Source organism: Myodes glareolus, chromosome 2 (genome assembly GCF_982192425.1).
Source record: "Myodes glareolus chromosome 2, mMyoGla1.1, whole genome shotgun sequence".
Taxonomy (NCBI): Eukaryota; Metazoa; Chordata; class Mammalia; order Rodentia; family Cricetidae; genus Myodes; species Myodes glareolus.
This window is the reverse complement of record NC_142027.1, coordinates 56,808,978-56,953,156: the sequence shown is the minus strand read 5'-3', so window position 1 is coordinate 56,953,156 and position 144,179 is coordinate 56,808,978. Positions and strand designations below refer to the sequence as shown.

Here is a 144,179-nt window from a genome sequence, read left to right as displayed (position 1 = left end):
TCGGGCCTGAAGTTAAGTAAAGTAAATGCTACTGACTCAAGGAAAACATAGTTACTTTAAATGTAACAGGAAATTTGAAATGTCTATAAATTAGCATATCTGAGTTTGGATATTACATTCCTCTTTCAGCAGTAAGTACTTAATTTTATTCCCCCAAACCAAATACTAATGGTTAAAATACATAAAACACCTTCTGCCTTTGCAATCAGATGATGTACTGCAACACACACAGTAAACACATTCATGTGCATGCATCGCTCACACCCACACATGGTCTCTCTCACAAACACATTTCTGGAAAGCTACTGCATTTTCTGGCTCATGAGGAAGAACTCAAGGAGAACAAATTTATTATGAGACCATGTTTCTCAAACTGAGGTAGCCCTTATCTCAAGCTGAGAATTATGGGAAGCAACTGGAGTAAACAGTGTAGCTGATCCCCTAAATTGTTTATTTTAGTTAATGAATTAAACATTTTTTGTATATAAAAAAAACTAGTACAGATACTCGAAGGAGGAGAATGCAAATTTCCCATGAAAATTTAAAGATCATAGCAACGTGAGACTGCAAAGAAATGTGGAGCTTGTGGCAAACTGCTTGGGCTCTGTCCCAGACTGCCAGTCACACAGATTCTGTTTGTTTCTTTGTTTAAGTGGGAAAATCAGGCATTCTTGTACAGGATTTGCATGGAAACAAACACAGAAGCTACAGACCCACAGAAGTCAATGTGAAGACTAAAATGTGCAGCTCACAGAGTTAAGTTAGCTCAAACATCGAGGGATTCTGGGAACAGAGGTGTCAGGACACCCGGTCAACAACAGAGAGCCCCATGCCTTTGACCTCCGGAACTCAATAAGTGTCTCTGTATGAGCTTTAGCAGTTCTTATGTCCACCAAGTGATGATCCTATCACACTCTAAATTCCTTTCAGTTTCTGCTTTCTCACCTGTTTGTTCTCTAATTTTAGTGTGTGTGTGTGTGTGTGTGTGTGTGTGTGTGTGTGTATGGACTTCTTGTCAGCATCTATTTATCATACAAAATGGATTTCACTATGACATTTTCACACATAAACATGATATACTTTAATCATATTCACCAACCCACCCTGTAGATGGCAGTTTCTCTCCTGCCTGGTCCCGCAGCCATCAGTCCCAAAGAAACACACAGAGGCTTCTAGTAATTATGAACTATTTGGCCTATTAGCTCAGGCTTATTATTAACTACTTCTCACAGCTTAAATTAACCCATAATACTTATCTATATGTTGCCTTGTGGTTTGGTATCTTACTCAATGAGGCTTTCTTATCTTGCTTCTTCTGCATCTTGATGGTGACTGCATCCTTTTTCCAGAATTCTCCTAGTCTTGTTGCCTGACCCATACTTCCTGCCTAGCTACTGCCAATCAGCATTGTATCAAAACAATACAAGCAACAGATCTTTACAGAGTACAAGAGGATTATCACACAGCACCATCCACACCCCCTTGTCCTCCTTCCCCCTCCAGCTGGTCCCCCTCTTCCTCCTCTATAGTCTTATTTCTATTAATGTCTTCCCATAACTTTGGGGACCAATTTTGCCTCTGGATCTTACATACCTATTTCACATCCCAAATGTCTAAATAAATTTATTTGTGTGTCAAATGCCCAATTCCACAAAAGAGGGAAACAATTAATTCATTTAGCCAAAATTATTCCCATTGTCATATAGGTTTGGTGCCACGTTGGCACAGAGTGCACCTGGCAGCCTATGATCTGCTTGCCTCTGAACTCTCTGTCTACTTTTGGAAAGGACCACTGTGTAGTTGGGATGCCATGACTTAAGGATTAAGATCATGCAGCTTTTGGATTCACCATGGCCTTGCTTCCTCTGCACAACACTGGAAATATGCTATGGGAATCCTAATTCGCTCTGAACGTTATCAGAGACTGAGTCACCCAGAATGATGACTCAGTGACAGAGTAAGAGGAAGAGCCAAAGGCTTAACGAGGAAACCAAGATTACATAGAAATGTGAAGAACAGGACCTCCACTTGAATGAAGATTCCTTTATGTTGGGGGTATCTTTTTTTATACATCTTTTCTTTTTAAATTTTTGTTTCGGAGGTAAGTTAGATATGATCCTTAGTACCAAGGCCACCGTCACTATCCACTGATAGAATCCTCTGCCTTACAGCGTTAGTGCTGCTATGACAAAAATTCCCACTACTAAAATGCTTATTTTAAAAGGGAAAATGGACTTCTCACCATTCTGCATGCTGGGAAAGCAAGATCAAGGACCCTGCAGGTTTAGTGTCTGCTAGAAGTCAACTGTACGCTTCTGTTGTGCTGCCCTGTTGCTGCATTCTCTGGAAGGGAGGAAATGGTGACTTCATGCTGATGAAGGCCAAAGGGAGATTCTTTCAAGTGTGAGTCCTTGTCCTAAGGAAGCTCATCCTAGTCATAACCAGAGCAGTCAAGTTCCCTCTCAAAGGCCACATTTCTTACCACATTGCATTGGAGATCATGATACAGAAGAAACTCTCTGACATGCAGACCTGCTTGCAGGTGAGACGGGGAGCTGCAGGGATGCAGTGCTCCAAAACTGTCCCTCAAGCTGGGGTGGATGCTTGAGTGATAAGCCTGCCTTTGAGTCACCTGTGTTTCTATAAGTAACCCCTCACCCACATTCCTGTATCTCGCTCCAGTAAACTTGCTGCTCTACTAAGCCATGTTGGCGTGAATTATTTCTTGGGTCTATACTTGGATTAAAGAAACATTCGTGGAACATCCTCAGTGAAAAGTCACAACGCACATGGCCTAAAAGTAAACAAATCCCTGCCTTTATAATCTTGATTGTCAACTTGACACACCGAGGAAGAGGGAATCTTAGTAGCAGAATCTCCTCATGTTAGACTAGCCTGTGAGCATGTCTGGAAGGGGGAGGGTTACTTGATGACTGACTGATGTGACAAGACCCAGCCAGTCTACTATGTACTATTCCTGGGCAAATGGGCTTGGGCCTGGAAAAGCGGTTGACTGGAAGCCTGGGAGCAAGGCAGTAAGCAGCATTTCTTGGAAACTACTGTCGCAGTCTCCTGCCTTGAGATCCTGCTAGGTCATCCCTCTATGGTGGACTAGGCCTTGTCTCTAAGATAAACCCTTCCCTTGTCAATGTTCTTTTGATCATACTTTTTATCATAGTAACAGAAACAAACTAGAATGGAGATTGGTACCAGAACAATGTGGAGTTCTTACTGGACCACACTGCGTTTTCAGAGGTTTGAGGAAGTGTTTGGAATTGAGCTGGAAAAGCCGTTGAGGGCCCATAACTTAGTGCTACTCTCTGTGGGAGGTTGGGGGAGACTAATCGAATGATGGAAGAACAGGATTCATCCTTCTACTGCATCTATAAACATCACCATCAAGGATAGACATTACCTCAGGGTAAAGGGATTGAAAAAGATATTCCAAGCAATTTGACCTAAGAAGCAAACTGGAGTAGACATTTTAATATCTGACAAAATAGACTTTGAACCAAGACTAATCAAAAGAGGTAGGGAAGGACACTACCTACCCATCAAAGTAAAAACTCATCAAGATAACATTGCAATTCTTAACATCTTTGCATCAAAAACATGGACACCCAAGTTTGTAAAAGAAACACTGTGGCTTAAATCACATATTGACCCTCACACAGTGATAGCAGGAGACTTTAATATTCTACTCTCACTAATAAGCAAGTCATCCAAACAAAAACTAAGGAGAGAAGCATGATTTAACAGATATCTACAGAACATTTGACCCAACCACAAAGGAACCACATGGATCTTTCTCCAAAACTGACCACATACTCAGATGCAAAGCAAGTTTCAACAGACAAGAAAATTGAAATAACACCCTGCATCCTATCTGACTACTGCAGATTAAAGCTGTATTTCAATAACAATAGAAACAGCAAAAAGTTTACAAACTCGTGACAACTGAACAACTCATTACTAAATGAATGAAAAATGGGTCAAGATAGAAATTGAGAAAGAAACTAAAGACTTTCTAGAATTGAGTGAAAATGGTATGTAGCATACTCAAACTTGTAGAACAAAATGAAGATGGTTCTAAGAGGCAAGTTCACACCACTAAGTACCTACATTAAGAAAAATAAAGGAAATCGAGAGACTTCATATTAATTAACAGTGCACCCGAAAGCTCGAAAAGAAAAAGAAAAAAAAATCACACCCAAAAGAAGTAGACAACAGGAAATAATCAAACTCAGTACTGAGATCAATAAAATTTAAACAAATACAAGAATCAATGAGATGAAGAATTGCTTCTTTGTAAAAATCAATAAGATAAACAAAACACATCCTTATTCAAATAACTAAAATGTAGAGAGAGAATACCCGAATTAACAAAATCAGAAACAAAAAGAAGAACATAACAACAGATACCAAATAAATCCAGAGAATTGGATGGATATACTTTAAAACCTGTACTCCACCAAATTGGAAAATCTAAAAGAAAAGGATGATTTTCACGAAAGGTACCACTTACCAAAGTTCAACAGAGATCAGATAAGCAATTTAAACCCTAGTGTAATGGAAATTGTCCTTAAAAGTCTTCCAACTTAAAAAAGCACAGGGCCATATCATTTTTTGTGCAGAAGGTGGGGGAGGAACTTGGGGTAGAAGGAGGGGAAATCATAATCAGAATATATTATATGAGAAAAAAAACCTCTATTTTCAATAAACGGGGAAGTGCAGGGGAAAGGAAGAGGGCATTATAAAATAACAGTGAGTAAAATGGAGACAATGGAGGTAGGATTGTGACATTTATGACCGGAAGCATGGGCTATATCAAAGCTGTTTGTGTGATATTCTGTGGAAGAGAACCTGTGCTTCCCTGGGATAATAGATGTGATCACATGGGGCTGAAGGATCAGTTATGGCGTTTAAGAGAGCAGCATCATTGAGGCAAAGTCTTCTGGCAAGTACTTTTGCAGAGTCAGTAAACAGAAGACATGCTACAGCCAACTTTGGGAACATATGAGCGTCATTCATATGCTACTGCGTCCAGTGGCATGGAAGTTTCATGCCTGAAGGGGTCGTGGAAAGAAGCTGAGGCTTGGAACCATGTGGCAGGTTTAGAGTCCCTGAAGAGAAGCCAGAAGATGACCCTGCTGAAGGTGAAGGTTCATGCAATGGAGTCTTTCAGATATTGTAGATGCCAGGACTATGTGTTAACCGACAAAAGCGGTCACAGATACGGATGGAATGGAGCTACCCTGAGCCTAGCTGTGTGCTTCAGTTAGCAGAGCCAGAGAAACAGTTGCCCAAACACGTTGGAACCAGATGACAGCAAAGTGCCCGATGTCCGAGGTTGAGCTAACTATACTATTGGAACTTGGTTTTACTTAAGTATGATTAGAACTGTCCCTAGTTCTTCCACTTTGGAATTAGACAGTATGCAATTTAATTTTGATTTTGTAGGAACCAGAAAGTAAGAGACTTTGGATTTTTTTTTTAAAGAAACATTGGAGTTGTAAAGTGTTTAAAGACCATGAGACATTTGAAGTTAAGCTGTGCTTTTTATTGTTACATTATCATATGATCTCGGTGAAAAGTAAAGGTTAGAGTTTAACAACAGTGATGTGTTTGTGTGTCAAGTCAACAAGGGGTAGACTGTGATAGCTAATCTGGGCTGTCAATTTGACATACTTAGGAAGAGAGAACCTCACTTGAAGAGCTGCCTTCATCAGACTGGCCTGTGAGCATCTCTGTGGGGCCTTCTCTCGACTGCTAACTGATGTGGCAGGGCCCAGTTCACTGTGGGTGATGATCACACTCCTGTGCAGAAGGTCCTGGATTGCATAGGAAAGCTGTTTGTGCATGAGCTAGAGAGAGAAAACCAGAACAGTATTCCTATGTGGTTTCTGTGTCAGTTCCAGCTTCTGTAAAACTTTAAGACAATTCTGAGGACAATTCTGAGCCCTCTCAGTCTCAGCAGTAGTGTTCCCCTTCCCCCTGGGAACCAAGGACCTAACAGCTACATATGCATGTACTGAAATGTTGGGAACTTTCCATCTCCCTGAATGGGGGCAAGATAACTCTTAGGTATTGACTCAGTTACTTATGTTTTGATTCAGGCCCTGGGAAAGGGGCAAAGTGACCCTCAGATATTTCCCCCTTACTTCATCTGATCTGGCAACCACTCTCCAGCCAATTATTGGTAACAGCCCTTTTGAATAAGCCAATCATAATAGTTAAAGAATAACCCCCGGACACCCCCTTCCTTTTTTGGCTTATTGCTTTAAAAGTAGCCTGTACCAGCTAGTTGGGGTCTTTCTGGCCTCTAATTCTAAAAGACCCTGTCATGACAGAATTAATAAAATCCTCATGCTTTTACATCAGCTGTGGTGTGAGAGATGGTCTCTTGGGGAGACTCCTCCTTGGTGATTGGACTTTAGGGTCCAACACTTCTAGGTTCCTGTCTTGGTCTCTTGCTCTAACTTTTCTGCAATTATGGACTGTGACCTGAAGTAAACAACTTTCCCACCACAGCAACAGGAGAGCAACTAGAACCTTAGGGGTTTTTCAAACCTTGTACATTTTGGAAACTTCCTGGGTCTTGTACAATTTTTCATTTCATGAGTCTTAGGAACCTTCCTCTCTCTAGAATGGAGAGTTTATACAGAAGGGAAAGGGCTTCAAGTGTCCCAGATTGTAAATTCCTAGGAATGGCAAGTCATTAACGTTCTAAACCTCACCTGCCTCAGTCAGCCATAAAGAAAACTTCCAAATTAACTTAATCTGATAATAATATTCTCCTTATTCTAGAAGAGTTTTGTCTTAATTCTCTAGAGAATTCTGTACAGAGGTGTTCAAGTGTACCTTGCTGGGTTTTCCTTCCTGCTTATGAGCCAGCATGCCTATGGAATGAACCTTCATAAAACCTTCAAAGTTGAGAGAGCTTCCAGTTAACTGAACACATGGACATTAGCAGAGAGTAGCTAGTGAGGCTTAGAAGCCCTGTCTCCCTCAACCCACTCTGCCTGTGCATTTACTGATTTGTATCCTTTATATTACACATCTGCAAATATCAGTCAGTGCTCTCCAAGTCCAGTGAGTAACTCGAGCAAAGTAATCAAATTCAAGGAAGAGGTATGGGAGCCGTCTCCCTGTTACTCAAAAGCTCAGGTAGAATAGTCTTGGTGTGTGACTGGAATCCAAAGGAGATTTGAGAACTGAGCCCCAATCTGTGAGGCCCGATGCTATTTCCAGGAAGATGGTGTCGGAATTAAACTGGATTAGAGGACAGGAGTGGAGCAGCTGGTGTCCCCTCTGAGAGAACTGCTTGCCGGCTGGGGAAAACGCATGCTTTGAAGTCATGGAAATTCTGTATTAACTGTGGTGTGAGAACGGACGGAATACAGGCAGTTTTCTTTTTCTTGACACAGGGGTAAAACTAATTTTGTGCAGGGACAAAAGCATTCCAACTACAGCATCTTCCTTGATTGATTGATGATTGACAGAAACACTAGCCACAATACGCAGCACAGGTGTTTTAACTGACACCCAGAACTCACTGTCCTGCAAGGGCATCCTCTTACTCCACACAAAGAACACTCTCAGTTTTAGATAATTGCTTCTAATATTAAGTCAAAATGTCTTTCCTAAAACTTGATTTTTAGTTGGCTTGGGTCTTTCTTGTAAAACCATGTGGAAAAAGTCTATCTCTTCCTCTTCAAAATAGACTCTCCATTCCAGTCCAAGTGACATGACATTAGAGTTTTTGCTTTTCTAAGAAACATAGTCTGTTTTCTCACTAATTCTTCATATACTATGGGATTAATATACCTCACTGTCCAGTTACTTTCTCTTACACACACTCTGTTAACATAAAAATTTAAACTGTGGATCAATCAATGTAGAAAGAGGAGGAGAGATGGGGAAAAATTGTAGCATGATTAATAAAAACCCAGAGACAGAAATTGGGGTTCAACCTGAAGGTTAGAAAAGCAAAACAGCCAGCCAATGACTCTTAACCTCCTACCTCAGTACAAAATGGTAATTTTGCCTCTAGGTATCTCAGAATGAGACTGTGTGTGAGAGCTGTCTCCTCCCATTTTGTATTCCTCTCAATGCTGGAATTAAAGACATGCAGCACTACCTCCCAGTTACTATGGCAAACTCGCAAGGCTACTGGGATCAAAGGTGTGTGTCATCACTGCCTGGTCTGTAAGGCTGATCAGTGAGACTGTTTTGTTCTCTGAACTTCATTCAGGTAAGCTTTATTTATTAAAATATAAATGAAATATCACTACAACAAATAACACCAGGGGTGCTAGATAAACCTTCAAAAAATCATAACATTTCAAATTTACTTAAATTATACTATATTTGTATGTGTCTTGAGGGAAGTAATGACGCTTGGGCTGATAATGATTTTCACAAAAAATAAAATAAAATAAAATGTACCAGTCAGGAGAAACCTCCTTTCCAATGGTAGGTCAAGGTAGCCCAAGTGACTCCCAAAACAATATGGACTATTAATGAAGCCTTTGGCTGCCTCTCTGAAGTTGATGTTATGTTCCTATTGATGAGGACACAGGATTTAGATTATTTGAGCTGGATCTAACCTGAAATCTCCCTTGCTGGAATTTAGCTTTCATAATATCAGAAAATCCTATGACAGTTTCCAATGAACAGTTCTACTCAGCAATGAGCCCTGTGAACCATACCGATGACAAACATGGAAAGATATCCCTAAAGGTGCATCAGTGGCACTCACATTACTGGTGATAACCTACAGCTGTCAAATTGGACTTAAGGGCACTCAACAGTCTGGTACTGGAAACTTAATCAACATCCCAAAGTTAGTAAGGTCATGTACTTGAGAAAAGAATCTGCTACCACCACAATGCTAGACCAGCAAAATTCCTAACTATGTTCTAAACGCTATCCTTATACCCACAGGTAAGTGTAGCCACCACTCCTCATCAAAGAAACCTCTCATTACAGAAAACGGAGACCATCACAGAAAACCACAACTGAATACAATGCTAGATCAACAGACTGTGGAGAGCCCAACCCCAATGACTACATCTAAGTCATAGCTCCTGCATCTGTCTCAGGGAACATTACGGAAGAGGGGACAAAAAAAAATAATATCAGGAAATCAGTTATAAAATATTCTCTCTTAGAAATGGCTGCATAAGCAAGACCAGAACAACGGCAATATCAGTAGAAATGCTAACGTGGAGGGGGGGGGGATGTTCACAGGATCTCACTAGGATATCACTCCTAGACAAAGAGCTGCAGGCAACTAATGACTACTAGGGGAGAGAGAGTTAGCCTCTTCCAGGGATGAGTCCCCTTGTTAGTTAGCAATAAAAGACAGTCAGCTCTGAGACTGTGTGTGTGTGTGTGTGTGTGTGTGTATTACATACATATACATATGTGTATAATATGTTATAATAATAAAGAAAAAAGGCTAGTTTGGAAGTTGGTTGGGATAGAAGGGTTTGGAGGGAGACTAGCCTGGGAGGGGAAGGATGTAAAATGTATAAAAAATGAATAACAAAGTAATAAATAGGTTATACTACTCAGGTTTTGTTGCCATAACAACTCTTGAGGCTGCTATTTTTTTTTAAAAAAAAGAGTTATTTTGGTTATTTTGGCTTATGGTTATGGAAATTCCAAGCACAAACTTGAAATCTCCCCAGGGTAGGTGTTCTTTAGTAAGACCTCAGGTCAGGAAGGCTAAGGACAACTTTCACTCCATTCTCCAGTAAACAGGAGGAAACAGAGACCATGGGCCTACACTCCCATGGCCTAACAATCTCCCAGAGGCTCCATCTCCTAATGGTTCCACCGCTTCTGATCAGTACCACCCCGGGGAGCAAGCCTTCACTTCATGGTCCGTGAAAGACATCCAAACTATACCAAGGTTATTATACTCTTCACATTTTCAAATATTCAAAAGCCGTTTACTTCACCAGCGCATGAAGTAAGGACACAGCTTTGCCCCTCCCCGCTTAAGTTCAATTTCTACTAATGCCTTCTACAATTTGTAGTAGTTTCTGTTAAAAATAATATTCCCCTTTTTGACTCTCATTGAACTTTAAATCTTTATCAAGTGAACTGCTGTCAATCTGAAGCTTGCCTACCTTGTATTTAAATAGTTGATTCTTTGAACTTGGATGCAAAACTTAACATTTAACCCTATTAAGTGTATATTGTTAATTTCATTCCATTCTTCTCCTTTTCAAGGTCTTTTGACTTAAGTTTGATTCTTTAATCTGGTTTATCAGCTTTACCTCCAACTTTCAGTTATGTGCAAATTTGAAAGACCAAGTTCTTTTGTTTTGTTTTATGTTTTTTTTTTTATGAGACAGGATCTCACTATATAGCTCTGAGTGATCTGAAACTCATGATGTAGACCAGGCTACCCTTGATCTCACAGGGATCAGTCTGGTCTCTGCTTCCTGGGTGCTGGGATTAAAGGTGTGTCTCACCACACGTGGCCAGTCCAGGTATCTATTAAAATTCAAAGGACTAACTGCCTTTTTGGGAGGGTAGAGAATAGAAGATTAATACTGACTGAAAGAAGGTGCGAACAAAGGCAGGAATGAAATAAGGATTGATACTCTGCTAATAATTTCGCTGTTTTTCAGTGTACTCACAAAGCCGACAGGATCAACCTTTTCAAATACTCTGCATAATTAAACCAATTGTTACCTTTGATGCCCCTCACTGGGAGAAAAATTAATATTAAAACGTTGACAACTGTAGAAGGGTAGAGACTGACTTCACAGTGGTTCTCGAGCTTGAGAGAGTTAACGAATCACCCAGGACATGTGTTCGATATGCTTGATCCCTGAGTCTCAGCTCCTAAAATTTGGATTCAGTGAGTCTGAGACGTGACTCCAGGAATGTGCATTTGTAATAAGCACCATATGCTATTCTGATGCTTTTGGTCTTAGGCCACATCTCAGAAGCATCTTCAGAAAGTTTCTTTAGGTTGAAGCTGACAGTGTGCTCCCTAGTTTTCAGAGGGTGTTGTGGCTTCCTGGCGCAGTGTAGAATTAAAACTGACTGAACGAAGGTGTGAACAAAGGCAGGAATGAAAGGTGAATTGGTACTCAGCTAATAATTTAGCTATATTTTTTAACTTACAAAACCAAAATAATCAGCCTTTTCAAATACTCTGTGTAGTTAAATGAATTGATATTTTTGTGGATCACTGGGAGAAAAACAAAAAGGGATGTTTTGCATGACCCATGCTTCACGAGCATATGCTGTCACTTAGTGGTTACTATGTTCCTTTCCTCAGAAATCTTTCTTACTGCATCTGTATGGACTCTGAAAACTAAGCAGTGTCTGTGTTAACCCCCAGAATCTTCTGGTACTTCTTACTTTCCTTGTTTAAAAAAAATAAAGTGTAGGTTTAGGTGGCATTGTTTTTCTTTCTTACTCTTTTCAGTGTGTGTGTGTATGCGCGCGCGCGCGCTTCTAGAGGCTAAAGCAGTAGTTCTCAACCTTCCTAATGCTGTGACCCTTTAATACACTTCCCCATGTTGTGGTGATCCCAAGCATAAAATGTAGCATGAATAATAAAAACCCAGAGACATATATTGGGGTTCAAAATGAAAGATCAGAGAAGCAAAGCAACCAACTACTAGAGAGCTCTTACCGTTATGAAATCTTCAGACTGAAAAGAGAGTGAGTTCTTGTCTCATCCTGCCTTATATTCCTCTCTAGTGCTGAGATTAAAGACATGAACCACCACTGCCCCGCCTCTATGGCTAACTAGTGTGACTGCTGGGATTAAAGTGTGTGCCGCCACTGTCTGGCCTGTATGGCTGACTAATGTGGCTGGCTTTGCGCTGTGATCTTCAGGCAAGCTTTATTTATTAAAAAACATAAAATATCACTATGACAAAATTATTTTCTTGCTTCCTCCTTACTGCAATTTTACTACTGTTATGAATCATAATGTAAATATCTGATACGCCATCCCTCAAGGGGCTGCCACCACACGTTGAGAACTACTAGGCTAGAAGATAGTCTCGGTCATTGCTCCTCAGGCACCTTGCCTTTCCCTTAAGACAGGGTTTCTAACAGGCATGAACTTGTCAAATACTCCAGCAAGCCCCAGAGATGTGCCCATCACTACCTCTTCCAAGGATGACACGTGTACACCATCATGACTCTTACATGGGCTCTGGGGACCAAACGAAGAGCTTCATGCTGTGAGGCAAGGACTCTATCAATGAAGCCGTATTCTCATTTGTCTGACTTATTTCTTGTTTCTCAACATTCCTTCAGAAGAATAAGAATCTAAGCAGTACTTTCATCAGTAGCTATTTTTTTAGTTTCCCCCCAAATATATTGTCAAACAAAATTTAAGGATCACCAGAGAAAACTCAGAAACAAGACATCTTTCTTAGCCCAAATTAATCCTTGTTTGTGCTATGCCCAGATCTGTGAAGTCCCCCCAAACCAACAAGGAGACCGAGTCCTGTATGTAAAAACAAAGAGCCTTTATTCTACCCAAGTTTGCAAACTCAGACTCTCCATGTGTCCAACGTATTGGAATAAACGGAGAGCCCCAAGTTCAGTTAGAGTTGGGTTTTTATAGTAGTAAAGGTGGGGATGAGGGATTTCTAAGGTTCAGGACCCCTGATTGGCTGACATTTGTCTAGGGGTGTCCTGGTGAACGTGTGCTGGCAGGGGATCCTATCTATGAGGGTTGGAGTGTTAGGAATTCCCTTTGGATGGTCTGTTCCTGGGTGGTGCCTGGGCAGTCTCAGTTTGTGGTTCTTCCAGCAATCAGGTGTTGCCTCAGGGTGAACTCTGAGACTCAGGCCTCCACGAAGCTTATCGTGCTGGGTCCTACACTGGCTGGTGATAATGGCTGGCATGTTAAGAACTCCCTTTGGAAGCTCTGTTCCTGTTAAGCTTATCATGGCTGGCTCCTACAGTTTGTATTTTGCCCTGCCTGTGAAGTTTTTTTTTTTTTTCCACGACCCAATGGATCTTTGTACGTCTTCAGTCCCCTTTTAACGAACAATTGCTCCACCCTGCTTTCAGCCTTCCCAGATGGGCACCTGAGTGCTCACAGTGTCCTTAATTTTGTTTGCTTACCTTTTTTTTTTCAGTTTTGTCTTTTAGATCATGTATATTCAAACAGTAAAACGAAAGAGGCTTTGCTAAAAACCACATGAAACATGGCTCCTGAAGGGAGAGTAGGGTTGTACTTAACTCTTTGCCACCAGTACGAAGGCATCTAGAGAGGGCTGATCCTAAGTAAAAGAAGAAAGGAAGGCTGGAAGGAAGGATCTAGACCACTGAGGAGCCTAAGGACATGGGGGAGCCCTAAGGGATTTCTTCCACAGTCAGCCAGCAGATCTGTCCCCACCTCACAGGAAAGAGCCTGCCTGAAAGCAGTGGTAGGAGGAGTGGCCGCCATGCAGATGCATTTAGCTCTCATTCCCTCAGTCTCCAGGTGGTGATTCTCTCAGCTATGACTCTAAGCCCCCATTTCATTCTTTGGGTGACTTTTCTGATTGCTTGCAGAGGCACGAAAGTCCCCACTCTCACCCCAGCTTAAGACAGATCTAGAAGGTTCTCACTCAGGCTCCGTGAAGACCGCGTGCCTGCTCAATTGCCCACTCTTCTCAGCCAGCCTTCTAGTTTTCCTGGTTCTTGGCATTCCTGAATTTCGGGGCACCTTTTTGCGTACCCATCTGCAGGCACTGCTCTGAGCTCTTGCTGCCTACATAAGTCTTTACGACCCTGTGATGTAGGTGTCAATACACCCTCTATCCAGCATTCCAGGGGAAACAGAGGCTCCAGAGAGTGGGTAAGTAGCAGTTCCAAGGCATCCCAGCCCTGGGGAATGGAAAAAGCTTTCGTGGGAAGCAGTCATTCTGATGGACTGCAGCCCTCTCAGCTCATTCGCTGTGCCTCTCAGTGACAGGGAAACAGCAGTTGTGTCTATCACAGGGAGCGATAGAAGAACTTCCTGTAGATCTACAGTGGGAGAGGGAGCATTCATTGCCTTTGTGTAAGATGGTCTGCGGGAAAGGCGGAGTTTGCCTGAGCCCTTCCTCTTCCACAGAGCCTTATGGGGGAGGTGGGACTTGCTTTCCCTGTCCAAATACATTTCCCAGGGCTCAGCTTTCACCTGGCAACTGGCAACAAGTGCCCCTCACCGTCTATACAAGGACAGCACATACACAGTGCCGGAATGAGAGACAGACAGGATCCTCTTCCCCGACACAAGAATGACGCATTTGAGTGCGCACTGAGTCTGTCTGAGTGGCCTAAGACACACGGGCAGTCTTGATGCGCTCTGCTCGTTATCAACAAGAGCTTTAGAATGTAGCTTAGGCAGAAATCTGCAAGGCCACTGTAGCCATATCTATATGGATACTGAAGCAACTATTAAGAGAAAGGTTTGAAATTTAGAGGGGAAATATTTATATTAGAATGAGACTCTCAATCCAAAGGTAGGTTGATGGCCAACTGTTCTTATTTTCTCGAGAATGTTGCTGAAGCAGGACCCTTGACAAGCTGGGACGGCTGGTGGCACTACAATGAACGTTTTATGCCTCAGCTTTTATGGTTTTTAACTATGGACTGTCTTCCCCTGTACTAAAGATACTTTATATTCTTTAAAATGGTATTTGTCTGGCATTGTTCATCTAGGAAACTGCCTATTGGAACTGTAACAGGGAACAAAGTAGAAACTGGAAACTATCGGAGCTCATACTATAGCAGTCACTATTTAAACCTTTCACAGCCTCCACCTATCCCTCTGCGTGTGTGTGTGCGTGCGTGCGTGTGTGCGTGCGTGTGCGTGCGTGCGTGTGTGTGTGTGTGCGTATGTGTGCTCTGAATACGAAATTGGGCAGTGTAAATAATTTTGTGGGCCACTTTCCCATCAATAAATATCCTTTAAGCTCCCATTGCTAGTGGTTGCATGGCCTCGACTGAGAACGCACAATATTTTAACCACTTTCCAATGGTTCGATATTTAGGCTAATTTTTGTTATGAAAGGTAATGTTGCTGTGAATATTTTTAGGACTCTAGTGATTTCTTTGGGAGAATCTTCCAGAACAAAGTCCTGGAGGTATAATTAAGAGCCACTGTATCTTATCTCTGGAGTGGCTGTTGGAAGGCCGTACTTCACAGTACAACGCCCACTAGACTACTGCCAGTGTCTAGGTTTTCCAGGTTCAGCAGCCTTAGAGTTAAGAAAAGAAAATTTCTCCACGCATTCTTTATTTCTTTGTTCACTAGCACAGTTCAAACATCCTTCATCTCTTCTTCATTTGAGTTTTCCTGAAATTGTTTGCTCATACACTTTCCCAGAACTTTTTTTGCGGTTTAGGATCTTGCTTCTCATTTGCGTAAACTAGTTACACACTTAGTATAATAAGTCTTTTCATGACATCCTTGTGTGGAACACTGTCTTGACTTAAGTTTGGCAGATGTTTTAGGAAGTGCTGTCCCTCAAAACAATGTTAGCCGTTTATAGTCTTCAAACAATGAGCTAAACGCTGTGCACATACCTTCATCGAAGCCGTCTTCCCCACTGCTAGCCCATTGGCTCTGACTGAAATGACTTTTCAATGCCTGAAAATAGTGTCACATACGTGTGGTGAGGAAGCAGAACCTATCTCCCAGAGCCTGAATACATCAGCTGCCCTGTGCTGCACCCGCCCCCCCCTTAGAACCTCGACTTTTTTTTCCCAAGATGTGATGACTACCATGCCCCTTGTCGTTATTGCTCCCTTTGCCTTTAACCCATGTTTGCTCCTCTAGTCATGCATGTGGTTTGAGCATCAGGAAGAAATACCTACACAAAAATTCATCTTCTATCTCCTATTCTGACTTACTATTTCTCCCCCTTTATGGGTATGGAGTTTATTCATATTTTATGGAAAGATGTAGCCCAGTCATTTTCACCAGTGGAAAATGTTTTGTTCTGTAAATATCAGCGTGCACATTCTTGGAGCCTCTGGGTGAGGGTTTCTCTCGAGACTATACTTAGGAGTAACATCACCAGAGTGAAATGCATGCGTATGATCTGTTTCACAAGCCAAGGCTAAGCAGTTTTTTTCCCCCAGTGGTTGTACTAATTACATCCCCAACTGCAGACTCTAAGAGCATGTTGTTGGGCTTCCTTGTCAATACTTTGGTATTTTACAGTATTGAAATCTGCTAGCCATTTTCACCCAGTGAATTCACACTAATGTTTTGAAGCTTTTTTTTTTTTTTTTTTTTTTTTTTTTTTTGGTCCAAGTTCCTGACACCAGAAAAGCAAAGTCTCAAAAAGAAATCAAACTCCTTTTATTTGAATTGTCAGTTTCTCCATAGGGTCAGACACTTAGCAAACTGTTCGTGTCTGTCGTGCTGAGTTTTGGGTTAGGCCTCGCGAAGAGGCGGGCACATCAGCTGGGATGAGGAGAAATTAAGAAGCTGGTGTTCTAGCTTGCTTCTGCCCCTGACTCTCTGCCGAGCGAGCATCTATGTCACTTTGCCTCTCTGCGCCCCAGCGGCTCACCGGGCACAACAGAGCTGACCTTTCTACCCTCCCGCTGCGAGGAGGAAACCCCTCTGCAGAGCACTTTGAAATCTTTGGATAACAAGCACGGCGGAAGCGCCAAGTATGATTGTTACCCGTGCCAGCAACACTAGAAGACAGCATAAAAATAGGAAGCAAAGAAATGCTCACGTTGCACGGGCTTCAGTGAGAAAATTGGCTGGTCAGAATGTCATCCCCTGTTTCTGGTTCACATAGACATTGGCTTTTATAAAATTAAGAGCAGGGGAAAAAAAATAAATGCACACATTTTCTTTTTCTTTTTCTTTTTCTTTTTGTCTTTGCCAGGCAGAAGAAGCCTTTTGAGTACCCCGATCCTTGTGAGTCACTGCTTCAAAAGGAAGGGTAATGCCTGAGGAGCCCAGTCAAACACTTTTTACGGATGCCCTTCACACTCCACCCTTCATCCCAGGCATCGAAGCCAGAAGGTCTGAAAGGATGCTCCAGGCTGAGAACTGGCGAGAGTCTAAGACTTGAGACTGTCAGGAAATAGCAGCTCATCTACTCGTAGCAGAAACACATCATCCTTTGACTGTGGCCTACAACCTTCCACTTTATCTTCTTAGCCCTCTTTCCTGCCCTGTATGTGAGAACATGAGAGATGCAGAGAGGGGACGTTTACGACAGCCTTTGATACATTAGGAACCACAGACTCCGAGGAGTCATGGCCATTAATGCGAAGGCTCATTCTAAAACGGCCTTAACTGTGATTCGAGCAGCTCGTATCCGTCTTGGTCCTCTGCGGTAAGTGAATTGTGATGAGCCATAATCACCTTTTCCGACCAATCCGAGGGGCTGTGGAGCCGGTGCCAAGCCACGGGAGAGGCATTTCCCACTCTGAGCGTGGAATCTGAAAGGGGAGCTTTCATTTGATTTCCCCACTCCTGCTCTAGATTTTCACACTGGAGATTCTAAAAGTCAAAATTGCACAGGGTGGTTCGGCTGCTGCACCCCATGGAGAAGTTCAGAAAGGAAAAGGTAAGGGGGTGTAGCCTTAGGCTTGGAAGGGGGGCGTGAGTGACAGGTGTCCACCCACAGGAACTGTTCTGTGAAGTTATGAATCACAGTGTACTCGACTCCTAATTTTCACCCAGGAAGGGAAAGCTCTGAGCACTGTTGAAATGGTTTGTTCACACATTTCTCCCAGAGAGGGTTCTCATACTGCCTTCTGGGGGAACGTGCGCTCCAATGGATGCAATTAAATTATTACTGTAGAACTGGTGCAGTGTGGCTCCAGTAGGAGTCCTTTCCATCAGGAAACGCTTCTTAAGAAAATCATTGTCCACCCATAATCCAGTCACATGGCAACCTGTTTATTCTAGTCTTTCTCCTCCTGAGGAGGGCCATGATCAACAGATTTGGAATCACCTCACTGAAGAAATCAGTTGAAAAGTGGAACGCCAGCCTGCTGATAGTTTCTTTTTCTGCCCACACCTACTAAATGGTTGAAGTGATTTTTCTCTTAAAACTGACAGATTATTTACTCCTGTGTGAGTTACAATGTTGCTAGAGTCTTTTCAAAAACTGTGTGTGTGTGTGTGTGTGTGTGTGTGTGTGTGTGTGAGAGAGAGAGAGAGTGTGTTTTAAGCTTAAACTGTTCACAGTAGCCTAAAATTCAGTTTCCTTTTACCAAGTTCATCTTTATCTGATTTCTTAACAATGACAGGCAGGGAACAGTAATCCTGCCTTGAAATGTCACCGTGATGAAGGGTATGGAGAAACACAGGAAAATGATACCAAGCAAACTGGAAAACACCCTAACAGATCGCCAGTGGTATACTATAGTTTCAGCATCCCTTCCAAATGCATGCTGATGTGTGATGCTCTTGGAATCAGTGGTCAGGGTGTCAGCCTTAAGACGTGATTAGGTCCCAAAGTCTTTCATCAGTGCATTAAAACTGTTGGTTGCGGGAATGGGCTTTTGATGAAAGAAAAAGGTCTTCCCCCAACTCTACTGCGTTCACTTGCCTTGACACCATGTTAGGACATGCACAGAGAACAACCAGATGACATACCTGTTCCTGGACATCCAACCCCTCTTCTAGAGCCATATTTTCTATTGTCTATAAATCACCCAGCCTGCGGTTTTCTGCCCACATCCCTACAATGCTGCTTATGTAACAAACATGGCTGTAAAGGTATGTGCAGATAAGTGCAAGAGAAGATCTAGGGTGGCACTCATAAGGTGTAGGTGGCAGGCCCCTTCCTGTGCAGGGTGGTTGGTGTGAGGGCCTGGGTTGCTAGGCTCCAGGTGGGGAGACGAAGCCGGGTTATAATCAGCAAACATTTCTGTGTCAGCATTTCTAGCAAATCACTTGGAGGGATGTTTGGAAGAAAGGGGCCTAATTCTCCAGCACTCCTGTAATTTGTCATGATAGAATTTCTCATTCTAAGTAAATATTCAGTTTCATGTCTAATTTTGTATTTGTAATTCTGCATCTTCTTTTCTTAACGAGGGTTCCTATAATTGGTTCAGCATGGTGCCTCACAAACTCTGAAGGTGACTTTGGTTAGGTGGGTCACGGGAACACCAGCTCTGCACAATGAACCGGAAAGCCAGCACTGGCTCCCTCCCCGGCTTTTCCTAAGAATCACTGTCCACTGGACAAAACGCTACTGTGGTCAGTGTTTCCTACCTCCCCACATTCTCTGATTTCCCTGACCTTCTAAGAGGTTTGGAATTCTTAGTCACAAGAAAAACAGCTGGAAACACTGGCTTAGAAAGCGGTGAACAGCACAGTGACGTCATGTCCAGACATTCTTATTTTTTTAACTTTTGCCTTGGTTCGAGAGGTCTCTCTAGCCTAGAATCCTGGCTGCAGGCAAAACTCATCGACAGATTTCCCTTTTCTGAAATCCAGCCAGCTGCCAGTGGTGTTCCTCTGAACCTCTGGACTCAGTAGAGTAACCTTAAACAAATTGAATGATAAAGGCAGAGGGAAGGAGAAGGACAGGGATATTAGGGTCCCCACCTCCAAGTTTCTGTTAGTCATGTTGTGTGGTGTTTTGATTTCACATTCTGAGAAGGGTATTATTAACATCCAAGACTGCCAGGTTTAGCAACAAGAAATAGAAGTTGACCAATTAAATTTGAATTTCAGATAAACATAGCTTTTAATACATACGCTCCCCAAATTGGAATTGACAAGACCTATTGAAGCACCACACAATTTGCCAGGTTATGCAATCATTATTCCCATTTGGGAGCTGATGAAACCAAACCCCCTGGGCTTTGTAAGAAGCACAGCTGGTACCCAAGCCCAGGACTTTGCCTTTTAGGAACGGTTTTAGTGCCCCTCACTATGTCGTAAAATTATGTAACATCAGATCTCCTCCACCCCTAGATAAGTGAGAAATTAATTGGCCCTTAGAGGAGACTTTCCCAAGCATCTCAGAATTTCAACACTGCAGATAGGATTCCTGGGGAGAAAGCAACAGGGCCTCTGCTGGAGAAAACACTGAGAATGTGGGGCCTTCAGGGAGGAAATTAGACCGGGGAGGCTGAAAGCCCAGAGCAGTGTTCACGCTCCTGGAAAGCCACCTCTTCCGCGGTGGGAGGGGAAATACCCTGGGGAGTTGTGAGGCGTCTCACCTGGGTGTTGCTGGAGCCTGAGGCCCACCCCCATTTCCTGTCACCTCTGAGCCGCTGATTTACCTTCCCCTCCCGTTCTACACGCAGCAGAACTAATTGCCTGCCTAATTGCCAAAACTAATGGCTCTGACGTTCATTGTTCATCTGCTCCCTTCTCCAGCTAAAATCTGTGCAGACTGGTTCCCCTGAGGGAAAGGCTGGGATAATTCTTGCCTTGGGGGATTGGGTGCTTCAGAGCAAAGGCCGAGGAGTTGTTTTTCTTGTGGATATTGACCAAGGAAGCATCTCCCTTACTTCAGAAAGGACAATAGCTCTCAGCCAGGTGGGAATACTTCCTGAGTAGGTCAAACTGTGCACTGTAATTCTTAGGGTGTTTTTCCCTCTCTCTCATTGGGAATTTAGCATTAGAGCTGGTGATTAAAGCACTGAGACCCAGAAAGGTTAACCCTTTTCCCAAGTCACAGCCGCCTTCATGGCAGGGTTGTATTTGATTATTAGGTTTCTCAATTCAGAGTCCAAGATTTCTGTTTTTCCATCCTGTAGTTATTAGAGTTATAATAATAATTCGTTTTACATTTCCATGAAAACACTTATAAGACCACTATTGCGTTACATTTTCTTACTTGTAACTAGGATAAGTCTCATTCACATCTATTGAGTTGTTATGGCTATTAAACCTTTTCTATGCATTATTTCATATAATCTTAAGGGAGCATAAACGTCTATTTTAAGTAAGGAAAAACTGAGGCAAAGGATTGTTAACTATTAGATTATTAATAATTTGCCATGTGCATACCATTCTCCTTACTGCTGCCGAATTCTGTTTTATGGATGAACTTGTGAAACCATTTAAATAGTGAAACTGGAGCAACTCAAAATTGATCAAGCTGGTTATGCAATATTACGCAGAGGCAGGAGCCATGTGCTCCCATGCCTCCATATTGCTGAAATAAATATAAATGATTACAAGCCCAACTTGTAATGACCTTGAGGAGGTATGAAGAATTTCTGCCTTTTCCTGTATAGTGGAAAACCTAGTGGGTTGGAGTGTTGTGCCCCGTCCATGGGGGACCCTAAAAGACCACCAGAGAAACCTACTCACCTAAAAATGCAAAAGCAAGGTTAATCACCATGTACCAGTACAAGCCGACAGGGATCTCATCAGCAAGAGGAGGTCCCCCACCCTTCTAGAGAGCACTATTTACAGGCCAAAACCAGAGAAGTTACATGAGCAGAGTTTGGGGTGATAGGTTCAATTCTGACTGGCTGACATTTGTCTAGAGGTATCCTGGTGAAAAGCAATGGATGTGTGTTGGCCGGTGATCCCATCTACAATGTTTGGAACGTTGGGAATTTCCTTTGGATGGTTTGCTCCTGGGAGATGCCTGGGTAATTTCAGTCTGTGTGGTCCTTCCTGCAACCAGGTATTGCCTCTGGGTAAACTACTGAGACTCAAGCCTCTATTAAGCTTATCATGGCTGGGTCCTATGCTGGCAGGTGATAATGGCTGGAATGTTAAGAGCTTCCTTTGGATGGTGTGTTCCTATTAAGCTTATCATGGATGGGTCCTACTGTCTGTAGCCTGTTGTGCCCGCCAGGAAACTCAATGAGGAGGTGAAGTGTTTCAGAGGGTGGGGCATTTTTCCTGCTCTGTGACCTTGGGCAAAACCATCCCTTCTCAAGGTCTCAGGGTCTTGCTTCCTGTATGAAATTCTGTGACTGAACCCTTCTGAAGTCCTAAGCTAGATCTGAGCTTCTAACTGTATAACATGTACAACATGGTTAGAGGCTGTTAGTCTTTGAGGTCAAAGCCAAGATATCTCATCTTTAAAGCTATTGGATAGAATGCAAATATCTATATTTCTGCTTCTGTTCTGGGACTTCTAGCAATAGAGTCAGTTCTAGAGCAGTCCAGCTGCCTTCTGTCCTGGAGGGAAGGAATGCAACTCTTCTTCCACCCTTTCCTGTGTTGACTATGAGCACAGAGCCCAGCCCCTTAGAGCAGCAGGAGACAAGCATAGCTGTCGTTTGAAACTGCTTTGTGTGCAGACAGGGAGACACACCATTGTGCTCCCCTACACCTACGTCAAAGTCAGACATCACAGACTGAGCGACTGCTCACGATCTGGAGGTTAGAAAGCCAAAACCAAGAGGACAATAGGGTTGATTTCTTCTGAGCCCTCCTTCCTCGGCTCACAGATGCCTTCTTGGTCATCCCGGTGTCTCTGCACAGTGATTCACTCACTCTTTATGGGTCTGCTTCTCTGCCCCTGCCCTTGCCCCTCTTACTTAATATTGTAGGCTTCTTTGTAGAACAGACATTCTAGAAACCTCCTTTGAAATTTTAGTGTATGTTATTCACTGTGTGTGTGCGCGTGGGTGGGTGGATTTGGTGGGCGTAGGGGTGCATATCATGGCCCGTGGGTTGAGGTGAGAGGACAACTCACAGTGAAAAACCCCCAGTGTGGGGAGACTCTCACTCACGTCTCGGGATAACACAACCCCCTCAGTAACTCGCGAGAGACTGTCCTTGCTGCAATCACACGAGGTTTAAGGACAAGACGACAAGACGGGAACCAGTACACTGGGACTGAGACTCATGACCCATGCAGGGGAAGATTTCGACCCTGAGTCACTGGGAGAAGGGGTTTTTAAGGGAAGAAACCACAGCCCAGTAATCCGAAGGGGGTAGGGAGGTCCAGTAATGATCACAAGGGGGCAACTCCCTGTTCCTCAAGGTTATTCTCAAGATTATAATCAGCTAGTTTCTGAAACAGAGTATCCCAAAAATACCAATGATAATCACAAGGGGGGACACTCCCTGTTTCTCAAGATTATTCTCAAGATTACAATCTAACTTTATCTTCAGCTAGTTCCTGAAACACTGAACCAACTAATCCTAGATTTCTGATTCTTCCCTCCCTGCTTAGATATTTGGCTCTATTTTTTCCTGTTGGGGGTGGGGGTCTGGATTTATCCAGGTCTTTCAACAGAAGTCTGTCTGTTCTGTATCTTCAGCATGTAGGTCCCAAGAATCAAACTCAGGTCATCAAGCTCAGCGGCAGGTACCTTTATGGGCATCACTGCACACACAGTGCATACGTGAATAACGTGATAACTTTTAGAGGAGCTTGCTAGACTGTCTAGTCTACTAATCCTGTCATCTTAGTTTTAGAATAGCCATCTCTCGAGCCCCAACTACCTTCTTTTAATTTGATTACCTCTGTAAAAGCCCTTTTCGGCAAATTTGGTTGCATTCTGAAACACTGGAGGTCAAGGTTCTAACCTATCATTGGGAGAGCATCCAATTTAGCCATAACATGACTCCCGAAAAAGAGACTACCTACCAGCTTGTGTTACCTGGAATCTGTTCCGAGAGCCTTCCTCTTCCTATGTGCAAAGGTGTAAACAATTTACTTTGCTCTGACAGCAGGAAATTGCTGTAGCAAACCTTTGGGGGAGCACCCACATAATTCAGTTGTGACAGTGACTGTATTTCCTCCCACAACCCCTGGCTAAGCTGCTTCATCTTGGGGACACAGCATGTTCAGCATGGTCACGGTGAGCCAAGCCAGAGCTTCTGCTGTAGCCTGGGCATGACACATGGAGAAACTGTCGTCTGGTGGGAGGCAGAAGCTGCCTATCAAAGGGAAACACCTGCCGCCGAAGGTCCACTGAAGCCTGAGAAAATAAAGGTCAATGACTCTGGGCTGAGCTGCCACCAGTCCCCGCCATTATTCCGGGGAAGATGACAGCTATCAATTCCTAATGCTGTGGAGGAAGCTAAGAAAAGCCAGGGTGGTGAGCACTGTCCTACAGAGATAATAAGCCCTGAAGGAGGGAGTCTGAGGAGCTGGCACTGAGGGAAGTCAGGAAGCATGACTAAGGGCATAGAAGGGGTTGGATGGAATGGACTAGGGCCTTATGCTGCCCTCTGCATAGGACATGAGCCCTGAAAGTGTGTGTGAATGTGCGCTTGTGTGTTTTGGATGCATGGGGGGGGGGGATTGTGACGTATGTGCACCTGTGTATCTGGGTGAGCGAGTAGGTAGGAGGGGGAGGGAAGTGTTAGAATCGTGAGAAGTGGATCAGCATCGGAAATACTTAATTGCCATGAGTTCTGAGGCTTTATTTATAGTCAACTTATCCAGACCCCAGGTTAGGGCACTGTAGGTGGCTGGGAAAGTGAGTTGCTGACACAGGGGTTCTTAACCTGAGGGCTATTGACACTGACCTGTTCCCTCAGGCCCAGGAAAAGGACTGAGCTTTATTATAATCTTCTCCCTTTGTAATCCTCTGGGTTTTATTTTATACATTGTAAAACATTCAAATAGGGATGCGCAGTCTTTATCGTATTGGTTAGAAATGGCACACACATACACAAAAGGCAAAACATCTCTAGATCAAAACTAGTGTTTTAATCATGCCAAGTAGAATATGTTAAAATGAATTAAAAAATGGGAGTCTTGCATATAACAGGAGAAAATAGTCTGTGTAACTTTTGTTTTTAGGAATGCAAATATTTTAAATGCTTATAAAAATGTCTATCGTAGGTATTTGTATGATTATATATTTGTTTCTCGTTGTAGAACATGGTAAAAAGAACTATCTGACAGCCAGTGATCTTCAGACTACTAGACATTAGGTCAAAGACAAATCAATCTGTTGTTTAAATGGTAAATCACGACTGGGTCAGACTGGAGTAGTCTGCACAGTTTAGTATATTCTGGCCATCTTCCTAGTGAACGGGGCCACAGCCAGTAAAAGATGGCGTATCTGAGTCTGCTTTGCTAAGACCTGAGTTAATCTGAGTGTCTCTGAGATGTGAATTAGTTCCCAAGGCTACAGTAGGCAGAAAGTGTTCGTGCCAGAGGCCTTGTTTCCTGGGTAGAGGCTCTTCCTGTTATTGCTGCCACAAAAATTCATCTTCTGTGCAAAGACATCAATGCCCCCAGGAAGATGCAGAGCGAATGTCCTCTCAGGAAGGTGACCGTCAAGGAGAAAAGGTAGAGGGTAGGGAGGTGAGATGGAGCAAGCATTTCAGGCAAGGAGGTGGGCCAGAGTAAAGCTAGTAATAGCTGGGCCAGATGAACAGGGTGTAAGAAGGATCTACCGCAGGGGCTGTTAACCTCCGCCACAAGTCACAGCATTGGGGATAGTGGGACCAAGAGAAAGATACGGCTGTTCAGCTGGAAAGCTTGGCAGTTACAAATCTTGGAATGAAGCCATGCAGCTACTATTAGAGGCGTTGAAGGAAGCCAGATCCAAGGCTGTCTGTTAATGGGCTATGTTTAACCTACTAGTAAACATTAGCAGGCTCACGTTTGCTTGGTTAATTTAGAAAATGTAAGCTCCAATAGAGCAGGACTCTTTTCCTTCTCGTTTTCCCCCCCCCTCTCTCAGTACCTTCGAGAGGACTGAGCGTACATTTGATAAGGAATTTAAAGGGTCTGATGGAAGCTGTGATCAGAAATTCCTGGAAAGAGCTGGGGGAGACAGTCCAGCCTGTAAAGTCCTTGCCACATAAGGACCCAATTGCCATCCCTCAAACCCATATTAAAATGGCAGGCATGATGAGGAACACTTTTAATCCCCACACTGGAGAGCAGAGACAGGAGGGTCCCCAGTAGTCACAGATCGGACAGCCTAGCAGAATTGGCAAGCCACAAGCTTGTAGATCTAAGGAGACACTCTGTCTCAGAAAACAGGAAGGATGACTCCTGAGAAATGGCATTTAATGTTGACCTCCGACCCTCATACACAAGTTTACATGTAACCATGTGTGCATACACTGACACATGCAAAGACACACGCACACACACACACACACATCCGTACACACTCATAGGAAATTACTTGAAACAGTAGCAGTACTAATAACTAAATTTAATATATTATGCTTAATAGTTAGAAATCAATTTCATGCATATTATCCCTCTTAATCCTTAGAGAGTTTCATCAAATATCGCTGTTAAGTTTCTCATTTTAAAGTTGAGGGTGCTGGTTCCACGCCGCTCTATGAGAAATGCCTGGGATTTAATCAATATTCTCTAATATCAGAGCTGACTTAGCACTCAGCCTCTTTTTGCATACGGTATGTTTGATATAAAAGCTTTGTAGATCTAAGGAGACTTTCTGTTGCTGTAACGAAATGCCTAAGATAAGAAGACACTGCTTTCTTAGAAAAAGGAAGGATTTGGCTGGGCGGTGGTAGAGCATGGCTTTAATCTCATCACAAGAGGCAGAGACGGGTGGTTCTTTGTGAGTTCGAGGCCAGCCTAGTTTACAGAGTGAGTTCCAGGATATACTCCAAAGTCACAGAGAAACCCTGTCTCGAAAAACAAAGTGGTGGGGGAAGGATAGTGGGGAGGGAGAAAGAGAGGGGAGTTGTTTTGCCTCATAGCTTGGAAGGTCTGTTCAGGCTTCCCTGGTTCTGTAGCCTCTGGGCCCACGATAAGGCAGCACTCACGGTGGGGAGTCCGTGGAGTAGCAAAGCTGTTCACATTGTGGTGGCCAGGAACTGAAGGGAAGGAGAGGACAATCAATGTCCTATAATCTCCCTCTAGAGTCAGCCCTTAAAGTTTCGATATACTCATGGTTGGAGACCAACATCTTAAAACAAGAAGGGGCATCAGGGAATATTTCGGATCTAAACTGAAGCAAAAAGTGTGTGTACTAGTCTGGACTCTCCAGAAAGTAGAAACCCTGATGGAGTTAGGAGTGTCTGTGGAAGAGAGGCTCACACGTGTGAGCCACAATGGGGAGGGAGTGAGGTGGACAGAGATGCTCACCTGTCAATTACCTCTCGATTATAGAAGAAGTAGAAGGAAGTGGAGTTGATCTAAGAATACTGTGGATTATGATACCGTTCTGAGGGATACTAATCAATATACTGAGAGTCCCTGAGAAAATTTGTCTGCAGCTGAGTAGATAGAAAGGCCATGACATGAATGCCTACCGCTGTCAGTCAATGTTGGGTCTTCTAGATACCCTTGGCCTCCTTGCGAGAGCTGTGGTAGATTCTCCAGCACTGTGGTTGGAGGTCATAACTAGGTCTCTCTCTCTCTCTCTCTCTCTCTCTCTCTCTCTCTCTCTCTCTCTCTCTCTTCCTCCCTCCCTCCCTCCCTCCCTCTCTCCTTCCCTTCCCTTTCTCTTCTTCTTTCTTTCTTCCTTCTGTCCATCCATCTATCATTCCTGCCTTCCTTTCTTCTTTCTTCCCTTCTAAATTTTGCATGCGGTGGTGGGTATGTATATGCGTATTCATGCGTATGGGCATGAATGCAGGTGTTAGGGAGCCAAAGGCATTGGATTCATCTGGAGCTGGAGTTCCAGGAGGTTGTATGTTGTGTCCTCTGCTGGGTCATCATCTAGTTGCTTTTGTTTTAAATGAATGGTAAGTTTCCTTGAAGGGAGAGGCAGGTGGCATCGCAGCATAGAATTGTTATCTCAAACCATGACATTTTCTCTACAATTTCAACTTAAATAGGTCAGTCGGATATTGTTGTGGACAGCATATCATCACTTCCTAGTTTGTAAACTGGATACCACATAGGGACCGAATGTCCCAGTTTGAAGACACTAGATTCCCACCTGCAGGGTTAATGGAGGAGAAAGGATTACATCAGGTTGAGCAATTAAACTTGAATAGGCTGGACCAGGCCAATTGTTACAAAACACAAATTCATCACTCCATTTTTCATATCCAATTGATCACAACACTCTTCCTTATAAGTTGGGTTGTCGGCCTCGAAATTATTCTCAACACAGGGATCCAGACAGCCACGTCCCATCTATCAGTGCTGACACCTGAGATGAAACCAATTTATCATCCTAACACTAGTCAAGGGGGCAAGCCTTTGGGCAGGTGTGTGTGTGTGTGTGCAGGTGTGTGAGAGAGACAGAGGCAGAGTGTGTGTATGTGTGTGTGTAAGAGAGAGGGAAAGAGAGAGAAAGAGAGGGAGAGACAGAGTGTGTGTATGTGTGTGTGTGTGTGTGTGTGTGTGTGAGAGAGAGAGAGAGAGAGAGAGAGAGAGAGAGAGAGAGAGCTAGGAAAAGTTTAAGCTTGGCCGATATATAATGAAAATGAACACTTTAGTTTGTTGAACAATTAGAAGTTTATGTTTCCTTTTTTGGAAAGAATCGTACATCTGTTTGGAGCCAGAACAACTTTCTCTAGAAACAATTCTATAATAAGGATCATATGGAAAGTCAATGGCCAGATTTCCTACTCGTCCACACATAACTATTAGTGAGATGTGTCTGAACCCTAGAAACTTCAAAATTCATTGACCATAATGGACAAGAACTTAAAGGTTCAGGCTTCTAATTACAAATCCTTACAACTAAGTTATTGCATCTTTCATAGTTGAATTGTATCTGTTATTCCAGATATTTCTTCCAGTGCTAGAAGAATTCAGTCTCTACCCAAAGGCTTTCCATCTAGGTCTCATGAACCATAACAGGATCATGTAACTGTCCTGACTTTAAAAATTAATAAAATTCTCATTTTATTTACAGTCTCTGTAGTAAGAGGCACTGCTATAGAAAATGTTAGTAGTAGCTTTTGGGTAGTTAGTTGGTACATGAAGGTGCTTAGATGTAGAAGACAGATGTAATTATATTCCAGAATGAAAATGACCCTCAGATGCTTTTGAGCAAGGGTAGAAAATATTCTCTGTTCATTCTTTTACTAATTCTTGCTTTCTAATTAAAAAATTAGCTAGATAGAGATACATGTTTCCATGCATTTATTATTGGAAATTATTGGGCAATCGTAGGTATTTTAATAAAATTACCTATTTGACTTTCAGTGCAGCTGTTTTAAAATCTAATCATTTGGGAAGTTTTAAGCCCAAATATTGTTAGTGTGTTACGATTCTTCATGTAACGTACCAAAACAATATGTCACAAACTAGAAGAGAATTTAAAAGACAAATTAATAATGTGTTATGCTTAAAATAGCAGAAATTGAATTCTTCATCCCACACATGACAACACTGTAAATACACAGCATATTTACTACAGCTTACAGACATTCCAAAACATTCCCAGATCTTTAAATGAGTCACATACCACCCTTTGGGCTATGTGATCTTTTCTGTAGACTATAGTACTAAACCTTGTGAAAACTGTGTTACCATACGCATTTTAGACATCTTAATCTTTAGCCACACATAGGGAACTACTGAGAAAAGCTCTTCATCCTCTACAGAAAAGCTCAAGACATTGGCTCTGACATTTGCTTCGTAGAGCTGAAGAAAGGACTGTGTGTGTGTGTGTGTGTGTGTGTGTGTGTGTGTGAGTGTGTGTGTGTGTGTGTGTGTGTGTGTGAGAGAGAGAGAGAGAGAGAGAGAGTTTTGAGTCCACACACATCATTAATAACCAGGATGTATTTGAAGAAAGCAGCTCTGGTTTGAATTGAGTCTTCATTCTACCTCTGACTATTGAGGAAAGCCCCTGAAGTTCTTGGTAGGCCAATTTCCTTTTCAGGTCAGACTACTAACACAAAAGGCTGTTTAAAATTAGGTTGTAGGTGGAGCCATTTGTTGGAAAGTTCCAAGTTACCAAGTTGGTTCCCTTACATGTAATTCCAGGACCAGGAGCCTGAAATCAGTTCTCAAAGCTCTTATTCTTGTTCATATATATTCTGTACCATGTGTGTCTAGAGGATATAGAACAAAACTTAGCATATTGAAGGCAGCAAAAGCCTATTGCTTTGAATATGCATGACAACCTCCAAGCTCCAAATCATTCTCATTTGTGCCTAATGGAAATTTATGAAGGCAAATGATTGCCTTCCTTAGGGATTAAGCCCTCCTGGAATTAATTTGAAGCTGGTTCCCACTAAGTGTCAAGATACACAACTGTCCAAAGGTCTTCTATTTTGTCCTGTTACCGTCCTCTGGCTAGTACTATCCATTAACTCCGACATGGCCTGCTGGCGTGTTGGGTGGCTTGCTTTTTGTCTCTCAAAATCTCAGAATACTCCCAGATAGTTCATTCTATGTTCACAGGAAACACCTCCTTTCTCACCATTTTTTACTATATGTGTGTGGTAGGGCATGGCATGCCAGTAGAGACTGTGAGCAATTTTCCCAGTATCCTCTTCTTCCCCTTGTTTGAGACAGGCTCTTTATCTCTTTTTTTATTGTTCCCTACTGCAAATACTAGCTGGCAGCCCTGCAAGCTTCCAGAGATTTGGCCCCCTCCACCCCTCCGTAGGTGTACTAGGATGGAAGATGTATGCAACCACTCCTGGCCTTCCGTGGGGTCTGTGTATTTGAACTCATATCCTCACACTTGTACTGCGAGCATTTTTTAACTCATTAAGCCATCTCCCCAGCCTATCACTTCCAGTTTTAAATACTTTCTTCATTTTCCATGGTAATTGTGTATTCAACAAGGATCTTTTAACATCTCCCTACTCTTGGGCTTATTGGACCGGATGTAACTAATAATGCTTGGAAAAATTTTCTCAAACAAGGTTTTCAAATGTAAGGAGTATATCAACAATGAACAACACAAAAAGCTGCAATATAGATTCCAGCATCATTGCTGGTCCATGTAATGTTTTCTCACAGATAGAGTCAGTTTTATTTTTTTTTAAAAAAAAAATCCATCAACAGGGTGTAAGTTGGTAAACAGAACAGCATCCGTACTTCGTCTTCTAATTTCATAGGCTTATTGTTGAGTTAAAGTAAGTGCCATCCAAACTGTAAAGTGATATTGAAATCTTCCCACAATTCCACATTGAGGCACGATAAACAGATCTTCATAGTGCAACTGAATTGTCAACTTTAAGTAGGATTTCCTGGAAGACGGGAGAGAGAAGGTCCTGATTCATAGAAGAATAGACTCGTTCACATCAGGAGGCCAAGTAGAAGCAGAATTTCTAGTACAGATAGTTTGCGAACACCTTTCATTCTGCATGCAAACACCTTCCAGAGCTTGCTTAATAGAGGGCACCTCTGTAGTCAATCGTTCTGCAAGCGTTCCGAACTGGATCAAAAAGAGACACAGGTTAAGATTAGGGTTAGAGTTTTTATATTCCATCTCTGAGTGCCTATATAATTACACTGGGGTGGTCTTCAGTTGAAAGCTTGTAGATAATAAATAGAGGATTCACTTACGGGTTCTTCTGAAGCATTGCGGGAATCAGGACACATAGATGCTGCACATGCTCCTGGCAAGCAAAAGATAACGAGTTTTTACGCTGTGTTTCCAGTCACACAAAGGATACAATAAGGAGGGGTCCGAGAGTCAATCTTGGACGATGGAATGGTGAAATTTCCAGGCAAACTTGTCTTGGCACACAACTCTAGACACTGATTCAGATTTTTGAAAGTCATTTCCCTCTTACACTTCACTTCCACTATGGGAACCAAGCTGCACACTTTCCCTGCTGAGTGGGAGTGTAAGGAAGAGCTCAAGATTAGAGCAGGCTTCAGGCAAAACTGTAATGTAGGTGAAATTGTTGCTGCAGCCTGCATGTTGTCTCAGTGTTTTGCACCAGGCACCCCATCTCTCTAGATGTAAACTCACCCACAGACATGCTCTCTGACCTTTAAACAGAGCCCTTGATTTGATCTCTCTCTTGGTGCCATCTAAACTGTAATGATTCTAATATTTATTTACCCAGGCCTTGGCTTAGGGATATTAACCTGTGCTAATATGTCTAGAATTCCTAGCTCTAATAGCGTTTCTGGCAAATAGTGTTTATTTTTTTCAAAAGTAAATAAATCCACGAGGAGATTGATGAGAATATTTGTTCCTCGAGGAAGCTTCTCCAGTTCCCCCTTATCTCCTGAGTTAGAGGCTGCCACCAAGGCTCCCCATGTGTGTGTGTGTTTCCTGTTGGACACTTGATACTCATCAATGGGATCACTTGTGTAACTGTCCCCTCTTCCAGTGCAGCTCTGAACCCTGTGGGGAGCCTCGTGTGTATTCATACACATATACCATTATACTAATGCCTGCTGCCCAGCTCTGTGATTGAATGGTTGGAGAATTTTAACAAATACCTTTCCAGAATACATGAACAATGTTGAAGATCTCATGAATGATAGGAAAGTGATGGGTTAGGGGAAAACAAGGCGGTATTTTAAGGCCAGATGGCATTTCCTGATGCCTCCTACTAAGCTATTTTATAAGCCTCGAACGTCCTGCTGATGAAGTTCTGAAAATACCACTTGAAAATAACAGATTTCAAGATCCCGTTAAGGGCTTTAGAAGCCCCTTCAGCGCTAGAGGTAAATGGTTAAGAAACATGACCTTGACGGTCTTAGCTCATAAACACCTTTAATGCACAGAAAATATTCCTCAAGTGTTTTGGTGTCTGTGTTTTATCCAGTGACAGAATCTGTGTGCTTTAAGCTGAAACAACACCTTCTACCAAAATGGGGCATAAAACAGGAACAAAAATAAAAACAAAATCTCCCTGTGGCCACAATCATAGCACAAGCTTGGCGGGGAGGGCAGAGAAATATTTCAGAGGTATCTTAAGTAAACAAAACCTAAACATTTTGGCTCAGTGTACTATAGGAATGAATCCACCCGAACAAAAAGGATGGGAGCTCAGACAGCTAAGTGAACTTGGAGAAAGTGAACCAGAAAATGAGTGGATAGGAACTCAGCCTGCCAGAGCATACAGGGAAGGCTCTGCTGGGTCACTATGAGAAGAAAGGAAAGCTTGTCCCCTGCCAGAGAGGACACTGACACTAGTAAACACTCCCATGGAGTCTTCTCCAGTCCCTGGTGAGGAAGCTTGTGGTTCATGCTAGAGTGTCACTCTCTGTAACGTGTAGTTCAGCAGTGTGTCTGTGGTTAAGGGATAGTCTTCTAAGTAAATGACCTCAGTCCCCACCCTTGTTTTTTCTTGTTTTTTTCCCCCTCCTCTATCTTCCTATCTCTATCTTCAGTTTTGGCTTTTTTACAGTGCTTCAGTTGATAACTATCTCCAGAAGTGAAATACCACAAATAACGTAGTACATAAAACAGCTCTCCTTCAATCTGTTACATGTTACACACACACACACGCACACACACACACTGCGTGGGCTAGTTTTATGTCAACTTGACATAAGCTACATTCATCTGAGAGGAAGAAACCTCCATTGAGAAAATGTCTTCCTAAGATCAGTCTGCAAACAAGCTTGTAGGGCATTTTCTTAATTAGTGATTGATGTGGGAGGGTATAAACCACCCTGTGCGTCCAACCCATGGACTCTGATCTTGGAGGAGCCGGGAGTATAAGAAAGCAGGCTAAGTAGGCCCCAAGGAACAAGCTTCTAGTGTAAGCTGCCTCAGGTTCTTGCCCTGACTTCCTTTGATGAGGGACTGTGATGTGGAAGTACAAACAAAATAAACCCTTTCCTCACCAAGGTGCTTACATTCATGGTGTTTTAACACAACAATGGAAATGCTAACTAAGACACACACACACACACACACACACACACACACACACACACACACACACACACGAGGATCACTTAATTTCCCCCAAGAGTCTTCTTACTCTCTAGTAATTTCATGCCCATGTCATTAAAATTAGCAAACAAATTCAGGTTAATTGATTTGATGGTGAAAAATCACTAGAATACAGAGCGTGAATTTTTAAGTTACACAGTCTGGTTTCAGAGCCTGCATCCTTTTTTTTTTTTTCCTTTTATATCTTGGGACATAATGGACACAAAGCAGACAAGGAGTAAATACTTTTTTTGGTGGTCCTGGAGACTGGAACCCAGGCCCTAACACGTGCTAGGCCGGAACTCTATCAGTGAGTCTCAATCCCAGCATTCAAGGGTGTATTCATTGTTTGCCTTGGGTAATGGTGCCACGTTTCTTTGTGGTGTACACGTCTCAATTTTAGATGAGAACATTGTTTTTAAAAGTGTAAGATATACTCGAGAACCCAGAAGCTAAGATAGTTCTATCACAGCAACTGCATGATGTACTTTGAGGCTACTCTGGGCTGGCAGATAGAATGTCTGCATTCCTGGCCTGGGGAGGGTAGCCGCATCAGTGTTCCTGAACTGGAGTCTAGGGCACCAGGGATTTGGGGAGTTCCTCCAGCGCAGCTTACCTCCTGGCTTTCTATGGTCTCTCTTCCCAGGTGAGTGGCCTGCTTCAGGTATCACTACAGATAGGTCCTCCTGCTCCTTCTCTTCTCTCTTTGGCTTACACAGAACATCATGATCATTTGATGTGCTTCTAGGACAAATCAGTATTCTTACTCGAAACTCTTAGGATTGCTGGGGACCAACAATTTAGAATTCCTATGCATGGACCGGGCATGTTGACACATGCAAACAATTCCGGCACTTGGAAGACTGAGATAGGATTACCACAGATTTGATCTCACCTTTGGATACATAGCATGAACCAGGAGAGCCAGGGCTATATCGCATGATGCTACCTAACAATGACAATGATGATGATGATGAACAGGAAAAAGAACACATCTATGTGGACACTATGAAGTCCTTTGAGCTTCCCTCAAAAAGGAGATACCCGAGACATTGCACCGAGAAAGTGTTTAGGAGTGACAAATGGAGAGATGAGACATTTTGCTTAAGGAAAAAAAAAAACTGATCACAAACCCTTCATTCTGCTCAGCACATGATTTAACAGGTGCGTGATTTATTCGTTTATGCACAGACTCTCTGACTAACCATTCCATCACGGCACTATTGTCTGCAGAGCAAAACACATTTACAGCAAACTGCCTCGGCTTCACAAAGAGGTGGAATTAGTCAGTCTCTGGGAACCCTTTGTTTCCCAAAGAAAAGGAAGGTTAACACCACCAAAACAATGACCCTAAAAAAAAAAAATTAAACATTACCTCAGTAAAATTGCCCATTGTAAAATTCTAGGTCATCCCGTATATCTTGCTATAAACAGTGTTTGCTATTAAAGAGAAGAAAATAAAGGCAGTATGTTGTTTGTGTTGACAAAATAGACAGGCAGTATCATCAGGATCCTTCTTGGATAAGGCAGGGTTGCCTTTCCCAAGTAACTCATTTCTTTTCTAGGGGAGCCATTGTTGGGTTTAGTTTTGTTTCTGGGGTCTTGTAGAAGTTATACAAGCCTGTCTTAAGTTGCCCATGGTCAGCTTGCTCTTGCTTCATCTCTTGACTTTGCTTTTCACTTGTAGTTAGGTGACTAGGAGTGTTTTTTGAGGTGTTTAGATGTTGATGTGCAGTCGAAGAAATTGGGGTTCATCTGGTTTTCCTGCGTGGTTTAAGGAAGAGATTTGCACTAATTTTGCCTAGCTGACCCTGTCTTTGGACCGCACACCGTCTTATCCAATCCAGCTTTGACACTCATAAAGCTGATATTTGCCTTGTTCCTCTGCCTTTCCCTTTCTCCAGGTCACAGCTGTAAGGGACACTGTGGGGATCCACATGTGTTTGAGATCCGCCATTATAAGATGGCGCTGAGAAGCGTGGTAAACAAGATAAACAATTCTATTTTTGGTGCGAGTCTTGCCTTAGTTTGCCTAGCAACAGCTTTGCACCAATCCTAGCCTGACTAGTGTCTTGTTAGAGGGAAACGTCTTTTCAGCCTGCATATAAGCCGCCACTCCTCCCAGCTCGGGGGCCCCTCACTTCCAGCTCTCCCTCAACCAAGAAGTGCTTCAATAAAGCGTGATCAGAGAAGAATCCTCGTGTCGGTGGCCTTTCTTCCCCTGCTGGTCAGGGGGTGCGCCACAGCTGGTGCCGAAACCTGGGACTGAGCATCTAGCAGACACTTGTGAGGGGCCAAAGAGGATTCAGAACTCTACACGCGAAGCGGACGACGTCGGTAAGTCCTCTCAGGTATGCTGTGGTTTGCTCTGTTTGTTATTCTGCTAACCCTTATGGTCTATTTTTGTTGTTTTTGGCTGCGGTATGATGAACCTGGAAAAGAGTGTCTTTGTTGGATGTAGAAATCGAAAGTAAGTCCGCTATAGATAAAGTGGCTTTCGACTGATGCCAAAAACCTCGTAAATAAGTGGGCAGTATGGGCCACAGTCATAGTACTGAGTCAGGAGTCTATGACTTCACCAGTCCAATACAGAGTCTGTTGAAACAAAGGGGTTTAAAGATTTCTACGAGTACGATTCAGGCCATCGTCAAGGACATAGATAAGACTGCACCGTGGTTTGCCGTCTCTGGCGATCTCACCCTCAACTGTTGGGAGAAACTAGGCAGAGACCTTAAGGAAAATGATCAATTAGGTAGAGGAACACTCCCCTTGTGGAGACTGGTACATTCGTGCCTTAAGGAAGGGAAAAATATAGAAGTAATTAAGCAAGGACACAGGGTACTATCAGAGCACCAGGACAGTTTATCAGAAGCAGAATCAAAAGGAGAGGATCAAAACATGCGTAAAAATAAAAGAGAAAGGAAAAAGGCTAGCCAGAAGGAAGAAAAAGAGAGGGAAGAAAAGAACCCTCATAAAGAAACAAAAAAGGATAATATTAAGAAAAAGCCTCCAGCGTCCTTATATCCGGTGCTGGAAGAATTTGCCTCCCTTGAGATAACAGAGTCAGAGGAGGAGGATGAATTAACTAAACAAGAAGAGGAGGATTTTGCTGGAAAAACAGCAACAGACAGACATGCTCTGTTTGAAAGCAATTCCGTCTAATTCTAAGGCCTGCTATAATGGCACAGGCAAACAAGATTTGCTCTTTGGAGTAGAGACCTGTAGATCTTTAAGTTCAAAACCAGTCTACTTCCAGTACTGATTGTGCTGAATTTTTACACTGAGATTTTTAATACTCTTAAATGTTAATTTGGGAGGAGAGTTTTGTTTATGTTTTTCTAGAAATGCTGACATACATCTGGGTGCCAGCAAGACCGACAAGAGAAATAAAGAAGAAAGATGACCCAGTGGATGCTGAATGTCCTGCTGTGGAAGATTCATGTGGAGGCAGCAGAGATGACCTTCAACCTCTTATCTCTTACTCTATTTTGCCTTTTCCTTTCTTAGGAATGGGTGGGAACAGAGATATTCTTGGCATGCTGTGTCTAGGTGGAAATTTTTGACTATGAGCTGTGTAGATAAAACTACTCATATGTGTATTACCCCCTATCCTGCTACCCTTAATGATTCCAAAGCTATATCAGCCTTATTAAGTGGAAATTGGTCCCGAGAACTTGAACAGCTTCAAGCTAATTTTACGCTTAAGATACACATGCTTAACCAGACAGTAGTAGAAGTTGTTACATTGGGACAGTTTTCTGATTGGTTAGTAGCTACATTCACCTATTTTAAAGAGTGGGTTGGAGTTGGCATGTTCGGCATGATAATTTTTGCAGGTCTGATACTTGTCTTGTTCCTGCTCTGTAGGATGCTGCGTGTTAGGAAACGGGAGAAGGTTGCAATTGCTCGAGCTTTGGCAGCTTTGGAAGCCGGCCAGTCCCCCCAAGCATGGATCAGCATTTTTCAGGACCTCTAATCCAGTGCCCTTGCATCTGGAGGCCTTGTTGCCATTGCACCCAAAGGGACTGGATGACCGGTTGGCACCGGTCAGAGGCTACCACGGATAGCTTACACCTGAGAATGCACTGATCAGATCCTATCAGGGGGATATGATGCTGAACATATAGGTCGCCCTCAATGTTACCCTATCCCTGGAAAAGGAGTGGCAATATTCTTCAGGGCAGCATCCACTATCCCCAGCTATGACCGGTACATTTTATACGATTTAAAACAAAAGGGGGAAGTGTGGGGATCCACACGTGTTTGAGATCCGCCATTACAAGATGGCGCTGAGAAGCGTGGTAAACAAGATAAACAATTCTATTTTTGGTGCGAGTCTTGCCTTAGTTTGCCTAGCAACAGCTTTGCACCAATCCTAGCCTGACTAGTGTCTTGTTAGAGGGAAACGTCTTTTCAACCTGCATATAAGCCGCCACTCCTCCCAGCTCGGGGCCCCTCACTTCCAGCTCTCCCTCAACCAAGAAGTGCTTCAATAAAGCGTGATCAGAGAAGAATCCTTGTGTCAGTGGCCTTTCTTCCCCTGCTGGTCAGGGGGCGCGCCACAGGACACGATGATTGGATGAGTGATTTTTGCCCCGCCCCCAAACTACAACAGAAGCAAGGATTCCCTCCTGAAGAGGAGAAACAGGGCAGCATTGCAATTGGGAATGAGGAATAAGGGTTCCTTTGTGTGCACGTGTGAGTGGGTGTGGAAGGACCTGCTTTGTTCGGTAGCTGTCTGACTTTAATACTTTAGATTGTCCTAATTAAGGAAATGAAAGCGCTGCATCTCACAGCGTTCTCTGTGGCCACAATATGGTTGGTGCAGTAAGAACCAGGCAATCGATAAGTAAGCAGACAGTGCCAGCCTGAAGACCTTTCAGCAAAGCATTTCCACTCAGGGGGGAAAAAAACTTAGCAATGGTTTTTCCTTAAATGTTCAAGATCTTTGCTATATTTCAGGGGGCACTATTTTTGTTTTTGCCTTTAAACAAGTATTCCTCACCCCGTGCTTCAGCCTTTGGTAATGACCTACGCTAGAGACCACTCAATAATCAACCTTTGAGTGTCTCAGCATCTGATCCAACCCAAAGAAATTCACATGCAGTAAAATGAGCTTTGCTTACCAAGACAGATTCACTTTTTGCTCCCTTCAGCAATCCGTCAATCTAATGGGGAAAATAAAAGCTCTCATAATAATGGGGAAAGACGCCAAAGAGGATGAGCTAATACCAGCACTTTGTTTATTAATGCCAATTCTATTGCTATACATTTGATGCCAATCCAAATTTGATTTTAATTAAGTTTTCTTGTCATTCTGAATTCTCTCTCTCTCTCTCTCTCTTCAGATACCACATCTGACTAGGCTACTGTTGATAATAAGATGCTACTACCATCATTATCAACATCTCAATAAACATTTCATTTCTAGAACAGTCTAAATTTCTCCTTCATTTGGGTTTTAGATCAAGTAAAAATTTCTTAGTTGACACAATACAACCGGAAACAGAGAATATACACCTTTAAAGATAACATATAAGAACAAGGTAGAAATATAAACATTTCGTACTGTTATAACCGTATACAATAATACAATATAGGCCACTTAAAATTTCATACTGTTATAACAGAATTTATGTAATATAGGCCACTTAAAATTTTTAATGGATACATTGACATAAAAACTATAAGGTACCAGGTAATATTTTTGTGCATTTATATGTTATATAATGTTTGAACCAATTCAGATAGATATACCTGTCTCAAACATTTGTCATTCGTTTATGGTGAAAATTTTCAAGCTCCTTTCTTCTAGATTTTTGAAACGTATAATAAGTCATTATCTGTAGTTACTTTACCGTGCACACTACAACTTCTTGCTTATAGACGCAGTTTAGCATACACCAGCCCTTCTTGAGCTAACTGTGAAACATTGCGTCTCCTCAGGTCTTAGCCTTGGGCCATACTTACCGTGTGTCCTCTGAAAACAGAGGTCTGCTCCTCTTGAGTGATTGATAAAGTAGTTACTAGATACTCAGAACCAAGCTAAAAGCTTAAACGAACTGAACCATTTCTTAATTTGAATAGTACTGAGCTCCCAGTACTATTAGAGAGCAGGAGCGAATGCTTGTTTCGTTTTTGTAGATAAAGGAAATTTCATTTAGAATATTTTAGTAGTTTTTTTCCTGGTCACATGCAAAACATAGCAATGGTAGACACGAATACAAGGGCTCTAGTTTGGATTCTATGCTTTGAACCAGTGTACCATACTGCTACTCATTTGTGTCGAGATCGTGAGGTGATTTCAGTCACACTTGAGAGTCCAAGTACCTTCAAAACACGGAGGGCTTACAAGTTTCAGTCACCTCCAAAAACCTGCACTCCAATATCTCAGGAACAGTTTAAACTAAACACACCCTAAAGTGATTGCCTATTCTTCTCTCCAAATGCACTTCTCTCTTTGGTTTTGTTTGGTTTGGTTTGATGCCATAGTACCTTGCCCTGTAGCTCAGGCTGGCCTTAAATTTTGAATTCTCTGCCTCAGCCTGTCTTCCCAGTCTACTTAATTAAGTATTCCCCTACCAGCAAAGGAAGCCATCTTCCATTTGGTGATACGATCTAGACGCCTAAGCATCATCACTCACCTATTCCAGAACCCCAAGAAATATGCCTGGAAGCTTCCGCTCTTTGTCTAAACTGACAACAATCATGGATTCCAGGAACAGCAGAGATATCTAGACGTTCTTTTAGAGAGAACAGTCTTGCCATGGAAATAAGTATAATCTTCAAGTAATAAAGCCTTCTTCGGGACCTCACTGCTGAGTTAATAACCAACCAGACCAAGAGTTTGTTACTGTACATGTCTTTTACTCTGCCATGATGCTTCCTCTTTCTAAACCTGAAGCTCGTGTCAGTAGCTCAAAGATGGAATTGGGGTCACTGGACCGTTTTATCCACATTATCCAGTGTGAGCACATTAAATAGCCCTTCTTTCTCCATCTCTCACTGCTGCTTGTCTCTTTAATTGGGGGGTAAGATGAGTAGCTGAACCTAATCGGCTAGGACCCCTGGAGTGGGGCTTTTGTCTTTAAACACCAGTAACAATACTCAATTGCAAGGAATTTAACTTTTTTTCTGGGTCAAAAATTTCCCTTTTGACCTTTGAAACACACTCCAAATATCTCACTGAAGACTAGCCCTCCGAAAGGCTCCTAACCCTTTTTTATTTTCTCAATGGCCTTCAGCATGTGGCAGCATGAAACAGCTGGCCCGGGTCACCACCACCGGATTCCCAGTTTCCTGCCTTCATGTTGGGACCTACTTGGCTGGAGATATTTTTAAGATTCTTTTCTGGTTTTACTCTTGGGTTTTATGTCTCTTCAGCTTTGGTGAGAATGGGGAAAGTTGGGCTTGATGAAGATGGGATACTGTTGGCGGTGATCCTGCCTGCTGGGTTAATTCCTGAGCCTATGAATGTCCACCTGAAATCCAAGAGACCTTGAAGAAAGTGTGGAGTAAGAGAATTACACGGAAGGGAGGGGCACTGGTAAGAATGATTGTTATCAGGGTACGTTGGGGAAATGACCCATGAGTTCCTCTTCTCTGACAGCATTCTGAAAGCTGCATTTATCTTCAGCCCACCCGTTTGATACACATGGTTCCTTTATTTCAGCTTGAACCAACATTACCACAGTGAAAGTTTTTCTTCAAACCAATGTTAACACACAATCTAAAAGCAAAACAAAATGAAAAGACAGAAAACAAAACCTCTCTTCTACATTTTCCTCTCAGCTTTCTTGCTCGGCACACACGTGTCCTATCCTGGCTGACCTCTAGGACCCCCCCTAAGAAGGCATATTAATTAATAGGCATCATTATGCTTTAGATGCACAGAGGGGCAGTTACCTGTTTTTGCTATGATTCCCAGGAACATCTACCCACCAGCACCTGCTGCTCTATATAACAGGTGTATGCTAGTGATTGAAAGGACAAAAACCAATCATATGGTGTCAGCCCAGATCACAACTTGCAGCCTGTCACTCCTGCCAAATGGGTCAGCTGAGATGGAAACCACACATGGAGCAGATGTCTGGTAATGATTTGAGGAAGTGTCACAACTGAAATTTACAAAAATATAGAGGTGAAGAGACATTTTGAAACCATCTAGGAACTTCATTAGTTTCCCCCATTTTAAAGCTCCCATTCTCTCCTTAATGTTTTAGAAATATTAAACACTTCCAAAGATATTTTGTTTGCTTGTATCGATTTTTTTTTTTCTGAGACAGAGTGTCAGTATGTGTCCCAGGCTGGCTTTGAATTTTTGTCTTTCCTCTGTCTCAAGCCTACCAAATGCTAGCATTAGAAACATGTGCCCCAACTCCTAGATTTCCCAAGACTTACTGAAGATGTTTGAGCAAAGGGAAGAATCTGTGTAAAAGGTAAATGCATCAGGAGTTGGGTGAATCTCAGATGGTTTAGTTCACGTATTTCATTCTGTATCTGAAGAAATAGAGATGCAGGAACATGATCAAGCAAGGAGAACAATGCATCATCTATTATTATATCTGGAACCCAAAGCAAAGCTAAAGTCTACATGCCAAGCATAGTCCATTATTCTTTCTACAGTGCCCCAAAGTCAGGTAAAGAGGTCCAGGCACAAGGTATGTTTAATGATATTGTCTCAAGTTCAAGGGTGCTGCCCGTGCTATTGTCTATGGTAACCTCAGTATGTAGTATAATGATAGACACATTCTGAGACCTTGACAAGTCTTCAGAAGTCCTGGTAGCTTCCACTTTGGTGCTTCAGAAAACCTAGAACTGACTGTCCAAGTTCACGTAGGTGTACCCGGTTGAATAGCATCCTCTTCAAATGCCTGATCATCTGGAACCTATGCTTGAAACTGTCTTAGGAATTTGCGGTTTCTAAATAAGTTAATCAAGTTAAAATGAAGTCCAACTGGGGTAGGCATACCCAAATCCCATGTCTGGCTTCCTTCTCAGAAGGCAGCATCAAGACCCACGAGGAGAAGGTCTGTGGTGTCAGAGGCAGACACTGCAATGACGCAATTCTAAGCCAAGAAGCATCACAGCTGTGCACAGACACCGGCAGCCAAGAGCAGGGAAGGAATTTTTAGCTAGAGTTCTCAGAAACACACCTCAATTTTGGACCTCTAGCTTTCAGAATTGAGAGAGTAGCCGCCCGTTGCTTCAAAAACACCCAGTTTGTGGTTCCTCGGGAAATAAGAAGTCTTGCAACTGCCAGACAAATGAATAAAGACCAGTTTTCATAGCAACCTAGGGTTAATCTCTTAGATGCCTGTAACCCCACTTCTGTCTGACACAGCCACATGAGAGAGCTCTAAGTAAAATAAACAGAACTGTTAAGGGCTTCGAGTGCATGAACATTCTGGCATGAGATGTCTTAGAGATTCTAGCTCAGCTGAGCCTCCAGATGTTCACAGTTCCAGCTGTCATCAGGTGGCACAGAAGACCCACCTCATCCAGTGCAGTCAATACCCTAAATTATGAAAGGTCAAATAATGATTGTTTTGAGGAGAACAGTTTCGGTTTCAGAGGCTGGTTCTAAAAACAGGAAGCGGTTATTTGAAGATATTTTTGGAGGAAACTTGAAGCAGTTATGGGAGAAGAGTAACAATGGCGTGTGGGGGAAAAAAGTGAAAATTTAGTACCTAGTGAAAATCTGGGGAGGACAAGTTTGTCTGAGTCCTTCGGGGAGCCTCTGAGACAGTATCAGCCATGTTCACCCTTGTCCCCATCTAGGCCAAAGACCCTGGGGAGCCCAAACTCCCATACCCTTTAGTCATTGGTTAAGGGCTGTTCCAGAGAGGCATAGACTCTCACTTCTTGTTCTTTGAAGAGGAAGTACACATGTTGGACAGTAGAAAGGAAGCCCCCTGACAAGAGGACAGGTGACAGGCTTTGGGGATGGATATATACCCTAGGCAGTGGGTGTAGAAATGGTGAGGGTGGATGGGTAATATGTACTGACCATCTTTACAGTGTTCACATTTAACTCCAAATGTCATCATTCTGGAAACTCAAAATCCTGGGCAAATGGAAGAGTTGGTCACTATAGGAAACCATCCCAGGGGATGTGAGTAGAACTTGATGGTGTAATGGATGTCTGTAATGGATGTAGAAATGTCTCCAAACTAGTATGAGACCCAAGACTCCTCCAAAGGCGGCATGTAGTGGTGTGGGAGGTCCTTCCGGCTACATGTTGCTTTTATTGGTTAATGAATAAAGAACTGCTTTGAGCCTATGGCAGGGAAGAACAGAACTAGGCGGGGAAAGCTAGGCTGTATGCCGGGAGAAAGAAGGGCGGAGTCAGGAGAAGCCATAGAGCTGCCACCAGAGACAGACATGCTAAAACTTTAGCTGGTAAGCCACAGCCACATGGTGATACACAGATTAATAGAGATGGGTTAAATTAATATGTAATGGTTAGCCAATGGGAGGCTTGAGCTGATGGGTCAAGCAATGATTTAATTAATACAGTTTCTGTGTAATTATTTCAGATCTAAGCTAGCTTGGTGACCGGGAACCAGTAAGTGGCTCCCTCCTCCAACAGTGTAAGGGGCCATGCTTGCTAGAAGCCAACAGGGAACAGCCCACTTTTAATAATAACAGCTTGCCACCTGTGACAGATATAGATGGACTCACACAGTTTTAGACTCTGTAGAAGGGCAGAAGGTGATAAACATCTTTAGTTTGGCAAATATAAGCATAGGTGAGGAAAGGGAGGAACGACCCTAACCTTAGCCCACCATGCTATGCCTAAGAGCTGGGCTGGAGTATGTTACTCAAGAATGTTTAGACATGACATCATCCTCAGTTGCAGATGTAAAGGGAACATGAGCCTGTCCAGAAACTGGGAGAGAGAGGGAAGATGGAGAACGGGAGGAGAGGACTCACCTGTAAGAATTCAGTATGAGGATATCTCAAGTAAGAAGGATTGTTTTAAGGATATTTTCTGAGAGATAAAGATTTATGGGTAAAATGCAGCTGTGAGATAGGGGGAGCTGAAGATAGTGGAAAAGGCATAGCATCCAAGTCGTCTTTGTCACAAGTAGGGGACTTTTACTTAAATCAATTTATGTTGCTATCATAATGGAAATAAGGCATTTGTAATCAGGAATCAAAATTCTTCAGTGACAGGAAGCAAAGGGGAAATTATAAAAAATGCATGGGTTGAGAGCAGCAAAAAGGCATATGTTCATTGAATCTCAGCCTATTAAATGAAAAGGGGTTTTTGAAATCAAGAAGAAAATGTCTAAAGGGGTAAACAAGAAGAATCCTACTTTATTTAATCCCTACAGGGAGATACATAGAAAAAATATGCTAATAGGGCATAGTGCTTAATGTGAATCCATCAGGATCAGCCCAGATGGGAAATGTTCACTTAAACTATATGCATACATATGTATACATATACACAGATTTACAGGTATCGCAGGCATTTTTAGGTAGATAACTCATAGTAATGCTTCTTTATGACTTTTCCACACATCCTTAGTGTTGTTTTGCCCTCTTCTCTCCTTTACATTTATCTCTGTCCCCTCTTCCTAATTTTTGCTTCTTTGTTTCCCATTGGCCTCTCAGATCACTTATACCCTATATTCTCTCTCTTTATTGCTCCTCCTCCAAAGGTCCCCTTTACTCCCCTGGTTTCTGCAGTTACTCCAGGTAATATAATCACATCTGAGAATTTGGAGCTGGGAACTCAGATGATCAAGAAGAACAAGTAGTGTTTGTCTTTTGGTTCTGGGTTAACTCAATATGATCTTTGTCAGTTCCATTTATTTACATGTGAAATTCATGATTTCATTTTTTTTACAGTTGAATAGTATTCTATTGTGTATATGTAGCACATTTGCATTATTCCATCATCATTTGAAGTACATTAGGGTGTTTCTATTTCCTAGCTATTGTGAATAGGATAACAAACGTGGGCGAGAAAGTAGCTGTGAAGTCGGATGCTGAGTCCTTTGGGCATAAGTCAATGAGTGGTCTGTCTGGGGTAGAGTAGTTTTAGCTGTTTGAAGGTTCTTCACATTCATTTCTCGAGAGAGTGCATATACTAGTTTGCAATATATACTAGTATAGTGCATATACTAATTTGCACAATTGGTGCAATTACACCAATAGTGAATGTGGATTCCCTTTCTGCCACATCCTTTCTATCTTTTCTTGTTGTTTTTTGAACTTCACCATTTTGATTGGAGTAAGACTCAGAGTTGTTTTGATTTAGATTTCTCTAATTGCCAAGGATGATAACATTTGTTTTTGTTATATTTCTTAGTCAATCTAATTCTTCTTTTGAGGACTCTCTGTTCAGATCTCATGCCCTTTTATTTGAATGGGTCTTCTTTCCATTTTTTACTTTTTGTCTTTTGATTTCTTCATCTGTTCTGGATATTTATCTTCTCATAGATGTATATCTAGAAATGATAATCTCTTCATCTGTGGTCTTCTCCTTCACCCACTTTATTGTTTCTTTAGCTGTGCAGAATGATCTGTAACCCAGCACCTGGCTGGATGCGATAGAGGAGAGGAGGATCCCAGGACCTCACTGGTCAGTCAGCCTTGCTGAATTGGTGAGCTCCAGGTTCAATGAGAGACTCTGTCTCAAACAACAAGGTTGGATATCAAGGAAGATACCTAACATTGACCTTTGGCCTCCACATGCACACACTGCCTCTAATGCTTTGTTTCCCTCTTTGTTTCCATTTTACGTGGTCCCACTTGTTCATCACTGACCTTAATCCTTATACAAACGGAGTCACCTTCAGAAAGGCCTTTTCTACATCTATATCATGTGGGCTACTATCTATGGTTTCTTCTAGTTGTTTGAGTGTTTCAGGTTTACTATTTAGGTCTTTGGTCTATTTGGAGTTAGTTTTTGTATAGGTGATACATATGAACCTAATTTAATTATTTTGCATGTATCATCCAGTTTTCTCAGCACAATTCGTGAAGTTATTTTCTTTTCTCTAATAACATTATAAATACTTATTCTTATATCCACAGATAAATGTAATTTCTCACCCTTCATCAAAGAAACTTCTTTTTGTAACAGTTAGCTAGAGTTCATTACAGAAAACCATAACTGACTAAAATGCAGAGCTGTGGAGTCCAGTCCCAGCTAATAGATCTACAGCAGAACTCCTGTACTTAAGGCTCAGGGATCATTAGGAAAGATGTAAGAAAGACTATAAGAGCCAGAGGATCCGGGAGTTTGCTATGACATTGTGCCTTCTAGAAAGGTCAAAGAAGCTACACCCCCAAAGACTCAACAGCTGTCTGAACATGACCTGAACAAGGATGGCACCAACAGACATGCTAAATTGAATGAGGAGAAGCTCACAAGACCTCAAGCCTAGACAAAGAACGACTGGCAATTAAAGAATGCTCAGAGTGGGAGAAATAGTCTTTCCCAGGAAAGAGCACATCAATTGCCTATCCAATACCAAATGGTTAGTCCTGAAGACATATGTAAGTAACATTATAAGGACTGAGCAGGTTGTATGTTATGGAATACTGGTTTAAGATGTGTTACATTTGTTTATGCTGTGTAATATTTGCTTAATGATGCAAAGATGTGTTGTATTCTTTTATGGTGCATGTGTCTAACTCTGTAAAGCTGTGTTACTTTGCCTGTCTAAAACATTTGATTGGCCTAACAAAGAGCTGAATGGCCAATAGTGAGACAGGAGAAAAGACAAGCAGGGCTGGCATGCAGATAGAACAAATAGGAGGAGAAATTTAGGAAAGGGAGGAGGAGCAAGAAAATGAGAGGGAGAGGAGGGATGCCAGGGGCCAGCCATCCAACCACACAGTCAGTCACGGAGTAAGAAGGAAGGAAAAATACGTGGAATAAAGCAAGGCAAAAGGCCCAGATGTAAAATGTAGTTAAAGAGAAACGAGACAATTTAAGTTAGAAAAGCTGGCTAGAAACAAGCCAACCTAAGGCCAGGCATTCATAAGTAAGACTAAGTCTCCATGTATTCATTTGGAAGTTGGGTGGTGGGCCCCCCAAAGAGTTAAAACAAACAAGCAAACAAACAAAAACAATTTAGGACCATAAACACAGATTCACAGACATACACATACAATTTTCATGTGCACATATAACAAAAATTAAAGTAAAAGGAGGTCACGAGTTTAAAAGAGAGGAAAGAGGGCTACAGGGCTACATGGGAGGAGTTGGAGGGAAAAAAGGGAAGGTGGGAATGACATATTCATAATAGAATCTCAAAATAATTTAAAAAATCAAGACAAATTTGGATGAACTAGTGAGTGGAACCCCATATTAATTAGAAAATTAATGAGAAAGTTAATGAGAGAAAATACTTACTATGACTTATTCATTTTTTAATTTGTATTTTCTTTAGTGATGTGGGAGGTGATGTATGCTGTGAATATGTTTCATTGCCATTGGTTAATAAAGAAGCTGCTTTTAGCCAATGGCGTAACAGAGTAAGGCCAGACTGAAAGAGATAAATAGAGAGAGTAGGTGGAGTCAGAGAGAAGACATGTAGCTGCCCTCCGAGGCAGATAGCCACCTTTGCTGGAGCCTGCCGAAACTTTGCCAGTAGGCCACGACCTCGTGGTGATGCACAGCTTAATGGAGATGAGCTAGTTTAGGATATAAAGAGCTAACTAGAACTATGCCTAAGCTAATAGGCCAAGCCATGTTTTAATCAATACAGTTTCTATGTGGTTATTTCTGGTCTAAGTGGCCTGGAACGAACGAGCAGCCTCCAACGTGTTATTATTGCCTTAATATTTTAAAGATATAAAATTCCAATACAGGCTCAGTCTCTGCTTCTCCTAGGAAGAATCACTGTTACAGGTTTCTTGTGACTTTTTTAAGCTATTAAAGACACTTACAGAACAAATGTGTACTTGCTCCTCGAGGGTCAGGAAATTTGGTCCATTTTTTTCCTTGCTGTTATTTCCCCATTAGTAGAACATCTCAGATGGAGATGTCAGTAAGCTAATGTGAGATGACTGAAAATGCTCACCCGCAGCTCTCACGTGAGTGTATATGTACTTGAAGATGCTCATGTTCCTTCATTTGCTTACTATCCTGGAGCTCACTCATAATTGTATAAAAAGAGCACATTCACCTTTTTAATTTACTAACTGGTTTGTATTCCACCATGTGGATGTACCACACTCTGCCCAGTTGATTTCTTATTCATGAACCCTTGGTTTGTTCCTAAGTTTTTGCCGTTACAAACATCACTGCCATAAATACTTTTGTGGTGCTTGGTTCAGTGAAGTAAAGTTTTTACAACTACGAAACTAGGTTTTTAAAAGCCATGCCCTTCGATGAATGTTTCAAATGCCAGTGGTAAGGGTCTGAATCAGATGAACAGAGATTTATCTTGCATGACACTTCTCATATGAAAGACTGTGATATGTTGGAGTTGGGGAAGTTGCTGCCAGGATACTCAAGATCATGTCCAATGATAACAACAGAAATCAAATCTGAAAGCCCAGCTCCTGGGTGGTCCCTGCTTGGATTACTGAGCTGACTTGGCACATGATGGTTTAGGTTTTAATGCCACTGTAAAACACTATGCATCTGTGATTCTAATGCTTTCAGAGACATTTGGGTATCCAGGCCAATCTGTAAAGTTTCCTTAGTCCACCTTCCTTCATCATAGCCTTTCATCCTCCATCACAGCTTGGGGCTTTGAGCTTATTATTTTGATCAGATTCTCACTCTGGGGACATCAGTCTGAAATGACAGTTTCCTCTTCATTTTATCTCAGCATTTCTTCTTGCAAGGGAGAGCAAAGCCGAATCAGACATGGTTGACAGTGCTAAAAACAAACAGGCTTAGAATTGTAAGCCAGCCAGATACACACGCGACGCTTCTTTCTGTGCCACGTTTGCAAGTGAAATGGGAAGATAGAGGTCCATGCCCACGCCCTTGGAGTGTGTGCTGGCGAATATTAATGACAGACGCTTCACATAGCGATGGAGCTCCGCAGGCCTGAAGTTCTTGATAAAATTGGGTTATAGAATTACTGAGATAAAGGAATACACTCAAACCATGGCCATTTTTCATTATAGACTACCTTGACAGCTGCTCGAAGCCTCTTCCTCCACCACAACATCTGTGAACTTTCCAATAGAGTGCACATATGTTTTTAATATTCTGCTCTAGTTTCTCAAGTGCCTACTTCCGGAAACTGTGGCGTTTATTCACTCAGACATTTTTTAAATGCTCCCTCAGTTCTGGTGGATGCATCAGTCTCAGGAAGAGCCAGGGTCTGTCAGGCTGGGGAGTTACTTTTTTCCTGGCTCCACCCCAACCAACTGAATGGACTTGAGAAGGAGCCTGAGTTCCTTTCTCAGAGAATCAGATCAATGACTCCAGCACAAACACAGAACATGCCTCTCGCATCTCACAGATCAATGAGGAGTAACTTTATTACACAAATATGTTCAGCAGAAAAATCAATTAAAATTTAAGATTATTATTGTCTATATAGAATATTTTCTCAAATTATAAAGAAAATTGAGATGCTGTGAAACAAGGTCTACATGTTTAGTCCAGGACTCCCGGCCTTCAATTAAACTATTTTAATTATTACATTTTCTACTTTGATATCTATCATATATACTTATCTATACACACACACATATATATGTATAAAATGCAATATAAATGCAAAAATATAAGGATATCAATACTTCAACAACCGTAATCATCAACAACAGAACGTATACTCAGAGTCAGGCATGGTATTTCATGCATGCCTTTAACCCAGCACCGGGGAGGTAGGAGCAGGTAGATCTCTGTGAGTTCAAGGTTGGTCAGACCTACATAGTGAGTTCAGGCCAGCCTGGGTTACATAGTGAGGTCCTGTCTAAAATCTCTGGAGAAAGCAAAAAAGTATATTCAGTTGGTTCACACTGATTTGGGATAAGAAGGGAGATATTTTTCTCTCACCTGGAAGAGTTAGGAAGTGACAAAGGACCCAGTGCAAAGCTCAAGTCTTTCCTGAATGTGTTCCTTCCCCAGGAAACAGTCGCATGAGCATCTCTTGGATGCTCTCAGGAGCCTGGTACCAGGTTTCTAGGAAAATAACCTATGGATCTACTCTTTTTTTTTTTTAACTTCAGTGACTGGCTGAGTGGGGGCTGGTGATCTGGTAGTTATGGTAGAGTTTATAGTCGAGTAGGCAAGTAAGAATTCCCCGGATTGCACTCAGACGCCTACAGGTGCCAGGCAGAGAATGCAGAAGAGGAAAGCAGGTAAGGCAGCATTGCTATGATTCACTTTCATTGTGCTTAGTGCTCAGAATGGCAACTGCTTCGTTTCCAGGAGACAGTAGGGAGCGGGGAGGACTGAAGTGCAGTGCAGAGCGTTGCCCTGTTTGCTCAAATCTGGATCTGAATGGGAAGTTTTCCTTTTCTGAACATTAGCGTGTGTGTACAAGTAAGTACCTGGGGACCACAGACGGTCATGGATAACAAGCTATAGTGGCTTTCTTGGGCACCTATGGGCCCTGTGGTGGTGAAGAGAAGGTAGCATGGGACCCTGGTCATCACTGAGTACCAAGGGTGGCACCAACTCTACCTGCTTCTCTCATTTCTTTCCAGGAGCTTCATGTGACCTCCAGGGACAAAGTGGAGGCCTTTTGGGTCATCATTCAAAAGTCTGTCACTTTCCAGGGACTGCTAGACAAGAGAGGTTATTTCAGAAAGGCGTTAGCTTCTCCACGGTTTGTCATTTATCCTGGATCCCTTAGCTATAGGGAGTTAATGTGTCTAAGGAAACAAACAAACTGTGAAGTCTGTGTGCATTTCTATAAACATATATAGTTTCTATAAACTATATAGGCTAGATTATCAAAAAGGTGGGACTGTGAAGCAGAACTCATGGATGCCCCTATAATCACAAGCACCAAGCTACTACTAGTAATGGGGGAAGCTAACAGGATGGTTATTACCACCTTTGTAGTTAGGCCATGGCCCTGCAGAGGTAAGACAGTTAAGCAACAGACCGCTCTCAAAACGATTCTGGCGAACTGGTTTGTTCCAGTATTAGAAGAATAAGTAGCCCTAAATGATTCATTGTCTTGTTTCTTTTCCTTCATGAAATGTTCCTGAACGCTAAGCAGCAGGAAGGAAACTGAAGAAGGTATTTCAGTTCCCCTGATTGCCTCAATTTTCTCACCCATGAAAGGGCAGAGACAAAGAGCATTTTTCCAATGTATGGTTAAAGCTGATTTGGAAACCAAAGACTTGATTCTTTTCTTTTTCGCATGGGGTATGTAGAAATCACCCACACCCAGTTAAATCAGCCCTATTTCTGTTTGATGATAAGATCAAAGGACTAATAAAGCACAGTGAGTAAGATGTGTAACCTCAGGGAAGGGGGACGAGGGCCCCAGCACTGGAGGTGGTTCCAAGGAACACAAGTCAAAGGTACAACTGTGTACATTTTCCCATGTGACTTCCCTGTGATGAGGCAGCATGACTCTTGTCTCCTATCGAAGGGGATTTCCTTTAGAAGGTTTGTTCCAATTACCAGTCAAAGCTGGAACTCATAATGTGCTACCTGAAAGATGAGAGAAGAAGACAAGGCCAACTTAGGAAGCCATATTCTCTTCTCTTTGTCTGCTGACATCTAGCCCTTTCCTTTCGCCCGCCCGTCTTTAAGAGCAGGGATTCCCAGTCCTTGGCCTTGTGCATTTTTTTGTTTTTGAGCAGTTTCACTCAGCTCAAGACACAGTTTCTAGGCAGGAACATCCGACTCTAGTCCTGGCTCTGTTCTCAGTCATAAAGTCTGGCCAACCCCTGCCACACTCAGCCACCACCCGCATGTGTAAGTATGTGGGGCTTAATTGCTCATGGATAAGTGGTGAGTATTGGAGCCAGCCCCAGTGAGATTTGACTAAGCAGCATCTATTTAACTCAAGAGGTCAGAATATTACCAAAGGTAGCACTTTTAGGTCAGCTACATCACTGGGGAAGCTCCTGGCTGACAAACGGTTTCTGAGGGCTGTGCACAAATTAATAACGAGGGACTCATACCCACCGTAACCCCTACTTGCCTCCTGTTTTCCTACCAGCACCGGGCCTGAGAAAGGCACAACTCATTTTCCTTCTGTAGGCTGGCATTACCTCAAGCTCTGCGTTTTGTACCACACAAACTCTGATTCCTGGTTCGTTCGTCCTTGATTCAAATTCTGGCACGACCGACCGCTTCTTGTTCCTGGAGCTAATCATGACAGCTGTGGGCAGATTTGTTCTTTGTCAGCCTCATCTGAAGAAATAAAAGCTTGGCCCAAGTTCTCATATTCCATTTTACTTTGTAGTCAGGTTGTCCTACAATCTCTCATGTTAAACTATCCCATGCCAACCTCTGACGGAAGGTATCTGCAGTTGTCTTTTTTTTTTTCTTTTTTAAAATCATACCTACGTGGATGCTTCCAATAGACTTCAGTAGCGTTCACGTTGAGTAGGGTCTCCCTTCTCACAGCAAATATCCCAGATATTTTTGTTGTTGTTGTTGCTTGTTTTTTGAGACAAGGTTTCTTTGTAGCTTTGGAGCCTGTCCTGGAACTCACTCTGTAGAGCAGGCTGGCCTTGAACTCACAGAGATCCGCCTGCCTCTGCCTCCTGAGTGCTGGAATGAAAGGTTGCACCACCATCGCCTGGCAAATATCCCAGATATTAGTGTGTGTGACAAGGTTTCTTTTTGCTGGAACTCCCTGTGCTGTGGGCTTTACATAAGAAGAGTCAATGGCAGTGGCTATAGAATACAAGCGTAGTCATTCATCTCTCTCAAAAGTTCTTGGCTGCTTCTCATTTGATACCTTTCTGCATGGTCATAATCAATGGTATTCTTCATTCTTCTTTCCCATCCCCAATCTCCCTGCTTTTTCTGTGCAGGAAGATTTTCTAATTTTGTCATTTCTGACCTCTAATTTGATCTCCACCCCCATGATTGTTGTGATGGTTGAATACATGTCTAAAGGTCCTTGTAAGACAGTATTCATTCAATGAAGGGTAATTATAATTTGAAAAATCCTTTTCCATTGTAAACAGCTGGAGTTATTCTTGTCCTCACGTATCACCTCCATGGCGTGATGTGCTTACATCCTTTGGTATTTAGCTTAGCGTCTCTGGATCTTCTTCATATGTGCAAATGGAAATGACACCTCCCTTGGTTACACAATAAAATGTGAGACTATAGATGTGTCAGTCAGCTTTTCATTATTGTGACAAAATACCCGCGAAAAGCAACTTACGGGCAAGAACATTTATTTTTGCTTGGTTTCAAAGGTCTGTGGTTGTTTGATTCTGTCGCTCTGAGCCTGAGATGTGTATGACTATCATGGTGGAGAAGGGGTTATAGAAAAAGCTTCACTGTGCCTTTGACAGAGAGAGGAGGAGAGGGAGAGAGAGAGGGAGAGGGAGAGGGAAAGAGAGAGAGAGAGAGAGAGAGAGAGAGAGAGAGAGAGAGAGAGAATGCCACAGTGCCACAGCCAGGGATAGCTACAGTCTTCAGAAGCTGACCCTCCATTACACTTCTGTCTCCAGTTAGGTCCCACCTTCTGGTGTTCTTGCACCTTCCAATAGAGGTGTCATGTTCAGACCATGCTTTTATTTCTTTAGAAAGATTGTATTTGTGTCTTTTCTTTGTCTCTCTCCATCTCTCTATTTGTGTATGTGTACGTGTGTGGGGGGGTGGGGGATGTCAACTTGTGCCACAGCATGTACGTGGAGGTCAGAGGAATTGGCTTTTTCCTTTTCTGGCTTTTTCCTGAAATCACATGGGTCCTCGCGATTGAACTCAAGTGGCCAGGCTCAGCAGCAAGAACTATTACTCCAGTGAGCCATCTCACCAACTTGAGGCCCGAGTATTTAGCACACAGCTTTCAGAAGACCTTTAAAATCCAAGGCATACAATAACATGGCTAGCACAGTGCAGCACAATCATCACTGTTTCTCTTCTTGCATCTTCTCTCAAACTGGTCCCATTTCCTGGAACTTCTTCTCTTTTTCCATTTGAAAACTCTAGAGGCCTCAGGTCTGCACATCTTCAACTGTATTCTGCTGCATGCAGCTCTACCATCAGATCATGATTTATTATTCAGGGTCCACTTCCTTTGAAAGCTTTTTCTGCTGGGTTTCCTGACCTCAAAGTACCCCTCCTTTCATCTCCTTTTTCTTCTAGCGTTCGGTTAGCACCCACCCTTGTGACTCCACTGTGTCTACCCACACCTTCATGACTTCATGTCTAGTCTGCATGGCAGGTCTGTTTTTCCCTGCTATTGGAATCTTACCATCTTTCAAGGTTAATTCTATGAATATTTCTTTGTTTCCTTAAATGTCTCACCCCGGTTTCAACTGCTGTTTATCTCTCTATCATGAAACTTACTATTATAAACATTTTAATTATGTGCATGTATTTTTCCCATCGGACTATGAGCTGTTGAAGGAAATGATTATGCTTCATTTGTATTTGGTTCCCTTAATACTTCATAGTGTATCATAGTAAAGTGGTTATCTGTCAAATGTTTATTGTCTCTGCATCACATATACGTACTAAGCAGCAGCTGCCTAAACCGAGAGGCTAGAAATACAACTGACAGTAGTTTTTTTCTAGGTCACCAGCAACCTCTGTGATGCTGGTGGACTGTTGAATGGTTCCCAAGGGCAGAATGAATAGGATGGCTTGAATTCATCACACTGTCTACCTGAACTAAAACATCCAGAGTTGAGCATAAGCAGGGACTTATACTTAATGACACACAAAGTCCAGAAAGTACATGAGAAATCAGGTTATATGCAAGACAAATGGATGAGTAAAAATAAGAAACACTGAATAGACCCTGGCTATGATCTTCTTAGTCATCATACATAAGACAGGGCCCTTTTTTAAATGTATGGTCATAGAAAACTGGCCATTTCCTTTTTCAGGACAGCTGGGTCAGGGACGTTTCCTGTTATCAATAGGAAACTGCTGTGCAATTAAATGGATCAATGATGCAGTGAGCTAAATTAGTTTCTTTATAGTCAAATAATTGGACTAGCTGTGCATTCTACAGTATTTTAGTATGTTCCAGTACTATCTTTGAATCTATTGTATAGGACAATGTCTGGACTGTTTTAACTCATTGATTTTAGAAACAGTAAAAGGTGATAGTTAGAAAAGGCCTTGAAGTATTATCAATAAAATGGTTCAGGGGATACACATCTGACACACAGAATGGCTTTATGTAGACTTAATGAGTTTTTAAAACAATTTACAAATCTGACCTAATTCAACCAATACTGTAATAATTTACCCTAAAATATGGTACACCATACTGTTATGTATTTCCTGTGCTTAGGTCTGGTTTATGGAACATTGTATTGCTTGTTGTCAGTGGTATGTAAGTAAACTGGCTGTTTGTCTACAGCTCTGATTTGTAACCATTTTCTTTTTCCACGGTATAAACACTGGTAATGGGCTGGTGGTAAACGGTTAACAGTTTTCCAGCCCTTGAAATTTGTAAACAGCCAACAGCTAACTTCAGAGTTGGGAGGAGATAACTCCAGAAGACCACTACAAGTTAATGCACACAACGCCAAGAGATTGGAAATCGTGCACTCTGGGGACTCGGAGCCTTTGGACTCTCCCGGTTCTCCCAGTCACTTTAGGAATGCTTTGTGCTTTGACTAACACATCTCAACCCATGGTATAGTGTCCTGTGCAGAAGCTTTTGCATACGGTAAAAGAAAAGCAACTGAACACGAATGAAAATAAATCTCTATTCCCTTGCAGGAGAAAACTGACCACCAGTGAGGGCTCGAAAGCAGAGCAGAAAGTTCTTAGTGGAGATGTTGTGACATGAGAAGAAATAAGTTTGACAGTTGCCTGTAATTCCTGGCACGAGTTTCCAAATGGTTCGCAATTTCCTGAAACTTTGAGGTTTTCAAGCATACATAATGAAACCGCTACCAAAAACTAAAGGGGTTCAGAGTCTTTCAAGTGGGGGCACACAGGGAAATGCTAGGTGTGTCTGAGGACGACAGAAGGGTTTACACCCTTTCATATAATCTACCTGGTGTACTTCACTGTTCCGGTGTGTTTTCTGCTGCGGTAACAGAATGATGCGTATGGATAGACGGGATAACTGAGAAGCAATAGGAGCTCTTTAGGCTCATGGTTCTGACCAAGAAGTCTAAGCACATCCATCACACTGTTATCTGACAAGAGCCTTTACGCCGAGTCACAACATGGCAGAAGGGCAAGTGACCATGTGCAAGACAGAAGAAACGAAGTGCAGGAGGCCAGGACTCTCCGTTGGTGTCTGCCGTGGGGGCAGACTCGCGGGACTGAGCCTCTTTCTAGAGGTAGTGTCGGGGTCGAGTTGCTGGACACCAATTAGATTTTAGAAAATTGGCTGTGAGAGTGAAAACGTCCAGATATTTGATGATAGAGTATTGGAAATATAAAAATTATTTTTCTTCCTAGCAAAGTTGGAACTGGAATCTGGTTGGTTGAACCCCTGAGGCAGTGTCCTGTGTACAAGCTTTAGAGAGAGGAGCTGGAAAGGTCACTAAGGGGCACGAGGGCAAATGGGATGCACGACCTTGATGAGGAGTGGGGACGGCAGGGTGAGAGGGAGGAGGTGTGGATCGGGAATTCTCCCGGGGGCGGGGGTGGGGGGGCGACGCTGGGAGAGCTACTCGGCAACAGTGAAGATGGTGGCAGACTTTGGTTTCTAAATGGGCAGCCGATTTCTATTTCTTTTCTTCCCCCCTCTTTCATTTTTACCACTGTGTATTTTCTTTCTACCCTACTCACACCCCACGGTGGGGCTAATACTAAGGCAACCCACAGGAAACGTTTTAAGAAAAATGACTTTAGGTCCTATTTAAAGGTCTCCTCACACTGAAATGTTTTGCTGACTCGTACCCAGGAGGAAAAAAAGTCTTTTCAAGGGCGACTCGGTAAACAATTGTGTATGGACATTAGCTGAGGAGGTTTTCGAAATCCCTGATAACCCTCTCTCAATTAGAATAATAATAAAAACAATCCATGGCTACAAGGTGCAAATTGAGAAGGGGACTCAGGTACTTAGGTGTCTGATAAAATATTCTTACTAGCTCTTTGAGACTTTCATACAATGTATTTTTATCACACTCACTCCTCCCCCAATTCCTCCCAGATCCAGTTCCACTTCTTTAGTCAACTTTGCTTCCTTTTAAACCCACTGAGCCCAATTTGTGTGGCCCAAATTCTCCTAGAACATGACAGACCCACAATGGTCATGCCCTTGAAGAAAACTGACTTCCCCACTGTCTTAGTTACTTTTCTATGGCTGTGAAGGTACATCATAACCAAAGCAACTTATAGAATTTATTAGGGGTTACAGTTCCGGAGGGTGAGTTGCTGACCATCATGGTAGGGAGCAGGGAAGCAGGAGATAGGCCCAGCCCTGGAACAGTAGCTGAGACAACCACCAGGAGACAAAGGGAGCCAACTGGAATGGTTGGTTTGACCAGGGACAGACCACCTGCTAATAGACTCAAGCAATCAAATGTGGGAGCCTCTATAGGCCATTCTCATGCAATCCACCACGCCCTCCTAGAAGCTATCAATTGCCAACAGTTTCTTAGTTAGGGATGGGGGCACATAAGTGTTTTTTAAGCCGCTCACTTGATTTTGGCACACAGGCAATGTGAGGACTTTCTAGCTTGTTAAAGAGATTGTTCTGCAGGGCAGGGCCTGAGTAGTAATTGGGCAGTGACTGCTGAGTCATACAGGACTCAGAAGACATCCAAGAACTTCTCAGAACAACAGTTCTGGCAGCGGTGGTTGTAGGGTGCAGCCTGATGCCAGATTGAATGTCAGTGTCCTACCTAGGGCAAGGACAGAGACTAAAGGGGACAGCCCAGGCCTGAAATAGGGTGCTGGTCGTGAGGCAGCAAGTCAGGTTGGAATTTTATGTCTGAATCAGAAGCACACAATTACAGAACTCAATCCTTGAGACATTACTTAGACATGTTAATATGAGCATGCTCATCAATGCTCTCCTCTCCTGCATTTTAAATGACGAAAAACAGCCTGTAAAAACAGGAATTCAAACCATTTTTACTCACCTAAGAGTGAATTTCTAATTTAAAAATATAATAAACTGCTTAAGGTTGTTAAGCACATGAATGTTTTTTTTAAAAAAATGAAGCTATGATAATCATTGCAACTTGACCACAAACAGGGCCACATATCTGCCTTCTAAAATTCTATTATAATATTGTTTTAAAATATATAAAATGGAAGGTGGGTTTGCTAGGGCTTCAGTTGATGGCCCTAGGCATAATATCCCTGCATTTTGCTCCTGAATTATACCCCTGTCTCCTGAAGATCTTTCTTACTTGTACACAAAGTTTAAGAAGAACACTGGGCCTTGTAATCTTAAATTGACCAGCAAATACCTTACACCTCTGTGCAAACAGGGAGCATGGAATGCGTTTGCGTCGTCTACGCTGGGAACTCTGAGTCAAGTCCCCAGGTGTCTCATCTTCTCACACGGGCTATTGGAACCAGTGAAGGGATGGAACATGGAACAAGATTGCACACAGTTATCCCACTTATTAACACACGCTTGTTCTCTGTGAATTCTTACGAAAGATGTTCTGACACTATTAAAAAACTAATATAATAATAATAATACCTAAGAACTACTGGAAAATTTAAGGAAGAGGACAGTAGAGGAAAAAAACCTTGTTTGAAATCATCAAGTCTTTGTTCTGCTTGGCCGGTGGCGAATACAATTGTCACTTTGTTTCACTCAGTGAACTACAGAATTTCAATGGAAGGCCCCACTGTTTTAATACATTGGGCATTTGAATGCTGGAGAGTCTGCCAAGTTGCCTGAAGCCCATGTCACCTGAAAAAGCTACTACTTCAGATTCGTAAGAAAGTTGAAAGAGTCTAACAGATTTCTACATCTCCCTTCCCAGATTCTCAGGATGTTAACAATTTATCATAATTTCCATTGTTTTTTAGTGAAAGCCTTTAATGATTAGTTAACAATATCATGTCACAGTGAGTCTTTGAAATTCAGTACAATCCTAGGCACCTGCTGGGAAGACTCGAGGAACAGAATCCAAAGTTTCAGGAAAGAAGCATTTTTACTGCTGTTTTGTTGTTGTTGTTTTTAAATTAGCAAGGTGGTTGTATATATTAATGGGGTACAGTGTGTGATTTCTGATTTCAACACATGAATACAATGTGCACTGAAATCAAATCAAGGTAATTGGGATTTAAATATTATGTCACGATTTATCACTTCATCTTTCTCTGTACATGCTTAACTACACACACACACACACACACACACACACACACACACACACACACAAACAACCTTTCATTCCCTAAACCGTTTATGTTGCTTCCACGACCCTTTATACCTAAATCATGGTGTATTATTATGCATAAATTCTTTTCAAAAGCCACAGTTCAAATAATCCAACTCAAGAAACTGAGATACAGTTATTTAATCTACAGACCTTACTGAACTTTTTTCTGTTATGTCAAAATATACTTTGTAGCTACAGTCCCTATATTCTTCCTGGTCCAGGGTCCAATCCAGAACTACTGTTACATTCCGTTGTGGTCATGCCTTTAGCCAGGAACAGTTCCTTGGTCATTACCTCTCATCACCTCATCACCTAACCATCTTAGAAGTGTACAGGGCATTTTGTACAAGTCTCTCCATTATCTGACATTGTCCGACTTTCCGTTAGGAGATTCAGGCTATGCATCCCCAGTAGAACCCACACAAATGAACGCTCTCTCCAGGTGGAAAATGGTATTTGACCATGGCTTGTGATGCTCACTTTGATCAACCTAATGTAAGTGGTGGGCAGCAGATTTTCTAGTGAAAAACTGACAGGCTTTCTTTGCGTCTTATCTTTCCTACCTTGAAACCATGCGGTCACTCCATTTCTTGTCAAACTTCCACCTAGTAGATTCAGAACTCATAGATGATTCTCACCCCAATTAGCTACCGTGGTAGCTGCCAGCTGGTATTTTTCTACACCCAGCATTCATTTCACACATCAGCCGTTCTATTGTAAGGAGTGCATTCCCATCTCCTCATTTACCCCTCGTCTATTTTTATCTGTATGGCCGGTGGTTATTCTGAAGTTCTAATTCATCACTATGATGCTGAAGCTTCCTCTGAATTTGGCTGTCCATTGGACATTTCCCCATCATTCTTCGAGTACTTTCTTTACGGCAGAGACAGATATTCTTGGCATATAAATGCTTTCCTTCCCTGTTTGGGAATCAGTTTTCTAAAAGGACTAGTTTTATTTTTAAATTTTTTTTCTAAGAAGAAAATTTAGTTATCAAGGTCTGACATCTAGCTATTATACATCCCTGTAGTTGGTCAGTCACTGCCTCCAGACCCTTGCAGAGTACATGAGCTGGAAACAGGGGTTGGGGAGATGGCTCTGCGGGCAAACTGCTTGTGCCAGCATGAACATCCCTAGCACCCAATACAAAGTCTGGTGTGGCCCAATGTGTCTATAAACCCAGCTCTGAGAAACAGAGGAGATTGAAAGATCCCTGGGGCTCATTGGTTAGTCAGGCTATTGGTGACATCCAGGTTCAGTGAGAGATTTTGTCTCAAAATGAAGGTGGAGACCCATGAGGTAGATACCCAGATACCTAATGTTGACCTCTGGCACCCACAGCTAAGACAGAATGTAGGCAAGGAACTTCCCAGAGCTAACTGCTGTGCTTCCCGTTTTCCACTTGGTTCCTCCACTGAGCACAGGGCTAGAGGATTCTAGATCTTCATAGTGCCTGCCTTCCCACTAGGCGCCTCCACTGAGCACAAGACTGGAAGATTCTAGATTTTCATAGTGCCTATCTTCCCACTAGGCTCCTCCACTGAGCACAGGGCTGGAGGATTCTAGAGTTTCATAATGCCTGTCTTCCCACTGTGCATTAGTCCTCTTTACAAATTAAACAAACTCTCTTATTTGCCATCGTATTGATTGCCATCCTCTTGGGTGGTAGTTAATGATAGACATTAATTTTCTCTTATCCAAACTTAGAGAGTTTTAGTGAACACAAAAGGTGTGCTGGTGTGTGTGTGTGTGTGTGTGTGTGTGTGTATGTGTATGTATGTATGTATGTATGTGTTGGGATATCTGTCTAGAAAGTTAAGTGTTAAGATACAAATTTATGGGAGAAAGGTATTAGAATTAAAAATGATATTTTAATATGTTGTTCTAAACCATTTTTAAATCAAAATTACTACCAGTGCTTTTGCTTCTTAAAAATGAGGCTATTTCTTGCTTTGTGATCCTCTCATCTGTTTTTCCCCCCCAGGTTAAAGACTGCTCTTTAGTTTTTCCTTTAGAGAAAGGATCTCATGCATACCTGGCTGGCCCCAAACCCACTAGGTAGTCTAAGATGACCTTAGCCAGGAGGTGGTAGCACGCGCCGTTAATCACAGCACTTGGGAGGCAGAGTCAGGAGGATTTCTGTGAGTTCGAGACCAGCTTGGTCTACAAGAATTAGTTCCAGTACATGCTCCAAAGCTACAGAGAAACTCTGTCTCAAAAAACAAACAAACAAACAAAAAACCCCCAAAACCACAAAAGAGATGAGCTTGAACTTTTTTTTAAAAAAGTTTTCCTTCCTTCTTTTCTTCCTTCCTTCCTTCCTTCCTTCCTTCCTTCCTTCCTTCCTTCCTTCCTTCCTTCCTTCCTTCCTTCCTTCCTCTCTTCCTTCCCTCTCTTCCTTCCTCCCTCCCTCCCTCCCTCCCTCCCTCCCTCCCTCTCTCCCTCCCTCCCTCCCTTCCTTCCTTCCTTTCTGTGCATCCATGTGTGCAGAAATGTGGACCATGGTGTTCATGTGGAGGTTAGAGGACAACTTCTGGAAGCTGGAAATAAAACTCCAGTTAGCAGGCTTGGCAGCAGTGCCTTTACCTGCTGAGTCATCTTGCAGGTCTATGAGTTTGAACTTGCAGGTCTATGAGTTTGAACCCTCTTGAGTGCTACATTGTAGGTGTGAGTCACCGACTGGTTTATATAGTGCTAAGGATCAAACCCAGGGCTCTGTCCCTCACAGATGAGAACTCTTGTTAACTGAGCTACGGCCCGCCCCCAGCCCCTGAAAGCTGCTCTTCAATATTGCTTATTGGCCGATTTATAAGTTCTAGTCTAGAAAATTGCTGAGAAAGTTTCCTAAAAAGATAGTGTCAATACCAGATGCTGATCACGAAGCTCATTATAGTGGGTTCCACAGAACACTGCTTAGCATAGCTGACTCTACACAAAACGGCAGGATGTAGACATAGGCACACTCATCCTTTCCTTTATCCCAGAAGCTCAGTAAAATATGGTGGAACTATTACTTAATCAAAGAAAAGTAATAGGTTGTACATGTCAATATGGACACTGGTTTTTTTTGGCTTTGTTTATTTTTAAGTTAAGAAGGTGATAATGAAACTGCAGCGCTGCGGCAAGGGAAGTTTGGCTCCCTGTGAAGAATTTCACCACCTAGTCTCAGCTTCTCTAATAGGTAAGTAGTGGTCACTGTAGAAGGAGACCAGCTCTGGAGGTCACCAGAGGTGCCAGGCCTGTGTCGGCAGTCCAGGACATGACAGCAGCAGCATACATATGACACACAGTCATACACGCAAGGAATACCAAGACAGTGAGCTACCAAGTAGGAGTAGGACACTGGCAATGACAGTGAAAGCGACTCTGAACCGGAGAATTTTTAAGTACTTTATTTTAAATACTATATTAATTGTAAAGGCTTTAGCCATCATAATCACCATGATACAATACCTGTGCAAAAATACCCACTGAACATGCTTGAGAGGTATAAATTGGAAATCCATGCAACATTAAAAAAATCATTTCATATAAAAAACAAATAATCAGAAGCATGAACGCCCACATGTTTTAATAAAAGCCTATCGCTGACTCTGGGGTAGCAGCCGCATGCATGTCTCGAGTCATATTGCTCTTCTCCTTCAGCTTGGACTGAAGCAGCGTGTGTTCCACAACACCGATCCTAATGTCCATCTGAACAGTCTCTTGCTTCAGTTTGGTTAGGCTCTGCTTAATCTTCACCAAAGGAGCTGGAGAATAAAAACAGCACAGAATAAAAATGTTCACTTGGAGTATCAGTTTGTTAGAGAATTGCCTGACATTTTCCCCACTTTGTCTTAAGCCAGAAATAGGGTTAAAAACGCAGCCAGTGACTCGCTGACATTCACACAGCTTTGCACTGGTATTTTAAACACCTGAGGCTTTTAGAATGGGAACTGGTTCAATATTTGATGTACTGAGGCTGAATTTTCTAACTTTTCTAGGAAAAGAAGTGCTAAGTGGGTATTTAAGGAGGTGTTCAACATCGTTTTTCTACAGGAACAGGGAACAGAATAGTCAGAGGGGGAAGAAAGATACAGCTGAGATATAAACAATGAGCCAGTTGAAAACACGGCCAGAAAATCCCCACATCTTGCTTGACTCCCAGCTGCCTGCAGAGCATCAGGACCCTAGACAAACTTTCTGACATAAAAGTCTGGGGTGATGGTCACTGGCCTGGGTCAAACTAAACAGTCTGTAATGGAGGATAATTACGGAGAGATTGATTCTTCTCTATTTGAGTCCTGCTCTGTCCAGACTTCCTAGAAGGAGGGGGGAACCTCTAGGGTCATCCCATCACTATCCTGGTGTCATTTGGGATAATCTTAAGGTCTTTTTGTGCATAAAATGATGAAAACAAAATAATATATTTTATAACTCTGTTAGAAGAAAGCAATACTTAAATATTTCCCACTCTATCTTTGAATATCATTAGCTTGAATCAATAAAATCTAAATTAGAGTGAAAATATTTTTCCTCAGTTGACTGAAAATGAACTTAGTATTTTGAGGATCAGACATCACTTTTGTGCCACACATCTCTCTCAAAACAAGTAAAAATAGACTATTTTAGATATGTGTGTGCATGCGTGCAGGTGCGCATGTGCACACATGATTGTACGGATGCATGGGGGTCAGAGAACATATTTCAGGAGTTTCTCTCTCCTCCCATCCTGGGGTCTGAGACAGAACCGAGAATGCAGGCGGAGTGGCAAGCACAGAAGCGGAGCCGCACTGCTCTCACACAGAGATGTCAGCCAACTGGCACTACTTTGCAAAGGCCTCCCGGAAAGCGCTTCCTGAGTCCAGCCCGGAAGGAAACTTGTGTACTCACTGCCGTCTGTCATGCTGCTGCCCTTCTCTTCCATTTCTTGCTTTACCTTTTCTAATTCTTCTGTAACCTTTTATTGAAAAAAAAAAAACCAACTCCTGTGAATGCTAAGTTTTAATGAACCTTGAAATTTTTTGAACGCCGTATTGAGGAAAATCAATTTAGATCTAAGGAAACAAAACATTAAGACTATTCAATAAAAGACAATGTATGCAGATACACAAAGCTTTTCATTTTTAAAGAACGGCTTATAAAACACCAGCAAATTACTTTCACATTAGCTTCCTCATGCTGCGATATTATAGAATGAAAATCAAGTTGTTTGCAGTACGAAGCCCTCAAACTGTGCAATTATCACTAGCATTTACCATGCTACTCTTCAAAAAGTGGTTACTAGTAAATACAATGTTACCGGAACCTTGGCTTTCTAGGGATCTCGCTTAACAGTATATTTATCTGGAGACCATGTCACTTTTGCTTGTCTAGACCAGTAAGAAAACGCTTATATCCTATGGTGAGATACAAAAATGCTCTATTGCTTTCTCTAAACCAGGAACTCTGAACTCTAAGAGACATGAGCACTATCATAAAGATTTCAGATTAATCTGCTCTTGGTATCAAGATTACACCATTGCAGACTCTGCGGGCAAAATTCTATGTCAGCAGTATAATCTCTCTATATAATACATATATAATCTTTATATAATCTCTAAAATATGAGAAGTTGTTTTTATATAATCTAGGGCTAGGCTGTAATTACTGTAACCTAGTCGGCTTTATTCCATCGTGCCGGTGAGTAGTGCCTTCCCAGGGAATAAAGTGCTCATCCAGGCAAAGCAAATTAATTTCTTCCAGGCACCTGAAACATCACAACTGGGGACAACTACCGACTCCAGAGGACTAAGTGGCCCTGGACGCCCTTCAAGTGTTCATTTACCCCATTAGTGAGCACTTTCTTTCCGAGGAATGTTTTATTTGCTTAGAGACACAACAGGACTAGACTCTAAATATTTCTAATGGTATATTTTGAAATTAATATTTTGGAAATACTTCTCATAAGAGAAACTTAATTTCTACACCAGAACTTATGAAAATCATGCTGCCTTGTAATTATAGACAGTCTCAGATCTCAGTCTCACTCTGGCTCCTGACAACGTTGTCTTTACTTTTGACCCCCATCATCCCCCGTGTAAAATGAGAATATCTATCAGCTCCCTTTTCTCTGGTAAGACCAAGGAAGAAAGCAGTCACACTGCAAATATTGTAGAAGTCCCTGAATGAAGCGGTTTAAGTCACCTCAGGTGTAGACAGAGCTATCCTCTGGACCACACACTACTAACAACAGCCGCAGACAATATGCTATCCATCTAAGAGTCACATTAACACTGGCTACAGACTCCTCCCACGTGCTTCACCCACTCTTTTATTATTAATTACTATGTTAAATAAAGATTAGGAAGGTTATCAATGCACTAATAATAAGAGCAAGTTTAATGATTAATTTAATTCAGCAACTTTAGACGCCTTAAAAGAACAAGAGAAGGATAATTGGTTCACTCGTTAGTGAGCTCCTAAAGCTGATGGCTGGGCATTGGGAGAGGAGTTCACTGAAATCAGCAGCATTCAGTCAGGGGAGGGCTCGGCCTGCCTGGGGCCCAGCTGACAGGTAAGCAGTGCATCCTGCTGGTGTGTACCTCAGACAGGAGGCGGGTCCTCTCCGTTACTCCACCGTTTCCCTGCTGGTAGCGCTCTCTTGCCTGAGGAGGAGAACACCGTGTTTAGCAACAAATCCCGAGAAGGAGTAGATTACTTAAATATGACGTGTGTGTGTGTGTGTGTGTGTGTGTGTGTGTGTGTGTGGTTTCTGCACAGCATTTTATGGCACCCCCTTATTTATGAACACATTTATGAAAGTGACATTTAACTGTGGCTATTTCATGTCCTTATTAATAGACGCCATGCATTTAAGTGAAGCACTATAAAATGACGAACTACTGCAGCCGTTCCATGCAACTCGCATGGGCACAGTTGACAGTAAAAACTGTCCTCTACCCTTCCTAAACACTCTGAGAGGGTGACTCTCGGTCAATCTAATTTGTGTGCTATGCAAGAGAAAATTAGTTCTAGAAAGAAAAAAAATCAATCAAAGTAGAGTATGAAGTTCAGCAATTAATAAGGATTAATAAAGTGGATGACAGTGCAGCCAACTAGAATATGTTCTCAGGAACTAATCTAGCAATCAATTATTCCATATTAGTGTTAGATACACAGTGGCTTTAACCAGAGGGCATTTTTAAAGTAAAAATGCTCATGAATTCATGTATATATGAGAATAATAGATTCAAAGGGAATATAATAAAAAGTGTAAATTATTTTTGACTTGGTCTTTGGGAACTTCTGAAGACATGAGTTATCTCAAACTTGTTTTCATTATTTTTCTACAGTAATTCTTTAATATGATCATTCACTGACAATTTCATAAGTGTACATACAATGCAATCTGATCATTTTTTACCTTCATTGTCTTCTTCCAGTCCCCACCCTGCTGAACACCTATTTGCATGTATCCTTACTAGACTAGTTTAGCATCAGGACATACGGGGTTTTCCTTATACATTCCCAAAGAAAGCTATGGGATTTCCACAGCTGTTTGCAGAAACTAGGGGTTCGGGATTTTATTTTTGGAATAAAATTCTAAAATGTTGAAAGAATGAAAAATGGGTTTCATTTGATTAATTAAATTGTTTGTCTCTTGCTGGGCGGTGGTGGTGCATAGCTTTAATCCCAGCACTTGGGGGGCAGAGACAGGCGGATCTCTGGGAGTTCAAGGCCAATCTCAGCTACAGAGTAAGTTCCAGGACAGTCTCCAAAGTTATACAGAAAAACCCTGTTTTGAAAAACCAAAAAAAACAAACAAATAAATAAAATTGTCTCCGAATTCATCTTGTTTTCATGTTCCTTAGTATGTAGCTGAATGCCATTGTGCAAGGGCTGTTCCTTCCCTCTGACACATGCAATGCATACTATTCTTTCTCTTGCTTTCACAGTGAATTAGCAACAGAGTTTGAAATGAAACACAGCATCCTGACTCTCTTTCTCTTAGTTCTAAGTCATGATCACCAGCAGCAAACCTATATTCATCTAAATAAAATGAAGAAGTGTGTTAGAGACTCCTCGGGGAATAATCATTTCTATCACATATGAAACAGAGAGTTCTCCCACCCTCCCTCACCCCCTTAGCTTCAAGTGGGCAGAATGCATATGCTTCTGTTGATGAAAAATTTTAAGCCTTATATATTCTTTGATCCCTTCACACTTGTTTACAATGTATTTAGATCATATCCACCTCAAGCTCTCCCTCTTTCCCGTTTCACAATTTATAAACAAAATACATTGTTTTAGGGATTAGGGTCATGATTTTGAATAAATCCTTGAAAAGCATTTTTAAGTTACCTCACTCAGCTGGGCCTGGGCCCCACGATATTCTTGAACCAAGTGCTCAAGTTGATTGTTGATGTACTTTTCTCGGCTACCAATCTTTTCGAGAGTCCGACTAATTTCATTATGGAGCTTATCCAAAAATCCCTAGAAATTCCATGGGATTTTAGTAGATGAAGGAACAAATACGTTTTACAAAACTGGTGAAAACAATTTAAATATTCTTCAACCCACTCCACAAATGATCAATCATGTGTGCAGAAGACTACAGTTGGAAGCTTCAGCAGCAAACAATGTTTATGATTACAAACACTTCAGTCACACCAGTGTTATTCTTTTAAGAAGCCAGATATGATGGTTCAGTTCTGTAATCCAAGCACCCTGGACGCTGAAGCAAGGGAGCTGCCCCGGGACCCTGTCTCCAGAAAAGACGAGCCTGGCAGCTCAGTCACCTCTTGTCCTCATGGACACCAGAACTCCTGACACTTATGTCATTATAAAAAGTTGCATATAAACGTCAAAACCAAAGTAGCCAAGGTATAATATGGCTTTATCAAAGCGGATGGGAATATTACAGCTAGAAGTAGAGTCCCAGATCTGAACCAGTCTAGCCTGGGATCCACAGCTCTGCACTCGAGCTTGTGTCTTTGTGGCATTCTCTAAAGATCCCACTTCTGCCATGGCAACAAGCCTGGGAGAGCTACAAGTCCTAGCCATTGTCGGTCTAGGGTGCATGCAATATTGGGAATCAGGAGAAAGACAGGTATGTGTCTAAAACATCTATTAGATATATATGTGCAGCATGTGCTATATATATAATATATATATATATTATATATAAAACAAATGGATTACAGGAGTGTACTACCATGACTGACCATAAATAGTTTTTACATAAGTAGCTTGATTTATTTGGTGTAAGCACTAGGGCTGTGAAGATGTAATGCGGTATATATAATTAATCACCTCCTGAGAGATGAGGATTGTATCTGCTCTCCTTTCAAACTCTATCACAATAGATCTAGATGAGTAAATCATGTTGATTTGTCTGAAGTGATTCACATACCTTGGTTTCCTTTAGAGCTGATTCAATTCCACTTTTGTGCTGGTGCATTTGGTCAACATGGATCCTCCAATCCTATTAGTACAAGCACACACAGAAACAAAGTAAAAGAGACCACATTTTCTCCTTTCCCCAGTCTGTTGTGAAGCTGTGTTCTTTATCCTTATTATTTGGTAGCTGTCCTATTTCAGGTGGCAGAATCCTATATACAGTTCACAACCAAGAGTGTAAAGAAGCATGTGGGGGCACTTTCAGAGAAAATGTCCTAAGTAAATGTAAATTATTTTATGTGTTCACATAGTGATATCTGATAATTTGAATATAAATTATTCGTACACTGCTGGTGGTTAATATTTATGACTACCTATCAAAATGAAAGAAAATCTAATTATTAGCAGAGAAATACTTGCTTAAGCAGTAACGATTATGTTTGCCAGAAGCAACTCTCAACTCTTTCCTCAAATATCGTGTATCAAAGATTAGTTTGTCTTCTGAAAATGAAAATAAGCTTTTTCTTCAGGAAGACTTCTGAATATCCTCCTTAATAAAGGAAGTCTATACTGATTACTGGAGCCTAATGCTACAGGCCTTATTTTAAATTGATGTCAACGGTGTAATCCCCTAAAATACTTCAGTTTATATCATTATAAGGAACCACTTTAAATGACTTCAGACATACCAATCATGAGAGGTAAACTGAAGTAAATGATGGGACTAGGTATTCTCAATCCCATAAATCTGTTTGCATAAACTGACAGGCTTACTTGTGCTAGCCACAGAATTTCCTGAAGAAAAACATGTGAAAAGTTCGCCGCGCTGACTTTTCCACTTTGAAACACGCCCATAGCAACAGGGTGTACAAATGTTTTGGGCACTTCAAGCATAGCAAATATCAACTTATATTTAAGCTGCGGAGAACCTCAAAAAGCATCTAATCTCGCACTCATCACCTCACAGAATAACAAGTAGAGGCCTGGCCACAGAAGAGGGTGGGGGGGGGGGGAGGACACACGCATAGCAGTGTAACTTCCTGCTTGACACCTACTGCCAGTTCAGGGGAAGGGGACAAAAACTGTCACCTGACCCTAGTGAGGACTGCAAAACAGAGCACAAACAAGCACTGCCCTTTCCTGGATCTTTTTGCCTCATTAACAAAACATCTTAAAATACAAAGGCTGGAAAGGTCCTTCTAGGATATCTCCATACCCACTTAACAATTAGGTAGCTCAACATTTTCATTTTATGGCTCAAAGACCTCTTTCCCACCCAAGTCTGACTGTGCTATCTGATAAAGGACAAGGCCCTTCCCACTCAGCAGCCAGCACTGGAGAAGTGGGTGCAGGAGCAGGAGCGGGGAGCTCAGTCAGTTCAGATGACACCTCATGGAGAAGAATGTGCCTGATGAGCAGCATTATTCATCACAACAATGGCAACGCAAATTAGACTGGAAGGGGGGTGGGTCTGGGAGGAGTTTGGGAGGGAGTAAATATAATTAAAACACATTATATGAAATTAAAGAGAACAAATAACAATTTAAAAGAGAAACTATGATCTAACACAGTCCCAAATTATTCATATACCTTGGCTCCAAAAAAGCTTTTAGAAGTCTTAATGAATACCAAGATTAAATATTTACACGCCTTCCTCTCCAACTATCACTCTATTTCTGTCTTTGTATACAAATAAATGTATACAGAAACACACACACACACACACACACACACACACACACACACTTTTATCTATCGCACACGGTCCTGATTTATTATAATGGAAATATTTAAGATAGTTTGTGGTCTCATTTTTCTGTTCAGAATTATATGCACAAATATAGTTCTGCAAGCATTGCCATTCAAAATGGTTTGAGAGTGGCAACAACACTTGACTCTCCATGTTACTTATGATAACTTACATTGATAGAAAACTCTGGAGCTAGAGTTCTTATGGAGCCTAAGTAACATCTCAATGGGATATACAAGAGGAGGGGAAGGCTAGGATGAAAGAGTAACACAAACAAGAAAAACAAAAGGAACATATCAGTGTAGGCTGGCTCAAATCTAAAACACAAAACTCTGGAGTCGGAGGTAGAAAAGATTAATCATGAAGAAATCAAACTGAAGAGGTTGAGTAAATTGCTCCAGGCTTTGTTCCTAACAAGTGAGAAGTGTGGTTTTTACCATGTGGACAGTGGCCTGTTATTAAATGTCGCTGGGTTGAATTTTCAAGTCAAGCCTGGGCTTTGAATAAGGACCCACTAGAAAAACAAGATTCTGAAGACTGGAAGGAGACCAGTCAGGGGACTGTGCAGTGGTCCAGCTCACACAGGTCTGAAAGGAAGAGCAGGATACATCCAAAGGATCAGTGGAGTCACGACAGGCAGGACATCCTTACCTGGGGAAGTGTGAGTACAGGGTGGCTGGAGTGGAGGTGGGGAGGAAAAAGACAATCTCGTTGGGTTCTAGATTGACAAATAAATGGAACAGTGACCAATGTAACACGTAGCAAGAACAGGACAGAGTAGGGTAGCCAAAAATAGCAAGGAATTGGGTTTGGACTTATTAAATTTCTCTAATTTTTATAGGCAATTAAAGCACAACACTAGTCATGATTTAGAATTATCTGCCAGAAAAATCCAAATAAATGTCTTATTAAAATATCCGAGGATACATTTCCTGATGAACACTGCTTTTAACGAAAACAAACAAACCTTTAAAATATTCTTATCTTTTAATCCAGTAACTTTAACTCCAAAAAGTATTCCCACCACAAATTGGAAACACACATAGATTCACGCACATGTTTTCTGTTAAAACACCAGAAAATACAAAATTGCTAATTTTGTATAATTCATTCTACCAGTTTAAACAACGCACATGGTATAAAATGATTCTTAAAAACTTCAAAGCTAAGCAGAACTCAGCAATACACTGTTCAAAGATACAGACAGGTAAAAATACCCAGAAAACAGAGAAAGAAGCTAAGAACAGTCCACAGACTTGGGGATGGTAGTGAAAGACCCCCGAAGGATGTCTTCCTAGCGAGAGAGGCCCCGAACCCACAAACCCGACGAAGCCACACTTACAGATGCAAACTGCAAGAGGTTTATTTGAATACACAGGTACCTGGGGCGGCAAGGTCTCTAGGAAGATTTGCGCGCCCCCAGGTTGGGGGTGAGGGGTTCTTATAGGAGAGCAAAAGCGCGGGTACAGAAGCAAAAAAAAAAACGTGGTTATGGGGACTCATTTCATTGGTCAGTTTAAATAAGGCTAAGCTGAGTGGCACATTCTTGACCTTTCATCTAAATACCAAGGAGGGGGTTGTCCAGACCCACCTGGAGGGGGTTGTGCTACCTGTTTTTCTTATCTCTTCCTGCCTTCCTAGCTTGGCTGGCGATTTGCACAGCCCCTGACTTGTGACGAGCCTCGCTTTCTACGTGACTCAGGCCTCGCAATCTTCTCTTTCTTTGTTCCTATGACCAATCCATCCTGTCTCGCAGCCAGATAAGGCTGTCTTTGCTCAGGTGTCTTTGCTCAGCATCCCGGCCTTTAATGAAGCTTGCTATCTGAAAACCTTTGCAGAGCGTTATAACTGTGGTTAAAGTTAAAACCACAGTTTTAACTGTGACCCCAATGAAGTTGGGGTCCTTCATTCCCTCATTTTTTTTTTTTTTTTAGTGTCTAGTTCTAATCATAGAACTAGATTTCAGTATCTTCTTGACCTTAAAGCACTGTATTGGGGGTATAACATCAAAATCTGAACAGCACTTGTTCTTTTTCTAATAAAGTTAACATCAGTAGCAGAAGCAAAATTAGGAGTGGTCCCATAAGGGAGGATATCAAAATAGTCATCCAGGGAGATCTATTCGCATAATCCTCCATCCTTTAAGAATAACAAATCTAATCCCCTTCTGTAAGACCATTTTGAGAGGGAAGTCAATGACTCTTCGAGTTTGGAACCAGATTGTTCTAAAGCCCTCAAATCTTAATACATTGAAGTACTGAGGGGCCTATATTAGGGCAGCAGTACCTGCCCCAACATCGGCAGCTTCTCTAAGGCCCAGGATTACTGCTAGTGTCAGAGAAATGGGTTCTCTATCAAATTCATACCAGTTGTGCAAACACACAGTAATCTTTGGTATCATCAAAAATTAACATTGACATGCAAAGCATCAAATCTGTACTACAAACCCATCATCTATTTAAACCAGGAACCAAGTACCAGGTGTCAGGAGTCTTAGGGCCCTTAGAGTCTCATTATATAACCTCAGTAAGAGACCAGTCCTCGAAACCCAAGCCTTTTGACTGGTAGCGTTGTCAAAAGCCTCGGATACTGTAGTTTGGGTAGTTTAGGAGCTCGCTTCCTGTGGGAGGCGTGGATCCAGGCAGAGATGCGTACTTCTTTCAGTGGTTTTCAGATCTGGTGTCTCTCCATTTTAAGGGCCTTTAGACAGGGAAAATAAAGGTCTAGAAAGAATAACATCAGGATTATACATTTTATCCGACTCAGTGAGCAGTGGTGGTTCTTTACATAGGATCTCATAAGGGATGAGTTTAAATCGCCCTGGGGTATTCCAAACCTGGAACAGGGCAAAAGGGAAGGAGGGCTGTCCAGTCATTTCCGCAGGTCTCTTTTAGAATTCTATTTGTCCTTTCTACCTGTCCTGACTCTGGGGTTGGTAAGCATAATGTAATTTCCAATCAATCCCCAATTGGGCGGCCAGCCCCTGACTTACCTGGGCAACAAATGCAGGTCCATTATCAGACCCAATTACCTTGGGTATCCCAAACCTTGGGAAGATTTCTTCTTTGATCTTCTTAGCCACCGTATTGGCTGTCTCAGTCCTGGTAGGAAAAACTTCTATCCAGCCTGAAAAGGTATCTATAAAAACTAATAAGTACTTGTTGCCATATCTGACTGGCTTAATTTCTGTAAAATATACTTTCCAGTAGGCTCCAGGCCAATCGCCCCTGAGCCTCTTCCCAGGAGCATATATGGAGTGTCCTGCATTAATCATAGCACAGGCCTTGCAGTTTTGACTACTTCTTCTGCCAAGACAGAGAGTCTGTCATCTGATTTCCTTCAGCCATAGCATCCCAAGCTTTTTGGTGTCTTGGACAAGTATATGTCCTTTTTTTTTTGCAGATGTTAACAGTCTGTATATTGCTCCATGAATATGGGCAGTAGCAAAAGCATACCTGCTGTCAGTGTAGATGCTGAGACTTCTCCCTCTGCCACTCGTAGAGCTGGTATCAAAGCTGCAAGTCCAGCTTTTTGTGCCAACGTCCTTCAGGGAGGCTATGCCCAAGCCATTTGCTTCCCATCCACCATTGCTGTCCCTGCCTTCCGCTTACCTTCGATCACGAAACAGCTGCCATCCGTACACCAGCTCGGACTTTCAGGCCAAGGCTGATCCTTCGAATCATTTCTGGTGCCAGTTTCTCAACGCATTGATGAGTAGACGAGGTGTCGTCAGTCTCAGGCAGCAGGGTTGCGGGATGGAGGACAGCAGGGGGAGCGGAGGTCACTGGTTCAGTCAACAAAGGCTTTAATCATCTCCAGCCTGGTTTGAGTAAGCCGGATCTGGGCCTTCAGCTTTGTTAGCAAGTCTCTTTCTAATAAAGATAGGACACTCAGGGATAACCAGGAAGGAATGAGTCACTTGTCCTCTCCCCAAATCTACAGTTCGTGAGGTGGTCCACAGATATTGTTTCTGTCCAGTTGCTCCAATTACTATAGTCTTTTTATTTTTTTAGCTTTCCCAATGGTTGTTACAGCACAGAGTGCTCAGCCCCTATGTCCACTAGAAAATCCATAGGGGTCCCCTCCATAGTCAGGGTTACCCTAGGCGCAGGGGAGGGAGTGCGAGCCCCGTCCCCTCTAATCATCTTCTTCTAGGACCAGTACCTTAGAGTCCCTTCCTTTCTTCTTTGGGCATTCTCTTGCCCAATATCCTTTTTCTTTGCAATAAGCACATCGTTCTTTGTCCAAGGGGTGCCTGTCCATCTTCATTTTTGGTCTTCTGTTGCCCAGGTTTCCTATCTGTCTAGTTCCTATCTTCCCTTTCTCTCCTACCACTGCGGCCAAAATTCTATCAAATTTCTCTTTTGTCTGTGATCCCTCCAGTCCTCTTTCTTCTGCCTCCCTCTCTCTCTCTCTCTCTCTCTCTCTCTCTCTTATGAAACATTTTCTCTGCCTCCTTAATCAAATTCTGCAACCTTTTTAACCATAATATCTGATGCTGACTGTCCTATAAAGGCCATAGGTACCATAGACCTCCTTCTGCCAAGACAACCTCTGAGGGTTTATGGGGAGTATAATGCCTGTAAGCCTCCTTTAAATGCTCAAGAAACATAGATAGCAGAGCCCTGCGGTGATGGACTGTCAGCTGCTCCTTACCTGCTTTAAGTTGGACCTTAAAAACATATATGGGGACCTAGATAAGGCCCATCTGTTTACATATTTTTTTTTTAACCAAAATTTTCCTTGCTTTTAGACAACACAGCAATCCTTCAGTAGTTACCTTGGATGGGAAAGGAAGAGATACAGAGAAACACACAGGTAACTTCAGGGTGCTCCAAACTCAAACCAGAAAAAAGGCTGGTTTTATTTTTGAGATTTGAAACTCTGTATTTTGCATTACATATATATTAAAATATGTTAAATGCTTAGTTCTTGTCTCTTTAATGATCAGCAAAAATGTATGCTTAATATCATACAGTTAATAGAAAATGCAGTCCCCAAACACTAGACATTTAAATTATTAAAAGTTAGAATTATCTATGTTTAAGTATGTATATTATGAATGTGCTTGTATGTTTTTACATTAACACATAGGTTTGAATACAGAATAATTTTTATAATTATTTTTATAACATAATTTAAATATTATAATTTACATATTTTATAATTATAAAGTACATTTTATTTTTATTCTTTAATTTTTCTAAGCCTTTTAGCAAATTTTACCACATTAATAATCACAGGAAAAATAGAGAAAAATAATCTCATAGTTGTCTAATAAGTTCCTGAAAAGGTTTTAAGGTTTTAACATAGTTAAATAGGAAGTAAGTGTGACTATAACTGTGACATTTTAAAAACATGAATATAAAAGGGGAAAGGCATACATTTGAGGGCGGGCAACTGAGATGGTTGAAAGCTTTACAAAGGTTTGTGTAAGAATGGAGAAGTGATGGGTTTTAATGGTACGTAAGGACTTGAAGCCTACCTGGATCCTAGAAATAAGTAACACTAAAAGGAACTATTCAACAGTGCTGGCAATTCAAACATTGGTGGAGGATGCATTAAGTTGCAGCCACTTTAATGTAACTTTACATATTTGAGACACAAAGGTTTGGAGAGATAAGTAGATACTGTCATCCTTTCTGATCCATTTCTCCCTTCCCTATACAGCTTAGTGAAACTTGCTGGCTGCTAACTGGAGGAATGGATGTCCCTGCTCCACTGGTGGTCTTGGCTATGTGATTCATTTTCAGTGGAATGGTGGACTGTATAGAAGTTGGAAGAGGTATCCATCTAAGAGTGCCTTTGTCCTATCTTTCAGTTGAGATAGGGAGGCTGTCTTACTCCGGTGCTTTTTCTTTTCCTTTCTTTCTTTTTCATTATTACTTAAAAAAATACCAATCCAAATTCCCACTCCCTCCCCTCCTTCCAGTCCCCTCCCTCTCCCTCCACATACCCTCCTCCCACCTCTCCAACCCCAAGGGAGCGCCATGCACTCTGTCCTGTGGAAAGTCCAAGACCCTCCTTACTACATCTAGGTTGAGCAAGATTTACATCCAAAGAGAATAGGATCCCATGAAGCTGGTATCTGCAGTAGAGACATATCCCAGTGTCACTATCAGTGACCCCTCAGTCTGCCCCAGCTTGTCAACCCCCTTCAGAAGGGCTTGGTAGTTCCCATACTCGTTCACTCCCAGTCCAGTTGGAGTTGGTGAGCTCCAATTAGCTCAAGTAAACTGTCTCAGTGGATGAGGCCCCTATGATCTTGAACTCTTTGCTCACACTCTCACTCCTTCCACTCTTTTTTAGCCTGAGCTTAGGACTGAGAAGCATTGGGCTCCACAAGAATTAATCTGCAGCAAAAGTTTTCTCGAGTCAGGATAATATGCTGCAGTTATTGTAAGGCACTGTGGTTTGGAGGTTGTTCATTGCAGAGGACACAACTACATATACATTTTATACTGAGACAAACTAGATGTCAGTGTTATGTCTAGAAAATGTGTTTCCAAACCTGTGGACTTTTATACGTCATATACATCTTTGTGATAAAACAGACTGCTGAGGAGTTTACAAAGTTGAACCACGGCCTCTTACTGTTATGTATCCAGTGAGCACTGTTTGCTACTGGAGTCTACTGTCCAGTATCCTCTGTGCTCTGAGGCATCTGGTGTAGGAGGTCCTTCTGCGTGTTGCTTTCATTAATGAATAAAAAAACTGCCTTGGCCTATTGATAGGGCAGAACACAGGTAAGCTGGGAAGACAACTAAATTCTGGGAGGAAGAGTCAGGAAGCTGCCATGGAGCTGCAGGAGACAGACACTAAAAATTTTACCCAGTATACTACCACATGGTGATGTACAGATTACTAGAAATAGGTTAAATTAAGATGTAAGAGTTAGCCAATAAGATGCTAGAGCTAATGGGCCAAGCAGTGATTTAATGAATATGGTTTCTGTGTGGTTATTTCAGGGCTAAGTTAACTGGGTGGCCGGGAGGAACAAGCAGGCCCTCCTCCTACAGGCATCTTTTAGTGTTCTTTAGACATTTATCCTGTCTGCTGAAGATCAGTGTTTCACCTAATTTTACAAACTTTCTCTCTCAGTGGAGTGGAGAGCAGTAATGACCCAGCAAATAACTTCCTTGGACTCACTTCTATTTGCAGTGTTTATGACTGAGCCCTGGGCCTTGGGCATGCTGGGGACTCAACCATTCATCTATAGTCCCAGTCCCTTAGGTTTCTGATTTTTCAAAATCACCTCAGATAAAATCTCATATAATTCTATCACTCGTGAGGGTAAATAACAAAGGTATTATAAGCATATTCCTTCTCCCCACTCTAAATTCTTTGGCATTAAATTATATTACGAATCTCTCCCTTTCAGGAAGTGGGGAATCGTGAAGAAGTAGCTCTAGCTGGTGATTCACAGTACAGCATACAATCAAAATGGATGCGATCTTGCTGCGGCTGTTAGGTGACTGAAGGCTACATGGTTCTCTGAGTTGCAGTTCAGCAGAACATCACCTGACTGGCTTCCTTTGTATACGGAGGTTTAGTTTTGTGTCTTTTTCTTTTTGGGGGATGGATGGGTGATGGTGCCAACAGAATGACTAAAAGCTTCTCTCTGAAACTATGGGGCAAGGGATGCAAAAATAATACCATGAGTTATGGTTGTTGTACATCTGTGCATTAAGTATCATTAACATATAACTTGTAAAATGTCAGCCTCTCCCATCTTAACTCAGGCATGAACTTCTGTGCTCATGGACAGACACAGAGTTAAAGTCTGCTACCCAAAAGCCAAAGCAGGAGTCTTGTGTGTGCTGGGATGTGTTCTAGGCTAATGGAAAATCCATGGCACCACACAGAAGAACCTGCTAGTTCATGGGATCTACTGGAAGCTTTTGCTTCTCCCTCTAAGCAGGAAGAGGGCAACCATGTCACCTCTGTAATTCCCTGTGTCCCCTTTCTCTTCTGTTCTCACTGGCTGTATCTCAGATCCACTACTGACAATTACCAGTGAAATCTCAATTCAATGAGGCTTAGTGGTTGCATTTTAATAAATATCAAAAGTGCACATTAGCTCTTATAGGTTCTATCATAGATAGTTATCTCATTTTCCCCATTAAGGCTTGGTTTCAGTTCAGAATTCCTCTAGAAGGTTTCATGGTTACTGCAGTGTATAAAGGAAGAACCCTGCACTCCAGCTCACAGGCTGGGAAACAAACTGAAGTTGTTTGATTTTTACAGTTTATCATTAATTGAAAAGGAAACGAAATGTGCTTCTCTGTCACAGACAGATTTCCCTTTATATCAAGCAGTCACTTTCATTTTTTTATCCTGTCCCCCAATTTCAGTAAGAAAAACAGAGGTTATGAGAACTCCCTATTCAAACATGTACACTGAATGAAATCATTTTTCTGTTGTTTGGCTAAAGTATGGACACTGGGGAATTTTATTGCTTCTAGTCTGCTTCAGATGAACAAACTAGATAACCCTGCTAGCACTATCTTTAAAACAAAATAAACAACTTACAAAGACAGATTACAGTACTTTCCTACAAATAAATGAGCGTCAGTAGACATGTACACGTATGTATACACATGCATATACAAAAATATATAATACATGTATACACACGCATAAATACATAATATATGTAGACACATGCATAGACACATACATATACAATTCATGTATACATACAAACACACACACACATATATATATATATATGTATACACACATAATACATGGGTGCACACACATGTATGCATTTTGGCTAGTCAGAAGTCTTTCTGCTGCATCCTTGCTTTAGTGTAGATTAGGATCTCTACAGTCATATGGCTCTTATGGTCTCTCTAAATCTAGTGAAGACAACTATAGTGTTAAGCATTGCATTTGATAGATGTAAGCATTATGCCAAGAACTGCTAAAATCTCAGTATATATATTTTGTCTACAGATTCTCCTAAGATGCAGATATGAAGGCTTAGCTACTTTTAAGTAGAAGCCCTGAGTCACACAGGTAAATCCATCATCTAGGGCAAATCTATGTGGATTATCATCACATAAATATCCCAATGAAATGCATTAAAATGTAATCCCAAATGTTAAGAGGACAATGGGCAAGCATGACTTTACTCTTATTTGTGGCAAAATTTGAATCTTCATAGCCTCTGAAATCTCAAGTCGTGGGGCTTAATTGCTAGCAGGCATCAGAGGGGGTAGAAGCTTTAAGTGGGGCATGTGAGAGATCTCTGGGCCACTCTTGAAAAGGGCGGTGGGATCTCAACAACTCTCTCCCAAACTTTGGCCACGAGGAGAGCTGTTTACCACACTTCTACGATGAAAGTAAAGCATGATCAGCTGCTGCCCCACAGCAACCAGGGCAGCAGAAGCCACCGACTGTCGCCCAAAGGAGCCTTCTCTCTACAAGCTGGCTAGCATACTTCTGTTAGTAAAGGCAAAGTTAGCATGGTTTTTAATATTTGAAAATTTACAAGAGTTAAACTATATATTAACTGTCCAAAATGAATTTAAAATGTTCACAGAATCAACAAATATAATTAAAAACATTCTCATTAGGAAATATCTAGACCCAGATGGATTGAACAGTGAATTTTCCCAAACATTTAATTAAAAAAGGAAATAACAATCATGTATAAAGTGTATTGTAGAGTAGAAAAAAAAAAGAAGTGGAAAGTGGGAGGGAGAAAATAGGGGGAAGGAGAGGGGAAGGGGAGGGAGCGAGCGCGAGAGAAAGAGAGTCAATTTGTTTTATGAGGCCCATATAGCATTACATTAAAACTTGACAAGGGTATGAAAAGCCAAAAGCAACCAACCAAGCAACATCAAGTCATAGATCAATAAATACCATTTGAACCTTTTATAAAAGAGTTATAAATATACTAAACAAAACATTACCAAACCAAACATAGTAATGAAAAAAGATAAAAAGGCAATAAGTTAACATGCTCAAACTGAATTTGTATTTGAATGTATTTCAAAATATAAGGTTGGTTTCACACTAAAAAATCAGTACTTAAAAGGAAGGATGACATCAGCAAGTTAGGAGCAAATTTCTTACTTCAAATTTGAAATTTCAAAAATGCGTCCTTGGACCAAAAAAAAAGAAAAAAAGTCTGCTGTTCTACAAGAATGTGAGAAAGGTTGTTGAAGTTCAGTAGAGATGTGGCAAAGATGTGGCCTCAGAGAGAAAGGGACAGAGTACATATCAGTACATATCAGTCACCCTGTTTCCTAGTTTAATATAAATCCCGAACCAAGAGGGACTTCACACGGCAAAACTGGGTTCACAGGAGGTCAATATAATTTCCTACGAATACCGTGGACTCCTGAAACATTTGCTACTTGAGAAACTTGCATCTATCCCTCAAGTCCTAGCACAGTTTAGGGAGCAGCAGGGGAACACAAGCTCCTTCAACAGCCTGGAGGAAAAGTTTACACTATGTGTCTTCTCAAGCTCTTCTACACAGAACCATCCTGGGACGTCAGCACCTTTGACACTGCGGTACACTCAGGTACTGGCAGCAAGTACAACTCCACTAATCTTTGCAAACTGTGTAGCCCTTGAGAAATAGCAGACACCCACCCCCTTTAGGCCACAGTGTGGTCTGGACTATGGGGTGTAAAAACAGTGGTAAACACCTTCTTCCTCCTGCCAGGAACACTATCTGCAGAGGACCACCAGAACGGCCTGATCCTCCATTCCACATGCATACATTAATCTTAGAGGTGCCCCATCTTTGCTCTTGAACCTACTATATCATGCCTACCTGAACCTGCCTATACATCCCCTTCTTCTGTGCATCCTTCACAAAGTGATGGCGACCCCAGCTCCACTGATGTGTATCATTACGAGACCACTGGCGACCTGCTCCACCCCAAAAAGCTGCACCTTAGCTGGACAGGCAATAGTACAGACTCCTGAAGCTGAGGCCAATTAGATCCTTATAGGCATTGCCAACACTTATTATAGCTGAAACATCTATCCAATGAGTGTACTACCATGCCCACCTGTGACACAAGTCAGTGCACCACACAAAACTGGTACCATAGGACATGCTGCCAAGAGAAAGCCTTTAGATATAAAAGCCCTCATATAAGTTGACAGGGTCAACAGATTGGATGCACAAAGAACATATGTATAGTATGAAAAAGAAAGGTTAAATCATGTTTTCAAAGAAACATAGTAACTTTCTAGCAATGGACCCTAAAGAAGAGGGAATAGACAAGTTGTTTGGAAAAAAATTCTAAATGATGACTTTAGGGCAAGCTTAAAGAAATATAAGAAATTTGAAAAGTTTAATAAAATAAGGAAAAGAACTTTAATCTGAACAAGAAATTTAGCAAATATAAAGAGGTCACAATAAAATAAAGTATAATAGGCTGGGGAGATGGCTCAATGGGAAAGTGCTTGTTATGCAAGAATGAGGGTCTGAGGTGGGTCCTCAGCCAATGTTGTGCACGTAGGCACTGATCTCTAACTCCAGCATTGGGGCTACAGGTGTGGGAATGGAGACAGGCAGATCACAGGGGCTCGCTGGCAGCCATGTTAGCTGAAACAGTGAACTCCAGGTTTAGAGAAAGCCACTGTTTCAATGGTTGTATTCATGTATGTTTGCATGTACATATTTACACACACACACACACACACACACACACACACACTCACCATGATCAAATGAAATCCTTAAAACCAGCAAGATGGCTTAGTGGGTAGAGGTTCCTGCTGTACAAGACAAATCTGGTGACCAAAGTTTGATTTCTGGAATTCACATAAGAGTGGATGGAGAAAACCAACTTCATAAAGTTGTCCTTTGACCTCTGAATGCACACTGTGGCATGAGTGCTCCTGGGAGTGTGGGCACACACAACAGCAGCGGTTGTCTAAACAACAGCTGCACAAAATCAAGGCACTCAGCATCCTGACATGGGTGGGGGAGGACAGGAAGCCTCTACCCCTAGCCAAGAGATACCGACAGTTAATGGCATCTAAAATAAGGAGAGTCAGTTTTCTTTAGGGGTGTGGTCCACAGCAGGTGGATCGTGCTTCAGTGGCTGTCCACAATCGAGTACACAGAACCCAGCACTAGTTGGACTCAGTGAGTTATTTAAAAAAAAAAAAAAAGAGGGCGTGAAGTTGAAAGGGGCACGTGGCGGGGAATCCAGAAGCTGGAGCAATGCATAAAGAAAATGTGCATAATTACAACAGAATGCTTGGTGGCACTAACAGGAATGGGGTTGGCATCTGCAGTAATTTTGATGAAACAGAGGACATTATGTTAAGTGGAGTGAGCCATTGCATTAGTCAGCTTCTCATCAATTTGACAAATGGCTCAAGAAAAATCAACTTAAGGGAGAAAGCTTTCTTTGGCCTCATGGTTTTAATCCATGGCTGGCTGTTTTCACTGCCTTCAGACCTGTGGCTGGTATAAGTGTCCACTGGGGACCTCTGAACACAACTCTGTGGACATGGAGACAGCTGCTGTGCATATCTGTAGTGTGTGTTGTAGCTGATTTGTTTCAAGGGTGCGGGAATAATCACCACTAGCACTGCTGTTGGTGAAAATTCCTCTTTTCTGGTCATTCTTCTCCATGCAGAGAACACTCAAGCATGTACACAGTGGCAAAGCATGGCTTTCAGAACAAGCACAGGTGTCCTCATACCTGTATATAATCAAAATCAAACTGGAGATCCAGATTCTAAAGGTAACATCCTGTCAGTTAAACAATCACACCTCTAACCGGCGCAGTGGTTGTCTTTACCCACTACCACCCGCTACTGAAGAGCCTTCACGTGCTAACTGGGACTTGCTATTCACGGCGATCCCAGGCTGCACTTCTTTTCTATGATTGGGCACACCTCGCTGAGGGCCTCCAGGCTTCAGAAAGAAATGTCCAGCGTCGAGATCTCACAGGGCAAATACTCACAGGACAAGTTAGAAATCAGAACTGATCTCATGAGATGCTGAGTAACTACTGTGGAGAACTGGTGATTAAGCTTGCCACTCACTTCAGTTTGTGTGCCTGCTGGGATAAGTATCAACCAACAGTAACCTAGGGGAGGAAAGTGCTCATTTCATCCTACAGTTCCAGGATTCATCAGAGACAGAAGTCAGGGCAGGAACCCACACAGGAACTGAAGCTGAAACCATGGAGGAAGGCTGCTTACTGAATTATTCTCTCTGGTTTGTGTTCAGATAGCTTTCTTCCACAACCCAGGACAGACTTCCCAAGAGTGTCACTTCCTACAGTGGGCTGGGCACTCCCAAATCAATCAACAGTCAAAACAATTTTCCCTCATTCTGAGACGATGTGGGATTCACAGATCTGGCTGCAGACCAATCTCATCTGGGCCATCCCTTGAAACCCCCTTCCCAGAGGACTCCGTTTGCATCAAGTCTCTAATAACAGTTCCACCCAAGTTAGCCGATCAAAACTTAGAGTTCAGACTGACATTCAACATCCTTCCAGCAAACAAACATAAAATAGTTATCTTCTACATTTTCAAAGAATCAAGAAACAGAAAAAATTTCTTTCGTGTAAAAAAAAAAACAGGCAAAAATAATGAAATAAAAACCATGGGGATAAAATTTTGTTCAAATATTAAAAAATTTCAAATTAAACGTAGTAATAGTGAGAACGACTCTAACATGGCTGATTAGGAAAAATGAGTCAAGCCAATAAAAACTACATTTTGTAAGATGTCCATGTGACAAATGGTTTCTGCTTCAATTCATATTTTATATCAAGCAATTCAAGGGAAACATTAAATCATACTTTACAATAATGAAATATTTAGGCAGTCTAGACATTTTAATTATAATCAATATATATTAATTCACTGCTCTCAATCACAGGTGTCTATCTGAGGTCTGCGGGCAGCGAGGCATTAGTCTCTCGCCGCTGCAGTATTAACGGAGCATGTAGTTTTCCCTGGTTATTTCTTTGTAATCAGCCATCACTGCTGATGCTCTTTAGTTACAGCTAATGGTGGTCACTAAGGCAAAACTAAGTGATTCTGACTTCTATTTTAATTTGTGATACATGGGACCTTTACCTTGTCCAGTTTAAACATTTATCACATTCAAGGTAAACAGTAGGGCAGGCATTAGCAGCCATGCTTAAACAAACAATATCCAGAGCATTAACCAAGACGAAGACAGAAGCAACTTAGGATCTTGTCGTTGATCGGGAAGACTGGCTTTGTCTCCACACCTTTGCTGCATTATTCTGTATCATTTTAAGTACAATAAACCTTTTCCACCACATGGTATCTATCCATGACCGTATGCAACAAAGCAAATACAAAACCAAAATCAAACAGCTGACCTTGCACATACAACTTCCAGTGCATAAAATCATATCTTGCTTGAAATAATACAACAGTCCCAAAGAATAGCTGCTTTGTGCAATCTCTTTTGAAGAATGCTTGCTATAAAAGTCCATCAGCGAGTATTTTCCCTCGTTCTGAGATGATGTGGCAGCTGAGTAATCATGCCGGCTGTTCTAAAAATGTATGTGTGTCTAGTTAATTTAGGCAGTTTATTTTGATAGCATTCACCTCTTTTTGATTATAGCAGGTGTTTCAAGGATAAATTTACTGAAAATGGTATTTTGTTTAAACAACAGCAGCATGTACATTTATGGCCCTGTTATATTAAAAAGCATTTATTGTCTGGCAGCAATAGATACAATTACAAACATTTGTGACAGTAATTGGAGCTATTACTCCTGCATGGAGCCTCATGGAGATCAACTTATTGCCACCTGTATTTATATTTGTTGCTATAATTGCTAAAGCTGACTTTTTAAATTGGGTGTCTTATTTTTCTTTAAATTACGTGAATATTTTTAATAGAAGGTCTACCAGAAAAATCTCTAAGAATTATAAATGCAGTTTCTGCACTATGCAAATATCAGACAGAATTCTGTGTTAATAATGATCACGTACATGGATGGAATCCATTCCTGTATTCTAGCCCACAGAATACATTATATCTCTTGGCTTCTGTATGCAAGAATCCTATTACTATTTCCCACCCAAAACTAGAGAATAAGTCTTAAGAAATGTTCCCATTCCCAAACTATAACAATACATAAATATTTAGAAAAGTTAACCTTTGCTAACACCTTTTTTTGCTGTATACAAATGCTGATAGGCACAAAGCCAAGAAAGCTAGTTTCTCTATTGCTTTGGAATGAGAGACATGCTCTCAATTCCTCCCAGGTACAGATTTGTCTGCAATAATAAAAAGAAAGAGCCTACCCCTGTAACTTTCTGCAGGACTTAGCTTCCAATTTGAAGAGACTGAGATCTAATATAGTAATTCTGTAGTCCCTCCAGGTTCATTTAAATGGAATTCTACCTGCTGATTAATGAAGGCCCTCTTCTCCCTCTTAGGTCTTAGCTCTCATGGTGACTGAGGAGCCCAAAGGCTCAAAACTATTGCAGTGGTTTTATCCTATTACAATGACTCTTCCCAAAAGGTCTCCTGCTGTAGTCACCTAAGGCAACACCTGAGTGCTTTATTTACTTCAAAACAAAATTCAATTGTGTGGAGTTGAAACTTAAAATTTAAGGTTCTTCTGATGACAGTTCAGCAAAGTCAGATGCCGCAGGACAGGAAGGTCTATAAAAACAGTTCAGTGAATCAGAGCTTTAAAATAATTAGAAATATATGTTGTAATACTTCCAAAGCATTCAAAAATAATCACTTCATCTAAATTCCTTGTAATGAATCTGAAGATTTACATAATTACTCGAGACATTTTGGCAAAAGGAAGGAGGTACCTACCCAACTATCTTTTAGAAAAACAAAGCAGGAAACATTTAATTATAATTTGGAAAAAAAATCTATTTAAGACATTAATCAAATTTTTAATTACTATATTCATGGGGCATTGAAGCATATTAGAACATTTGTTCATTCCATTAAATACCTAATATTAAATCATCGTAATGTACAATCTTTTTAGAAATAAGAACTGCATAATTGAAGAAAAGAACCTATGTTAAAATTTAGTTGAAAACTGATTTCACACTTCCCGTTTTTCCTCATTTTTGAGGAATAAGAATAAATATTAGTAGTATTTACTTGGTGTTAAGAAAAATTAATAAGACAGGGCAGCTCCACCGGTGCAAAGAAATCCAATTAGGTCAGATCAAACCAAATCAAAATGCCCATCATTTTATTAAGTACAGCACTCTTGAGTGGCCAAGATCATGCAAACCCCGAACCACGTGTTTCTCCTCTGGAAGCCCACTTAAATACCCTGTGGGAGTGATCCTGACCCCACCCCCTAGGGAGGGGTAAGGACCTGGCATGTTGGAATTTGGAGTCCAAACCAAAGCAACTCCCAGGTCAGGGAGGCTGGGATGGATGCCAGGGGTTGGAGGTTATGTTCCAGACTTAACACTTGGTTTCTACTGTGGTAAAACAAACAAAACACCATTACAAGTCATTTTCCCTTAGTTCGACTAATACACAAATAGGCAACAACAATGCCAAGACACACACCAAGCCAGAATTCTAATCTACCTGGTGCAGCATCCGGTCCAAGAAACTAAGTCATGGACTTTGTAGTAATTAGCCCTTCCCAGTCCTTGGTCAAGCCCTTCCAGTTTGGGACTAGCCTGCAGACAAAGCCATGACCTCCCTGCGATGGTGAGTATCACTTGTCAATTTGTAAGACTGTGGAATCATCAGGAGGTGGTCATCTAGGTAACTGTGGGTGACTATATTGATCACGTCAATTGAGGTGAGAAGACAAGCTCACAGTGGGTGTGCCACTCCCTGGCTAGGATCCTCAATGTGGAAGGGAAGAAAGGGCTGAGCAGCAGCCTTCCTTCATTCCCTGTTCTCTGCTTCTCGGCTGTCAATGAAGTGTGGCCAGCAACTTCAAGTTCCTGCTGCCTTGATTCTTCCCAAGATGCATTACACTCCTGAACTGTAAGTCAAAAGAAAAAAACCTTTTCTTCCTTAAGGAGCATTTCTCAGGGTATTTTATCACAGCCACCGGGAACCCGTATTAAGACACTGTCCTACACAACCGATTGTGTAGGATGCCTGCTTCAGATCTTACTGTACTACAGATTCCAAGTCCTACTTAAACATCCTGAAGCTTCCATTTGTTCTGCTAACAGAATATTTTAAACCTCCCTGCCAGCCTTTGAGGCTCTGTCAAACACAAGTAAGAGATGGTGGCTGAGCCCCTTGATATAGTGAGCCCAGAAAAAAAAAAAACAGCCCTGGTTGGTCCCATCTGAATAGTGCCAAACTCAAAAGTCTACAAACCCTGTTTTGGGGAGAAAAAAAAAAGAGGAGAGAGAGATTTCTCAAGAAAATAGAATACTCTAGAGATTCAAAGTTAACAAGTCATCAGTAACACAGACGGTGAAAATCTAAACAAGCATTCATTTACGTCTCAGAAGGGCTGGGCATGCAGAATTCTTTGGAATATCTCAGGACCTTGTCAACTGAGTCACTTAAAATTTTTAAAAAAATGTTATACTTTTGGAATTAAAAAATGTTTCGTCACTTAGGAAAAGATTTCCTTTTATAATTATCATGAATAATCTTCATAGAAAGATTCTGAAGTAAATTAGCTTCAAACTGGAGACTATTCTGATTGAACATGCTGCAGCTCAGACCGTTCTGACTGCAATGCTGCAGCTAAGACTGTTCTGACTATACATGTTGCAGCTAAAACTGTTCTGACTGCAATGCTTCAGCCTAAGACTTTTCTGACTGCACATGCTGCAGCTAAGACTGTTCTGACTGCAATGCTGCAGCTAAGACTATTCTGATTGCAATGATGCAGCTAAGACTGTTCTGACTGCAATGCTTCAGCCTAAGACTGTTCTGACAGTACATGTTGCAGCTAAAACTGTTCTGACTGCAATGCTGCAGCTAAGACTGTTCTGACTGCAATGCTTCAGCCCAAGACTGTTCTGACTGCAATGCTGCAGCTAAGACTGTTCTGACTGCAATGCTTCAGCCCAAGACTGTTCTGACTGCACATGCTGCAGCTAAGACTGTTCTGACTGCAATGCTTCAGCCTAAGACTGTTCTGACTGCAATGCTGCAGCTAAGACTGTTCTGACTGCAATGCTTCAGCCTAAGACTGTTCTGACTGCACATGCTGCAGCTAAGACTGTTCTGACTGCAATGCTTCAGCCCAAGACTGTTCTGACTGCAATGCTGCAGCTAAGACTGTTCTGACTGCAATGCTTCAGCCTAAGACTGTTCTGACTATACATGTTGCAGCTAAAACTGTTCTGACTGCAATGCTTCAGCCCAAGACTGTTCTGACTGGAATGCTGTTGTCTAAGACTGTTCTGACTGGACATGGACATGTTGTAGCTAAGGCTGTTCTGACTGGACATGCTATTGTCTAAGACTGTTCTGACTTGACATGCTGTTGTCTAAGGATGTTATGAGTGTACATGCTATTGTCTAAGGCTGTTCTGACTGTATTGCTATTGTCTTAGTCTGTTCTGACTGTACATGCTATGTCTAAGGCTATTCTGACTGTACATATTGCAGCCTAAGACTATTGACTACACGTGCTGAGGCCTAGAGACTGTTCTGACAGAGAGTATGTTGTAGCCTAGAGACTGTTCTGGCTGTACATGCTGTAGTCTAGATACTGTTCTGGCTGTACATGCTGTGGCCTAAAGACTGTTCTGGCTGTACATGCTGTAGTCTAGATACTGTTCTGGCTGTACATGTTATGGTCTAGAGACTGTTCAGGCTGTACATGCTGTGGTCTAGAGACTATTCTGGCTGGACATGCTGTGGCCTGGAGACTATTCTGACTGTACATGCTGTGGGAGATTCTGAATCTACTTTCCTATTAATCTGTGTCTGCGTCCTCTCTCCCATGCCACTGTTCCCCTCAGAAGGCTCACTAGGACAAGCCTTTCCTTGCTAGGGTTCTGTATTCAGTCTTTGTGATCCTTATGCTTTCTGAAAGTAACCAGTCCCTGCAGAATGCTGCCGTGCCCTTTCTTCACCCAATCCTGACTCCCGCTTTGATTCCAACCGCTGAATGTGGACAAGCTTGCTCTACTACCTGGAAATCTGTCAGCTGAGTACTGACAGTAAAGTACAAGAACTGTCCACAGCAACTAGTGTTACCACGCTTACCTATTAACACCCTCTAGAAATACATACAATGCAATGCTACATTTGTAAAAAGCAGTACAATATCAGTTTATAAATAAAAATGTATAGAAATAGTTGTTAGCATGTAGTGGTTCTTTGATAGTATCCTATGTTCTTTGTGTATGTTCATTCATTTAGATTTTTGTAACTCTTTAAGGGAGGCATTAAAATAATTTTCACTTTTTAGATGAGGAAATTAAGGCACAGGGTGTTGGAGTCACCCACCACCACAACCTGTGGTCAGGTGACCTGGGTTCAGAACTTTCGCTCTTAATCACATGTTACATTGTCTCTATCTGAATGGACAAAAGCCTGCCTTGCCATTCAGATACTATTTTTACCATTTACAAAAGCAAATGACTTTTCTGTTTACAATTTCTCATTTGGAGTAAAAGATACTTGTATTTCTGAGTGCCTGAAAGGGTCAAGTGAAATAACATCCGTGCAGTTCTAGGATCAGTTCCTGGCATATAGTGAATAGTAAATGCCAATTTTCCAGTCGCTACTGGGGAAGAATGGAACAATTTAGCAAATAATAAAAACACGAACTCATGTAAGAATATAATGTGGATGCTTACATATACTCCTTAAATGACAGAAGTATTACTGCATACACTTTGCAAACCTTCCTGAATACTGATTAGGCTTTGTTGACCGTAACACACTTCTCTCTCTTCTCTCCGTCTCTCAGGCTGGTCCCATTCCCTGTCTGCATCCCTATTTGGTAGATATCCCATGGCTCTGGCATCTCCAACATCTTGGTGTCTCCAACACAATCCAGCCTTCACTTTAATAGCTTTATGCAGTGGTCTTGCTGGGCTCTGTCGCCACAAGCCTGGCCATTGCACCTTTCCTTAATCTTGAAGGATGACAAAGGAAGCTTTGCTCCTGTGAACTTTACAACTCTTAAGCCAGAACCATGTGATTGAGGTTGCCAAGTTCTGCTGCCTACTGGGGATGGAAACTGGTCCCCTCCTTGAATTACATTTGTATAAACTTTGACTTGTTGCTGTTCTGTTAGGTATAGGCTTCCTTAGGCCTCTTAACTCCTTAGGCCTTTTCTTTTTAGAAGTTGCAAGATTTGCTGGGCAGGTTCTCACCCTTAGAGTGCCAGCTCCCTTCATTTCATTTCTCCCTAAGTCTTTCACAACAAGTCACTCCTCAAAATGTACATTCTGTATTTCTTTTTGACGTACTTCCTCTTTTTCACTGTAGACCTGCACAAGAGTGATTACTAATAACCACAGGACAGCGTCAATATAAGGCTGTATTGAAATTTCTTCTGCCAGTAAAATTAGTTCAAAACTCTTCAATTTAGCCTCAGGTTTCTAAGACAAGGGCAACAAGTAGCCACATTCTTTGCCAAACTATAACAAGGACAGTCCCTAGCCCAGGTGCTAATATTTTTCCCTAGAAACCTCTTGAGCTGGGCCTCTATAGTCCACATGGCTCTCTGCACTACTGTCTTCCAAGTTACTACCAGCCTGCCCATTAGGCTCTGCAGACAGCCTCCCACTGCCTTCCCTGTCCAAAGTTTCAGTCTTCTACGTTTCTCTAAAAGATGGCATCATCAGGCTTGTCACAGCAATGGCCCATTCACTGGTAACTACAACTTCTATCTTAGTTAATTTTCTTTTGCTTTGCTAAAATACCATGACTAACTTACCTAAGTCTAGGAGTGGTAGTTATTGCTCCTAATTAGTTGAACATTCCCATTAATTATCAATCAAGAAAATGTCCCACAGACTTGTCAGGACAATCTTACAAAATAATTTTCCCAGTTAAGTTTCTTTCTTCCAAGATATGTTTAGGTTGGTGTCAGGTAGACACAAATCAACTAGAAAAATGAATAACCTTTGTGTCTAATTCAGAGCACACTCCCAGCTTTTTTCTCTTTGAAATATGACTTACACATTACTTCCATAATTAAAAACAAAATTGAATTTAAACTATTGTGTTTGTTATATTCATAAACTATTATATTCATTATACACAGGGATGGGTTTCACAAAGACATTTTCATCAGAATACATCTTGTTTTCTGACTATCTTAACCCCTCCTCCCAAATACCATCTGCCTTGACCCCTCCCTCCTTCTAATTTCCTTCCTTCCCTCAGACAATGTCTCTGCAACTTCCATATATACATGATATAGGAAAAAATATATGATAGAGTCATGTGCGTGTGTGAGCACATGCACATGTGTGTCTTAGAGTTTTCTATTGCTGTGATAAAACACCATGTCCAAAGTAACTTGGGAAGGAAAGGGTTTGGCTTATACTTCCACAGCACTGTTCATCATCAAAGGAAATCAGAACAGGAACTCAAAGATGGCAGGGGCCTGGAGAAGGAGTCGATGCAGAAGCCACTATGAAGGCTGCATACTGGCTTGGGGTGCTGCTTTCTGGCTTGCTCCTCATGACTTGCTCAACCTGCCTTCTTTCGAACCCAGGGCCTTCAGCCCAGGGCTGGCTCCACCACAATGTTTGGACCCTGTTCCCATGAATCATTCAGAAAATGTCCTACAGGCTTGCTTACAGCTTATTAGTATGGAAACAATTTCTCAATTGAGCTCTCTCCTCTCAGATGACTCTAGCTTGTGTCAAGTTGATATAAAACTAGCCAGCATAATATAATTTTATGTATCTATATCCTACCATGTAATATTCATCTGAGTTACTATTTTCTATTTTCCATAATACAACGAACGATCTTCTGCAGCATCCATTTTCCTGCCAATGATATAATTTACTTGTTTACTGCTGAATAAAACTCTATTACGCATTTATACATTTTCTTGACTAATTCATTTGTTGAGGCACATCTAGGCTGTTTCTAGAACCTGTTTAAGTGAAAAGCTCTGTGGTATGCTAACCTAGTGTCCTTCGGGAATATGCCCAGGAGCTGTATAGTTGGTATTACTAATCAAAGGTTGTCTTGAGGAACTTTGACGCTGAGTTCCATAATGTTTCATCTGTTTATATTTCCCTCAGCAGTAAATAAGGGTCCCTACCAGGGCCCAGCCTCGCTAGTGTTTGTTATTGTTTTCCTAATGATAGCCATTCTCACTAGGATGAGATAGAATTTTAATGTTGATTTAATTTGCATTTCTCTGATAACTGAGAATGTTGTGGGTTTTTTTTCCTTTTGCATGCTTACTGGCCATTTGTACTTCCTGTCTGAGGAACTGTCTGTCTCATTAGCACATTTGTTGATTGGATGTTTTCTTTGGTAAGGTTTTGAGTTTTTTTTTTTTTTAACAGATGTTAGATAATAATTCTGTGTTGGATGTATCCTTTTCCAATCCTATAGGTTGGATATTTCTTTCCTGGCCATTTTTCTTTCTTCTAATCCTTTAGGCCGTTTCTTCATGTGATTGTTTTTGTTTCTGTCCTGAAGCTTTTTAATTTTATTCAGCTGAGCATCCAGCAAGACCTCAGTCTTCAGCCGATTACCACATTATTTGTATTTTTGGCACATACTTCTTCTCCTAATTCTATTTTGTTTCTGCTAATATTAAAATTGTTTCTATTCTTTGGAAACAGGCAACAGGAGCAAGTAGTGCCATATAACAGATACATGCTACTTTGGCAAAAAGAACCAATTGCATCATAATGGAAAGGAAACAAAGGAAAATATTGGCACATGATGAAATCTGGTGGACACAAATGCAATATGTATAAAGCATATTCCCAAACTAAAAGAGTCCCTTGTTGTTTTCTTTTTAATTCTCTGCAAGGAAGCATAGAAGTAATAAACTTAGCTTGAGAGAAAAAGTAAAAAAAACCCACTTTATCCTGTGGCAGACAAATATGAGACTTATTTACTACTAATGTAAGGTCATTTAAAATAAATTTATAATGAGTTTAAATAATGAGACCCTTTATTATATGCCTCCCAGAATCTCTAAGCTATTCAAATATTAATACATAACCAGTAAAACATTGACTCTCCAAATATTTAACTTCTTTTTCTTCCCTCAAACATGAAATGAAATAAAAAGGGTTTTTAAATGCCCCATGTAGCCTGTGGTGAGGGAAAGGTTACTGGCCAAACAAAGGCTGTGATGTGGACAGGGTCAAGAGTGAAGGCAAAGCAGGATGGCCCTGAAGCTGCAGCAACTGTCGATAACAAGGGATCTGAGAGCACACCTCAGATATATCTAAGTTACTTTTTAATTTTTTAATTTTTGAAAAACAAAATTTTCCATTTTCTATTCACTAGATTCTTAATGCTTTTAAGTCATTGTATAATCTCACTTTTCTTAAGCTACATACACATTGCCGCAAACGCTATGCTCTCCCTGTGGCGCATCTGAAAGGCTCAGAGAGAAAGTGCTGTGCAGCACTAGCTGTAAGGATCAGATGTCCCAGAAAAGAATTCTGACAAAGCAATCACGTATGGATTTGATCAGTATATTTTAGTCATAAAAATCAAAATTCAAAGTAATATCCTCATATCCTAAAAAAAAAAAATCCTGAGAAATTGAAACATCTGTTCTTGGGGATGCTGCTCACATACATGACTGTATAAATAATTTGCCACAGTCAGTTCCCATGAGACTAAGCTGATGGCATGTGGTGGCAGTCAGTGTCCAATTTTAAATCAGTTAATTATTTCCCAAATCAGAAAGACACCGATTCTTGACAAATTCAGGACTCTGAGTTGCTCTAGAATCTGAACTGCACTTACTTCCACCAAACAGTAGAGTGTAAGCAGCTACGCTCACACTCTTTCTTCCTTGACTGATTCTAGAGTGTGGAAATCAATGACTGCAGTTAAAACACAAACACAAACTCATTAGGTTCTAAATGATGAGTCGGGCTCTAAGAGTATATGTAGAACGAAAGTAAACAAGTTAAATTTGCTTTCTTCTGGGATTAAACTGTTCCCAGCTACACAGTTATTTTTAACATGTTATTATATCTAGAATCACAACAATAGTGACTTTTAATTTCAAAAAGTGAGTTTGTTCTTACAAAATAAAAAACTAGAAATGACATGTTTTTGTAAAAAAAGGAAACACATTACTTCTTTTTGAAAAGCTTTATTTCTAGGAAAGATCTAATCAGAGAAGAAATTCTTATTAATAGATAATTTGCACATGCTATGAGAACAAAGCATGCACCAGTATGGCTACACTCCAACTGTTCTCCACAATAACTGGGTCAGCAGAGTCACCAGCCTGCAGATCCTTCCACTGATCCTGACAGACTGTCGAATAACTCTTGTAGCCTCATCCTGCTGTGGGATGTTATAGTAGCCTACGCTACTTTATAAATGTGAGACATTTGTAAAGGATGAATATTCTTCTAAGACTCCCAGAAGACAGCAATCTTTGTAGAGTGTCTACTTTGAGCATAGGCATAAAACCATGGTTTTCAGTAATGATCTTCACTAGAACTTTGTTCATGAATTCTGAGTTTATGCTTAGCCCCATGGATGAAAATTTCTCTTTAGGTCCCATTACCCAGCTGTGTCTCTTTAGCCCTTTATGCAGAGATTATTAGTAATGTTCATGAGAATTGAACCTTCAGATCACCTATGTGCTTTTGCTTGCTCTAAAATAATTATTTACAATGCCATAAGTAAAAAAGAAAAACAAAGCAGTACCTTGATTCGGAAGCAGCTTCCTTGCTCAATTACCCAATCAGTGTATTACTATATATTTCTTGTCTTCTTAATACTGACCTGGAATTCATGATACCCTTCCCTCAACCACCTGAGTGCTGGGAATACAGGCAGAAACCCTGCCCCGGTTTTAACTTCCAGTCTCACAAAGTGCAGTAACGGATTATCAAAGACAACATCTATGTTACATGAAACTGTGCTAAGCAGCAAGTTCTAAAACATCTTTTACTGTAATCGACTGGTATCACCACAGAATTCCATTTCACCTCAAGAAAGCACAATTTTCAATAAATTACATTAAAGTTATTGACAAAAATCTCTCAATCCAAGTAAAATAGCATATGTTCCAAATCCTTCCACAGATTTTTCTTGCTCCTTTGACTGTATTACAGTATTCATTCAATAATTTGTTAAACTCTTGTTAAGACAAGAGCAGGCCAGGCAAGGAGGCACATGCCTATAATTTCAACATTGGAGCTGCTGAGGCAGGAAAATCAACAGGCCAGCCTGTCGGATATTAACCCAACATCCCACTTCTCCCAGTCTTAAAATCGTGGAGGCTCTCAACCTGAAAACATCTTATAAGGTGGTTTCTTGGAGCAACTGTGCTCTCTCTGGTACCTTATTGTCGGTCCTGATCGTGACTTTCAGCTGCGGTAGTACACGCTCCACTTCTAGACTCCATTCCGCGGCATCTGTCGTAGATTCCAAAATATCTTCTTGTTTGGCAGACTCGTTTGTGTCCTAAGAAAGGAAAGATATCACAAGATTTGGAGTTTATAAAAAGAACTGGAAAAATCTTGAGGCATTTAAGCAGCACTGCACAATTTAAATCGAGGATAGTAGTGTTAAAATTACAGTGCAGTAGAAATTCTTTTCTGTCTTCCTACCCAGGTTGCAAGAAAATTTGGTAGAATAGCAAATAAGTATTTTAAAATGAAGTGAATATCAAACATTTTGTAATAGATAATGCTTTGAAAATACTGGATGGAACTCTATGATGATTTTACCAAATGGACACACCATTTAGGAGTTCTAACTGCTATCAGCAGAGAAATACAAATATGTTTGGTGGTGTGGGAAAATTGTCTGTATTTTGTCAATCATATTTTAAATAAATGCTGATTGGCCAGGCAGGAAGTATAGGCAGGAAAACCAGACAGGAAGTAGAGGTGGAACAAAGAGAACGGGGGTATTCTGGGAAGCAGGAAGCTCCCTCCGCAGTTCTGCCCAGATCACTGAAGAGGCAAGATGTAAACCGCCTAGCTGTGAAAGGTACCGAGCCGTGTGGCTAGCACAGATAAGAACAATGGGTTAGTATAAGCTACAAGAGCTAATACGAAGACTGAGCTATTGGGCCAATCAGTTTATAACCTAATGTAGACTCTGTGTAATTTTCTTTGGGACTTGCCGGTTGTGGGGTACTGGGTGGGACAAAAACCCCAACAAGCCGGCCCTCATGCTACAGTTTGATAAGCAAATGTTAGCTGAATTTGTCAGAGAAACACAATGCCAAAATAGAAAAGAAAAAAGAGATACAATTTCAGACCCAAAGTGTTTATTATTTACAAATTATATATTCATAACTAGACTAATGCTTTGGCTAAGTTGAAGTACAGGGCACTCTAAAATGTGACATGACATAGACATGCTTGAACTCCAAAGGATAGGGGCCTTTGGCTTCTGACCTTGAATAACAAAGTTGATTCATGGCCATTGAGTGACAGAAAGACCCCCTCTACACACACCCTGTCCTCTGTTTTCTCAGCCTTTCATATTTTAGCATTAGATACCAGGAGTCTAAGAATGTAGAAAATTTACACATTAATGACTTAAAAACAAAGCCCAAAGCATTAATTTTGAAGGCAGATTTTCTTCTTTAAACTCCTTGATAAGTGATTCTAAAAAAATTAAATAGTTATATATGATAAAAGATGCAAGAAGCATTAAAAAATTAAGTACATGAACCTTATATGAATTCTAATTAAAAACAATATTCAAAATATTTTTATTTTAATTTAAAAATATGGTTATTGCATCCAAGTGATTGTTAGTGTGTATGTGTGCGTGCACACACGTGTGCATGGTGAGTGTGTGTAGTGTATGCCTGCTACTTAAGTGCATAAGTAAAGGTCAGGGCTTAAAATGAGGTATCTTACTCCATTGCTTTCTTCTTTCTCTTTCTTTCTTTCTTTCTTTCTTTCTTTCTTTCTTTCTTTCTTTCTTTTTTTTTTTTTTTTTTGAGACATGACTTTCTTTCATTGAACCTGGAGCATCTGATTTTTTTCTAGGCTAGCTGGCCAGGGAGCTGACAGAAACTATGTTTCTACCCTCCAGAGCTAGAGTACTAAGGGTTTGCCATCATGCCTGATCATTACATGGATGTCAGAGATCCAGACGAAGGTCCACTTCTTGAATAGCAAGAAACTTACCCTGTGAGTCTTCCCATTGCTTTGTAAAATGCTATTTGTGACTGTTACCTGTGTGTGTTACATGGTATGTATGTGTTCATGTGAACATGTTCAAGCAAGAATTCATGCATGTGTGCGTGTGCACTGCATGTCTTACCCCATCATTCTCCTCACTCTCTTCTGAGACAGGGTCTCTCACTGAACCTGGAGCCCAAGAACCAGGGTAGACTGGCTGGTGGGCAACTTCCAGAAACTGTGTGTGATGTGGGAGGTGATATATGCTGTGAACATGTCTTATTGCTATTGGTTAATAAACAAGCTGCTTTCGGCCAATGGCTTAACAGAGAAAAGCCAGGCTGAAAGAGACATATAGAGAGTAGTCAAAGTCAATGTGATGCCATGTAACCGCCAGAGGAGAAAGATGTGAGCCACCAGCTGGAACCTTGCTAGTAGGCCACAAGCCTCGTGGTAAAATATAAAATAATAAAAATGGATTAATTTATGACATAAGAACTAGCTAGCAATACGCTTAAGTGATTGGTCAAGCAGTGATTCAAATAATATAGTTTCTGTGTGATCTCAGAAATGAATGAGCAGCCTCTGACAACATGTGTGTCTCTGTGCCTTGGTGCTGGGGTTACAGATGTGAACTGCAGCACCTTGCTTTCTTCATGTCTGCATGAAAAGCATTTTACTGATTGAGTCCCACCCCTATCACCACCAAGTGATAGGGTTAAGATAGTCAAGGTATCAGAAATTGCTGGATGTTAGGAAGTGATTAATTCTAGGGGTACAACTTGATGTGATGGTAATATTAAAAACAAACCTTCCTAGTTAGAATATATGCCAAGCTATTAGAGATGAGTTGAAAGATGTTTGAAATTCACCTGAAAATATTTTGGGACAAAAAAAGTAAGCTTAGGTAAAATACCACTGAAAAATTATTAACAATTTTCAAAAAGGCAATGGTGCATAAGGGGCCATTATCTAATTCTAATTTTGTTACATTTGAAATGCTCTGTAATAAAAAATTCAACAATAAACATATATACTCAAATATACTCACTTCTATTCTTTTCCTCATACAGTGCTCTTATTTGTAGGATGAAGCTAAATGCTGCTTTAGGATACTCCAATACACAAGCATGAACTTTAACATTGGCCCTTTTAGTGCTTCCTTTTCTGTCTTCCTCTTGAAGAGGCCGCTTCTGTCTTTCTCTTCTCTCTGTTTCTCTCTCTCCGTTTCTCTCTCTCCGTTTCTCTCTCTGTTTCTCTCTCTCTGTTTCTCTCTCTCTCTCTCTCTCTCTCTCTCTCCTTCTCTCTCTTCTCTTCTCCCTTCCCCCCCATAACCCAGTAAATAAATATTCAACCTCACTCTGAAAAAAAAAATGGCCCTTTTAAAAAGTTGTGTTCACTATTCCTGGCTTATTTAGTTCTCTTCTGCGCTAATTTGCTAACTCCCACTGCCAATGTCTAAAGATAATTTAATATAGGAACTCAGCCTTTTCCCGCACTCCAGCCATATTTACTACATGGAGAAACAGCCCAGCTGCTGAGAAGAGAGATAGCTCGAGAACGAGAGCAGCTCAGGCTGGGAGAGTAGCACAAACTTACTCAGCTTCCGCTTCCACATTTGCTTGTTTACTTCATAACCCCATTCAACATCTCTTAACATCTGTGAAACACACACATTAACTAACAGTAAGTCAGGTAAAATTCTATCCTGTGCCTCAGATGATTAGAACGCTTGGAGAAAACCACTTCTTTTCATTTAACACATGGTAATTTATGTGTGGCTATTAGTAAAAGACAAGACTAATTCTTTGATATGATCAAAATCTTGGGTCCTTCTCTGGAGCGGTATTGACTGAGGTCATGCTTGGCTCTCAGGAAACTGCATTTTCCAGTTATTGTTGTGGAAGGGACAACGAGACGCTCAGGAGACAAGGCTATCCAGCAGCTTTCCTGCCAATTAATTGGCTTCACCAATAATTCATCTGCTAAATTCTTAGAAGATCTGAGGCCAGAATCCAGGTACTGTACTCAGTTTGGGAAGATAAAAGGCTTTAATTCCTGCCTGCAAGGGGTTTACAGCTTCTTAGGAAGCATTTGAGGTCAGCTAATGGGAGTGAATTTGGTCTTGGGTAAAAGGGGGATGGATAAAACGGGAGGTGATCCTCTCTGGGAAAGGAAGAAATGAAGATAATAGTCCAAACCATCCCATAAAGTAACCTTGGGATCAAATAGTGGGGACAAGATCAAAGCCAGTTCAGAGATCAAACGTGAAATGTTAATAGTCTGCACAGAGCGTGTGCCAGAAAGTAGTCTCTCTCTCCCAGGTCATATTAATAAGACAAGACAGTTAATACATGACAGCATATACACCTAAAGAGACTGCACATGTACATGTATGTGTGTGTATTCTCCAAATAAAATGTATATGTAACATGTATGCATATTTATAAACACATAACAATCTTATGGAGAAACTTAAATTCATCTGAAGAGTTCAATTCATACACCTACCAAGATAAACTTCAAATGGCGTTAACTGCCAAGATTAAATAGTCCCAGCTAGGTGTGGTACACATGACTGCAATCTCAATAATCAGGCTGGCAACCCAAACAGCCTGTGCTATAGAGCAAGTTCCAGGCCAGCCTGGCCTATATGATTCTTTGTCCAAAATAAAAAAGAAATGAAATAGTCCCAAGACTCTGTGTAGGAACAACACCATCTTGAGAGTCACCATGGTACATTGTACATGACACGATGGTGACCTCAAATCTCATCTCTTACCACTTGTGTTTTAATTTTCTGCAACCCCTCCCCACTGCTTATACATCAAAATTTCTTATTTTATGCTTTGTTTTTCATATCATATATTATCATGTCTTACTGTACCCATTTAACACTGTCATTCATGTTTCTATTTATTGTTTTTGTTCTTTTTTCCCACCTGTTGATCCATGTGAGCTTACATGGACATAATAAATGAGGGAAGAATCTGGCCTTCTCTCCACATTAACAGCTTGATATGCCACCACCACTTAACCAAAAAAATTGAACTTTTGTCACTGAATGACATCCTTTCATATATTGATTTTGCCACATATTTGGATTATTTCATGGATCCTAAACTAGTCTATTGTTCTATTTCTATGCCAGCCATACCCACCCTCTATGCCAGTCATAATCGCCCCAACTTACATAAAAAGCACAAACAATAATATACACCCTTCAGCCAGATTCTGAAATGTCAGGATCTTACGTAAGCTGAGGGCAATGAGAGAATACAGGGTAGAATGTTTATGTCTAGTGCTGAGATGGGGAGAGATTTTCACTTTTTCCCTGCTGTACTATGTTGTACTCTAATTTACAGGAAACATTCATTTTTTAAATAATAAAAACTGAAGCATCTTTCTGTCTACACATCCATGTACATGGATTGTGGCAACAATAAAGTTTTGGTCAGGCTTCAATTTGCAAATTTGGCAACTGATCATGTACATAACCTTGTCTCTCTCTCACCCCTGACACACACACAATTTCTTTCAGTTCAAGGTAAGGCAATTCCCTCCTCAGCTTTCAAATGTGTATGACTACATTGGTACTTCCCCCCGCCCCGTGTGTGTGTGTGTGTGTGTGTGTGTGTGTGTGTGTGTGTGTGTGTATGTGTGTGTGTATGAAGGTGCCTGTTGTGGGCAGGAGTAAAATATAAGCAGTTACAAATATAAGTTTAACTAACTTTGAAAATAAGATGGAATATAGGTAGGACAGGCTCTCACTGAGAAACTCAGGGTTTAACTGAGAAAGGAGGAAGTATGTTTTATGGCAATAGTGAGATTTAAATTTATCCTTAGGAAGCTGTATGGGATGTAGACAGCAGAGGAGAGAGAAAGTCAGGTGTTTACAATGACGGAAATAGCATAAGCCAGAATGCTGAAATAAGAATGAACACAGCCTGTAAAAAAATCACAATGAGAAGAGTGGCCAGGGGCTTAAGAGAGGAGAGCACTGAAAATCTAGGTCACACAATATGAATTTTGTTCTTAGGGCCAGAAAAGAGGCAGAATTACAAGGAAGGTCTGATGACTTTATTCACATAGCAGATAAATATTTACTTGGTGTCTACTATTGCTACATACCGAGCTAGTCTGGTAACAATGAGTAAAATGAGAACCTTCCTGCAGAATCTCCTAGTTCTGTTTCAGAAAGATCTACATGGTGTGGGTTTGTGGGCCACAGGGGTGACTGGGATGGAGTGCTAAGAAGAAGTGTCACTCAGGAGGGAGAATCTGAGTTGGACTTATCAGGAGAGATAAGGACTTTTAAATAAACTACGAAAACAGAAGGGTGACGTGGAAGGCAGGGAAGGTGGTCCTGTCTGCAAAGTGCTTGCCTTGAGAGCACAGAGCCCAAGTTTAACCCCTAGAAGCCAGATAACACAGGTCAAGCATGGGGGCCTGTGCTGGGCCTGTGCCTCCTAGGGAGGCACAGATGGATCCCTGAGCCTCACAGGCCAGCCCACCCAGCTTACTCCTGAGTAAACAACAACAGATGTTCTCTCAAAACCCAAGATGGATAGTTTCTAAAGAACAACAACCTAGGTTATCCTCCACAGATAAAGGCAAACACACACACACACACACACACACACACCACTCATCCCCCACTCACACACACGAACACACAACTCACACATATACACACCCATACCACTCACCCAGATGCACACTCACAACATGCACACAGAGACTCCACACAGATACACACGCACAAACACACCACTCATCCCTCCCACTCACACACATGCACACACACACACACCACTCACTCACCCACTCAGACACACACAACATGCACACACACACACACCACTCACTCACCCACTCAGACACACACAACATGCACACACACACACTCCACACATACGCACCACTCACTCACCCACTCAGACACACACAACATGCACACACACACACTCCACACATACGCACCACTCACTCACTCACCTACCCACCCACCCCACATAAACCCACACATGTACATATCCACGCACACATGCACATACACAGCACACACCCACACAACATAACACACACATGTACATACACACAGAGAGAAATAGAGAATAGAGAAAGAGTGTTAGTTATACAACTAACACTTGGAAAGACAAAGAGGGAACTGACTTAACCCATAAGGGTTTGTGAACAAAAGAACAAGGTTAGGTATATTAACAGCTAGTTACTAAACCGTAAATTGAAGTCTGATCAAAATCTTATTCTTTCACAATCTATGTACATAAACTCATAGGCAGAAAAAAAGCCTCAAAAGTTACTTAAGGCGGAATAACCTTATAAAAGTAATGCACTGGTGTTCAAATGTTTGAGCAGGGTGACAGTATTTCGGAAAAGGGCGGTGGTGGAAGGGAGTGTGGGAGACTATTAAAACCTGACTTAGGGGTCAGACAGGTGGGAGAGAACACGGCCTTGGAATACAGCTGAGAGGATGAAACGAGACACACTTCACAGGTAGCATCCACATGTCATGGTGACTACATACATGTCTGGGGTGGAAACAGATCAGTCAGCTATTCAATACACCGCTGTTTTCAGGAGTGAGTCATGAAGACAGGCTGACGGCAGTGCACAGAGGACTAAAGCCACATTCATCTGAAATACTCAATTATACAGTAAATATTTACTCCTAGTGATGATTCAGGAAACATAATGTTTTCGTTTATATAAGAACAGTTTACAAATGATACCTGAAAAACAAACACATTATTTTTCAATAAATTCTCCTGTATCATTTCTGTAGGAGAGACTCTATGACAGAAAACGCAGTCGAGGGGCCTCCAGTAACAATCCATGTGACAGATTATGAAAGTAAAGCTATGATATTACCAGGGTTTCCTCATTTACACTGAGATGCAAGCTTATTGATAGCCTGTCCCCTATGCAGGCGTCTTACTAAAGACGACAGCAATCTAGAGAGCTGTTTGTATCAAGGGAGTAATGCCTTTTTCGTTTTCTTACTGTGCACACAAATGTGGTAACTGATTCCAGCCTTGAGGAAAGGTGAACATTTTTACAAATTAAGAAATACAGCAAACACATGTGGTCTGTGCCAGCCCCACGCCAGGTGCCGTCTGTCCACAAGTTAGGTTATATTAATCTCAAAAGCAGCCTGGGAGAAATTGTGTTCCCACATTAGAGATAAGGAAACAGCATCAAGGAGAGGTTAATTAACTTGCTAGGGTCATGTGGCTAGCAACATACCGTCAGGACTTCCATCAAAGGCTATTTTGGTCATAGCATCTACCTTTAAGGCTGGGACTTGGAGCTGAGCAAGGACCTTGAAAAGTCCTTGTTCCCTATTCTTGCTAAGTCTGCAAGGACCAAGGTGGAAATAAGGATGTCTATTCAAGTGGGGATTCAGAAGGCAACTAAAGATCAAGAACACTGTCTTTTACACCCAGTAAGAACTGCCGTTTGAGCCTTCTTGGAGCAGAGGGAGGATAAGCTTTCTTCTCTAGTCCACATTCCCTATTCTGCCGTGGATGTAAAACTGACAGGATGGTACAGGTTAGCTGCTAGAGAAATAAAAGCATTTACTTAGCTATAAAGTCCCATCCCAGTCAAATGTGAGGCATTTTAATCCTCTCTCTGGCAAATTACCAACCCCAGACTTCTCTCAGGAACACAGACAGCCCTACCGTTCAAATCAATGGTTTAGGAAAGGAGGAAAAGGCTCCTTCAAGCCAGGCTCTGACTCTCTGGTAGACTATCAGGCAAGCTGTATTGTAAAGCAGCACCCCCTACCTCCTTCAACTCCCCATCCCCCCAGCCCAGCCTCCTGCGCACACACGCCATACCACTAGTGTTTTGCAACAGAGCCCCCCCCCCCCCCAGTCAGAAAGGACTTTTGGCTGAGAAAGAACAGGTGAAGTAAATAAGGTGAAGTAAAATAGCATTCACGTTATTTAAGGCATTCGCCAGGCGAACCTGTCCCTGTCCCTGCTTCGATTACAGCGCAGCAGACCTGTCTGGATGACAGCCTAAAATTACAGTGAGGTCCGCGTTCTCGGGCCTTTTTTTTTTCTTAACTTCCCTTTAGCTTTTTCTTTTTAAGCTAAAAAGTCTCTCATCCTTTTTACAATGAGTTTTTTTTCTTTCTTTTTTTCTTTTTCTAAGTAATTAAAAGCCAATTGTGTTTAAGGCTTTTGAAAGACTTGGTTTGATGCGGCATAACTCAGGATTGGGTTTCTAAAACCTCAAATTTAGCATCTCAAGGAAGAATAGTATCTATGGCATGTTTGAAAAAATGTTTTGAAATGAAGTGATGGGCATTTAAAAATAGAACTCGGCAGAGCACCACAGCCCCTGCAGCTCTTTTCCACAGGGGCGGGAAAGTGACACGCCTGCATTATGCAAACGGAACAGGGTTGCTGTGATTCTGTAGGCTTCAGCACGGATGGGAGCGCCAGCAAGGCCACCATGGATGTGCTGGCAGCTTTCCCAATTGACAAATGTGAGGCGGAAACAGAATGCCAGCAAAGCTCACTGACACTGTCACCGGAACCTGCCCTCCGGAAGCCCGCTCTTATCTGCGAACCCGCTACAGCACACAGGACCATCAATGGGTTCTGCCCGGCCCTCAGGACTTGGGGGAGCTTAGCTAGACACCAGTTTCAAGAACACTCTGAAATTGGAGAATGTGGAAATTTGCAGTCCAGCCTCAAAGCCAAATACCAATTCATAAGGTTCTTCTAAGAAAGGCTATCTCAAAATCCAGATGAAACTTTGGGAATCATGCATCTCTCATTAATTGTGACTGTTTCCCGAAAGGGATGCTTGGCAAGTTCATAATCAGGGATAAGGAAGTTGCATGAGAAAAATGAAGAATGGCCGTCAAGACATTGTCTCAGATCTAAAACTAAAGGAATGCTCTGAGCAGCACGCCTCCCCCTAACAAACCAACTTCATAGCCCTCAGCACTGACCACCTGAGGAAGGGCCTTGCCTTCTCCAGAGCTTGAGCTACCTGTTGTGCTGTGATTTGCTTAGGCATTCCTTTACAAGTAAAGTGCGCGGAAAACAGCAATTCCATACATCACAGTCTTCAAGTTAGCAGGTGCAGGCTTCGATATACTACGACATTAAAGAGACAGTCACCAGGTCCACTCTCAGGGAAGGACCTGCCTACCAAGCTGCAGAGAGTGTGAGCAGCAAATGACCTCCTGCTGTCTGCTCCTCAGGCTGTCTCACCTGAAGGATGGCCTTCTAGGGCAGCTTGCCTCCAGGGACTGAGCCAGGCAGGAGCTTGTCCCAGCGCCCCTCCCCAGGTTGTCTGCACTGTATCACAACCAGACTCCTTTCTCTGCCCTTTTCTGCCCTCTGCCCTTCATTCCAATGACATGAGCACCTTGCCTCTAACCTCTGTCTTCGTTGACTGCTTCTAGAGAACATGACCCGTGTGACGTGCCATTCTCATTGGCCTTTCTTCTTGCTCCATCTTTACCAAAACTCAGGAAAAAAAAAAAAAGACATTTTTCTAAATCCTGGAATTGTGTTACTTAGCACACTTTCAGGGTTCCAGCATATATATATATTCTTTTTTTTCCTCCTTGTATTTCATATGTGGTACACAGAAGAAACAACTACTATTGAAGATCTTTTCTCTATGAAGTCTAAATTACACCTTGCCTAAAACATTACTATATATTATATACTCAGCACGTGTTCATTCAGTATTATTGATTATTGAGTAGCTTCCACACAGCAGGCACAGGTTTTTTAAAGGGCAGTAATGAGCTCCTGCTGTAGAAGAGTGTGCATTCTGGAGATGAGACAGACAATAACAGGCCAGTAATTACTATAATAGAATACTGGATCTCTGAGAGAGAGAGAGAGAGAGAGAGAGAGAGAGAGAGAGAGAGAGAGGAGGCAGGGCGAGAGGTCAGAGAATGAATGATGCTGGAAGCATCCACTGTTTTAAGGCCCCAGGAAAGGACGGCTTGCTTTCGCCAACACCTTCCCAGGTTTGCAGTCACATACGCGCTCAGTGCATTGGTTTCCTTGGTAGACCAGCGACATTACTGAAAGGGTATTCCTGCTGTGCTGCGAGCCCACCTGCTATATTAAACATAAGATCTTAAATCTATATTACTAACCTAGACAGCAATTCTGTCTTGGGGAAAGAACAGTCTATGCCATTAGAAGCTGGAGTTAGTCACAGCTGTCCCAGGCAGATGGCTTTAGTGGGCAATATGATAAGCCTGCCAGGTTTCTCAAACTATGAAAGGGTTTTTCTGTCTCATTAATACTTCATGGTTGACCATCCACAAACACCTGGTGTTCAGACTTTTCCCCCCATGAAAATGTCACAGTTTTAACTCCAAAGGATATATATATTATGTAATCTTTGCCAAATGAGCTGATACTTAAATAATTTATAAGCACACATATAGGAAGAAAACACTTCTTCACATAGCCTGATTTCAGTGACAAATTAAATTAGTGGTAGAAGCAAATGAAGCTACTTTTGTACTTTTCAACACTCAAATTTTTTGCTTAAAGGGAATTCCACCTTCACAGACTATTTACCCCAACAGACATCAAAAACACAAATGAGTTTCCTAAGAATAACTGTGGATCCATCTCTACTTTGTTTTCCTTATTTTAGAAGACAGTATCCTCATCATCTCCAGCACATACACCAAATGAACACGAGCATAATATTGTACTTGCTCCAGGTAAGAATCACATCATATTCAAACTCTGTCAAACCCACGTGGTGGAAGGGGGAAAACACTTGGACTTTGAAGAAATATTTTAAACTTCGTAGTATAATTTATTAACTTTTAAAAATTTGAATACCTTGAGGTTATGTTAATGTTTATAATACACAAATACATCAAAAGAGTAGACAGTATTAAAATAATTTGAATACTAAAAAGGGATCTGAAAATGTAAGATATAAATAAATAACAAGCTTATTTGAACATAAATGTTAACATTACTTTATATAATCTTAACATAACAATAAAAATCATTCATTCACAGGGAAATTAGAAAATGGTGGGCTTTAATTAGGGAGAGGGAGGGATGTCAAAACAGACAGAAAGGAGGAGGGACTAACTATAACATTAAGAATGTTTGCTATACTGCCAAGGGAGGGAAGAAACCAGTTATGAAGCCTATGAACCACAACAGTGACCAACACAGCAAGACTTCCCTAAAACTGCAATAGTGGTATTCATATCTTGGCAGTAACCAACAGCTCTCTAATAGGATTCCTGGTCCTGGGAACCTAGCAAACTACCTGGGGCTAGAAAGTCATCAACCTTAGAGGAGAATCTACTACTGCTACATCACTAAACCAGCATAAATCCTAACTAATTTTAAGTTTTTATCCTCATACTCACATGTAAATGTAGCTCCCAAGCCTCACTAAAGAAGTTTCTCTTTACAACAGAAATCATTGTAGATGAAGACTGCTCGTTCGTTTCTTGGCCTCCCAGACCCGAATAATCACATAGAAACTATATTAATTACAACACTGTTCGGCCAATAGCTTTGGTGCATTTCTAGCTAACTCTTACATATTAAATTAACCCATTCTATTAATCTATGTATCACCACGAGGCTGTGGCCTACTGGTAAGGTTCCGGCATCTGTCTCCTTTGGCATTTACATGGCATCTCCTTAACTAAACCTACTCTCTCTAGATCTTTACAGAAAACCAAAACCAATCAAAATATAGAGAACAGAGCATCAGCCCCCTGTGGACACAACTACAACATAACTCCTGCACCTAGGACTGAGGGAACACCGCAGAAGAGGAGGCACTTCTGGAAGAAATCTGTAGTGAGATTATGTTTCCTAGAAGTGACAGGGAAACTTCATTCATGACATTTCAATGATAAAGCTACCTAAACAAGACCCAAAAAAGGTCAGCACCAACAGATCTGCTAAGACAGGAAGGAAATCTCACAGCCTCCACCCCAGACAAAGAGCTACAGGAACTAAGGGATGCTGAGAGCTGGAGAAGCTTTCCCCCATGAAGGAGACCCCTAATTGGTTATTCAGAACTAGGTGGCAATTCCTGTAATGCTTTACATACAAGTAACAAGGACTCAGAAAGTTGTATTTATGCTCATGCATAAATGTGTGTGTGTGTGTGTGTGTGTGTGTGTAACAATACAACCAACAAAAGCGGAGACCAGGGATTTGTAGGGAGCTAAGGAGGAGAGGTATGGGAGGAGTTTGAGGAAGGGAAGTAAGTGGAGATAAATAATATAATTATATTTTACTTAAAAAAATAAAAATAAGTTTTAAATGTTTTCATTTATTGAACAAGTATTTATTTATTCAGCACTTTAGGCTTTATGGTGTGAGAAATATAAGAAGGACAATTATCCCTGTTATGAAGGAACTTATAAATCAGACATATGAGAACATGGGAAAGGCTAGCTCTTAGCTAGCATGTGATAAACATTTTCCATATGATAGATGCCATTCTTGCGCTCTGCTTATAACCCTTTTCATCATAGAAGTTTTATGAATGGGCTAACATTTTCCAACAAGTTTGGAAATTTGTCCAAGGTTAGAATCCTAGTAAAGTACTAAGCTCTTGGCAAGAGAGCCACAACATTTCATTCCATTTCAAATTGGGACATAAACATATATGCACACACACAGGCATGCACACACACATATGGTTACACACACTCATGCTCACACACATTCACACACATACACACTGGTGATAACTACTGAAAATCAGCAATACTAAGGCAGTAAATAGTAGTAACAGAACATCTTGTGGTAGCTTGAGGAAGTTTTCATATAAAACAAAAACTAGATCCAAGATTGCTTTGAGGACTCAGACATGAAAATAAAGGGCAAGTAAGAATATATTGTACACATAATTTTTAAGGGTACATGGGTACATACTTTATTAAAATGTAATATATGTATAAAATGCAAAAATGCCACATGTACATTTAAATTAGCTCATTGGCAGTAAGTATACTCTCATCAACTGTATTAATTTTGTAACCAAAAGAGAGGAAAATCTGTCTTAAAGCAATGCTTGACCACATAATAGAATTTATTTTATTTCATGGAAATACAATTTAAGTGTTTTTCTACAAACAAAAATCATCCACTCCTGGTCTATCTCAATGGGTAATATCTTGAGAGAGAAAAATTTACAGCTTTTCATAATTAAAAATGCCATCCAGCAAAAACATTTTCAGTGTGCCTGACAAGCACTGTGTTGGTTTCCACAAGCAGGAAGCAGCCTTACTCATCCTTCTGCATTTTTATGCTTGCTATAATTGTATACATATAATTGTGTACATGTACATATACATGTATGCATATATATGTATATATTATATAATTTCCCTATGCATAACATTATATATATAGCAAAACAATTTTCATAACTACTTCGCAAGAATTACACAAAATAATGTCTGGCAAATGGCTTCTTCTCATATTTTCAGCAGAATACATATTGTTTATTGCTTGCCGATTCCTTGTTTAGCCAATGACACTTACCAAGCGATAGGTCTGGGCCTTTAAAACGTTGAGATCAATAAAGTTTTCTTCATTATCTGTCTCCTCTTCCTTTGAAAAATAAAAATTTTAAATTTATAAAAAGTTAAATATATTTGTAAATACATAATATTCTAAGCTAGCTAAGCTTACTATGACTGACTCAGTAAAGCATATTTAAAAGTCTAATAAATATTCATAAAGTAGGGCACAAAATTATTAACAGCCCATAATTTCTTTGAAGTTTTGATGGTGCCATTTAAAAGAACCTGTTTCTGCAGACAGTGAAGAAAGAAAGGAAGAAAGAGGGAGGGGGAGGAGTAATTGCTACAATTCATGAATAAACATAAAAACAAGAGAAAAATAGGCTGAAGTGAGATATAGGAAACAGTGGAGGAATTTTACTGGAGCAACAAGACTTAAAAGAAAATAAAAATGAAGGCTGAAGGATGCAAGTAGTTTCATTTGTCTCAAGGACCAACTACATGTAGATGCACTTGAAGAAAATATTTTATTTACCTGTTTGTGTCTCTGTCTGTACCTGTGTTTGCTACATGCGTGCTGGGGCTCACGGGAGACAGGAGAAGGTTGGATGTTGGGTCTTTGGGAAGAACAGCAAGGTTTTAACCACTGAGCCATCTCTCCAGCATTCAAGATACACTTTTCACACTGTGTGAAAAGCATCCTGGGTGCTCAGGCTTGTTAAGGTAATGAATAATAGTAATGCTTGGTGTATGGTCCTCTCAGTACAGAGGGATTCCAAGCTGGCTTCATCTGAAAGCAGTTGGTTGTGGGGGTGTGGTTAGGAAATGACCCTTTGAGATACAATCTGCTCTATATACAGATAATAAGCAGCGGGTTTTATTAGCATATAAAACATGAGCTTCTCCTTCTCTTCAAATGTCATTGTGGTGACAAGTGGCATAGTAGGGAAAAGTAATCTAACAAGAATATTTCAAATTATGGACACTGGGCGTCGCAGTAATGCCAACAAAAAACGATCTTCGAGTCATCTGATCTTGTAAACAAAAATGCAAGCAAACTAGGCCAGAAGTGAGTGTGGGATGGCAAACATTTCTACAGGTGGGAGGGTTCAGAGCTGCAGTGAGAGGGATCAAAGAGCCCTTGACTTCAGCCTTGAGATAGGAGAGCCAGTGCTTCTCAAAATGTGATTCTGAGAACAGGAACGTTGGTATTGCCAGGGAACTTGTTGGAATGAAAGTCCTAAGGTTCTTTCCCAGATCTGTCCCACTAAAGAAAGACTGGAGAACTATGCCCTAAGCCTTGGAGAACTGAAAAGAATCCAGCAGCTCACAAGACAGTATGGTCACACTTATTACACTGGCTTGATATTTGTTTTTCTTGAGGTGTGGAATAATGGGGACAAACATGATGTGCAGACAAAACTGACTTGTTCATATATTAAGTCTAGTATAAACAAATACGTATACTTCTGAAAAGCGACAGGTGTATTTTGTATTAAGTCTACTACTTAACAAGAGTAATTCATTGAAATGCCAATGACTCAGTGTGTTAGGAGAAACAAGGTCACCGTACTTTACCATGACCTCTTCAGTACTATTTACATAGGACATCAGCAGATACATGCACTCCACTGAACACTAATAGGACAAAGCTTTAATATTAGATAGTAGCATGTGCCATCACCCAGCAGATGGCTCGAGAATTAAGGAGTGCAAATGTGTGGCAGCATCATTACTTCTAATTAGCCACTAGGAAAATCTTTGCTCTGGTTCCTGTGACTTTATGATTCCGCTAGCCTACAGGTCTTAACTCCACTAGGAGATACAATGGTGACTCTACTGAATTGCATGCTAAGAACACTATTTGGATGCTTAGGGCTCCCCACACTTCTGAATCAATAGCCACGGGAAGAACTACTGTGCTGGCTTGGTGGTGGTCCAGACTGCCAAAGGGAAATTACACTGCCGTTACAACAGAGGTAAGACAGAGGGGGTGTCTGGACCGCAGGCAAGCCTTCAGTTTATCCTTTAGCACTGACACGCCCAGTAATTATGGCCACTTGAACACTAAAATGACCTAATCCAGACAAGACTTCCGATTTCCCAGACCCTTTAGGAATGAAGGTTTGGATCACCCACCCAGTAAATGACCACAGTCAGCTGCAGCGTTGAAGGTAAAGGGGGTACAGAATTGGCAGTGAATGAAGGCGGTTCTAAGTAGAAGTCTCTAACAATGTGTAGGAATAAGGACTGCACTGTCATGAATATGTCTTCCATATTTATTTGCAAATATATTTCTGTCTTATCCTTTCTCATAAACTATAAGATACTTTAAGTGTGCGATATAGTTAAGCAGAATTATGCTCCTGCTACTTACTGCCTTTATTTGGAGATAAAATGAGATTTAAAGGGCTACAAGTTGACAAGGGATGGAAATCTAGTAGCTAATTCTATGTGTCAATTTGATTAGGCATTGATGTTGAGATAATTTATTAAATATTATTCAGAAAGCATCTTTGAGGATACTCTAGGTGAAATAAATGTTTGAAACAATGGAGTTGGATAAAGGGAGCTGTCTTTTCCAAGGTGGGTATGTCTCTACAATCTGAAAAGTCTGAAGAGGAAAAGCCACCAACAGGCTTTACTCTCCCCTTGCTTTAAAACAGGGCATCAGTCTTTTGTCTGGTGTGTAAGATTCAGACAGAAACCTGAGGCATCACTCTCCTTGGGGTCTTCACATCCACACTGGAACTAGACCATCAGTTATCCTGGATCCAACTTGTCAAGAGCAGGTCTTGGGACTTCTCAGACCACAAAGCCAAGTTACTCAGTTTCACATAAACACTTTCTCCCAGCTAAGCTTGCAGTGCACAATTGCACTTCTAGTTAATCAGGAAGCGGAGGTGGGAATATCCAAAGTTTAAGGCCCTTCTAGACTATATAGTGTGAGCAAGGTCCACTTAACCCCGGGTAAAATACAAAGAACAGATCCCCAAAAAGCGCTCTAGCTCAGCTCAGGGGAGAATACTCGCATGGTATGAGGGAGTGAGGCTTTGGTTCCAATCCAATTACCAGCTCTTCAGGAGAAGTTTTTCTTTCTCTAAAAGTGCGTGAGTGCGTGCGTGCGTGCGTGCATGTGTATGTGCGTGTGTGTGTGTGCGTGCGTGTGTGTGTGTGCATGCATGAATTCTACTGGTTCTGTTTCTTAGAGAATCTAGACTAATAGGAAAATAAACTAACTTACTAAATATTATGAAGAGAACACGCCAAAGGAATTCAAACATAAATTGGCTCAGAAGAAAATACTTTTTAAAATAAGTTAGGATTCTCCGTGATTTATCTCAGGAATTCAGAAAGCACAAATTTCTACCATTTCCTTGCTTAACTTGCATCTTAATTCCCTTCCTGCTTGCTCTCAAAGGTATGCTCATACAAAGTGAGACTCCACGTCATCATTAATTTGAAGGACTAATTGCCAGGGTGACTGATTTAGGTTTGGTGCTTTCCAGCTGCAGGTCTCTACTCTCCAGATGACAAGAGCAGAAGTGTCAGAAGTTAGCTGCACTATCCTTGACCCACCCAAAACTCTGCCAACAGCATCAGTGGGTCCCTTACAAGGCTCTGCAGGCTCAAGGCCAGTTTTCCTTAGCAACAGTGAAAGGAGATGACAGGAGAAGGAAGAGAGGGAATTGCAGAGTGATGTGAGGAGGAAGAGGAAAAGAAAGGAACACATCCAGAGACTTGACAGAAAGCAAATGAGAAGCTCCAGAGGAGGTTCCTCAAGGAAGGCCTGTGGTTTAGTCTTATACTGGGAGGCCTTTATTGCCTGGCTTGGAAGAATAGTATAAAGAGGATCTTGTCTAGTTTATTTCCCTAATTTCAGAAACACAATAATTCCACTTTGACCTTTAAAAAAATCATAGAAAAAAATCATCTAAGATTTTGAAAAGTTACACAACAGTATCCTGAGAGAGTTTGCAGTCAAATACTTGCCACACACCAATCCTGAATGGCAATCTGAGGCCATGACGGTGAGCAAAGTGAGACTAGTACTTTTGAGTGACAGCCTTGAAGTTAAATGTTGACATATTAGAAGCAGGTATAGATTGATACATTATAGCCAAGTAAATGGGGGAAAATTGGGAATATATAAGGACTTTAAATCTGATCCTGAATGGAAAGCCTATTGAACAATAGCTTAAACTTCTTTAAATGCCTAAATCCTCTTTCCAGTTCACCTGAAGCATCCCCACCTGATCGTAGAAGCTCTGTTTTTTCCTGCCTTCAATCTTCAGAACACGCTTTAACACAGCACACAACAGGAGCTCCATAGCTACAAGTAGAATTGATGGCTGTGCTTTCTTTTGCCTTGATTTTCAAATTTTATCATATTAAAAAATATTTGTTTTAAACTGACTAGTCCTATTGTGGTCTAGTTTGAGAAGCAGGGCCAGCCTAGGCTACATGGTGAGTGTTCAAGGCCAGCCTGGCTACAGTGAGATTCAATCTTGGGAGCTAAAAAAGTAGCACAGTCATATAGAGTTATGTATCTATCTTAATATGGTTAAAAGTATCCTTTATACTTCTAATAAAATATACATTAAAAAGCTTGAAAATACAAAGAAATATTAAACAGAATCATCCATAATTATTCTATCCATTTATAACAAACATTAATATACTGGTATTTTACATAATTACAGTCATGATGTCAGCAAATTTTGTAAAATGAAGTACAAATTGTCATTCTCATCAGTAATGTCTGTAATTAAGACATGCCATCTACATAATATTCTATTTGGATACAATTCTATTTAACTCTATGACTATTTGTTAACTTTTACTATTTAGATACTCTAACAACTAGCAACTTTATAGCTTATACTAGTTTATTTAAATTGAAATATGGAGTGGATTATCTTCTGATTAAAAAAATGAAATCTTGAATTGGTTTGTAACAGCAAAATGCTACATAAACTCTTTCTCCCACCATGTGTCTCATTCAGATTACGTTGATATCTTCTAAAACACTCAGTTCAACCCACAATCAGTTCTATGAAAGGATCACTTGGAGAAATGCGTTTTGGTTTCTATTATCTTACTACACCAACTACTGTAGAGAACCGATTATTTAGCTTCATACCATGGACAGGAAATTAAACATGGAAAAATATGTAGATGGAGCCAAACAGCTTAAACAGTGCTGGTCACTTAAAAGCATTTTAACAAAATTTTAGCAGCAGTATTCATCCTAATTGATAAAGATAAAGGAATTCCTTAAAAACAAAGAGTAACTATAGGAAGCAGAATGCACTAATTATAAATCCTTAGGGCATTCTGAAGATGACGTGTTTTGTTATATCATCTTGCTACATGGCCTAAATCCCAAAACTTGCTGTGCAGTAGACACGGGCTTTTAACTGGGGACTCTCTAATCTCTGTGTCCTAAAATTTGGTATACACCACCACATTCTTTGTTAGTTATGGTTTCTCAAGGTCATGCTCAGTTGTTAATAAAACATTATTCATATAATTAGTGATATATATGCATATGTGTGTATATATATACATATATAAACAGACTTAGAAACTCTTCTAGAACTGACTCAAGACCATGAACATTAACTTAAGCAAAGGCCTAAAGGGCTGATAATGGCACTGAACTTAGAACAATTAAATGCATTCCAGAAAAATGGAGTAGGGGAATCAGGAGAGGGAAGGGAGCCACAGGCAAGGCTGGAGGCAGCTCAGCTCCACACTTACCACAAATTCTTCATCCACTTTACTTAATGTTAATTCTGCATCATCTTCTGGGACAGTTTCTTCTTCTAATTCTTCCACTGGGTAGGATGGCCTGAAATAACAAGATAGATTGAATGTTTAAAAATAATTCAATAAAAATAAAAGTCTAATGAGGAATGGGAAAGATGCATCCATATGAGGCTCTGTTCCCTTCACTAATTGCCAGTTAAGTGTTTTGTTTTATTTCTGAAATTTTCAATGTTAAAAAAGCAAAGATACTTATCTCTAAAGATAAAAGGCACACTGACAAAAATAAGTTGATTCTGATTATACTGCTATCATTTACATGTATACACACAACATATATACATGCTGTTGACTATCATATACATACACACACAAAATGCACACTATATAATATGTATATATAATTATATATAATACATGATATAATATGCATTATGTTCCAGTGAACAGCAGTACTACAATTAAACTATCAGTCTATGACTAAAACATTGGGATTGTTTCTATTGTTTGTTAAATGATATTGCAAAAATCATATTTGTAGATTTATTAGTAGACAGATCTTTAAAATAGATTTGTGCATGTGGAATGGCTACATCAACAACTTAGTACATGTTATTGTTTTGATGAGTACTGACAAAATTGGCTTCGAAAATGATACCCTAATTTATACTCCCAAGAATAGTGAAGGATGCCATCTCTGTTTCAATATGTTCACCAATATGTGTAAAATAATCTGTGCCAATAAAACAAATCAAAAAAATCATTGTGTTTTATAACTGAATTACTTTAGCATGAGAGTGACTGAACAATAACCTTATAATTTTAATTGATTATTCATTCTTTCTGAGACACACATTTACACTCTTTCTCTTCCCTAAATTGAGAAAATCAATGTTCACCTAATCTATGATGCTCCCTAGTTTCATTACTTAGAATCATGAATAGTCAAGACTGTTATAATTACTACTGGGTAGACTTGACAGCTTTTTCCTGTCTAGACCCCAGACTTTACATTAGACATTTACAGCGGTCCCTCGAGCCACACCTCATGACAGCTCTCCGATCTCTCAGTGTGCCTACGGCTCTGTTTTTCAATTCACATCTCTGAAATCTGCAGTTTATTTTTATATAGGTAATAAGATTGATTCTTATTTCTAAAATCCAGTTAGTGTTCCCAACATTAAGTATTGGACAATCATTTCTCCCTTAAGGTTGACTTATTTCCACATTAAAAACACCCAGATGCATCCACATTTATTTTATCAACTAATTTTAAGAATCTGTATTTCAAACCTATTAAGATAATATAAAAATTAACATGTAACAGGGAGCAAGGAAGGTATTATGAAACAAATCAATCTTGTACAATAAACTTCCCAATTTTTCATTAGTTAGAATTAGATAATTATCTCAAAAAATGGTCTTCTAAGAATAGATTCACATTTGTATAAAATAGTCATTCATAAGAGCGTTCTGTATAGTGTATGTATTACAGAGGTAATATAGTTTCCAATGTTTATTACTTTTTAACTTTCTCCTTTCTTCTTCCATGCATGCACAATTCTTACAAATTATCCAAGTCATAACTCATAGGTTGAGACAAAGGAAGTACAAATTGAATAGTGGCTGAGACAGTAATAGCTTGGAATGCAATAATGATATACCGGGCTATGGAGTTAGTAACTGAAAATCTAGGGCAGCACATCATGTAATTTATCTTGTTCTGAAACCTAAGCAACAGTATTAGGAGTTGCAGAGTCATTCTTTACAGTGTACTGAATGGATATGTTTGGGTGGAGGTAAAGGAAACTATCACATTTTAGCTTGAAAGTAAACGGATACCAGCTATTTAATATACTTAAACACAATGGTAGCCTAAATCAAGGAAATTTTAATAATTTTTAAATTAATTACATTATTTTTCCCTCCGTCTCTTCCCCCCAAAATCTCCCATATACCCACCCCCTTGTTCTCTTTCAAATTCATGGTTTCTTTTTCTTCCATTGTTGTTGTGTGTGTATGTGTATATGTGTATAAATATTCCTAAATACATAAATACAAGTTGTTCTGTCTGCATAATCTTCCCTGTACACACACACACACACACACACACACACACACATACACACATACACACACTTTTGTAAGTTTTTAAAAATACGTACTAAAAGCAAGTAGATTTTCAGCTAAATGGAATTGCATATGTATTAATATATTAACATGGAATAATAAATACCTCTCTATATCCAGAATTTTGTTCAAATCTAAATCTAATGCTAACTTATATTTTATTTGCATCATGTCTTTCACATTCTAACCTATCACCAATCCGAACTTTCAAAACATGAACTGTATATGTTTTAATCATATCCTATATAAACCAATGGTTTCTGATTTTATTCACTTATTAACACTTACTGAACACATATGACAAACTGATACTGTGCTAATTACCATAGAATACAAATGATGAATGATTGGCAAGATCTGTAACAACAAAATCTACACTGGTAAATAAATTGTTTTAATGCCATAAAATATAAACAATGTACTTTCAGGTCAGAGAAAAGTTATGGAGACTGTCCAAGAGGATGTCAAGTGGCTTCTTTCGTGTTATTCTAGCCACTAAGCAAAGAGAAAAGAAAACCGCATACTCGGTACTATATAAACTTCCTTTTCCGTTTAAATATGAGGCTTTTAGTTACCTCGACGCACACAATGGTTGTGTATATTAACAAACACAGGTACAAAGAGAATTTGGGAAAGTTTTTCCAAACTGGCAAGGATGTATGCAGTTATAGTTAAACCTTCAATAATTACAAGTAGGGAAGAGGCACCAGGATGGTCAACATTACTTCAGAATAGATTTGAAGGACATTCTGATTTTCGTCTAGACTTAACACTTGGTAACACTGTCAGTTTAGAGCAGTCAGTTCTTGTCAGTTTAATTAAACAGCTCTGCACTTCAGGAAAAAATGTTAATTACATAGCATATTTTCCTCTGAGGTAATAGTTACCTTTTCCAAGTGAAACCAATATATTTTAATGCTTCCTCAGCTAAACAGTCAAGAACATAGCATACATGTTCTCCATAACCAGACTTTAATTTTGAAGGAGGAAAATCCGCAGTCCTCCCCTGAAAAGATAAAGATATTATTTGTTAGATGTCAAGATTGTGTCAGCAAAGAATCACTGAGCACATGTATAATTTTCCACTTTTCAAATGATTTCAGAAAAAGGTAGTTGCTTTCCTTCTTTGACATTCATTTCTTAAGTCTCTTCAATCCATTGATATAGTGACACAAAGGAAAAATCAGGTATTTTATTGTTCAAAGTACCAAATTAAAATGCAGTTACATCATAGCAGGAAGACAAATCAATAGTAAAAAAAAACCAGTAAAACTACTCATATGGTAAAATATATTTTTTAAAACAAGGACTCAGTGACTCATTTATTAAAAAGTAACAACCTGTACCAAAATGTCTTATTGCCTTTCCCCAGAAAAAGTCAAAAATGAAAGTACAACTGAGGACACCTAATAAATTCAAGATCCTTTCACAGTACAGGGCTTGGCTTAGCAATTCTTAATTTCCCTTTGAGGGGAAGAACTAACCAATCAACTAACTGTTCACTTTTGAGAGCTAACACAATTAAGACAAACATTATCACTCTCGGCTAAAGAGAGTTAGAGTAACATTTTTAGAAGTGAAATTCATGTTATATGTAATATCAACCATACTAGGAAGATCTTACTAAATTAAAAGATCACCATATATCAGTCAACTATTATCTCTGCCTGTCTGCTATTCCAGAAGAGTCATCTAAAAGGCTAACATCTGTCACTGATGCTAACACTGAAATCCACAGCTAAGAATACTTACAAAAGAGCGAAGCTCAGAGAGTATGTTAGAGATCGTTGCATTGGGATCGTCGTATTCTTGAGGCTGCTCAAAGGGACGCCCTGTTTTGTTGATCAGCCACGCAGCAAGAGTGCAAAACATGTAGAACTGCTCACCTGGGTTGGTAGGCAGAGCAAAGTAGTGTCTGTTTCAAAGCAAGGGAGGGCGGGAATGGTGAGATAAAGCAAACCAACTAGGAACACGTAACACAGTCAAGTCCAAAGCTGCTAAATTTGCATTGCAAGCAGCCTTTGTCAACACTCTTGAACTGTCTTGAACTTTCATCAAGTTTCGAACCAGTATCAGGGGCAATCATTACAATATACAAAATATTTCCAACCAGGAAATGGAAGGTAGTATACTTTGGAGAATAAATACATGAAGCTTTTGGCAAACTCACTTAAGTGATTGATTATAAGTGAGTTCCCCTAAAAAATGACAATTTTGGATTGTGAGGATATTGGAATTTAAGAGACACTAACAACGTACTGTGTTTTTGCTGTTTGTGACCTATCAGGTATGCGAGACAGTTGTTTTCATCTTAGTTGCATACTCAGATCAGATTCTAGAAATACTGATATGGTGAGAGTCAGGTCTTGCCCCATTCTTTCGGGTACAGAACGTAACAGGTACATTTCAAAAGTTCCCACCTTAGATGGTCCAGGGGTGCAGCAAGGATTAAGCACCTTTGCCGCATCCCCAAGCATCACAACTGCTGAACTTTGCTATACCCCTTATTGTACTAAACATGCTCCAGTGAGGATATGACTTATAGAGACCCATAGAGGACAGAAGAGGATATAAAAAGTGTAAGTAACATCACTCAAGAAAGTTGGATCAGGGATCTGCTTTGCTTTCTCTAGGCAGCTATCACTATTAAACTGATACATATATACAGCAATTATAATCAATGAAAAAAATCAGTGGTCTATACTTCAATTTTTCTAAGCTCTTTCCATCAAGAAATTATTAATGTTCTAAAAGAAAACAGAAAGCTAGCAAATTTTAAAGGGTCATGCAGTCTTTTCAGGCATAGGCTTACAAAGAATCTGTCTACTAACAACCGTATTTTCCTTATCAACGGGCACACCTCACGGACAGAGGAACGGACACACTGACAGGTATTGTGGGTGTGTGATGGTAGCTCCCAAGCATGAGGGCACATCAGAATCACCCAGAGGGGCTGAGAAAACAGTTTGTCTTCAGACCTTCTGAAAAGGGAGACCTGGACAAGGACTGGGGAATGTCCCCAGTCCCAGGTGATACTGACCTGCTGGTTGTGACACCGTGAACCACTGGCTAGAGTACAGACACACAAATCCATGGTACTATGTACTTCACTCACCCCTTGAGGTTCAGTACAGCAAAGTGTTAATAGTAACATAAGGTCCAAATCCTTTTGCTTGACAAATGCATTTGGAAAAAATTAACACAGTTTTATCAACACCGAAAATGTTAGCCATCTATATTATTATGATCAATTCGTTTTAAATAATAATCCAATCCGAAAACTTCTATCATGGATCAGGATCAAGATGCACTTTCTTCTCTAACTTTTCTCCTTTTACAGACCAACTCAGCTTCATGGAGAGTCAAAGTATCTTTCAACACGAGTGTCTGGAAAGAGAGCAAGATCTGAAAACTGACTGAGGAATTTATTTGAGCCTACCTATAGACAGTAAAAGAAAGTACTCTAGATAATTCTTTGTATTTGCTTCTTACAGAATAAAGCAAATACAAACGTTGTAGGAACAGCAATGAATCCCAGTTATCCCTAAGCTATCATGACTACATGAGAGGGTGCTGCCTCTCACTCTAGGCAACTAACGGCATGGCACTGCCTTCCAGACAGTCCCAACTTTTTCTACCACAGCAAGCAGGGCCTTTAGGTTCTGCAATGCGGACCATTCCAACAATTAATATTTCAAATGCCTTCTCCACGTTCCAGTTTCTAAGAGTATTGCTGCTGCAAAAGCATTAAGTCTTTTGAACCGCAGTAATTAGTAGTCCACAAGTTTACTACATAAAAAGTGCCCCTCAGCAAGGTTCTAAGTACGCACAGTTGTTAGTTTACAAAGCCTAGCAAAGGAAAGCAAAAACTGGAGAGGGATCTCAATGATAAGGGCATTTATCTCTAGAGATCAGTTTTTCTATCCTTTCTACTGTGGGTATTTTATTACCTTTAAAACGAGATTTGTGTTTGGTTTATGGTGCGTATATGTTTTAAAAAATGGGCAGGCTGTCTTCCCCAGGCCATTACAAAACTTGTTTACTTTCTCCGCAAAATGACCAAGTCTGGAAACTTCACCTCGCTCTCTGCAGAAGTTCCTGTCCTGGGCAAGGAAGGCAGAGAAGTGCGGATCCGAGCCCAGGGACTTCACCTCACCAAGGAGTAGCGTCCCCTGGGCCCAGCCAGCACCGGGAGCCGGGGGCAAGGCACGCACCTGGACGGGGGCTTCAGATTGCTCTTTCGAAGGAGCTCCTCCTCGTAGCGGAGTAGCTTCAGCTTCTCCACCAGGTCCTCCATCACCACGAACATGTGGTAGGCCGCGCCAGGCCCGCGCTCCACCACCGCCTCCCCTGCGCCTTCCCCGCGAGCCCGAGACACCCCATCCTCCAAGCCCGACGGCGGGATCACCGCTGCCGCGGCAGCCATCGCAGCTCAGACCCACAGCGGCCGGCGTGGGCTCGGGCCAGGATCTTCGCGGCCTCTGCCGCCAGGACCGCGTATCCCGCACAGCCGCCACCGTTACCTGGCGACCGCAGGGCCGCCGGTCACCACGGCAACCAGACCCCGCCTCCTTCACGCCCAGCCTACCTTTCTAAATTCTCGCCAACCAAGACTGAATTCCTACATGACGTCGCTCTATGCCCGCCCCATCCTGAGAGGTAGCCCCGCCCAGAAGGCGTGGCTACCGTTCTTCCGCCTCTTTGGCGACTCTCCCTCGCTCCTTAAAGGCACAGGATCGGCGGCTGTTTGGTTCTGCCAGCTCAGTGGAGCCTAGAGAAAGCGCAAGATCTGGTGGTTTGCTCAAGACTGATAAATGAGCGTGGACGTCTGGTCACCTGGGTAACAATTCAAAGGGCTGAAACGAAGCGGAACACAGTAGTGGAGGCTACTCCCCCACTGATCCTCAGTTTTCGTAGTTGTGAAACTCGCTGTCCTTAGTTTCAAGGCTTCTCAGAAATTCCAACCACAAGACTTCTTTTGTCTATTTCCTAACTTAATAGCTTGTGAGATAGTGCTAGATTTAATAGCTAAATAAAACTTGAGGTCATACTACGACCCTATCTTCAATGTTAGGGAAGTGGTTAATTGGAAGGGGGTAGCGGGGGAGGGCACTTGGAGGTTGAAGTGGGAAGAGTGGGTTTTGGGGAAGGATTTGTACCACCCTCACACCCTGCCTCTTAATCTGCTTCAAGCTCATACCGACCTAAGTTTTTGAGTACAAGTGAAATCCAACAAAATAGACTATCTGGAAAGGAACGTCTGCACCGCAGCCCTTGGGATTGATTGATAAGGGCATTTTTGGTTCTGTCTGTAGGTGTTGACTTAGAAAATATAAAGCAGACATAACTGATCACAGGTGTGACTTATCCTTAAAATTCTAAGAAAATAATGCATCAGGCAGCTTTCCTAATAATTAAAGTCAGAAGTGAAGCAAAGTAGATGCTCACTCGCTTCTTAAAAGGTAACTCGGAAGCAAGAGTCAAACATTTGGGAGTTTAATCCTGTGACTGTCAAGGGATCTTGTATCTCACTCTTAAGAATGTAGAAGAATCACCTTGTTTGCATAACTAAAACCTGAAATATATTTGTAAAACCTTTGCTTTGTGATAAAATGAAGAATATACATTTCATTCTAATCAGCCTCGTTTAATACTAATAAAGATATCCAAATGAAGAATGATTCTACTATTGACTTATGTAGAAAATAAATTAAAGGGGAGGAGTCCACAGAGAATTGGATAATTGCATTTCTTTACATCTTCTATGTGTCTGTCTATCTACCTGTCATCTATCTATCTACCTATCATCCATCTATCTACTATTTATCTATCTAGCAATTCATGTGATAAATATGTGTGCAATGAATGTGTGTGCATGTTCATGTATGAGTGAGAGTACATAGGCAATGATTCACTTGTGGAGGTCAGAGTACAACCCGTAGTTTCAGTCTTCAACCACCACTTTGAGACAGGGTCTCTTGTTACTTGTTAGGCATATTCCAGGATAGGGCCTGTAAGTTTCTAGGGAATTTTACTGTTTCTGCCTCTCATATTGTTGGACTACAGACCACTATAGTGCCCTTTTTTATACAGATTCTGCGAATCTGAACTTAAGTCTGCACACCTGCAGTACAGCGTTTACCCACTGAGCCAAATACACAGTCTAAGAATTGCTTTTTAAATAACATTGTTTATAAGTCATGAACCAGTTGCTATTAGTAAAGATGAATGGGAAAATTGAGTCTGCCTCTAGCCCCCTGTCCAATTAGTCTTTCATTTTCTCAGCTGTCCTACAGCAGCGTTTACCCCAGACACATCCACATCCAATAACCACATGTGGAAGTTGAGAGGATTACAAGGTGAATGTGAAACTTTTTAGGAATAAAGTAGTAGCCATAATTATCTAGACATATGTTTTGGGGGTATTTCATTAACTAACAAGCAGCCCGTGGCTTTTAAATAATTCTTGAAAGGCTCTCGAATAGTGGAAATACGTGGTTCACACCCAGGGGGTGGGGGTCCACCTGGAGCATGCTGCCTACATAAGATGTTCTGACATGCTTGGATGCTTGGAAGGTTATGCAGCACAGTGGGAAGTACTCAAACACTGCTTCCCTGCTGACTTTCAATAATGTATGCATCCTGACTTGGGGGAAAATAATAACTCTTCCAAAATCCAGCCATTTCCTTCCCTGACTTTAAAGAATCAGTTTTACACTGTAAATGTGGAGAAAGAAAGAAAGGAAGAAAGAAAGAAAAGAAAGGAAGAAAGACAGGGAGGGAGGGAGGGAAAAAGGGAGGAAAAACGAAAGACCGAAGTACAAACTATCCCCAATAATTCTGGCACATAGAGAATAAAAAGAGAGAAAATCCAATTCATCAACACATTGTGGTTTTCCACGGGAGGAAAAGAGTAAAGAACACAGTAATGTGATTCATCTTTAAAAGGCCCAGATGTTTTCACATTTCCTTATTTATCTACAATAGTTGCCAACAACCAACGGCCTTTTCCTTAATGGAGCAATTCCCTTCAAATCCTTTCCTAGTTATCTCAGTCACTTGGAAGCTCCACGTTGTATTTTTAATAGCTTTTTCTCTGCAAGACTAACTCTTTGACTTAGGAGCTAGATAGAGCTTACAGAGATAGAAATATGGCCGGATGTGTGCACTTCCTACAAAGACTTATCCTGACACCCCTTTAGACTACTATTTGTGGCAGCCTTCAGATGATTTTATTTCTCACAAACCATCTCTGAAATGATTGGAAGTAGTTCATAAGACTTTTAAAAGCCTTTCCATGTCTGCATGCAAGCTAATCTCGGAAAACTAAGCAGAATCCCAGCCAAAGCAGGTCTTAGCTAAATGGATTTCCCGGAAAGGTGCTTAGCAAACCTGACAGTAAAAAGGAGAACTTCAAAGGTGGAGGGAGGCTTGCCTGATGAGCCTCCAAATAGAGGGAATAAGACTTGCAAGACTGGGAAGGTTTAAAAACCTATTTCTTTCTTAAATTGGCCAGTTGGGAGGGGTTTGGGTCCTGAAGAAAGAGCCCTCCTGACTGTAATAATGGTCTTATCACGGGCATACATTTCTTCTTTCACATGCTCTATTTGACTTTTGTCTTCTGCCATGAGTTGGCAAAACATGAGACTATCACAGAAAGCTATTAAATGTTTATGTCTTCTTTCTGGATGTCCCAGACTCCACAATCACTACCCAAATGGATCCTATATCTTTATAAATTTCTTAATCTTAGCTATTCTGTTATAGCAACAGAGACCAACTAAAATACCTTCTTTGGTTTTTAATACATTCATTTTCACTCATTGTAGATACTAAAACATCAGAAAAACACTAATCAAATAAAATTTCTTTGAAGCTGAAACTCTAAGGCTGAACACCTTTCCTGCTTTCCTCCCTTCCTTTCCTGCTCCTCCTCTTCCTTTTTTTTGCTCCTTTTGGGTTCTGTGATTAGGCCTGGAAATTAGATTAAATTCTCTTAACAGAGAGAAGCACACACATTTTATTTAATAGCATCGCATGCACATGGAATTCTGCTTAGAAAAAAAATTAGGTAAGATCAAAAGCATATATATTCCCCGAATTTTTATTAATACAAAGAATAATACATTTGTAGCAAAGTAGAAAGACAAAGGAAAGTGAATTTAAAGTATGATAAACTGTAGATAAAATGACTAGGAAATGAGTGTTTATAATGGAAGGTAAAGATTGTTTTTATAGGTTTCTCTATACACACTGATTTTAGCAGCAACTTCTAATGTCCAATAATAAAAGCATCATTCTCCTCTTAGTACAGAAAAGGAATCTTTCTCATGGGCAACCTCAGATCAGCTTTTAAGTCGTAATTGAGGTCAGAGAGAGAGAACATGTCTGATATTTTACAAGTGCCACCCACTCAAACCAATCAATATGCCACACCAGTATCTGAAAAGAAAATTTTAAATTCCTTCAGTCTGGTAAGTGCTGTGAAAAATCTAGAGAGAGAAAAAAAGGTCATATTCAAATTATTCAATTTGTGAATGTTAGAATGATCTCCCTAAGCAAGATGAAAACATACAGCCAGGGCTCTGTGTCCTACAGCTAAACCCTCCAGTGATGTCTAGGAAGAAACTGCTGGGAAGGCTCAGAGTTTTCCACCTATCCTCGCCAAACTAAAGAAAAGTTCCTGGAGACAGAGAAGCACACAATAAAGTCAGTTCCAGAAACTCATAAGTCTGGGAATGAATCTACCATTTATTGGAGAAAAAATTGTGAAACCTTACTGAAATCTAAGTACACAATAAAGTTTTCACGAATGAAAAAGATCAGTATCATTGTGAAGTTTATAAATTCCGGGTCATTCAAAAACTTCTGATCTGGTGCTTTATACAGGAAAGTATACTTTAGGGAAATATAAGGATGGAATTACAATAAAATATAGGAAATTGCCTAATAAAGGTGAAACTTATTACAGGAGTATTTGGGAAATAGCCTGGGAATAGACACGACTTTCCATGGGAATTCAGTACACGAAAGAGGCGGGGAAAGATGACGTAGTCACAAACTGGTAAGAGGCTATGGGCTATCCACATAGAAACAATCCCATTTCTGATTCCCATCATTTAAATTCCACTTGTGTTGAAGACAGCACTGCAAAGTTTTTCTGATGTGTTTAGAGCACTGGTTCTCAGCCTGTGGCTCTTGGCCCCTTTGGCAAACTTTTGTCTCCAAAAATACTGACTTTACATTTCATAACAGTAGCAAAATTACAGTTATGAAATAGCAATGAAAATATTTTTTGGTTGATGATCACCACAACAAAAGGAACTGCATTAAAGGGTCATAGTGTTAAGAAAGAACCATTGGTTTAGAGGATTGCTAACTTCAGTGAAAGCATTTGTAAAATAAATAGATATGAAAATTGAAAAGACAAGCTCATGATAATTTAGTTTCAAAGGTGTAAAAAAAGACTAAGTAATAACCAAAGAAGAAAGATGTTTGTGATCCATATAATGTCTGTGGTTTAGTCTTTAAAGCATATACATTGATCATTACAAATATATGTTAGGGAGCTGTAGGTGTGATCTAGATTCAGGTTTCCTGGACTTGGCACAATTAGCATTTTAGATGGGATAGTTTCTTGGTTTGTGTATGCCGGTGGGAACTGTTCTGTTCTGTGGACTTGAAAACTTACCCGACTGCCACTCCCGTTATACTGCAGCAACACCTACACCAGTTTTGATGACCAAACATGTCTTTAGACATTGTCAAATGTCCTTTAATGGTGTGTATTTAGTGGGGTGGGGAGGATAACTTCTGGGAAAGAACCACTATTCAAAAATGCAGGTTTGATATTGCAAATGACTCTTAAAGTGCTAGAGGCCAAAGATTAATGAATGCTCTGTGTGAATGGACTATTGGGAATAGAAAACTCACCTTTGCAAAGACAGGGCATTTTTGCAATACAAGAATTGATTTCGCTACATTGATTTTGTAAAGATTTGAATGTGTGAGTTTCAAATGCTTGAGAATGACCTCTGTGCTCAGAAGCTATGTCTGGAGCTACTTCTACTATTAAAGGGTCTTGATTTAGTAATGTATTAAAGCTCAAATTTGAACAGCATTATTCTCAAGTGTTTAGTTTGTTATTCAAATCTTATTCAGTTTGCAAATGTAGATTTGTTGCAGGCAAGCATGAGGGGGTAATTACAGCTTATATTTCTATGCAGATTTTTAAACTGCTCACAAATCTGTTGAATTTGTTTTAATGGTGTCTGGCAAAAAATTCAGGCACGGATTACTCTTTCCAGTCTGAAAGTAAAGGAAAGGAGAAGGATAAATTCTGTTGAGCATTCTAACACAGATATAGACCTCAATGTAAAGGCAAGATTTTTAGTAAATTGCTCTGTTACTGCTGTGGTTTGAATATGCATCCTCAAAATCATGTTGCAATTATTAGTGTAACACTGTTGCAAACTTGACAAACCATTGGGTGGTAGAGCCACTAGGGAGGTAGTGTTTAGATGGGAAGGCAGCCCTCCATTCTGACAAACAAGTTAATGCCATTATGGAAGAGGGTTTCCTCTGCTCTTCATGTATAATGTATTTTCAATGTACTTGCTCTTCCCTTTTGCACTAGGGGCTGGTTCACCCAAATGATTTTTTTCAGGCGTGGGTCCTGCAGTCTTGGGCTTTCTAGTCTGTAGAACTGTAAGAATTATTTAAATTACCTAATTTCAGGATTCTGTTACAGAAGCACAGAATGGATTAAAACAGTATATTCAATAAACTTTAATCACAAGTCTGTTTTCCTAATAGACCCAAATCCCATATAGTAGATATTAAACATGTACAGGTAATTTTTTTATCATAACCATTACTACTATGAACTTGAATTTTGTCATTTTTCTACTTAATGCCACAACTTTCAATAAGTGAAATATGCTCAATCTGGGAAATAAATGTCATTTTAACCTGTGAGCAAAGAGTTTCCTATTCAGTGTGCCGAGAGTCCTGGGTCGGGCGTAGAAGAGATACGACCCCGAGCATCAAGCCCTAATGTGCACTTTTCCCCCGAGTTAGAAAGGAAAATGATTTTATAAACTGTTCCCTTGGGCTTATTTTATTTTGCACTTATTTTCTACTAATGGAATTCTTCTAACCCCATTAAGATTACACTTAACTGTGTCAACTAATTTTGACTCTCAAGGTGGATAAATATCACCCAGCTGCTTTATATACTTTAACGCTTTGATGGGTTCAATGATTTAATTTTCTTGTGGGAAAATGAACCACACATGTGAAGCACCGAGCATGTAACAGTTGTGTAGGTTATAGGAATGACTACTTAAGGAAGTTAAGAAATGTGTATGGGTGTATGTGTGTGTGTATGTGTCCATGTGTGTGTATTTGTGTGTGTGTATGTGTGTGTTTGTGTGTGTGTGTGTGTGTTGAGGAGAGGAATGTAACTTGGATGAGTTTTTATTTTTAGATTTTTTTCCTTTTATTGAAAATAGTTTTTTTCTCACATAATATGTGGTAGTTTTAATAAGAATGGTCCCCATAAGGTCATAGAATCAAGTAGCTCCATAGCCCTGTTAGGGAATGATGGCTACTTGACAGGGATTAGGTGTCCCTTCAACCTTGGTGAAGGAAGTATTTCACTGGGATAGGTTTCACAATTTGAAATGCTCAGGCCAGGCCTCAGACTCTCTCTCTCTCTCTCTCTCTCTCTCTCTCTCTCTCTCTCTCTCTCTCTCTCTCCCTCTCTCTCCCCTCTCACCCCCGTGTGGATCCACGTGTAGAACTCTGAGCTATTCTCCAGCGCCATGTCTGCCTGTCTGTTGCCACGCTTCCCACCGTGTTGACAAAGGACTAAACCTCCATATGAGCTGCAAACAAAGCCAAATGAGGTATTTTCCTCTGTAAGAGTGGCCATGGTCATGGTGTCTCTTCACAGCAATAGAACATTTGATGACTAAGACATAATATATTGTGATTACAGTTTCCCCTCCCTCTGCTCCTCCCAGTTCTTCCCCATCTCCCCTCCCATACAAGTCCACCCTCTTCCTGTCTCTCAATAGAAAACAAATAGGCTTCTAAGGAATAATAATGAAATAAAATACAATAACGTAAAACAAAAGCGTTGACAGGACAAAACAAGCCGATGAAGAAGAGTCAAAGAAAAGGCACAAGAATCAGAGACCCACTGGTTCACACACTCAGGGAGACGGATGACTTTGCAATATGCATTTTAGTGCTTGGCAACAAGGTATAAAAGGAAATATCGGAAGGTGAAAATTGATTCCAAAGATAGCTTTCCTAGCTAGGGTAAACATGTTCTTCAACTGGGGCAGTTGACAACTAGGGTTGTGGGAAGGATGATAGTTATCAAATCGTAGGAAAAGGACTTTTTATCTGGTGTTAGATGTTCTAGAACATAGGTAACACTACAAAGTTTCCTTATGTAGGAGAAAAATGTTAGCTCTTATGGCTCTGTACCGCTGTATTGTGTTGATCTTCTCCAAGCACCTATGAATGGCATGGCTCATTGATGAGAAAGACACAGCTGGAAACACCTACGAAATGTTTTACTAGCTGGGCAATGGCAACATAGGCCCAGTGAAAGAAGGTCATTCTTTTGAGACAGAAGTTGACATCAAAGATTTATGTTACTTTTTAGTTATGAACAGATATGTATGTCTGCATGTGGGAATGTGCATATCTGAGGGCAGATGCCCACAGTGTCCAGAAGAAGGCACCTGAACGATGGGCAATGGGGACCGAACTCGGTTCCACTATTAGAGCTTTACATATTCTTACCTCTGAGACATCTCTCCAGTTTCAACAGCTGACAATTTATTCCTATTTATTCAAAATGCAGAGAGAGAAAGATCTCTGAGAATTAAAGATCAGCCTAGTCCACATATTGTATTCCAGAACAACCAGAGTGCCACAATAAGAATCTGTCTCAAACAAGAAAGGAAGGAAGGAGGGAAGGAAGGAAAAGAGGAAGGAAGGTAGGAAAGAAGGAAAGAGGGAGGAAGGGAGGAAGGCTATATGCTCACCAAAGTAGATATTCTTAGGTGTATAACAAAAAAAGATGAGGTATAAACTGGCAGACAGGAGGAAGAGCAATCAAGCCACTCTCCAAATATTCCAACAATCACCTCGTTTCCTGATGAGGCTTCTATCTTCCACATATGATAGTAACACTTTGATTTGATAAATGTTGGATGCTAACTAGAGTGATTGATCTGATTTGTCAGAGTAGTGAAGGTTAAATAGAAACCCATGTATTTTTCAAGAGCCAGATTTTAAAGATCCAATTACTTTACAGCCTGGGACACCGGCTTGTCTTTGGGAAGAATTAATTTAAGCTGGAGAGTAAATAATAAATGCCATAGTAGAAACGTCTTTTAATGGGGCTCCCTGGAGCGTAATAAAAATGTCTAGTAGATGTTATCTCAGGTGGAATCACACACCTTCATGGTCTAACCCTGCATTTCAGTGCTTAGTGTGTTAGTCTTTCTGATTGTCTGTTTTACCAAGCATTGTCCTCTTGTCTTGGGTTTTAGAATCGGTTGCCCAAACTGTTACGTTGCAATAAACTGTTGAATTAAATGTTTTATTTCTGTTCCCAGATCTTTAGTGGATATTACTCTATTCTATACCTATACAGCTAACTTCAAGAATGGAAGAATGGTCTTTCATTTTGAAGATGTGGGTGTGAAAGCCCAAATTCATACATACAACACTCTGCTACTTTTTGACATGAGCAGACAGCACTTTTCTAACGTTGCTGTATTCCAATTGAATATGATAACCTGTTATGATGTGGGATTGCCCTCTGTGTGCTGTGATTACCATTAATGAATAAAGAAACTGCTTTGGACCCATAGCAGGGCAGAACTTAGGTGGGCAGGGAAGATGGGACTAAATGCTGGGAGAAAGAAGGGCGGGGTCAGAGAGAAACCATGAAGTCTGCTGGAGACAGACACTGGGAACTTTAGCCAGTAAGCCACAGCCACGTGATGATACACAGATTAACCAGAAATGGGTTAAATTAATATGTAAAAGTTAGCCAATAAGAAACTATAAGAAACTAGAGCTAAGGGGCCAGTGATTTAATTATTACAGTTTCTGTGTGGTTATTTTAGGGCTAAGCATCCAGGAATAAACTAGTGGTCTCCTTACTACACTATTAGGCACTGGGTATGAACCACAAAAAGACTCATGGACCTGGTCTCCGTGTCCAACAGTCACGCTTTATTTTGGAGATCTATATAGTTGAATATTGCAAGCATAGAAGAACATGGATGAGTAAGTCAAATTTGGGGGGAAAGGCTCTCCTGCCATGTTCTATTTCAGCTCTTCCCCCAAAACTTGGCTGCTATTCCATTTTTCTTCTGTCTTGTGATATGGTCTCCCTTAAGAGTCTCAATGTCCCGTCTTGTTTTCAAAAGGTGAGAACAACGAGAAGAAATCCTGAGAAGTCCAACTTCAGAGCTAAGTGCCTGGATCTACCCTGTATGCACAGTGTGCTGTCTGATGCCCTCCATCCCCTGGCTTAGTGAGCAGGGCTGTGAGTTGATGTGTGTGTGTGTATGTGTGTGTGTGTGTGTGTGTGTGTGTGTGTTTGAAAACTTCAGTAAAGGCTCTGCCATATTCAGTCAGGTATTTCTGTAATCTAGAGAAAGCAGGAATCTCTCATCTAGCCACTGAAAATTCAAATCGAAGTATATTCAAGTATATTCTAAAGCACCCTCTCCAAAATAGCCCCACCTCAGGAAGCAAAATAAGCTCCCATCTCTCATTGCAACTTCTTTACAACTTATCATTTTCATGCAGTTTTTCTTTGGCATGCTCTGTATGTCAAGCACAGACTTAAAAATTATAATGCAGGCTTCAGAGGCATACTCATATCTCTGCATGAGACTTCTCTTCTCCATGACATCCAAGGCAGAGAAACTTTCGCAAGAATACAGCAAGTTGTATATAAACTGTGCAGCTGTCTAAAGCCCCTGGAAGACAGGAAAACTCTCTCACCCATGGAACAAGTGTAAAGGCTTTTCCTTCACTCCATACTTGTGAAAACTAGCTAAACACCTACCAGTTCATTCCTTTTTTTCCCCCCAAATTAATGTGGAATGCTTACATTTATTTGGTCCACTTGAAGAATTCAAGCTTCTTGTTAACTTCATTTAGTTTCTTGGCCGAGGTCTGTAACACTGTTTTTGTTTGGTTGTTTTGCTTCGTGACTTTAAAACAAGATTAAGCAGGTTAAGCCTGGTGGTGGTGGTGCGTGCCTTTAATTCCAGCACTCAGAAGGCAGACGCAGGTGGATCTTTGTGAGTTCAAGGCTGGCCTGTTCTACAGAGCTAGTTCCAGAACAGTCAAGGCTGTTCCACAGTGAAATCCTGTCTCGAAAATAATAAATAAAAATAAATAAATAAGTAAAATAAGATTAAATGTCTGGTAGAAAGCCTTCTTCTTCCGACCTCTGTCTTCTTGTTGTTAAACGGCGTCACATTTATGAATATTAAAACATGTTGTAAATATACTTTTAAAGAAATTGGATCTACCACCCAGAGACGTAGCTTATACTATCTGTCTCTCATTTGAGATCACTGAAAATTTCCCCATTTTCTATTATTTCTAGTTTTAAACTGACAGTTCATTTTAGGATAGACACTGCTGCCTTTAAGGTGTGCAGTGCTGAGCACGGAAACCTCACACTTCACTTTTGGAAGGCAAAGACTGACGGTAAGACTCTCTACTCGGCCCAGGTCCTTTCAGGAAGAAAACCATTTCCTAAATGAGGTAGAGGGAGGAGTGCTGTCTCAAGTCATACCAGAAATCCCTCAGAGGCGTTGCCTTTGTCGAATAAAAAGCAAAAAGGTCTTTATTCTTACTTGAAGCACAATGGTGACGTCCTTACGCTTCCCCCTCCAGATCTGGTCTTTTTTCACTCTTTTGTCTACAGTGTTCCCAAAGTAATCGTCCTACAAATGACTGCAAATAGGAACTTGCTCCCATCACTTTATGGTCCCTCTATTCAGGACAGCAAAATTCTTAGCTTGCTATATCTGCCTCCAGGGACAAATTCAGGCTTTGTGAGGCTCAGAGCTCACAGAGCTAAGGGTAGAAGTCATAACATGAAACAAAAAGTTTGAATTCTAATTCAGGTTCTGGACTTAGAAGGGACCTTTGGGATGAACCTCCCTAAGGCATGCATTTCACCAGTCTCCTGGTATACCTTCTCTATTAAGGGAATTGCTTAATTATCTCAAATGAGCTGAGGTTACGGGATCAATAAATAATGAACAGGATTAAGGAACAAGTAACTGACAAGCTGAACTTGCTGGTAGCTCTATTATTGCTGACTAAAATCAAGACTTGATGTTGCTGAGTTTCACCAGGGAATTTCTTTCTAACATGAAAGAAATGCACTGAATGTTTCTTATAGTTACCTTGATAGAGGAGATATTGGACCCATCATTTTCAGACAACATTGACTTCAAATGGGTTTGATCCTCAGGTTGCTTAAATAAAATTAAGTAAAATATATCTCTATAACATAAGGTTGCAACATGCAACTCTGGTAGCTACTAACTTCCTTCAATCACCCTCCAGTCTCTGTATGAAATATTTATTTAACAGTTTTCTTGCTGTGATGAGCCATATTCTTGATAATAGTTCAATGGTAGATGATTGGATTTGGCATTTCTCATAGCATTGTCTGGCTATGTAGTAGACACAACTGAAATCATGCTGGCAGGGCCCCTGGTTCACTCCCTCACGTCAAAGGCTCTAGTTCTATCCACTTGAGACTAGAGATGATTTAATGATGGGAATCATAGTGGCATTTCATTTGTATTTTAATAAACAAAAATCAGAGAGTAAAACAGTCCCACTGGTCAGCCTTACAGACCAGGCAGTGATAACACACACCTTTAATCCCAGTACCACACTAGTTACCATAGCAACCGAGTGGTCTATGTCTCTCATCCCAGTGGTACACACCTTTAATCCCAGCCCTAGAGAGGATTATAAATCAGGAGGAGACAGCTCTCAGACACAGTATTATTCTGAAAATCCTGGAGGCAGAATCGCCATTTTGAATTGAGGTCTAGGTAAGAGCTGGTGTCTGGCCGTTTTGCTTTTCTGACCTTCAGGTTGAGCCCACTTTTTCTCTCTGAGTTTATTAATCATGCTTCAAGGAGTTGGTGCACATATTCTGCCATCATCTTTCTTCATCCATGCAAACATCCTTACTTCCTTTTGTGACTCCCGGTTCCTGCTTTTGTTTTCTCTGCAGCCTGTTTTGAAAAATGAGCAGTGAATTCCTTATTTCTTCGGTGATTTTTTTTTTCCTCTAAAGTATTTCTGCTAGCTTGGGTCCTTCAAGAAACAGAGGCCAAAAATGGGATTAGACACATAAGAATTTTATTAGGCTGCATGCCTGAGATTAGTGGCACTAAAATAGTCCTTTGATTTTTTTCCCCTCTGTCCCATATCAGGGGTCTCTTCTGACATGAGACAGTGATTTTGGATGTCACTTTAGCAAGTATACTCGGATTTGGAGAAGAAAGAGTCACTACAACTCCAAAGCAAATTTTAAATATCAATTGGACTGGGACTACAAAAAGACCATTTGCATTGTATGATTGTAGAAAATAACAGAAACAAACATTTGGGAAGATTTATGACAGTTTTTCTGTTGGAAATGTGATATACTAATAGGCCAATTTACTCTTTTTCTTGGGACATTTGTTTCTGGATGATTCATTCTTTTTCTTCAGATGTCTCATTTGTCCAGCGGTCTTCAGATTCCCTAGCTGGATGCCTTTATTCTGAAAGACAAAATCAAAATCCTTCCCCAACCTTAATTTTTGGGAAGTTACCATATGGGAAGTTATATTTGATCAAATGAAAAGCATTTGTTGGTTTTAAAGCTAGTTTAGATTAAATGGCCATGTTGTTTGATTAAATATTACCTCTTCTAATCAAGGAGTGTCTCTTGTTCAAATCTAATCTTTTTCAGTTTTGACCATATCCGTAGCTTTCTTTTCCTCCTGTCCAAACAAAATCAAAACCTCTTCACCAATGTAACACATGTCCTCCTTTTTATTCTGAGATCAACACATCTTTAAATTATACCAGCTGATTTAATTCTGTAGTTTTTTTTCTATTATCCAATGTTTCTCTATAGCAGCTGCTCCTTTACCATTATCATTTAGAAAATTTAAAGTTAATAAAACATTATGCAATCTATTTCTGGGGGTCTTCATCATCCCTTTTTGTTTATTTACCATATCTTTTAGAGTTAGACTTGATCTTTCTGTAACTGCCTGGCTTATAGGATTGTATGGTGTATCTATAATATGCTTTATACTATAATAATCAAAAAACGGTTTTATTTTCTTAGAGACGTATCCTAGAGCATTGTCTGTCTTTATTTGTACGGGTATACTCATGATGGCCATCACTTCCAGCAAAAGAATGATTACAGATTTGGCCTTTTCCGAACTCAAAGCAGTTGCCTGTTGAAAATCTGAATAGGTATCAATGGTGTATTTTATGTATTTTAATTTTCTAGATTCTACAAAATGAAACACATCCACCTGTCAGATTTTATTCCTTTGAGTACCCTTTGGGTTACTACCTACAAGTAATAGTGTTTTGTTATATAAAGAACAAGTAGGACATTTCCTTGGCTTATTGCCACATAATGGAAAAGTCTTCTATTAAACCTTTGCTGTTGAGATGATATTTTTTTATGAAATTTTGAGACCTCCAGCACATTATAATCAATAGTTGATCGATTTCTATGTTACCTTGTGCTGGAGGACCTATCAGACCCATATGGGATCATATGTGTTACGTATATGGGATCATTCCTATTCCTGATTATATCTTGTAACTGAATAAATAATGAAGTCAATTCTGTATGATATGGTATAAATTCAGAGGTTTTAATATGCAAAACAACTCTTTTCCAGATTGTAAATTGGTAACTATGTTGAGAGGTTCCTTAAAATCCATGAGAGAATAGCATGTAATTCTGACTTTTGGACAGAATCGTAAGGGTTTAGCTCTACTCTACTTAAATTTCCTGATTTTTAACCTGCCTTTCCTGATTTTTTTGTATCAGTTTATAATGTAGGGGGCTCCAGATATTGGTATTTCTTGTACAATACAAGGAAGGATTCAGTTAGTTCTTTTTACAAGTTGAATTCTCTTGCTTTTGGGATAGTTGCTGTTAATCTTTCCCCTCAAAATTGATGCAAACTCTTTGCCAGGATTCATGGTCTTCCCATAATTTGTCAATTTTATCTTTAGTGGATAGTACTGCAATTTCTATTGGGGCTATTCCTATTCATTGACAAGGTCTCGATTTTCCTTTTAAAATTAACTCAGAGACCTTTTCAATGTAAGTTTTTAATTTTTTACTGTTTATGCAGTAAAAAGATCCATTCTAAGATAATACCTTCCCTCTGCATTTAAATTCCTGTAGGGGAATTCTTGGAGAGTAATATGACCAGAATGCAGTTAAACTTTGGATCCACATTATCCACATGTGAAATATGTTGAAACACCAGGGCATGTTTGTTGGGGTTTCTGTCCTGACCTGGTTCCTGCATTTCTTAAGTCACAAGGAAAATCACACAGAGAGGTCTATATAAGTTATAAACTGATTGGCCCATTAGCTCCAACTTTTTATTAACTCTTACAACTTATATTAACCCATTATTCTTATCTATGTTAGCCACATGGCTCAGTACCTTTTTCAGCAGAGTAGGTCATATCCTGCTTCTTCAGTGTCTAGACAGGACTGGGGAGGAATAGGTTTCCTCCTTCCCAGAATTCTCCTATTCTCTTTGACCAGCCTCTACTTCCTGTCTTGTTGTCCCACCTATACTTCCTGCCTGGCTACTGACCAATCAGCGTTTATTTAAAACATAATTGACAGAATACAGAATTGTCCCACACCAATAAGTAATTTCTCTTCCACCAAAACCAATTCTCTTTCAACTTCAGATGATAATTTCTTGGGACTATTTAAGTCTTTGTCACCATCTAAAATTTTGTTTAAATTAACCAGTTCATCATGTTTTATCCAAACAGTTGGCCATAGATTGGAAATGTCTCCCAACAATCTTTGAATGCCATTAATAGTCTGCAACTGGTCTCTCCCAATTTGTACCTTTCAGAGTCTAATTGTTGCAAAACCATTTTATATCCTAAATAATTAATAGAATCTCCTCTTTGTAGTTTTTCAGAAGCAATTCATAATCCTCAACAAGGCAAAACTTTCTTCTTCAAACATTCTTTCTACAGTATCTATATTTGAATCAGCTAATAAGATGTGATTCATGTAATGATAAACTATAGATTGAGAAAATTACTTATGTATTATTTTTGATGGCTGACTTACAAAATATTGGCACAGGGTGGAATTATTTAACATTTCCTTGTGGGAGAATCTTCTATTGATATCTATTAAAGGGCTGAGAAGTATTATAAGTAGGCACCGTGAAGGTTTTTCTCTCTTTTTCTTTTAAAAGTATAGTGAAGAAACAATCTTTAAAATCAATAACTATAAGAGGCTATCCTTTAAGCAATAGAGAAGGCAAAGAAATGCCAGACTGTAGAAAGCCCATTGGCTGAATCACCTAATCTATAGCTCTTAGGTCTGTTACCATTCTCCATTTTCCAGATTTCTTTTTAACAACAAATATAAGACAATTCCAAGGGATAACCGAGTCTTCAATATGCTGAGCATTTAGCTGCTCTGGTACCAGCTGTTCTAAGAACTACAGTTTCTCTGTTCATCAACCATTTTAAAGGTAAGGCTGTTGGTGCCTTTGAAAGATCAGCAGCTATAATGCCCTGTTCTCCTACAGTCTAAATGGTTGGTGACTATTCTTTATAATACCTTCTAATATTTTTCCCAGAATCATATGTTAATATATGGCTTGTTTCTGAGATTGAAGGAATGTTAATCTGATTATTCCATTGTTGCAACAAAGCATATTCCTTTAAGTTCGTTGCTATGTTAGCAATATATGGCTTTAATTTTCCTCTCTGACAATCTGACCTTATACATTAGACCCATATTACTCTCTGTTTTACCTGAGATACAGTTCCAGTCTCTAAAAGCTGAGCATATACCCCATGAAGAAGTCAATTTGGATGTTAAAATTCTGGTGCAATTATTGTGACATCTGCACCTATGTCTACAAGGCCATTAATGACAACATCATTTATTTGCATTTTAAATTTTGGTCTTTTTCATTTATAGAAGTTTGTCGAAATATTTGCTTTATGGTTTCTCTTGAATTTATTGTTCTTTTCTCTATAGTTTTTCTATCATCCAGAGCAGTACGGTTTCTTATTATAGGCATTAGGTTCTTTAATTGTACTGGGAAAAGTTTCCTCCATGGTTACAGAAAAATGACTGAACCAAATTTGGCAAAGTGTCCTTCAAGAGGCCCCTCACAGTGTGGCCTCTGGAGACTGTTTCAGAGAGGCTACAGCAGGAAAACCTCAGCCTTTCTCAGAGGCTTGAGGAAATAAAGAAAAGAAAGCCTCATTGGGTGGGGCAGGAGTCTCATGTGCAGTTCTGGCTTCTGTCAGTGGCTACAAAGCGAGGCGAGTGGCTTTTTTATGAATTCCTGCCTTTAAGTTGTATGCCAATATGTAGCATGAGTTCTCATAGGCGAAGTCAGATATTGGGGAAAATGCTGAGAAATCAGGGAGATGAAGAAATAAAACCACTGCCACCTAACCTCTCAACTTTCCTGTTTCCTCTGGTCTTATCATTTCCTCTCTCTCCCCAGCCACATCACCTCCTGTCTGTCTGTACAGACCTCCAGACCTCTATGGTTAGCTAGTGGCTAGCTCCACCCTCTGATCTTCAGGCAAGCTATGTTTGTACAAACAAGATAACACTATAGGAAACAGTGTTGGTGAAAGTATCAGTTACTATTATGTGGCTGTGAATAAAAGTACTAACAAAAGCCAAAGGGAGGAATGATTTATTCGGCCCTGCCTTCAGTGAGATTTCAGTCCATCATGGGGGAGAGGGAATACTGGAAGGCCAGCTCAGTCAGTGTTTGGAGCCTGTGGCAGTACCAAATTTTGGTAACTCAGGAAACAGTGTCTGGAATCAGAGTCTGGAGTAGTCACCTTCACTTTGGAGTTCGATTTCTGGTAATCTGCTTCCACCAGTGAGGCTGTACCATCCAGGGCCTTTGCATAGCCCACAACAGTGTTACCAGACAGGAAGCTAGTGTTCAAAATATGAGCGTGTGGGATTCATCTCACATTTTAACTGTAAAAGCATAATTCACAGAGAAGCCTTTCAGGTAGTTAAAATAGCCTTTGGCATTCCCTTTGTCATCTTTGTCAGTCTTCTTAGCCTGCAAGCTAAGCGATCCCAGCTCACCCACCCGCTGATGGCTGATTGCTATGCAGACGCCAGCTCCCACCAACCCTTAACGATGTTCTGACTTACAGTGTTCGGATGGAATCTGTATCGATGTATGTTTAAAATTCCCCCCCGTTGAATCTGATACAGAGCCGGGAGTTATATCATCCTCCCAGGAAAGTTACTGCTTCTATCTAGCATCTCGCTGCTGGGGATAAGAAATCAGAACTACCATCCCATTCAGGAGTACTGTTTGTCCTGTGATATCTTGACATTCAAATGTTCTTCCCCTTGTGACCATTTCGCTCCACCAGTCTTGTGCTTCTCACCCTGAAGTAAAACAATTTTTCCTTAAGAAGAAAGACTCAAAACAAAATTAAGAGGCTCTGCCTTCTTTACTCACTGGCTTTTTAAAACACTGTATTCTGAGAGCAATGGGCTCTGTCTTGTCTTTGTTGCTATTTTCTGCAAGTCTAATTTTGACAGAATGACGTAGCCCATTATTAGTTTTAGTTCTAACTAGTTCCCTGCAACTGCAACTGCATCGTCTGCTTAGTCTGTCTCTATGCTTCTCTTGCCTTAGCTCCCAAGGTGTAGTGGAACCTCCCACAAGTTCCAACTGTTTCTCACTATAGTAGACTATCTGGCATGGGAATGCTCTAACTGCTTTTTAAAATAAATTTTCTTAGTACCTGCCACATTTTACAGTGTCCTTGACAGTGTCCTCTCCTTGGATGTAATAGATTTGGGTTTTTTTTCTTTCTTTCAGAGTTCCTATTCTCTTCTGAAGGCACTAATTTATGGTCAAAGCCAATTTAATTCAAGGGGGAAAAGTTACTTTTTAAAAAGAAGCTTCTTAAATACCCAGCTTCATTCTTTTCAGTAGGAGTCACCAGGCAAATCAAGAACTTAGTATATATCTTTTCCCTTCAATACTCCCTCTTCATAGAACATTGCTATATCAAAGTCAATGCAAAGGTTTATGTAAACAGAATTTTTCTATTAGTTCATACAATAGAAAATTAATTGGAAGCAACTAGCATGTCCAGTGGTATGTCGTTAATATTCCATTGAAAATATGACGCTGAGTTAGACAACATTAGAAAAGAGTCTGTGGGATACTTAATGACATGGGAAAACACTCATGCAATCACAAAGTAGGTTTGAAGATTATGTAAAATGCACAAGATCAGCTTTTTAAAAATAAATCAAATGAATTATCATGCTAACAACAGTTCTACTACGAGATTATTGTGGGTTTTGAGCTCTTTTTTTCATTTCCAAACACCTTATAACCACATGGTACTTTAAATATAAGAAAAATATATTAGATTTTTTTATCATAGAGTCTTACATCTCCATCTTTGGTTGTCTGCTTGGCTAGATTTCTCTTTTATTTTTATATGTGGTCCTAAAACTTTATTCAAGTCTCAGCTATCAAAGATAATGAAAAGGACAGAGAACTCAGTCGCTTGCTAAGCAATTCTCTTGATTCCCTGCTAGCTAGCCTTTGAGTCTGTCTGTCACGTAGAGCACTGGGGGTTAGAATACTCAGTTCTTTATGCATTGCATTTACTACTATCTCACACTAACCTTAAAAGGTATTTAGTGTTTTGTAGGTGTAGACTCTAGGTTCATATTTCCAAGAATAGACAATTGGTATGGTTGTCTGTGACCCAGCATCTCCAATGACAAACTCAATCTTTCCATTACAAGCCAAACCTGAGGTATGTAGCAGCCTCCAACAAATTATTAGATCATACACAACAAGTGTCTTCATTTCCTAGCCCTTCGATGAGTCATTTTTAAATTGAATTTTGCTTTTTATTTTGAAATAATTATAGCTCCACATGCCCTTGAAAGAAATAGTAAGGACTCATTATCTCTTTCCCCACCCAGCTTCACAGGGAAGATTATACAAAAACTGGTGAAAGATCAGCACTAAGATCAACAAACTGACATTGAAATGGTCAAGATACGGAACATATCCATCACTACGCAGATCCTTCAGTTCGACCAGATCCACTTTCCTCATCATCCTACTTAATCTCCGATGACTGCTGAGTTGTACTAGTTGTATAATATCATAAATGATGAATGATGCCTGAATAGAATCGTGAGGTATGCAACTTTGGGGAATTTTAGGTCTTAAAACTGAACCTTATTCTCTGGACGCTCAGATAGACTGTTGTATGTAGCAATTGTCGGTTCCTTTTTCTTGTTGAGCTGTAGTCTGTGGTATGGAAGCACTATAGTTTAACTCTCCTATACTAAAGGATTATTTACATTGTTTTCAGTTTGGAAGAATGGTTAAGGAAGCCTCTATACTATCATTGTTTTTGATATCATAGGTTTTTGTCTAAATTCTATCACTCTAGGATAAATTTTTAGGGGTAATTATTGAGTTGTATCTTCTGTTTTAAAGAAACCAGCAAAATATTTTTAGACACCTCTAACAGCAGTGCAGGAGTTACCAGTTTCTCTCCATCCTGGTCCTGTTGATGTTGTCTTTGGCTTCTATAGCAGTCATTCTGGTTGGCATCTGATGATAGCTTATATTTCCAGTAATGTTGATAATATTTCCATGTAAAATTTCCGTATAGTATCTTGCATGACAGGTTTCTTCACATCTTTGTTCTTTGTATTATTGTGTTCATAGATTTTATTGTTGAAATGTGATATTCTGGATAGGAGTCCTTCACCAGATGAGAGGCCTACAGAGAAAAGGTTCTTCTTTGTCTCGCAATGTGGTCCTTTGTTGACTGAATGTTTAACATTTTAACGAATCCCAGTTCATTTTTTTTCCTTTTCTGGATCATAATTTCAGTGTCCAATCTAAGAAATGTTTATCTGTAATGCTAAAGATTTTTCTCAAACCGCTTACACTAAAAGTGTTA

General features: G+C 40.7%; 1 protein-coding gene and 2 long non-coding RNA genes across 4 annotated transcripts; 1 reads left to right on the top strand and 2 right to left on the bottom strand.

Moving 5' to 3' along the window:
• Nucleotides 1-63,431: 63,431 nt before the first annotated feature.
• Ift57 (intraflagellar transport 57) lies at nucleotides 63,432-123,394 on the bottom strand. 2 transcript variants are annotated; one of them, XM_048454309.3, is made up of 11 exons: nucleotides 123,065-123,394; nucleotides 120,603-120,765; nucleotides 119,738-119,856; nucleotides 116,715-116,805; nucleotides 110,971-111,039; nucleotides 96,609-96,731; nucleotides 69,428-69,499; nucleotides 68,377-68,508; nucleotides 66,618-66,680; nucleotides 64,927-64,993; nucleotides 63,432-63,803 (listed from the first exon to the last, which is right to left on the bottom strand). In XM_048454309.3, the coding sequence occupies exons 1-11, from the start codon at nucleotides 123,274-123,276 to the stop codon at nucleotides 63,625-63,627; spliced, it is 1,290 nt and encodes a 429-aa protein (XP_048310266.1). In that variant the 5' UTR covers nucleotides 123,277-123,394; the 3' UTR covers nucleotides 63,432-63,624. The 2 variants fall into 2 exon arrangements, with proteins under 2 accessions (XP_048310266.1, XP_048310267.1); XM_048454310.3 differs by lacking the exon at nucleotides 64,927-64,993 and having other exon boundaries at nucleotides 63,607-63,803.
• Nucleotides 71,626-79,703, top strand: LOC125413120 (uncharacterized). The gene is made up of 3 exons (XR_007235840.3): nucleotides 71,626-71,825; nucleotides 76,835-76,949; nucleotides 78,546-79,703. It is a non-coding gene; the product is annotated as an uncharacterized LOC125413120 (long non-coding RNA).
• LOC146895649 (uncharacterized) lies at nucleotides 87,362-94,201 on the bottom strand. Its single transcript, XR_015000594.2, has 2 exons — nucleotides 93,984-94,201; nucleotides 87,362-88,132 (listed from the first exon to the last, which is right to left on the bottom strand). It is a non-coding gene; the product is annotated as an uncharacterized LOC146895649 (long non-coding RNA).
• Nucleotides 123,395-144,179: the final 20,785 nt, after the last annotated feature.

Excerpts from the sequence above, each read along its gene's own strand:
- Ift57 (XM_048454309.3), bottom strand. The coding sequence starts at position 123,276 with ATGGCTGCCGCGGCAGCGGTGATCCCGCCGTCGGGCTTGGAGGATGGG. Across the intron at positions 120,766-123,064 it reads AATCTGAAGCCCCCGTCCAG|ACACTACTTTGCTCTGCCTA; the intron begins GTGCGTGCCTTG and ends GCTTTGAAACAG. Across the intron at positions 96,732-110,970 it reads AGGCCCAGACCTATCGCTTG|GACACAAACGAGTCTGCCAA; the intron begins GTAAGTGTCATT and ends TTCCTTTCTTAG.